Raw genomic sequence first — 144,179 nt, 5'->3', positions numbered from 1 at the left:
ATTAGGAAAGACAGTTCCCTTCCTAATTAATTGAGGTTATTTACTATTAGAGACAGATGGAGGACCTGGATACTTTCCAAGACCTGAGGATACATGCAAAACTCTGCTTGTAGTTATTATGTTAATAATTCCACAACTCTGACAGAAGTTATCACCCAGCCTGTTTTCCTGGATTTACATTATATACAAGATCTAATTCTTCCATCTACTTATAGAAATCTACAACTCCCATCCAGGAGAATGCACGTGATGCGTTTGGGTTTTTAAACTATGTAAATATCTCTGACTGTAAAGACTTATAAACTGATAACATCATAAAATATATAGATGCCTTTTCACTTCATTCTTTTCAAAATTGAATGCTTTATTCCATGGTCAGTCCACAGACGTTATGACACTTTGTAAACAATTCTTAATACAGATGCTAAAAATTTAAAAATTCATGAGTTATAATCCATAGCAACCTTTCCAGTGACTTTCTATCATAGAATTTGTAGGGAAATTGTTTTTTAATAGAGGATCTCAAATACTAGTTTTAATAAATATTGATAAGCTGTCAGACCTAATTTCCCTCCAATTTATAATTTAGAACATAACACCACATGCTCAATATTTTCCAATTTTCATAACACATTAACCAAATAATAAGGAAAACTGGATAACTACCACTATGAAAGAGGTCACAGTTCTAATGGAAGAGCTAAGAACATACAGCAGACATTTGTGGGAATAATTCTTAGAAAATAGGTTTTAAAAGGTTAGTCATTTAAAATTTTTATCACGTGGAATACATGATTATGACTTCAAATTGCTATTTAGTTACACTTCAGACTGTAGGCTGTTAAAACTGCCCTTCTGCAGCTTACAGAAGTTTTGGTTGACACAAAAGACAGTATTCACTTTTTTCAAAGCATTTGCACTAAAAAAAAAAAAAAGCAGTCGCCTAAATATGGAAAAAAGAGAATGGAGGTCGGGGTTATTTCCTTTAAAATGTCCTCCTAGAGCTACTGACAATTTGCATTTATAAAAGAATCCACACAAATACCTCTGGATTAGTTAGAAGAGACAGGCGAGGACCACAGGTGAGACTTGGTATGTGACACTAATGGACTTGACTCTCTTCGGTTTTAGTTTCTCTGGTTTCTGCACGGCAGTCTCCTGTAGTTGCTTAGTTGGCTCCCTCGACCTTTTCTCTTTTGTTTGCATCTATTTTTGTCTGAAGATGTGTTCTGTCCTGCTGCGTTTTGTGGCTTTGTGTCAACATGCACAAGTAGGCTTGACTGACAGCCCAGCCATCACCTCTTGAACTATTGTTTTCCTGAACCTTCGCTGGACTTGACCTCCTTTTGTGCCTTGTGATAGTGCTTGCCTGTTCCATCTACCTTTAAAGACATTTGTATGTGATGCAATTTTCCCTATCCTAGGCATCATTTAAAAACTGATACAAATAAATTTTGTACACTTCCCTTGACTTTTGTCTGACTTGTAGTTACATGTCATAGAGTCTTTCTACTGACATTCCCACCTTGTGTCAGAAAATGTCTTCTGATATATTTCACATTAGCTAATTTTTGTATTTTTATAAGCACAATAAATAAGCCAATAATGCTAAATAAATAACAAGGCTCAGCAGTAATAAATTCTAGTCCCTTCATCTTCTTTTGAAAGATTTCATGTAATTTTTTTCTTTTTGTTCATCTTTTGGAAATCATGGCATTTTTCTTTTTTATTGAATTGATGGGGGTGAGATTGGTAATAAAATTCTATGTTTCAGGTGAACACACCATCTGTACATCGTACTGTGTGTTCACTGCCCTAAGTCAAGTCTCCGTCCATCAGCACCCATCCCCCCACACCATCTTCTACTTCCTCCCACCCCCTCCCCCCTCTGCTCATCACCATGCTGTTGCCTGTAACTATGAGGGTTTTTTTTCTTAATCTGTTCATTTTTTTAAATACATTAAATGTGTTTCATTTGACTGGAGGATTCATTACTATTTTTAATGTCACAACTCTGGCCAGTGGTAGCTCTTCTTTAATGCAGGTTCCTATGTCTTTTTTTGATAGGACTTTATTAATCCTTGAAAGCTTTCTTGCTTTCAGGCACAAAATGATCCAAGCTATCTTATATACTAGGCCAAGCATAGACTGAGATGTTTCTCCAAGAATCCAATGTTCTTTTAGTGAAAAAAAAATATAGAGAACAAGACCATGGGGTAACATTGTTCCTGGGTTACTTCAACAAAATCATCAAAGCTACAAAAGTTTTCTTTTAAAGTTTACATTGATATTTCTAATTCTGTGCTAAAATTACAATGACCCTACTTAATTTGAGGGATTCTGTAAGTGTAGTACCTTTCTTTTAAGCAAGCAAGAATAATTTCTTATTTTCTTTACTTGACTCAGAGTTCCAGGAAACCCACCCCAATATCACTATAAGCAATAAAGTCCAGTACTGGAGGAAGCTCAACATTTTCTGTGTAGTACTTCTGTGTTGAGAAGTGATCCCAGAAAAGGATGTGGATTCCAGCTCCTTGGTCCCAGGTTCATTCTCCAGCCACCATTCTGTACGGCTCTGTAAGTGCTCATAACACCAATTGTTGGTTTCACTCGCGCCCACTGGCTTGGAGTCAGAGGTCCTGGTCACAGCTGCCAGTTCCGCATTCTCAGAAGTGGGAGCTTTGGGTCACTCTTCCTTTCTTGGTGCTAATATTTGGTTTTGGAAGAGAGGTCAAGAGCTAGTCCAGTCTGCTCTTAGAGGATGTAAAGGGTTTCAGTCGTGTCTCCTGTGACTTACTACACAATTAAAAGCACAAATTCATTTATCCGAGTGGATGCTGGTCAACTTGATTCTTCCCAACTCCTTTTTCATTTCTCTATGACACATTCAATTAAATGTTAGTACTCCTACATTTTGCCTTTATCTTAAAACTCTTTAAATGTGTCTTCCTTTCCTGATCCATAAGCATTTTCTTGTAAATACCATTCAACACTTCCTCATTCCCTTAGCAACCTAATATATCATGAATATCATCATATTTTATTCGCATTTGATAAAGCCAAGTGATTTGCCCAGTTAGCACCACCTCCATCCCAGTGCCAGGCCAGTTCAAAGTGTTTAATTTTCTGCAGGAAGATCAAAGACAGACTTTGTATGCAAATAACATACATGCAAATTCAGGCTTTTGAGGTTCAGCCTGAAAGTCTCCTTGACCCATGATTCAGATTTCATATATTTTGAAAAAATCATCTGGCAGAATTTTGTTTTCCAAAAACTCATACATTTTTAATTTAATTACAGATGACACCAGTACAGAACCCCAATTTCTCAGGGGTCTTTTGAAAAATAAAAATATCCATGACTTAATATTTATAAGTTCAAAGTTCCAAAGACAACTTAGAGTCTTATCAGAATACAGGCAAACTGTATCAAAATAAGATAGTTCAGAAGCAATATCTTGTACATTTACTCGAGGTGATTGCATATTTTCATTTCAGTGTTTATGCAGTCAAGCTAAACTTGCATCACTTATCCTTGTAGAGATAACACAAAATCCCATTAAACTTCCCAATTTCATTATACGATCTAGGCGTGGTTACCCTTTGAAATGTAACACATTTTTTAATATGAAATGACTTAGTTTTGGAAAAAACATTATTGAAAACCCACCACATTAGTATTTGTTGTTGCCCCTGTCTTCCTAGAACTGGGGATTTCACGATCAGGACAGATTTTAAACGGCCCGTTTCTATCCCTCTCCGAACTTCACTCAGTGCCCAGCTTCCTGTTTCTTCCTTGGCCTTGCTTTTTTTCTTATTAATACAAAACTAAATTTCCCTCTTTGAGCTAAAATCTTTGATATAAAAAAAGTATACATTTGTAACAGCTTAATTCATATAATATTTAACTATGTACACCGTCATAGATTTGACTCGAGGTGCTTCTTTCCCAGTCCTTGAACTTAAATTAAGGAGCACACGTGGTAAATTACCCTAGTCGGGGGACAAGCTAGTCACATAAGAGATATTCAGAGCAGGAAAAGTATTAAAGCCTGGACAGGCAGACAGACAAATTCAGTGGATGGTCTTCCTCCAAGACAGCAAAGCCTAGGCATCTGTGCCCCACAGAAGAGAGGTGAAAGGGGAACACAAGGAAGATCTAAAAAATAAGGCATCAGATGTCTTGGCATTTACTCATTCAGTCCTCTTCTGCTGACCTATGCTCTGTCATTCTCGGGGTCTGTGTTGGTTCAGATCCTATCAAAACCACATCAAGTTATTGTGGAGAAAAAGACCTCGCACATAGAATTTAAAAACATCTTTGGTACCAACGGCACTGCAAGAAGACAGGAGAAGAGTATGTGTCAGATCATAACTAGGCGAGCACCACACCCCTGTTTTCCAGCACATCCAAATGACAGGCTTTCCTCCAAACAAGCTCAACCTTAGGCCCCTTCGGGGAACGACGTCGTGATCAACGGGGGAAGGAGGCTCCATGATACTCGGGTAGGGAAAGAAGGACTCATGATCCTGAAAGAGGAGAATCAAAAGAACTTCTGATACCCATCAGAGAAGAGAAAGATGAGGCTTGCGGTCATTGCCTAGCAAACCTCAGAAAGTCTATTTGAAGAAAAAACTGCCTTTGTCAAACCTTTGAAAGGACACACAAGCTTGTATAGTAAAACACATGGATCTACCATTTCAATAGAATTTATTTTTTATTTAACTCTTGGCAAGGTGTGCTAGCTTATTAGGAAGGGCTGATTTTTTTTCGTCCAATGCCATCTATGTGAGATCAAGTGAGGGTGGCTCGGGACAGGACCCCTGGGTGCAAAGGAGGCGAGGAGAGGATCTGTGAGGCCCCTCCCTCACCAAGATTCTCCAGATCCCACCGTACCCACCAAACAAGGAGGACTGAGAAGAGGAAAGGTGGGGGGGGGAAATATACCTGATGGGGGGTCCCAGTCCAAGGCCCTGGGTGGCTTGACCATCTCAATGTGGGGACCACCAGCGATGGACATTTCAGTTGATCCATATCATCACCTTCTGGGTGTCATTAATTTTAGTATCTTGTTGCCATAGTTTTGTTGTTTTGTTTTTTTTTCAAATGAGACATTATTCCCAAGTTCCCTGTAGGAAACAGGAGACAGAGGAGGGGACACCACAAAGTGACTGTGCCCCTGGAGTTCAGGAGCTACTGCCCCTGAGGTTGTGTTATGATTATTCAAACGCCATCAGGATTTTCCTGCCACTCTGCAGCAGCAAGCAGACCCGCCCCCAAAGGACATCCTAGAACTCTGCTGGAAAAACCATGGATGACGCAAGATTTAGACAGAAACGAGGGGAAGAACATCACCATGCTTCAGCCCTGTGGCCTTTAAGCCCGCCTGCTGGAACTCAAAGGCTAGAAGACTGAAGCCTGTTCCCGGGGAATGTCCTTGCTGAAGCCTTTGGCAGCCATGAAAACTCAGCTCTAGCCCTGATCAGCGTGGCTCAGTGGGTCGGATGTCATCCTGCAGGGTGAGGGGTCACTGATTCAGTTCCCAGTCAGGGCACATGCCTGGGTTGTGGGTTCAGTCCCTGGTTGGGGGCCTGCGAGAGGCAATAAATTGATGTTTATCTCTCACATCGATGTTTCTCTTCCTTTCTTTCTCCTTCCCTTTCCCCCTCTCTAAAAATAAAAATAAAGTAAAACCTTTTAAAATATACCTAAAGAAAGTATTTTAAAAAAAACCTCAGCTCTATCCTTAGTGGACACGTTATAAATAAACAAGGCAACACAGTCCCCATGGTCCTGAGTCTCTACTACATTCAACAAAGTGGCAGGAAGCAGCCTTTCAAAGATGAGGAGTCTAGTATAACTACAATACAACGAACCTTATTCTGACCTTTCTTGAACAAAGTATTGACATGAACTACATCTCCCTGGTGGAATGCATGTGGCCAAATTCTGTTAATTCAGATGAAACAGAGAATCAGGGCAAAGGAGCTTACCCTAAAATTTATCTGCATTATTTATGAGAAATTCATGTTTCTATTGTTATCATGCAAAAGTATTTATGTATAGTTAAATAAGGCCACTTAAGATGGGGAGCTCTTTTCAAGCACACGTGTACCACCAAATATTTGTGTAAATTTCAAATGAGTTTATGCTGCAAAGCTAGTTCACATTGTCCTTTACTGAAGACAATCTTTGTTTGTCTTATTCTTGCTTAAAAGGAAGAAAACCAAATTCTTTGCATAGGATGTGAATCATACTTTTTATTCTGGAGACCAACTGCACACAGCTGGTACAAATTAAAGAGGTGCCAGTTAGGAATCGAACAGTGTAACTTGCTGCCCGGTTTTGTATTTAGACTAATTGAAAATAATCTCTGCTCAGCCACAAGCCCACATTTTCCTTTATTCTACAAACACAGAGGTGATTGCTGAGTAGGAACAGAGCATACAAAGATTTCCTCCTCACCCCAAGCCAGATCTAACCCAGATCAAGTGCATGTATACCACAACTAGGAAATAATAACAATAGATTCTCAGACTTGAACTTGTTTTTGGACAGCAACAATTTCAAAACATTAGGGTAGAAAATATTAATTCCCATTTCAAAGGCTTCACATAAAGGCATCATTACTGGAATTGTAACATATTATGTGTTTGTTATCAAGACCACATTTCCTGTGTTAGTCCCACAACAGCCATGGGAAATAGGTAGTCTCCGTTTTGCAGGGTAGAAAATTGAAGAAATTAAAATATAGCCTAAGTAAGAGACAGATCTGGAATTCATAGGGAAGCTGCCTGATTTTCAAGTATATAATCTTAATTATTATATGATATCTGTTTCCCTTAAGCCCATAGTAGAAACGTATAGAATTCATAAACTCTTGCATTTGAAAGAGATGTTAAATGAGTCATTTAATCTGACTCTCCACCCCACCTCCCCATGCAGCTTCTCCAGTGTCATCAAGAGAAAGAACAACCAGGCTCTACTGCATATTTCTGAAACTTTAGCTTCTTACTTGAGGGACAATTCGTTTCAATACTGAACTGCTGTGATAGTTAAACAGGTCTTCGTGACTCCAAGACAGCATTGTAAAGATCTTTCTAACTTCTTTCTCTGCTAGAATGCACTAGCATCTTGTTTGGGACTCCGGTGCTTCCTGGACTGGCATGTCTATTTCCTTCACCAAATTAGGGAAGTTTTCATTATTTTTTCAAACAGATTTCCAGTTTTTTACTCTTTCTCTTCCCCTTCAGGCACCCATATGATGTGGGTGTTGGAATACTTGAAGTTGTCCCAGGCACTCCTTATACTATCCTCATATTTTTGGATTCTTTTCTCTTTTTGTTGTTCTGATTGGTTGGTTTTTGTTTCCTTATGTTCCAAATCATTGATTTGATTCTTGGCTTTATCCACTCTATTGTTGTTTCCCTGTAAATTGGTCTTTATCTCAATTAGTGTATCTTTCCTTTCTGACTGGATCTTTTTTATGCTGCTGAGGGCCTCACTTGGTCCTTGAATATCCTTATAACCAGTGCTTTGACTCTGCATCTGATAGATGGCTTACCTTCATTTTGTTTAGTTCTTTTTCTAGAGCATTGATCTGTTCCTTGATTTGGGTCATGGTTCTATGTCTCCTCACTTTGGCAGCCTCTGTGTGTTTGTTTCTATGTACTAGGCAGAGCTGCTAGACTCCCTGTCTTGGTAGTATGGCCTAATGTATTAGGTGTCCTGTAGGGTCCAGTGACACAGCCTCCCCTTCAACCAAGCTGGGTACACAAAGTGCACCTTTTGTGTGGGCTGAGTATTCCCTCCTCTTATAGTTGAGCCTTGGTTGCTGTTGGCAGGTCAATGGGAGGCATTTACCCAGGCCAGTCAGCTGCAAGGACTGGCTGTGACCACTGACCACCAACCTCTGCCCTCCATGGAGGATCAGCTGTGTGGGGGCAGGGAAATAGTGCTTCATCATGGTCTGTTGCTGTCCACTAGCAGCACAGGCCCTGGGATTTCCGGGGCAATAGAGGCCAAGGTCAGCCCCCCACCTATATTTTGTGTTGGGCCATTGTGCCTGAGCTATAAAGCAATCTGAGATAGCTGCTACTGGTTTTGGGCTTGGAGATTCCAAGTGAAGCCAAACTGTGAACCAAAGCTGGCTGCTGCTAATACTGGGCTTGAGGCCACTTAGCAGAGGTATGGGAGTCGGGCATTCATTGGGTCTGGCTGTTGCTTGTTTGAGAGGATTTAGAGAGGTTGCTTGTTGCTTGGCATGAGCCAAGACCAGCCATTCATATGTAAAAGCAGCATGGGTGGGCCCAGAAGTTGGGAGGGAAGGAGATAGATCCAAAGCAGGCTACTCCAAGACACATCATAATTAAAATTCCAAATGTTAAAGATAAAGAGAGAATCTTAAAAGCAGCAAGAGAGAAGCAGTTAGTTACCTACAAGGGAGTTCCCATAAGACTGTGAGATAAAAGTCTGCAGGCTAAAAGGGATTAGCAAGAAATATTCAAAGTCATGAAAAGTAAGGACCTGCAGCCAAGATTGCTCTATCCAGCAAAGATATCACTTAGAATCAAAGGGCAGATAAAGAGCTTCCCAGACAAGAAAAAACTAAAGGAGTTCATCATCACCAAACTGTTAGTATATGAAATATTAAAAGGATTTATTTAAGAAAAAATAAAAGATCAAAACTATAACAATAAAATGGCAATAAATACATATCTATCAACAATTGAATCTGAAAAACAAACTGAGCAAACAAGAAGAACAGAGATGGAATCATGGATACAGAGAACATTTTAGTGGTTATCAGGGAAGAGGGGGATATAGCAGAATGGGTGAAGAGGTGAGGGGATTAAGAAGTACAAATAGGTAGGTACTGAATAGCCATGGGGATGTAAAGTGGAGTATAGGAAATGGAGTAGCCAAAGAACCTGTACGCATTAGCCATGGACATGAACAATGGTGTGAGGATTGCCTGAGGGATTTTGGGGTGCTGGATGGAGGAGAGCAAAGGGAGAGAAAATGGGACAACTGTAATAGCATAATCAATAAATGTAATTTAAAAAATAAAATGCAATAGCAAACCAAAGAAGGAGAAACAGAAATAAAAACTCTAACATCAGGGAAACCAGGGGAAATGAATCCATAAACGCCACACCACAATGACTGAGGGCAAGAACACAGTATGTAATAGTAAATGATTCAACAGAAGAAGTGTGCTTGACAGAAATGGGGTTGGGTGGTGGCAGACTAGGAAACGGAGAGCCTAGCTAATTTTCCTGGTAGATTCTGAAAAGACTAAGACATCTGAGATGAATATTCATCAAGTGAAGATAATATCAAAAGTAGTAGAAAGGTGGGGAAAATATAAGAGTATCATTTGACAGCTGATTTTTTTTTGTTGTTTTCTAATTAGGAAAGTGAACAGTTAGACCCGAAGGTCCCAAATCCCACTCACGAAGCCAAATAAGTTCTCTCCATCCTTTCAGGGTATCTGAGGATTGCTCTGTGGAGAAGCTCAACCAGAAAGGCTCTGGACTCAGGGATGTGAGGTCCAGTGAGGGCAAAGGTGAGAAACAATAATAAAGGGAGAAGGAAGTTAAAGACATAAATCTCCAGATTAAAAATCCATTAAGCATCCGATGCAATAAATGAAAAAAAAACACATCAAAATTTTGTCATTGTGAAACTTCGTAATAATAGGGTTAAAAAGAAGATCCTAAAAGGTTCCAGAGAGGAAAAAAGAAATAGATCATACACAGGAGCAGGAATAAGAATGATCTTGCACTTTTAAAGGAATAATGTCTTCACATTTCTGATGGACATGTAAGAAAAGTTTAATCAGAAACATTTTTTTTACATTTTGTAAAAGTTTACATCCAGCCAAACTACTAATCAAGCAAATAAAAGGATAGCAAAAAGGCATTTGAGACATACAAAGTCTCCCATAAATGCTTTCTCAGAAAGCCAAAGGACATGTTTCACTAAATGAGGAAGGAAACCAAGAAAGAGGAAGAATGGGAATCAGGAAATAGGAGAGAGGTAAAGGGAATTTCCAGGATGACAGCGGGGGAAGTGCTAGGACCACAGCTGTGCAGTAGGCTGAGACAGTTACCAAACCAGACTGCAGCAGGAAGTCAAAGTTCTGAGGGTACTTACATGTGGCGTGATAGTGCCAAGAAAATACCATAATGTGCATCCTATTGTCTGATAGATTTGATCTCAGGGAAGATTGTGTAGAGAGGCATTTTCCGGAGCTCTTACACAGTTAGGGAAGACAGAGTATTATTGATACTAAGCACATAGAAAAAAAAAAAGGTGATCATTAACTCCAGGAAAAAACAAAAATTTTCAAAAGGATGGAACTATAGTCACAGTGTTCTACCTGATTTAGCAGTATATTTTATTTCAATAATGAAAGCATAGAATATGAATTGAAAATAAGATGTAATTTTACTGAGAAGTGAGGAGAAAAAAAGAGGTGTCAATAATTCGTCTTCATCTATCATTACAGGAAGACAATAATAGGCAACATCCGAAATTAATGAGTTGACGAACAGCAAGATAGGTATATTTACAAACGAGAAAGTAAATCACAGAAGAAATATCTGCAATAGTTTAACATCATTTACTATTTCTGGGGAGCATGGCAAGGGGAGGGTAGAGATTATTGTTTCTTGTGATGAGCTTTTTAGCATCATTTGATTTTTAAACTATTTTTTGTAATATTTGCATAAAATTGAAAATGCTAGTTTTAAAAAAATTTACCCTTTACAGTAACACAAAGGTTGATTTTCTAATAAACACTGAGTTCTGTTAATTTGTCTTCTTAAGTTCTCTACTCCAGATCTCTGGGCCTCTAACAGGCCACAGATGGATTCCTGGGAGCCACAGTTAGTGCAATGCTATTCATTTCATTTATAATTAAAATGTAGGTGGGAATGTAGACTGGCACAGCCACTTTGGAGAACAGTTCGGCAGTTCCTCAAAAAATTAAGAATAGAGTTACCATATGACCCAGCCATCCCTCTCCTAGGTATCTACCAAAAAAACTCAAAAATATTTATTCACAAAGATATATTCACCTCTGTGTTCACTGCAGCATTATTCCTGGTGGCCAAGACATGGAGACAACCGAAGTGTCCTTCAGTAGAGGACTGGACAAAGACTAGGTGTATGTGTGCACAACGGAATACTACTCAGCCACAGAAAAGATGAAATACTGTCATTTGTGACAACATGGGTGGACTATGAGAATAGTATGCTAAGTAAAATAAGTCCATCAGAAAAAGCGAAGAACCATATGATTTCACTCATATGTGGGATATAAAATGGAAACTTGTGGACACAGCAGCGTGGTAACTGCCGGAGGGATGGGTGGTGGGGAAGTGGAGGAGGCCTAGTATATGGTGGCGGAAGACGGTTTGACTTTAGGTGCTGAACACACAGTGCAAAGTGCAGGTCTAGAATTTAATTTGAAATGTATAAACCCATTCTGGATCATCTGGATAGCTTGTCATTTTGATGCCTTCACTATTGTGTGTATGTGTCTAATCCAGTTAGCGAGTGCCAAGTAGCCCCATACTCATAGTTGCTGGAAAGTGAGAAAGAGCAGAAAATGATGCATTTGTATCAATGAAAGTCCAGTTGAAATGATGGCAGGCGGCCCTGGCTGGTGTAGCTCAGTGGATTGCATGCCAGCCTACAAACCAGAAGGCTGCAGCTTCAATTCCCTGTCAGGGCACACGCCTGGGTTGCGGGCCAGGTCCCCACTTGGGGGCAAACAAGAGGCAACCCACTGATGTTTCTCGTCCTCTCTTTCACCCTACCTTCTTCTATCTCTGAAAACAAAAACAAAAAAGAAAGAAAGAAATGATGGCAGGTAGCATGAATGAAACTTAGGTAGGGATCTGAGTGTTAAAGAAAATGAGTGCTTTTACAAAGCACGCTGTGGAAGAGGTTCCTGAACTCAACAAACCACCAGTACCATATCCATATTTTAAGTCGCAGTTTAGGTTCAGCAAAATATTATCTGTCACATAAAAGCAATGTTGTTAATTTAAATTGCATTTATTGATTTTTAGGGGTTTAGGTAATGTTTTTAAAGTTTATAATATATAATAATAAGCATGAGAAGTTTATACCTATTTTTATATTAGTGTATATACCTCAGTACCAATAATAAATGCTTTTTTCCCTTTAAATGAACTTCAACATTAAGTTATTTCTGTTAATATATATATTACTTAAATTTGAGAATCACTCCTTTATTGTTCGTATTTACTGAAAGATCTCACTGGTTCAGTTTGCTGCAATTCAATATGGAATATCACCCATCTGTGGCCTCACCAAGTACTCATTACGTAAAAGGGAGTACTTCTTCTCTCACCCCTTTTAACTCACCAACTTTATTATCAAATGACACAGTAAACAGTTTGATCATCTTTATCACTGAAATTTCCTTATCCTGACCTCTACTTATTGGGTATAGTCATCTGTATATAATCGATGCCTCCTCTGAACTTGGAGAAAAAGGTAGGGAAAGTCAGGGGGTAGGATATTTTAATTTTTTCTTGCTATGATAACAATTTACCGCAAATCTAATGGCTTGAAAACAACACAAATGTATTATTTTACAGTTTTGGGGGTTAGATATCCCAAATGAGTTTCACCGCTAACATCAGGGGTCAACAGAATTGCAGTCCTTCTGGGGGATCTAGAGAAAAATTCATTTCTTGCCTTTCCAAGCTTCCAGAGACTCCCCACACTCCTTGGTTTGCGGCCCCACGCCCTTCTGACCTCTGCTTGAGTCACCAAGTCTGCTTTTCTGACTCTGACCCTTCTGCCTCCCCCTTTCTTTTATAAGAACACTTGTGATTCCATTGGGCCCACCCAGATAACTCTGGAAACCTCCCCATCTCAATATCACCAAATCACATCTGCAAAGTCCCTTTCACCATGTAAAGTAAGTAACGTATTCACAGGTTCCTAGGAATAGGATCTGGATGTGATTCAAGTGGCATTATTCTGCCTACCACAGGGGTGTCACAATGTCCAGCCAGTCCCAAGAGCAGAAGCTCGATGGGGGGATTCACTTTGGAGAAGTGTGGAAACACACTCTCCCAAAACAGTGAAAAAAGGGATGTAGGGTTAAGAGAAGCGTGTTAGGATGAATGGGGAAGGAGGAGGATCGTCTTCTGAGGAATTAAGGAGCAGGTTGAGGGTTTAGAAAGGGTGGGAAAGACCCGGAAACACTGCTTAGGAAGGTGGGGAAGCCTCCCACTAAAGATGAAAAACAACTGCTTCCCTGGGGGCTCCTCTGAGATGTCAAGGCAGCCACCTGACTAAGACGCGGGACCTGAGGACACGCCAATTACCACGCACGTGAAGATGACACTAAACCCACCACCAAAAGAGCCGTCTAAATCAGCGTTCCATATTTTTCAAACAAAGCAAACAATGACATCAGAATTAAAGTAGCTGCACCACCTCCTTTTTGTTTTGCCACTGTTTTTCTATTTCCATGATTCCTATAAGAAACCTGACACTAATTCAGCTAGCATAAGAAGAGAAAAAAGGAGATGAATCATAGACCACACTGGAAATAAACCAAGAAACAGGAAAACTGATCTTGGCCTCAAAGAACAACAACGGTGAAAAATTGCACTGGCAAAGGGGCTATATATACTGAGAATTTAAATTTCTCAAAGGGCAAAACCTGGAGTTTGATAAGATCTACCAGCTGCTTCTCCTCTGTAAGATTTTCCCCCGGGAGACAACTACTGAAGCTGGGGCGCATTTCCCTCTTGCTGTGTCATACGGTGTTCCTCTCCCCTCCCCCTCCCAGCGCTCCTGCTGCCTGGTGTGTGTGCCCGTGTGTGTCTGTGTGTGTATTCAGTTTCTCTCTCCCTTGTAAGAACACAGCCACCTGCCTTCGCCCGCTGCTGCTGCTGCTGTTCTGACTAGCTTTTTGCTGCCTCTTTGCCTCTCCTTTACTCTCTCTGCTTAGCTTCTTGCCTTCTGGTAAGTGTGACAAACACTCCCCCAAGCAGTGTGAGAAGACGTGGGGTGCGGTTTGTAGTGTTCGAAACTTGCAGCGTTGAGATTGCCAGTGCACTGTGGAAGAACTTTTCATTGTTTTATTTATAATTAAAATGTGTTGCTCAGAAAGGGCTGTGTGTGTGTGTGTGTGTGTGACAATCTGCTGGGAGTGCTAGTTCAAGGGAAAAATGGTCTCCCAGCAGAGGAAAAAGCAGGCAAAAAAGTTTACAGAAGATAACATTGAGAAATAATTTTTTGCTGTAAAATTAATCTAGAACGAGAGGATTTAAAAGTCACAGTTCTTGTTTTTTTTTTTTTCTCCCTTTTGTTGATTTATCTTGAGGCTACTTTTAAGAATTGAGTCAGTCGTCCCGTGGTTTACAACGACTCGGTTATTCCATTTTAAAGTAAACATGGTGCATGAAGTTGAAAGGCTGCCCGTGGGATTAACATAAAAACATCAATGATTACTGTCTCCAGTCAATGAAGAATAAAGCTAATACAAACAAAATGCTTGCATTTAGACTAGCCACACTAACACTCCTACGGAGAGACAGTTCTAAATTCATTGCTTAGAAGTTTGGTTTACTCCAGGTTTTATAACATTCTAAGAAGGCTTCCTAACACTCTAAAACCCACATATGCATTTAAGCCAATAAATGTTTACTGTTTTCAATTTGTATTAAAAAGTACTCTTTTCCCTTGATTTCCAAGGATAAAGTGCTAAATGCCACGGCTCCTTTTAGAAAAACTTAAAATAGCTTCTGGCTGAACAGCAGGTGCTGTGTCTTTCTCCAAGTTCAGGGGACGCATAGTTATATATAGATAAGTGTGCCCAACAAGTTGTGGCTGGGATAAAACCACTTCAGTGCTGAAGACAAGGCGACTGCTCACTGTATCATTAGATAATAAAGTTGGTGGATAAAATGAATCAGTGTGGGTTGTGGGGCTGGGTGGAAAAGGTGCAGGGATTAAGCAAAACCAAAAAAACCCTCATAGACACAGATAACAGAATGGTGATTATCAAAAGAGGGGGTGGGAGGAGGTAGAAGAAGGTGAAGGGGGATAAATGGAGATGGAAGGAGACTTTACTTGGGGTGGTGAACACACAATACAATACACAGATGGCACATTATAGAATTGTACACCTGCAATCTATATAATTTTATTAGCCAAGGTCATCCCAATAAATTCAATAGAAAAAAAGTGTGAGAGAAAAGGGTACTTCCTTCTAAGTTAATGAGTACTTGGTGAGGGCCACAAGTCGGTGGTGACGTCTGTACATTGAATTTTCTTGCTGGAGTTCAAGCATTTGACACCTGCTGCCCTGAGACCGGGAGGAGGGGCCAGGCATAGAGCAGTGTGTTTCTGTTTTTGCTGTCATGTCTCCGCAGCTGCAAAACCTGTGCATGACGAGGGCCTTGTCATTTTTTGACCCTGATGCTCAGCTGCTTCACCATTAAATATCATCTACAAACAGAATGCACCATAACTTAAAGGCCTAAGCCAAACCTGCTTACTGCAAGCCTAGCCATGGTGACAGCCAGAAACCCTGGAATCTGTGACTTGGCTCATCCCTTTCCCCCTGTTTCCAAAGAGCCCAGATTATATCTGGGTTATCTCTCTAGTTAATTTCCACCCTGTTCATTAAACATTGACGTTTCTTAAAAATGATTAAGTTATCCTAGAGCTTCTGGAGTGAAAAGAGAAAGTTGTAACCTGTTCTTATTCCCTAAAAGATAGTCAGTTTTTATATTAGAACAAAAAAGCATCAGAGAAATTTAAAGAATTTCTTAATTTACACCTTCTCTCATATTCTGTCTTATTCCAAAAACGATGCTGGTTTTAAGCTCAGAAAAGCATTTTCATCCTCTGGGAAAAGGAAAGTATCAGAAAAAGCAAGAAATTTTGTCCTATATCCAGTATAAGAATTCATGTATATCAATATACTCTTATTAATCAAATCTTCATTTATAGATTAAAATAGTTAAGAAATATTATTGTTATGAAGGATTTTAGTAAGTTCAGTGGCTCTAATATTAAACATTTTAACTTTGAAAAAATACCATTTAAAATGTATATATTTTAAATGTATACATCCATGTACTTCCAATAATTATAAATCTACATAGAATTACTTAAGAGAATGGTTATAAAGATTGGCTATTCTAAACAAAATGATAAATATGGCTGTAAAAAGAACATCTTTAATTACTCTGTTAATATCAATAATAGGAGATATTACTGGAATTTAAAGACCAAAACCAAGTATCTGCTAATAGCATGACCTGATTTGGAAAAACGGCTTCCCACTATTCCTACCTACCCCATGCAATATTGATGGTTTGTGAAAGTACATTCCCTCTGTGTTAGAAACTGTAATTAGCAGGTGCTCATTTGGGGATATCCTTATCATTTACATGTAACTGGGTTAACTACAGAAAGCCCGGCTATGCTTGTCACTAGGTGCCACACCCAGCATGGAGGCTAACCACTCCGTACAGCTCTCGGGAGAACCACAGTCAACACCTCCGGGGGACAGCTCATCATCACCCAGTCAAAATGGCCTGGAACAGCAAGGGCATCAAGACTCCTTATCTCCACTCCAAGCACCATTGAAGGAGGCAGAGGCGAAACCTGAATCAGGGGGTCATGACATCTCTGAAGAGTTGAATAGACAGCTGGAAGACATCATTAACACGTACGGGTCTGCTGCCCATGCCACAGGCAGAGAGAGCTCCACCAAGGCCAAGGAGCAGCCTGAGAACACAGAACCCACTGACCATGAGGACGGGGACTGTGAGGAAGCCACTGAAGAGGCTGAGAGAGAATCCATCACTTCTGGAGAGCCACCCACAGCCAAAGAGCCTGTCAGCAATAAAGAGCAAAAATTGGAAAAGAAAATCCTAAAAGGATTAGGCAAGTAGTTATATTCTATATTATGATTTTTCTTTGAATTCGTTAAAAAAAAAGGGATCTTTCTCTAACCTTTACTAAAAGACACACCTCATATTTGGATTACTACAACAGCTTCCTTCAGGGTTTCCCTACACGCTCTTGCTGTACTTGTCCCCAGCTGCTTTCCCCCAGCAGAGCTACAGTGAACTTTCCACAGGTTACCCACTTCCCCTCTGCCCTCAGTGGCTTCCCATTGTTCTTAGAACAAAGACCACAATTCTCAACAGTCTTTCAGGTGCTACTAATGGTCTGACCCAAACCATTCTTTCTAGCTTTATCTCACACCACTCTACCCCACAACATCCCCCTCCTGAACACTCTGTCCCTGTCACCACCACCGCTGCTGCTGCTGCCTAATAACTAGTCATTCTGCTCTCTTTCAGTTCTTTAAACCCGCCACAGGGCCAGCATACATCCTATTTTCTCTGCCTCGATGTGCCTGCCCATTCCCCCAGTTCAGACATTTGATTGCTCATCTCACCAGTTAGCTCACCACTCAAATGGCCTTTTCTTAGCCCAACTATAGATGAAGTCTTACTGCTTTCTGTTTCTGTTGGTACTATGTATCTTTCCTTCCTAGCGTATGTCAGCATTTAAGAGTGTGCATTTATTTTGTGGTTACTTGGTTAATAGGTATCTTCCCCACTAGCTCTTTTTTCAAGGGCAGGGACTGTGTATATATTGGGCATCATCAGAGACCTAGTGTGTAGGACAACAGATGGCACATGGTAGGTGCTTGGTAAATATTTGTTGCAAAGATAAATGGCTGAATAAAAGGAAAATTATTTAAAGCAAAGCTAGTGGAATTTGGATTTAAGCAAAATGTGAATGTTGGAATTGTTTTGTACATGTGAAATGATTTTCAGTTGGATCACTTGGCAGTAGGTCCCATTACTGTATGAACTATTTTTTATTTAACAAAGCTCTTTAGAAATGTGTCAGTTTCAGAATGTCAACAATTGCAGAAAATATTCTTACTCTCATTATTCCATTGGTTCAGCAAATACTTATTAATACCTCATCCTTATGAGGCCCTGTGCTAAGTGCACAAAGATAAGTAAGTGGTCATGGCCTTTTAGTCAAGGAGCTCTCAGTATATAGAGAAAAGTCGACATGTAAACTGATTATTATATAAGCGAAGTGCTAGAACAGGTACAGCAAAATTGTTAAGAGTGACATGAGGGACACCAAAAATGGCTGTGAAAGAAAGGTGAGAGAATTATTGTTTTAGTTAGGAATGAAACTGTGTTACTTTGCATATGAATGCCCCTCTGCCTGTGTTCCTTGGTGAATTTCACCGAAACACTCACCACCAATATCACCTCCTACGTGATTCATTCCCTGACATGCCCAGGTAGAGTCTGCATCACCTTCCTTAGTTTTTTATTAAGTTTCCTGCGGCGAACATTTGTTTACATGTCTGCCTCCCAAGCTGGATGGAGAATCGATCAAGGGCAGTGGTCACATCTTCCTCATTTCTGAAGACAACAAAGCAGAGTGAAAGATAGTGAGTGTTAGAATCAGAACTGGGTTCAGACTCTAGGACCAGATTATCTGTACACTCAAAAGTATGTCTGTGCTGGCACAGGACATCACAATGATGCTTAAAATCCATTCACTGCTGGCAATGCTTTCAAAAAGGGCTAAAAGACACATTCAAACAGCCTACTCGACCCACCCAGCAAAAGATTAACTCAAATAATATCTAGTTGCAGCATGCAAGATTGGAATTGCTCTAGTGTTTTAGCACTTTCGGAAGGAGAGTAAAGTTGATCTGTGTCACAGAGCTGTTTTTCCTTCCCATTCCAAGGTACCTCAAAAGAGTCCCTTAACAAAAACTTCCCAAAGGCAATACAAAAATCACATGCAGAAGTGAATGATTTCAAGCGTTTCCAACCAAGGAAGTTCTTTCGCTTTATCACTCCAAAAGCACATCTGCACAGGAATTTGTATGAGTTGTATGGAGAGGATGGATGTGAGGAAAGTAGAAGTAAAGTTCAAGATGGCCAAGTTTGGTTTCTATTCTGTTTATGAATTATTTCAAGATCTGCATGAACCTCTTAATCACCAAGTAGTTTTTAAAATTTAAGAAAAAAATTCCACAACTCTAATTCTGCCACTACCCACAAATTACTGAATTTTAATGGTCTGTGTTTGGTCAGAACCAATGTCTGTGGGTCGGACTGCACTCTAGTGATTCATGCCCATGCTGCTGACCCTCCCGGGCCATCTCTCTGACCACCATCCCATGCTCTTCTAACCACTGTGCTGTTCCAGCTACAATAGGAGTTAAAACAACATTTAGGGCTAATCTAAATATCTATCCACCCTTTTAAATATCATTTCAGTTGTCTACAAGTGATTTTAATAGGCTTCTTGGCCATTTTTCAATTAAATGGCCCGGCACTATTACTTGCCAGCTAAGCATTGGAATCAAATACACAATTTGTCAAAAATGCTGCTTCTTAGCACAGAGATTCAGCACTGGTAGGTCTGGATTAGGGCCAAGGCAGCCTGGGTAATTTTGACACAGACTATAGAAGCAACGGTCCTAGCGCTTCTAAAAGTGTTTCCTCTACCTTTAGCAGAAAATAGAAAGTGCCAGCTGTGATTGTCTTTTAAAATCTACCTGGGCCTTCCACAGAATTTTATTAAGTCATTCTACCCATACCCAAAGACATATTCTTAGATTTCACTCATGTATTTGATCACAGATGAGTTTTTAGTTATTGCATGTTTATCAGAAATTTTTCACTTTGTTGGTATTTTTAAGATGCTGAAATGTTCTGACTCTCTAACCCAAAACTTTCCAACTTTGGGATATTGGATATTTCAGACCAAGTTACAATTATCCTACTGCCAGAATTCTCTGACCTTTAATATATAACAACAAAGATCTCCAATAGTGATAGGCACAGTTTACAACATTTCCTAAACTTACTGGACCAAAATAGCCTTCTTTTATAGAACACCTCTGCATATTTAGAAAATGTGTCTGCAGCCCAGGCACCCAGGACTTATGCTTCCTGTAGGGGCTGCAAATCCTCCCACGACCAACACACTGTCCCTTCCGTGTGCAGAGTCACCATCTCTTTGGTGGGCACTTCCTCCCTGGCGTCTGAAATGAGAGGAACAAGAACAGAGTCCCTGCTGGAGAGCACTGAGACATGTCCTGTTAACATCTCAAGTGCCCCCTTGCTTCCCTCACTCCAACCTCCAGGCTCACAAGTGATTTGCTAATCATTTCTCTGCTAACATTACCTGGGCTGCACAGGATCCACATCATAATAAGCACAAAACTGATAAAACATAATATGCTTTCTGATGTTTAGGTTGATAACTGATTGAGTAGGAAATCAGTTTGAAGCACAAACCCAAGAGAAAGGCATAGCTAATCCACAGGTCCATTCTGAGCTCAGGATCCGTTTAGTCAAACCACTTATTACAGACAGGGAAACTGAAGCCTAGAGAGTTGGGTTTTTTTTTTTTTTTTAATTTTTTTTCCTTTGATTGATTCTAGAGAGAGGGAAAGGGAGGAAGAGGGGGAGAGAAACATCGATGTGAGAGAGAGACATCGATTAGCTGCCTCTTGCTTGTGTCCCAACTGGGCTTGTTCCATGACTGGGAATCAAACCTATGACCTTTTGTTTTATAGCAAGACATTCCAACTGACTGAGCTATACTAGTCAGGGCGAAGCCTAGAGGGTTTTGAGTTTTAAAGAGTGAAAAAAAAAATGTTATTCAGCTAGTTGATATGCTGTAAGATTAGTCATAATGAAAGCAAGGGGAAAACCTGAAGTCATTAATATTGCAGAACCAAATATATATACAAATACAAAAATAATTGGTACATTAGTTGAGAAGTTATTTATTTAGCTCACTTAATGTGTTTCATTTTTCAGTTCTACCTTTTGAAGGGTACCTTGACTAGGGCACTGGGATTCTGAAATGTCTTCAACCATTTACTTAACTTTGCCTTAGAATGGTCCCTTTCCTGGATGGTCTGGTTCATCCATTTTAGCTTGATTTCTGCTTTCACTGTGAGAGGGACATAAACTGCTGCTTTGAAACAAGTGCTGGTTTTTCTGGAAGAGATGGTAGGAGACCAGATCCATTGACGGAGAAGAAGCATCAGCCAAAACTAAAAAGTTCATGAGTAGACTCATAGTGATGCTAAAACATGGGCCAGATCCTGAAAGGAGGGAGGGTTTAGAGAAGTAGGTGGAAGGAGAGAGAAAAATATGTCTCAAGCAAAATAATTTGTACTCCCTTCTGAGCTGAATTGGGAAAGGATATATTCATTTTTTATTGCTTTTTCTAATGTGTGTCTTTTTTATTATAAGCTTGGCTTTATTTTATTTTTCCTGGAATCATCTCCCCAATATGACTCTTAAAGATTTTTTTTCTTTTTAAGAAATTTTTCTTTATAGTTACAGCCAAGAAATTACTAGTAGTTTAAACACATCGTCAACCAACCTAATAAGAAGTCCAGGTCCACTGTCCAAATGAGTAAGAAGCCAAAGTTCCAATTACATATAATACGGCCACTAAAATACAAGAGAAATAAAATGTCAGCTGAACGGAAAACTATGTGACTAGAAAATACAGGGAAGGCAGTATTTTCAAAACTGATACAGTTAATAAAACCAGTCAAAGCAAACAAAAACCATGACTAAGAGAGGTGACAGTGAGAGGTGAGAGAATCTTTATAAATTTTAAAAGTGGACCAACACATTTGAGGTAAACATATATGCCAGCCAAACAATGTTGTTTTTTGTTGTTTTTATCGAAACCAAGCTAAAAGCAGTTAAAGCTATTTCAGGAATCAAAATCTTAGAGGCTGAACTCAGAATCCATTTAGCCAACCCACTCATTTCATACACAGGAAACTGAGATCCAGTAAGTTTAAGAATTGGTATAAGATGTCACTCAACTGGGATTAACTCTGCAGTCGGTCCCAGGGCCCCCAGCTGGAGCCCATTGTTAATTTTACTCCACTGTCCTTCCTATCTACATACGTATTTCCCTTAAAATATATCAATAGGTTCCCAGGAATTATTTGTATTATACTAGTTATCTTTAAATTATATTAGAGGGAAAACAAAGTTGATACTGAAATATAATTCTGGGTCTAATATTTGAAAAGAACATTCAAAGTCTTTTCCTGCTTTCAGCTTTTCCCACCACTCTTAGAAATCAGGAAGGGAGAAGACAGATACATATGTATACCCAAGACCATAGTTTAGCCCCAAAGTTCTAAAAGATCATTTTGAAAAAAAAAAGCATAGTTTTGAACACTCATTAAATCTACATACTTTGTCACCAAACTTTGCATAAATAGTCATCACTACCCTAAGAGTTCAAGAGAAGTCCCAGTCAACATGTCTATAGCTAATTTCATTGTCTCACTTTAAAGTTTTCAGTTTCTTTGATGTAGAAATAATACTTTTGCATTACAATACTCCTTCCGTCTACAACAGTGCTGATAGCCACAGCCATGTGACATGGTTGTTCTTGCTGCATGCGTGGGTCTACTTTCATGTAGACTTACAACGAAACTGAGCATCATGTGCAGTGGTGGCCATATGCCACCATGTACCTTGCCCAGCTCTATGAGGACTTCAGGTCTGCCCCTTGCTTTCTTTATGACTAAACTCACAATCACGTTGCTTTAGAATGACACATTGGGAATAAGGCAGATCACCCCCTCTGAACAGCTGTCCCTGAGTAGAGGAATCTTTCCTTTTGTGTCCAACAGTGTCACCAAATGACGCTATTTTTATGGCCTATAACTACAGCCTTTCTTAGAAGATGAACAAACATCTCTATTTTGCTGCTTTGTCATAATCCCACATACCACTCCAGTCTAGCAAAATCAATGGAAGTTTAAAAACTAAGTTCTTTGGTGTCACAAATTTATGAATTCTGCACATGCCAGTTTCCAATTTCTTGGATTTTTTTGCTGATGGGAGAAGTCACTTTTGAAGGATAGATTGATGCTTCTGAATGTTAATCTTCTATACAAAATAACAGTACATGAGAAGAGATCTCAGTGAGTGCAATGATTAAAAAAAAACCCTTCTCATAAAGAAAAAAAGTAGAAAATATACTTAATGTGGGGAGAAGAGAGAGCCATTGGACTCACTCAAGTGTTTCTATCTCCCACAAATGAGACATGTAACGGTTTTACGTGTCAGTGTTCATCCTGGGAGGTATCACAGCATACACTAAATGTCACAGGTGACAGTAAGACCTATCTTTCCTCCAGCCAATTACACAGTTGTCTTCAAGACTCTCCATTTGATTGACATGATGCCAGTGTATACTGGTTGGCTGTTTTGTTCCATCATTACCAACATTTACTGAGCACTTATTACGGACCAAACACTGCACTGGATCCTGGATCTAATCTGATAGTAGTACAGTGTCTTACCTTTAACAGGTGACACCAACACAGGACAGTGGTCTTCACATGGTCACCTTCCACAGACTAAAGACAAGTGTGAAGGGATGCCCTGGCCGGCACCATGCAAATTCATCCCTATGCTAGAGAAATAACGCAAGCCCAGGCGCGGTGGAGGTGGAGCAGCACTGGTTATCAGTTTAAAGGCAGCATGTTACGCCAGGCCGTAACTGGAGAGCTAGTGGGGCACCTCTCATGCCTACCTTCTCCGTCTTAGGCCGTGTCTCTAATGCAAACTAACTGGGCAAAGATAGACAAAACCAGCTGTTAGAGATGAGGTCATTTTTTTTTTCCAAAAAACAGTTTCTTTTTATTTCTCTCGGTTTCCCTGGCATCAAAATTCCACATGGGAGTGAAGTGATTTAGAGCAAGTAGACAAACTTTGGACTCAAGCCTTGGCTCTGCCAGTACTAATCATGTAACTCTGGACTCTCTGGGCCTCAGGTTCTTATCTGTAAAATTAACCAGTTGTCTGTGCGCCTTTGAAGTTCTCTCTAGATCTAAAGTGTTTTGAAGCCATTGGAGTCACCAGATTTAGCAAATAAAAACAAAGGATACCCAGGAAATTCTTAATTTAAGATAAACAATATGTAAAATTTTTCACAACGACTATATCCCATGTGCTATATTTTATCTAGCGATCCTAATTCCACAATTTATCTGCCTATCCAAGATGAAAGCAAAAATCCCAACAAACAGGAAATGCCTGTTCTTGAAGGAAAGGTTGTCTAAGTTGTTAATATCCTTACGCAGATTTATGCCAGGAAACGTGGGCCCTACTGTGCAGTTTGACCTCCCCACTCTGATTAGACAGAGTGGTCGTCAGTCTGATCCACCCTGATCCGACTTTTGAAAAGACAGGCTCAGTGGTACCGATAGGCCTGAGGGTCCCTACCCTCCCTCCCAGCACTCAGCCCAATGGCCACTTAAAGACAAGATTTCCGGGCACCACAGAAAGGCAAACTGAGCACTTGGAGCTGAAGAAGACAAAAGGAAGAACAATGAGGGGGGGAAAAGAAAGAATCCGAGGCTTACCATCAAATAATCATGAACAGATGAGTTCTTAAACGTAGCATAAACTCCAACTGGGAACAGAAATGAAACTGCCAACAGAGATTAAGGCCTGGGCGGGAGAAGGGGAGGCCCAGGAAGGCCAAACTTGTAACCACAGAGACACACAAAGGCCTGGACAAGACCCTGCAGGCCGTGGGTCCATTTTCTCTATTGATTTTATTCTCTGCTTGGTAGGATATATGATCGGAGCTTTTTCCACCTAAAACTCACGGAATGGGCTTATGCACAGAAACAAGAGAACTGAGTTCCCCCAAAAAGAGAGAAAGAGGTAGTAAAAGAACAGCAACACCAAAAAAATTTTTTTCTAAAATAAAAAGGACAAACCAAACTGCCAAGTTTCTCTGCTTCGGGCTGGAATTAAAGCAACTCCATGTATCAATCAATGGTGGCTGTTTCATAGTGGTCAGAAATTTTGATGGACTGCTTTGCTATTTTAAAAAAATTAATTAACATGGGGAAATGGTTGATTTATTCTTTCATAAAGTCAGTGTTTTTTATTCCTTTGAATATTTTCAAAGTATTTAAAATTCTTTTGAATATTTAGACTATGGGGAGGGGGGTAACAAGAATGGATTCTTGGGAACTACTGCTATATTGAGAAACTACCATAAGCCTGAGACTGTACCACATACTTTCACAAACTTCTCAACGAACCCCCCACTTACTCTGTAAGGCAGGTGCCATAACTTCTTATAGGAAAAGAAAATTATATCTGAGGCTCAGATAGGTTAAGTGGCTTAGTCAGGGGTGGGTAGTAACTAGCCAATGGACAATCTGAGAGATTCCAGCGTGTATCATCTGACTTCAAGTTCAACACTTTCTTTTAAAAATGTCTTCACAGTTTTTGTTTTCTTTTAAGGCAAGGAAGCCAACCTGCTAATGCAAAATCTGAACAAGTTGCAAACACCTGAAGAAAAGCTTGATTTTTTATTCAAGAAGTATGCTGAATTGGTAAGATCTTTGATTCCTTCTTTTTGTCAGAAAGGTTCAGGCTCTGGGTAGAACTGAGAAAGGAAGCTCTTTGTTTTTTGGGTACTTCATTATAGATCACGACCAGTTAGTTCAGACGAGCCAAAGCTAGAATTCATAAAAGTGGAATGTTTTTAAAGGAAAAAGAAACAGAAGAACTGAATAACAGCAGAAAGGAGTAAGAGGATAGTGTTGGCATCTCCTCCACCTTCAAGTATGGGTATAATTTGGCAGACAGAAGAGAGAATTATACATAATTGAAAATTCTGGATATTTTTAAGTTCTTTTTGCTTTGCAATAGAACAGATATACACCGAACATAAACTTTCACTCCATGGTGTGCCCAGGTTTTGGAGGGGTCCCCTCAGGAAGGCAAAGGGTTGAGTTAATCTTACTCCCTCCGTTTGTGACACAATCTCATTGGGTCTTGATGACTTTTAGTTAGATAGTTATTCATTCATTTATTCTCTTTAATCTATGCCTCTTCCTCTCCCCCACATGGCAAAGTGTTTGATGTGGACTGCATGTGCCCAGGTCTGGGCCTTCCCCACTCAGCCTTGCCTCCCAATAAGTCAGGGCTGCTGGGAGGAAGGGAAGCCACTCCCAGGCACAGAGAACGCATGGTGTGTGTTGTGTCCTCACCAATGGGCAGGCTGGAAGAAAGGGAGCATTAGGCGAAGCCAGCACGTCTGGTTTCAATGAACCCTCACAAACACTTGCTAAAGGAGTGATGTCAGAAGTCTGTATATTGCCCTGGGGTGTGTGAAGCCCACCGCTGAGAGGTGGCATCCTCTCAAGTGAAGCGAGGCACTGTGTTTCTCCCTGATTTCTGCTTATCTTCTTAAAAAAATTAACTTACTTCTTTTAGAGAAGCAGTGGCAGAATGAAACTTATGTCCACACGCAGCTGACCAAGCCCTGCAGGCGGCAGGTTGGCCTGCGCCCATGAGCAGATTTACCTGGAAGCCAAAGGAGAGGAAGTAGAGTCAGGGCCTCTCGCCGCCATGGGCCTCTCAGAAGCCCTGGGTATACTGCTCTTTGCTTAATTTTGTTGCTTGTTATTTATTTTTTGATTTTAAAAAGAGGGCCTCCAAAACTGAATAAGCTTCAGGCCCACAAACCCCTCAGGTCCCCAGTTACATCTTATCCCTGCAGATGGAGTAGAATTTAGTGAGTGACCGGTTTTCCTTCCCTCTCACTCTAACTTCAGTCTTATAATCTGTTTTTTCTTTTCTTTCACTCGTCTCGACGCATCCTGCTGTACTAAACCATCTATTCGGTAGACCCACAGAAATTTGGAAACCCCCAGTGACCATCTGATCGCCTAACTCTGGCAATAATACTTTTTAGTTATTTTTTATTATATTAACCACATTACAATAATATAAGAAAAATGCTGAAAACGTGATGCAAGGAAAAATTTCTCTAATCCCATAATCTAAAACACAATCTTTAATTTGTCCATCTTCCTTTCAGTTCTGCTATATATGCAGCAATACATGTATTATAATTATCATCATGAAGTACATACACAGCTGACCCTAGAACAACACAGGGTTTAGGGCCCCGACCTCCTTTGCAGTTAAAAATCTGAATACAACTTACTTGCCAAAGACTTAACTGCTAACAGCCTACTGTGGACTAGAAGCCTTAACAATAACCAATAGTCAATTAACACATATTTTGATGTGTTATATACATATGCATGTAAGTGTGTGTGTATAGTACTGTATTCTTACAATAGTATAAACTGGAGAAAAATGTTATTAAAAACTCATAAGGGTAAGAAAATACATTTACAGAAACTATACATATGTATTGGAAAAAATATGTGTATAAGTGGAACCACCCAATTCAAATCCATGTTGTTCAAGGGTCAGCTGTAATTTGGACTCTGGTATTTTGGCTCACAGCACAGGTATTTTCCAACCTAGTTTATAAGTCATCATAATATTTTGTAAAAGGGTGGTCGTTTCCCATTAAGTGGCTGTATCTACTGGTTCTCTAATTTGGGGACACTTAAGATTCCTTCCACTGTTGGCTGCAGTGAACATCATCAGCCATTTGATTTGTCCCCGCTCTCTCTTTTTTATGATATTAGGGGAAAGTTCCAGAATTGGAATTACTAGACCAAACATTATGAATGCCTATTTTTATGGCCATATTGCTTTCCAAAAGAATGGTAGAAATTTATAAAGCAAGTATCAGTGTATCAAGTATATTGTAACTTATTGAACTTGGGCCATTAACTCTCTATGAACAATTTCAATGCCATAAAATAGGTGTCAAAAATAATATTTTTCAAAAGTATATGGCTCCCCTTCTCATCTGTCCATCCTGCTCTTTTGAATATTTTCCATATCGTTTCCCCATTGCCCCTTCAATGTACCTATTCATACTAAGGCCATTCACGTTTAGTTTCTAACACCATGCGCCCTAGTTGGCTGGACTGGGCATCACTCTAGACTCACTCAGGGAGCCCTTATGGGATGGCAGCCCCACAGCCAATACATGGAAAAAGAATTACTTCTCCACCCTGCTCACCCTGGTCTCAGGGCGCTCCCTGCACCTACCTACTCACCCACCTACCCAGGCAGTCATCCCACAGAAGTTTTTTCCAAGGATCCTACTGAGTTCAAGCCTTACTTACTAAACTTTGACATGTGTATCATGCCTAATAACAAACTTTAAAGCCCCAAAGATCATTCTATTTAAAAAAACGAATAATAAAAAATTCACCAAAAAAAAAAACCCGTTTCATGTCCTTTTCAGAAAGAAAATGTTATGAGAAATTTCAGTCTTTTACGTGGAGATGAAAACCTATTTCCCTGCTCACTGATTTGAATATTAATATAGAAACCATCTGAAATATGTGTTAGCACAGAATAAATCATCAAATTCAAAGCTGTGAATCAGACTGCCTCTCCAGCTCACTCATCCTTATATATTCAGAGTTTTGCAATATTACCTACTATAGTATTCATTAATAAATAAGGATAAGTTCATTAATAAATAAGGACACCTCATGACTAAATTAAGAAATGAGCTAGGAGAAATATTTTTTGCAAATGTCCTCAATTTTAATGTAGTTACAACAACATCACTAATACTATTCTAATTTAGTTCCTGGGACTAATGTTGCTTCTTTAAGTCACTAGTATAAAAGAGAGAGCAAGAGAACTTGTAGAGAAAAACCCTATATGCCTTTTACAATGGTACAGAACTGTGTCTAAGTGCATTATTAAATCACAAAGCCAGCATCTGCCTGAAGTTGACTCAAATGCAATATGTTTGTTTTCATTCATTAAGAAACCCCATATGCATTCACAGAAGTCTGAAGTAATTACACAAAATTAGCCACACTCTAAAATAAGAAATTATCAGAGAGTTGAGGGTTTTTAGTTAAGTAAAGCAAGACAGACCTAGCTCAATTTCAGATGTGTGTGATCTTGTGTAAACTACAACATTAAATGGTTGATGAGCAAGCACAGATTCTCTCTCTTCCAACTTATGAGATACACATACAGTCTCCTCCTCCTGACGCTCAGATAAATCAGATGGAGCACTGTTCCTCCAAAGAGGGCGGTTTTGCTACCACAAGACAACAGGCAGAATCTGTCTGGAGATATTTTGGATGTCACAATTGGATGTCACAATTGGGAGACACATCTACCAGCTTCTAGTGGGTAGGGGTCAGGACTGCTGCTAAACAGCTCTCAATACACAGGACAGCCCCACAACAACAAATCATGTGTCCCAAATGTCCATAGTGCTAAGGCTGAGAAACTCCGACATATGGTTTGATCTTCAAAAAGCAAAGTCTAAACTGTAAAGGCAATAACCACAACAACAACATATAAATTTCAAGAAAGGACAATAGGTCTGTCAAGTCTAAACATAAGCATGTGATGTTCCAGCCCTATCCAATAAATATGGTACAAAATGGAAGGCCCTCATGTATCCTAGGAATTGGAGGTGAGCATGAAAAATATACAATATCATTGGCTTTCCAATTGAACATCAAGAGGGCTATCAACTTTAATCAATATTTATAGTAATATGGACCTAGTTGTTCCCGATGCTAATTCCCACTGATAATTAAAAATTGCCCACAAATATGAGGATAGGATATCATGTACGAATATCCCCAGCTTGACGTGGCAAGGGTTTATCACGGACAGTTCAGCACGGGAGGAGTAAAATAATTGTGAGCTGAAGAAAGTGTGACAGCCCTGTTCACAGAAGGAACGCACGCCTCTTTAAGACAGGGTCTCGGAGACGCACATCAGGACTCACGCCATGTGTGTCCATCTGCCTCAGACTCTGTGAGGTGCCAGGAATAACGACGGCTCTGAAGCACAAAGGGGCTTCCCAGGGCTTTCCTCTTCATTAGCCAGTAAGGTCATTGTTACAAGTACATACCTGGCTTACCCACCAGTCAGGCCGGCGGAGGAGATGGCTCTGAACAAAGGGCTGCCACTGCCATGCGGCCACACTGATCGTCAGACTGTGATCCACAGCCCAGGATGCTAGTCTCTGGTGGCTTCTGAAGGTTGGTCCCCAAGCTGCCCCGACCTGACTAAAATTTCATTAAAATATTGCCAAATTTTGCAAATAAAAATATAAAATGCCCAGTTAACCTTTCATTTCAGGTAAACAAACAACAAATTGATTTAGTAAAAGTATGTCTCATAGAATACTTTGAGTATACCTTTACTGAAAAATTATTCCTTATTGATTTGAAATTCAAATTTAACTGGTTCTACGTTCTCTCTGGCCACCCTACCCCAGAACTGTAGCACCCTGAGATGGGAAGTCCGGGGGTACACTGGTTCCCTGTTGCATGCTGTCCCTGATACGCCTTCAGTTCTGGCTGCCGGAGGAGGGTGAGGAGTCCCACCTGTGCCCAGCGGAAACAACCGGCAGGACTTCCTCAGCACGAGCACAAAGGCTGCGCCAGTGGGCAGAGGGCAGGGCATGCTACAGACACTAGACATGCGCCGTTAAGTTGTACAGTGGCTATTTCTGAAACTTTGGTGACAAACAGTCAATGCTTAGGTAGTCGAGGGCCACTTTCTCTTCTCCCCCTTTCTCATGACCCCTGACTTCATCTCCTATTTACCAGGAGGCTGCTTTTCTCTTTCCTACTTTCAAAAATAGTTGCAGTAAGCTTATTTTGAGAACGAGTATTGAAAACTAAAGGTAAACCAAGCAGACACGCTGTTGACCACTGCCCCAGCGCAAGGCATTAGTAATACGGCTTCTGGAAGTTTACAGGAGGCATGAGCCATGCCTTTCTAATGCTGACTGGCACCATTAGAGAGACTCCAGGAAGCTAAAGCTACTTTCTAGACCATGAGAAAGAAAGTAAAAGTAAGAAGAGAGCAATAATGATCAGGGTGAGGAAAAATCTATAAACGTTGCGCTGTGAAAACCGTGTCTGCCAGTACTACAAAGGCAGCACTGGTGAAGTTCATTTGATTCCAGAGGGACACTGATCACAGCAAAGAACACACTTCCAAACAACCAGGGTAACCTTTAGGCATTTCCCCATTTGCTCCTTTTTTATTGACTCAGAAGAGATTTCTGCCATTTTCTCTCACATTTGCATGCTCCTGTCTAGCTGGATGAACATCGCACTGAGCAAAAGACCTTAAAGCTCCTACAAAAGAAGCAGGGTCAAATCCAAAAAGAAAAGGACCAGTTACAAAGCGAACACAGCAGGGCTATCCTTGCTCGAAGCAAACTGGAGAGTCTGTGTCGGGAGCTGCAGAGACACAACAAGACACTGAAGGTATGTGTCCCCACGGCCCACTCAGCACATCTTCTTGCATGCGGTATCGACACAGGCCTCTGGCACTCGTGGGAAGGGTGTGAGTTTCAGAATCAGAGATCTGCCTTGGGTTCAAATACTAGCCCTGTCACTTGCTTATTTGTGGCCTTCAACAAATTATTTTACTTCCCCAAGCCTGTTTCCTCATCCATAAAATGGGGCTTATGCTAATTTCACTGTGTGCTTGGAGAAAATTAAATGAAGGCACATACATACAATGTCCATGTTGTATCTGACACAGACCAGGCCCTTAGCAAAATGTATGCCGTTCCCCTTACCTTCCACTTATGTCAAGCTTGTTTAGTTTTGGTTTTTTAAGGTAGGTCTTCATTCTACTCTTTAAAATACCCATTTGTAAAAAGGTAGCATTTTTTATATAATAATGAAATACACATGACGTGAAATAAATTGACAAAAAGCTAGTTGACACAGGAAAGCAAAACTGAGAGCCAAAATGTCAATAGTCATCTGAAAACAGCAGCTGCTTGAGGAAACACTGACGTTCTTCATACTTAATTATTCAATCTAAAAATAATAGACTGACCACTTCATTCATTCTGCATGGGTTTCATTAATTACAGTGTGAGCCTCTAGTTGTGTGGTTAATTTGATTACACACAGACACTAGCTCCATTCAATGAAGCAAGATGCAGGGCTCTCCAAGATAATACTGCCTGCGTTCACAATCCCCTTTCCAGCTGAAGATGCTGAAGCTTTTGACAAACAAGAATTAATTAGACACCAATATTCCTGGGAGAGAGTTATTAGTACATGTGTTTAAAAGGAAATACTTAAAAAAACAGAGAGATTAAGATCATTGCTGAGTTTGTACAATTAGGAAAAACAGAAGAGGATAATCTCTCCTCGCATTCAAAAATTGCCTTTTAATATCTGGGAAGTGGGAGGCCAGTGTAATGAACTTGAACTCTAACTCTCAAATTATGAGTTGTAGGAGATGGGCCTCTGGCATCTCTTCAATCATCGCTCTCAGGACAATCAAAACCCAGGTTAGATGGGGGCCTGGGAAGGGAAGCATGGTTCCCAACTTGAGATATGTGGTCGAGTAATAGCCCTCTGTGTTGACATAAATCTCCTGGCTCTCACAGCTCCATAATAAGGAGATAAATTAAATCTGATGTAGTGGGCAGATTTATCCACAAAAAGATTTAAAGAGTGGAATAACGTGCCTTGGTCTGTTCTGGTGGCATTCAAAGACTGGATGACGGGAATGGCGGGGGCTGTGGGTGAACACACACTCTCAGGAATGGCTTCCAGTTACAGACAAGGAAATCTGGTGCCGTTGTTGTGCAAGGACTTGTGCCAGCTGCACTCCCTGTGTTATTTTATTTCATCTTCACAGTGACCTTATGAAGGTTAACATCTCATTTTATTGAAGAAGCTGAGACTCAGCAATCCAAATTACTTGTCCAAGGTCATGCATATTTTAAGTGACAAAATCAGGATTAAAATTTTAAAAATATTTCTTAACTTCTGATTTTTTGTCTGGTCCCTGGGTTTTTTAGAAGTCTTCATTTTTATAGCCCACCCTGATGAACATACCATATGCACTTGGAAAGAATGTCAGTTCAGCTGTTCAGTGTATGTTGCATGAGTAATGTAACAATTAGCTCTAGATAATTTATATGCTTACGGAGGTTTTGTCTAGCTGTTCTATCAGTTTTTGAGGGGTGGATGTTTAAAGTCTCCTAATATAATTGTGGAATTCTCTATTTCCTTTAATTATGTCCATTTCTGCTTTAGGTATTCTGAAGTACTAATATAATGTATATATATAATTATGATTATACCTCCTTAATAACTTGACTGTTTTATCCCTATGAAATGTCCTTCAGGAATAATCTTTATCCTAATGTTTATACTATATGATATCTACATAGCCACTCAAGTTTTCCTACTCTTATTGTTTGCATGGTATATCTATTTCCATCTACTTACTCTCAACCTGGATCTTTATATTTAAAATACATCTATTATAGACAGTATATAGTTGAACTTCGTTTTTTTCATTCTTATACTACCTGCCAGTTAATTAGCATATTAATCCACTAACATGTAATGTAATTATTAGAATGGTTAGATATACATCTACCATTTTATTATTATACAAATATATGTGAAAATTTTCTTCATATTTATCCTACTTAGGATTTGCTGAGCTTCTTGAATCTTTAGCTCATTGACCAAATTTGGGGGAGTTTCAGCCATTATTTCTTCAAATTGTTTTTGCCCCATTGTCTCTCCCTCCCTTCTAAGTTTCTAATTCCATGTGTGTTAGACCTTTTGCTAGTGCTCCACAGGTCCTCAAGTCTCTCTTCATGGTTTTCAGCAATCGTTTTTCTCTTTTATTTTCAGATTAGATCATTTATGTTGGTCTATCTTCATATTCACTCTTTACTTTCTAATGTCTATTCTGCTCTAAGTCTACCCAGTGGTATTTAAATTCCATATTTTATAAATTTTGACTTTAGACTTCCCATTTGCTTCTTTCTTATCATTTTTCTCTCCTGAGATTTCCTATTTTTTCATTCATTGAGATAATATTTTCCTTTATATCAATGAGCATAGTCATAATACCTATTTTAAAATTCAAGTCTGAAGATTCCACATCTGGGATGTTATGGAACAGACCTCCTCTGGTCATTTTTTTCTTTTTAGAATGGGTCACATTTATTGGTTTTTCTAAGTTATTGCAGATTATATCCCAGATATTGTAGCTGTTATGTTGTGGAAAATATGGTTTCTAGTATGCTCCTTGAAAACTGTTGGTTTTTTAAGCACACAATTAACTCAGTCGAACTACAAATTCTCTCGCTTGGGCAGCAAACCAAATCTCAGTTCATTTCTTTTTTCCTAAATAGGCTGCTTTGAGTCCACCCTGTATACTTACGATTTGGGGCCGTGGAGTTTATTCAAAGACTCTATGGTGTTCTCACTCTGACTCTCTCCTTCCTGGGAATCCCCCTACCTCCCAGTGGCTGTGGGGGCCCAGAACTCTGTAGTCTTAATGTTCAGACCAGAAAGATGGTAGGTTTTCTATGAGAGTTTTACCTATTTCATTCAGCTGCCAAATTGCAGTCTTCCCTCAAGCTAACAGCTATAAAAATAGAAAATTTATAACGTATACTTCCCATTTTACACATGTAAACTTCCCTCCAGAATCTGCCTGATTTTGTTTGCTCTACAGTGTCATTAGGTAGTTGTTTCTCACACTTTGTCCAGAGTTTGTAGTTCTTTCTTATGCTTTTTCCAGAGTTTGTAGTTGCTATCTGCAGAAGGGTCAGCATGGTATAAGCTTCCCTGGCCATACTAGTGAAACAGCCTAAGTATAGCTATATGGAAAATCCAAGGGCCAGCAGCTTGGGAAAATACAGAAGGAGAATACATAGCAGGCTCTTTCCACAACCATAAAATTTAGCTTATTAAATTTTCCTTATTAAAATTGATTTTCCAGTAAATAAAAAAAAACTCCACAGAATCTCACAATTTAAAATAATTTAGAAAAAGACCAGTTAAAGTCTGAGATATGGATTCATTTAAACAAAATACTGCATATATTCAAAGCAATAAATCTGTCCCTCAAATTATACTGAAAAAGAACTGCCCTGTAAGGAATGGGTAAGTGTCTCAGGCATGATTTTAGTAAAGGAACAAGTATGATTTATCATCACAGGATTTCACAGAATCTTAATGTGGGTTATAGGAATCATCTAGTTAAAAAAGTACTCATATGTCTATGTATAAATGAATAATTCATTGATTCACTTAAAAAATTTAATGAACACCTATGGATCATGTGCCAGGCACAGCACCAGTTTTAAGATAGACAATGATGCTTGCAGAGATTATTTTCTTAAGTATTCAGACTGTGTTCTTCAATCTTCTTTGCATTAATTTGCACTTTGAATAATGTACTTAATAAAGAAAATTTTATCTCAGACACCATTCAAATGATTGCATTTTTTTTTACCAGTTGACTCAAATTTTATAAAATTGTGCTAGATTCACTTTTCTCCAATTGAACAATGCAGCCACTGTAGAAGGCAGTAAGTATGGAGATAACCTCAAAAAGTTAAAAATGGAACTGGCATTTGACCCAGCAATCCCACTTCTGGAAATATATCCAAAGAAACCTGAAGCACTAATTTGAAAGAGTATAAGCACCCCTACATTCATTGCAGTGTTATTTACAATGACCAAGATGTGGAAGTAGCCCAAGTGTCCAGCACTAGATGAGTGGATAAAACAACTATGGCACATTTACATAATGGAATTCTACTTGGCCATAAAAAAGAAGAAAATTTTGCCCTTTGCAACAGTATGGATGAACCTGGAGAATATGATGCTAAATAAAATAAACCAGTCAGAGAAAGACAAATACCATCTGATTTCACTTATATGTGGAATCTAATGGACAAACTCAACTAACAAGCGAAATAGAGACAGACTCATAGATAGAGAGCAGGCTGATAGCTCTGGGGGGCATGACTAGGGGGTGGAGGGATGGAGCAAAAAGGATAAAAGATTCATGGACATGAACAATAGTATGCTGATTGCGGGAGGTGGGGAATAATGGTGATGGGAGAAATACAATTAAAAAATTAAAAAGAAAAAAGAAAAACAATTCAATGTAAAATACAAGATGCCCTTCTGTAGGCCAGCAATGGATGCTATGATGGTTTGACATGTGTCCAATGCCCTTATAACATTTGTATCTTCTTTCTGTGTCCAGTAGCCAGTGAAAAACTCAAGAGTTACTGAGTAGCACAAGATGCTTCTTCCATTGACTTACTCATCCATGGACAGAATTGTTATAAATGCCAATGTCATTCAGATCATGGTCTATAATGCTATGACTAGGAACTTGTTGGCTTCTAAGCTAACCAGGAGCAATGACAAAATAATCGCTACCATATGTATATTTAATAATATACATGGGCATGAGCATTTTTAGTGAAATATGTATAATATGTATTAGCATACAAAGTTCAGGGAAATAAGATCTCAGATAGTGAATTTCTTCAGATTAGGAAGTACAACTATCTTCTACAATATCCCTAAGATATTGTCACTCAAGAAATGTTTTACCATGAATAAATTATAATTCTGATATCAGGAGTCATATTAGAGTTAGAAACTATGTTAATACTGTAGAGGAAAGAGAACACCTAATAATAAATTAAAATATTTTCAGAATCAGTTTTATTTTGATCACATTATTCTACTATTATAATAAAGATTTACACAATTACTTCTGTTTAAATCATCATTTCCTTTTCTTAAATCTTGCTACATAATTTGATAGCAGTAGGGAACTAAATGCAGTGTAATTTTACTTGCCAACAATGAAGGAAGCTTTCATAATAACAATTAATCAGAACTGAAAGGAATCCTAAAATGTCTGTATCACTTGTCAGCAGCGTCTCTATCTTTGGTATGATGGAGCAAGATTAAACCCTTTTATTCTAAAAGAATGAGAGGAATAATCACAAAGCAAACAATTCTCAATATAGATATGGGAGAAATGTGGGTGCTTTGTTACTAGTTAGCAATGAAGGGAAAGTTTTGATTTAGGAGAAAAGAGAACAGAAATCACATAAAAGCTAATTTCCACTTCTTAAATGTTAACAACGTGGAAGAGGGGAAATTAGATGTTTCATTTTAGAGTTAAAGAAGATTTGAAATATAATATTGCTTTCAAATTCAAAATTTACATTGAATGTTTCAATTACCCTACATGACACATGGGGTGATTATTCTTCAGAAATAAAATATCCAGCATGTTTTCTAAGGTTTCCTCTTACATTTTTGATTGCTGCAATTGATCTCTAGCTATCTTGGTTTCCTTTTCAAGCTTTTTGATGAGGGTTTTTTCTTACCAAGGAAAAGTTTATATTATAACCACTTATATTTCCAAAACTTGGGTAATACAATTATGTTTTACAGCCCATAATTTTTGTAGAGGACTATAAGAGCTCTTCTTCTTTCTGTACCAACCAACGGAACTCATGATCTGTCTCATCTATCAGTAAATCCAAGTGGCCTTTTTTCCCAGGCCACAGTCAAGGGATCGAAACCGGGTGACTGTGTGTTTGTTAGAAATCACTGCCATTGATTCACTCCACAGGAGACCCGTCATCCTTCAAACAAGCCTATTCATCACCAGCTATCAAAGTCCAGACTCGCACTGCACCTGCTCTGAGTGACCGTGTATTCACAGCTGAAACCTTTGCTCACACATTGGTTTGGGGGCTGAGCACCATAGCTCCAGAGAACTGAGAGAAACTGCCCTGCTTCCCCCTGCACACGAATCTCCTTTCATGGACCTAACCCTGAATTCTGCAAACCCAGGGTGCATGGAAACCAGTATAACAAAAGACGTTGCTTTTTATTCACAGGAGGAAACCCTTCAGCGGGCACGGGAAGAAGAAGAGAAAAGAAAAGAGATCACAAATCATTTCCAGAGCACCCTGACAGATATCCAGGCCCAGATTGAGCAGCAGAGTGAGCGAAATATGAAGCTGTGTCAGGAGAACACAGAGCTCGCAGAGAAACTGAAAAGTATCATCGATCAGTATGAGCTCAGAGAGGAGGTAAGAACCACATCAAAGAACTTAGAAGTACTGGGTACGGATCCTGATCCGGGTTGTGAAGGTGGGGAACGTGGTTAATAAGAAAGTTATGGCCAGCCTTCTCAATTGATTAATATTTAGGATTGGATTTCTTCTACTAGCCAAAAAAAAAAAAAAAAAACAGATGGTATTGCAAAATACCTGGCGGAAAGTCATATGGAATGTCTTCAAAACTGGAATCACTGCAAAGCAAAGGCAATAAATAGAAAGTGGTAGGCTGTAAGTACAGTTATCCATAGCCTTTCTTAAATGCTCTCTACAGAGCCAAGAAATATCATACACATCCTCTTAAGAATCAATATGTCATTAAGGATTTGTATTCTGTACACCCCCATGAGCCAATACCAGTATTAATAATGTAATAATTATAATTATCATGGTATTATTCAGAGTTTAGTTTGGGCCATGCACTAAAAACTATACATATAATATGTCATTTCATTGTCTCAGCAGTCTTATGCACTAGATGACATATTGTCCATATTTTATAGATAGAAAGTTGAGACTATGAGATTAAATCACCCATGGTTCAAAACTCAAGAGTTTTGCTTTCAGTCATTTACATTAAGGGGACTATCAGGATTCTTTCATTATTCCAAGATTATATTTTAATATTTGATATGTTTTTAAGACTCCAGAAGTCCCTTCAGGATTTTGATATATCACATATCTTTCCTCATTGCACCCAAATTTTAAATCTGTTTTACAATGTAACATAACTTAGTCAAAGTGGTTCTGTCGGCAACATGCTAAGAAAACTGAGCCAGTGGCACATGGTAGTACCACGTAGGCACATCAAGAAACTCTCCGTAATAAGCCAAAATGCCATGTGAACATTTTATCTTATCGGGAAGATCAACCTGCTCCGGAGCGAAGGTTCAGTAAAAGGGAAGGCACTAGAAAGTCATACTCTTCAGAGAGATCTCAGACGGGAATGGCCTGGTAGACTGGCTGCATGTTCCTGGGGCTGTGCTAAGCAAGGCCCAAGGACAGAATTCCACATGTCCTCTTGCCGAGGGGACCTCCTAGTGACCAAGAAACTCTGCACACTGGGATAGAGTTGGAAGCTTCTCTTCACCAAGCTGGCAGAGAGGTCAAGGTGTGGAGTCACACAGCAGCACAGTTGCATGTCAACTCATCTGTGACCCTGGCCTTGTCTTGCCCACTAATGTTGGACTCAGGGGGCTCCTGCCTTAGTCCCTGATTTGGGGCCTCATGCTGGTACCCCAGAACTTCTTATGCCCTTGAAGCAAGAATGTGGAGGATGTGGAGGAGAATTCACCATGATACACTGTGTTAATGTTGTGCTTAAAGGTGGTTTTATATCCATAGAAAGAGCCAACATACAGAGAGATGGTGCTGTCACGATATACCTCCCTGTCTGTGCTGTCTAGCATAATGACTAGATCATATCCAGTAGTCACCAAATTTAGAAAAACAATGTTGGGGCCTTTGGAGGAATAATTGCTGAATTTTGGCAAAATTCAAGGAACTTCACCAATTTATGGCTTTTCTACAAAGCCATAAGTGATGCCAATGCATTTATCGCCACCCCCCATTTTTTAAAATCTTAAAATCTGGAGAATATGTGTTTATATGAATATTACTTTTTTATTCTATGTTTTCAGTACCAATGACAAACCATGCTTGATATGTGCACTTTTTTTTTTCCCCTTAGCATCTGGACAAAATATTTAAACACAGAGAACTGCAGCAGAAGCTGGTGGATGCGAAACTCGAGCAGGCGCAAGAAATGATGAAGGAAGCAGAGGAGCGACACAAACGCGAAAAGGAATATGTACTTATCGTCTGAGTCAGTGTGCTTGTCTGGTCTGCCTCGGGCTCAGGGAGGCCCTGAGGAAGCTGGTTTTGAGGATGGCCACAGAGCCTTAGGCTGATGGAAAAAAAGCCTGAGCTCCCTGGAGACTCAATTGGTCAGCCCAGTAGGAGGCACTGTACCTAAATTACTTTCTATATAAAATAGTCATGCATCCATTCAACAGATCTTTTCCCAGTGCCAGTCAGATGCTAAGCTCCATCCTGGGTGATGGGGTATAGTGGTAAGCAAGATGGAGAACATCATGACCCATCACGGAAATTAGAATCTAACTGGAAAGAGACAAGCAATTAACAAGCAAACAAACAAGGAAGGGTAATTTCAGATAAGAGTAAGTGCTGCGAGGGAAATGAGCAGGAACTGAGAAGTGCAGAAGGGAGGGACCTACTTGAGACTGGGTGGCCAGAGGAGATGGCTTAGGCTGAGCCCTCCTGGAGAAGAAGGATGTCTGTAGCAGTGACCAAGGCTCTGATGCTGGAACCAGCTTGACATCCTTTAGAAATAAAAGGTTAAGGTAGCAAGAGCAGGCTGACCTGGTGGGAGAAAGTTTCACAATGATGCTGCAGAGGAAAGCAGAGGCCAAGTGGTATAGCTTTGTAGGCTTGGAAAGTAGTGTGGATTTTATTCTAAAAATAATGGGAAAGGACTGGGTAGTTTTTGCAAAGAAAGTGACATGATCTGCTTGGCATCTATAAAAGATAAATTTGGCTCCTGGGTGGAAAACAAGCCAAAGAGGAACTTGAACACAAGAAGACAGTTAGGAGGCTACTGCAGCAGTGTGGACGAGCTATGATGGCAGCGTGGATCAGGGAGGTGGCCGTGGTGACGGAGACCTGGGCATGGATAAAAGTTGTGTTTTTCATGGAAATCCACAGGCAATGCAGTGAACTGAAGATGGTCACAGGGAGAAAAGAGAGGAGTCAAGGAGGACTCCTGAGTTTCTGGTTTAAGAAACTGAGTGGTGGTTTTTACTGGCATCTCATTCACCCCAAACACTCCTGGAGAGCACTGGGCCATTCTACATACAAGAGGTTCAACGAGGATATGCAACTTGTCTAATTAAGGTCACACGCTGCTAATTGACCAAGATGTACAGTACACCCAAGTGTGTCTGCCCTCAAGCCCAAGCCCTGTGACAGTACATCATATGCACAGGCGTGTTTCAGAAGCAAAGCTGAGGTCTGTGTCCACAGCTGGGGAGAGAGAAAGATTTAAGACTCAGTCAGTGGGCCAGTCATTGGAATATGGGCATTTAACAATTGATCTCAAGGTTCGCCTTTGCTGGAAACCAGATCAGCATCACTTCAATTTGTCAGAATAGTCATGCAGACATGACTTTAATTTACAAATGTAGCAACAAAAGAATGAACTTTGGAGAACATAACCTAGTGGACACTGAATAATTTCAAATCAGAAGCCCACATGCTGTTAATAAGAAGGTGAATTTATTAATCCATCTGCAACCTAGCTCTCAAAGTAAAAACTAAAACATAGAAGAGAAGCCCCCTCAGTTCTTCAAAGCTGGCCGGCCTCCTATCCTGTTTCTAGCTCTGATGCCTCTTTCTGAGAGTGATGAGATGATGTCGGTGCTGGGAAGTGCCTTCCATCCAAATAGAACAGGCAGCCACCTGCCTCTTCTCTGTCAGGGACCACCCACCACAATAGGGCTCCTCAACCCACTTAGAGATGCAGGGCCATGTACACGGCCACCACGCCACTCAGATGACCAGAGGGGACACTACAGGTCTCCTACCTCATGGCTGCCCCAGGCCACTCAAATTATTTCACTTCTGTAATAATTCACCTTCACTGCGTGCTGGCAGGCATAGGGGAACATGTAGAACCCATCTTACAAATGGAGAGGTGGAGCCATAGGAAAAAAGATAAACTTGGATAGGAAAAAAATGTCTTCAGGTTTTTAGAATAATAATTTTGTTGGGTTTTCTGTTATTGTTCTGATTACAAAAGAATACATGAACCTCGTGGACACTTTTCTACAGTAGAAACAAAGAAAAAACTTAAATCAACCTATTTTTAAATACATTAGGACCTTTTTAACTGATGGCCGCTTGACTGACTGAGCAGATCAGTCCACGGTGGTCAACATTCTCTCTGTGCACGCACTGCCAACGAGCCCAGAGCTTGTTGAACCCTGCGACAGGCGAGTGAGCGGCCCTGGGCGGCCTGCACACGGTTTTCCCGTTAAGGAAGATGGGGCTGACGAAGAATCAGCTCTCTGTTCCCAAACCTTTATTTCCAGCCATCCTTGGGATTGGAGTATGTAAATCAACAGAATCGTACATTTACTAAAGAAACAGAAGTATGAAAAGAAAGTGGTTCTAGGAAAATTACACTTAATGCTTTGAAAGACTGGAGTAAGCAAAGACCAAGAAACAATCATCCAACTAGATGTTAGCAGCTATAAAAGACCAGGAAAAAGTTGTAAAACTCCACAGAAGTAAAAAAGTCGAGCTATTTCACAAGTGTCTTTTGGTCTCAGGTTCTAGCACTTTTGTTTAAAAAAGAAAAAAAAACCTAAGTCTTTTTTTTACTCTATTATTTTTAATTCAGTTGTAATTTCTACTACAATAAATAACAATAGATGTAACCCACATAAACAAAAGTTCTTTGGGAGTCCTGAACCGTTTTCATCACACCAAGGGGTCCTCAGACCAAAGCACTGGACAGCCAAAGCGCTAACACCAATGGACACCTGGGCTCTGCCAGCAACAGGGCCCGTCCATGTCCCCCACAGTGGGCACCACAGACCACACACGGTCCCCACCAGTGCACACGGGGCTTCCAAAATAATCTAAATCTTATATGGCACATTATGGATATGATTTTTATAAAAACAGGACAAATTCTGCTGACTTAATATTATAAAGGTCCACACCCAAAACAAACACTAGAGCCCTCCATCAAAATGGATAAATAAATGAGCATACATCTTAGGTTAAAATAACATTTATGCCATTTTTTTTTATGCCTAAAACAACCTTTTCAATTTAACCCCTCAGCTCTTGAGTTCTGATCCTGTTTCTTATGAGGGCCTTGATTGTACTTGAAAGGCTGCCTTATGGAAGAGGGACCTTATTCTGCAGACTTACACAGGACTTATCTTGTAGGCCTTACACAGGATTTGCGACAATAGGTCAAATTTCTACCCCCGTGTTTCTCAGAATGTAATCCATGGACCACTGATAGCCAAACCATCTTGAGTATTTGCTGTAAGCATGGATTGCAGTCGCACACCTAAACTCCCTCGCTGACGTTTTCTGAGAGGGATCAGCATTTGCACACGCTCCCTGAGAGATTCTGATGTGTGCTGTGTTAGAGAACACTGGTTTGGGGACTCATTTTGGGTTTAATATAAAGGAACACGACAGTGCCCCAGGTGGGGACATTCTGAAGATGTTCAGGCAGAGGCCGAATGATGGCTGGGTAGGATTGCTAGAGAAGGTTCTAGAATTTGGTGGGAGTTCGAACTTTGTGTGATTTTTGCTTGACTTGAAAATAATTTCCCTTTTTTCCCCAATAAAACTACTAATTTTTAGTTGAGAATCCAACTACTGAGACTAGTTGTTTTCTTAAATTATTCTTAGAGTCTTCACAAAGTTCTCCAAAAATGACTTGAGTGTGCTAATTAGCAAGTTACTATGTTTTATACACAGGTTACAGCCAAACGGTCATTTAAAAGACAACTTGACAGACTTTCCTTGCCTTCCTTCCTCTCACAGTTGCTGAACCAGGCAGCAGAGTGGAAACTTCAGGCCAAAATGCTGAAGGAACAGGAGACCGTCCTGCAGGCTCAGGTGACGTGGGGAGGTGATGCATGGGGTGTGCCCTCCTTCTGTTCCCAAGCAACATGGCTGCAGCCTAGAGGTGATCTGCAGGAGGCCTGCGTGTGGCGGGGGGAAGGGGACAGAAATGAAGAATACCTTCACATTTATTATTAAGTAAAAATAATATCCCAACGTTATATCTAAGAAAAATGAATGCTCTGCACCAATAACATCCAGTCAAAAGGTTTGTTGACATGCACATAAGGGCACCAAAATTGCCAATGAGAACAAGCTGGTAACCGGGTTCCCACCCATCTGTTCGTTTGTCCTCTCTCTGTCTTCTCCCATTGCCCTATCAAGGTAAGAATAAAGTGTAACCTGCTCAGACACACCATCTATAACTGTCAATGCTGAAAATGTCCTTGCCTGTTTGGTACTACTTATAATAAAAGGAAGTTAGAAAACTAGAGTCAGCACCCAGGGTGTTGTGCTCTCGGAGGTTGGCTCCGTCAGCGTCAAATGAATAAATGGCAGATAAGTCAGGAACCATTTTCATTTGGCTCCGTGATGTCCTGGGTGTGTTGGGACTGGATTATGGGAATTCATCTTTCAGACTCAAAACTGAAGCCTCATGCAACATCTGACTCTGGGGGAAAGCCAGACCTATCCATCTTCCCTGGGCCCTGGGGGACCCGCCCCTCTGGGCAAACTCTCCCTGTCAGATTCCAGGGGAGGCACCCTGGTGCAGGCTGCAGAGATGCGCTGGTTCCCCTGCTGGGGGAGACACAGGCCCTACAGGCACCATGCGGTCACTTAGAACAAATCCGCAGAAGGTGAGGGGAGTGGAGGCCTTCCGAGCTGGGCAGCATTAATTTAAGAGTTGGGCAATTTACTTGTAAATGTTTATGTGCTGACTGCTGAATACTTGTTTACGGTAAAAGAAGAAGAAAATAAGAAAACCAAGAAGGTTAAAGTCACAAGTGATACCACTGCACAGACAAAAACACAGACAACAGTTTGGAGTCTAAGCTTCCTAAAGCACACTTTTCCAATGTATGGGCTGAATGCAACAATGAATTGTTTTCCCTGGTAATATGTCAAAATATTTCTAAAATACTAACTCCATAGACATTGGAGCCATAAAGTTTTTGACTATTGATAGAATTGAGGGACACAGGGTTCAAAGACTAAATTCAAAATCATCCTTTAGGCAGTCACAGAGCCCGTCACAGCATTGTGTGGGGCAGGTGGCAGAGGGGTGGCAGAGACAGGCAGGGGAAGCAGATGTGACCTCGCAGACTCGGGGTGGGTCTGGAGAATCAAGCCAGGGCTTCTGGCTCTATGTCTACCCCATTCACAACACGGAGCCTAGAGGGGTACAATAGACAGTACTTGAAGTTATGCATTATTCACATCATGTTACAAGCAATCTCTACTCCTCTTTGCTAAATAAAGATAATGAACTTGAGAAGAGTATATTAATATCATCAGACTCCAGGCTAGGGAGTGACTCATTCACTTGGCATGAGAATCTAGGCCTTTAATGACCTATAAAATCAAAACATACGGTGGTCTCTAATTCTCCACCTATAGCTCCTCAAACTCAAAAATGCATCTACCAGGGGTTCTAGACTTGCCAATATTTCTCGCTCATCTCTCAGTCCTGGATTGAGTCCAGGGACTGGGGTCAGAGTCCTAGCTCTTCTGTGGAAAAGCTGCATGACCCTGTGCAATACGCCTACGCCTCCCTGAACTAAATCTCCTTGTCTGTAAACTAAGAATGATGCAATGGATTAATGATCCCAAGCTGGAGCCCTCTGACCACTGGGAGGCCCATTACTCTTCACTACCTCCGAAACATAGCATGTAGGGCAGCAGCTGCTATGCAAAAAATGTAGTTGTTTTTGACATTATACCAGCTGTCTGTCAGCAACTATGGACAGCAATTATTGATATGTTTGATTAAGTTTTTAAGGGAAAAATGAGTTCACGAATATGTAATATATACAGTTTTTTCCAAATTATGCATGCAAAACACTTAGCTCAGTGCCTAGACCGTAACAGACCTAATTAATTCAACTTAGGCTTACTGAGTACCTACTAAGTGCTGGGCATGCTTCTAGGTGTTGCAGATATAGTAAATAATAAGAGACAAAAAAACTTCTGCCTTATTAAGCTTACAATCTAGTCATAACAGTAATGTTAATAAAATGCTAACAAACAGTATATGCACTAATGTTAGTATTATTTCATAGGTGAGGACCCACACAGGGATAAATGAGTCTAAGGGAGTCTCTGTCTGCAAAAAAGTTTAAGAACCACTGGAAAGGATGATCCCAAGGACCTGTTCAGCTCTAGTTCATGAACATAACGAACGCTTCCTTCTCCTCTGCTGCCCTATTTTTCACGGCACCTGGCTCTCTCTACAGGGACCTGCCTTTGTCTGTCTCTCACCTTTGAGGCACCTTCAGAACTCCAACAGTTACTTAATCATCAAGAAGACTATAGAGGTCCCGAGTCCCTAAGTATAATAACGCTCAGATAAGTTCGAGTCCTTATGTATAATAATGTTCAGATAAGTTCCTCTAAACAGGTGTTGACATTATATATTTAAAACGTTTAAAGCTGGAAAACTGAAGTCTGTCACAGATTCTTTTGCATAGCCTTCAAACACCTCCTTTGGGGTAGGAGGTTGGAAGGGGAAGCCTCAGTCCCCACTTCTACCATATGAGCAAGGGAAACACCACAGGTGGGTTGTGCCTTCCTCGATGGAAATCACTTTTCAGTCAAACAGCTTGCCAGTTTGGGGCATGATTATCGCTTAGGGAAAGGATGTCTGGCTTTCAATTATACAAACCAGGGCGATAGAGTAAATGTCAGAGATGATCAATGAGATGCAATCATCACTACAAATAGAGTGTTCACTGGATCAATAAGGAGGAAGGCGGTAGCAGATGTGGAAAATCAGCAGTCCCTGACAATGCAGACACAAAATACGGCCCAAGGGAAAGAGCAGTGAGTAAATTGTTAAAGATGGGTAATCATCATCTTTCAGACCAAAAGTCCTCACCTTATCGATACAAGATGAGAGGAGAATCCTCTGAAAACACTATTATAATTGGACCAAGTCTCACAAGTTTGCTCAGAAAATTCCCGAGCACAGTTGTGTTCCCTCGACACTACGAATGTTTGTAATTAAACTTGGTGCTCAGTTAAAAGAATGTGTGTGTCATTCAGCCCATTTAAAAGTGAAATGCTGGGATGATTATTGCTATTACTAACACTAGCACTGTTTGTTTCTAACATTTCTGCCTCTGGCAGGAGAGGCACGGGGGTGACCTCTGGATATTGCTTCCACGCTTCTCTGAAATACCAAAGTGAGAGCAGGAATACATCAAAGCAAACATGTATCACATTTGATAGTGAGAGGAAAAACACTAGCAAACAAATATTCATACAGTAAACAGGAAGTGTACCTTTTTAGTTAGTGTAAGTAGTGTTGGAGTTGGTTACCTGAGAGAGACATAATCCACATGGATTTTGCTGTGTGTGCAATGGGGTCAAATAGGGAGAAAAGCAGAGTATTAAAAGTAGTCACCAGGAGGGGGAAATAGGGAATTGTTGTTTAAGGGGTATAGAGTTTCAGTTTTGCAAGAAGAAAAAGATCTGGACATTGGTTGCATGATAATATAATTAACACTACTTAACTATACACTTAAAATGGTTAAGATGGTCAGTTTTATGTTATGTGTATTTTACCAAAATTAAAAATTTTTTTTAAAGAAAAAAGTTAGAAAAAGGCCAGAAGAGGTGATAATAAAGCAAAACATTACTTCCTGACACTCTGGATGTGTCTATCATCTCAATCTCCCCAGCTGATACAATAAAAAGAACATTTTGCTCAAATGAAGATGAGGGCTGGCTGGGGTAGATGTATTACTTCCACTAGCACTGTCAAGCCTGCTCTGTGAGACAGGTCACACGTGCACTCACTCCTGCCCTCTCCCGTCTGCAACCTGCAACTACAGGGCTACAGGAATGGGCTTGCAAGGAACGGCTCAGGAGACCCAAGTGTCTGAGACTGCCATGCAACTCTTCTGGAATTGCTGAAAAATGGGGCACGGGGTGGGGAGACAGAAAGTAAGAAAAAAATTAATAGGAGTGCATAACCAAGAATGTGAAAGAACTGATTTTGTAATAGAAGGTGAAGATGATCAGCTGGGGGTAGTTACTTCCACCCTAGGCCACAGGATCATGCGTAGTATTAGTCACCAGGAATCTGCAATAGGGCAGAGCCTCTTAAGCTGAGAGGCTTGATCTAGTCATTGGGCACTGAAATCAATTCATTGGATCCCAACCATGTCTTTGAAAAAAAAAATGAAACAGCATTAAATCTGCTTTGAGAATGCATTGCATTTAATAAAAGTGTTGTTGTATACACTGAGAGAGTGAGTGAGAGTGAGAGAGAGAGAGAGAGAGAGAGAGAGAGAGAGTGTGTGTGTGTGTGTGTGTGTGTGTAAAACCTTCCTGGCCATGAACTCCCTGATGCCCCTTTCCTTAGTCTTCTACAACCTGAATGTCACAGAATCAAATTTTACAGCACTGGAGTTGCCTCCAACTCGATCGCATCATCACAGTGCTGATGAATGATTTTAGAATGATGGTCAGCTGTTGTTTGACTTTTCTTTGGAAAATTTGCATTCAGTGAAAAGGGTTATCATTTTGTTGTTATGTACGGCAATAAACCCTCTGCCATTCTGAATCATTTATGAATGAGCCATTCTGGACAAGCAAGCTTTCTGAATTCTTGGGGCTGATGCCCACACACTCCCTCTAATTTCCCCCTCCAAGGCTAAGAGCTCTATATTCTACTGGCTTTCCTCTGGTACACTCTTCTCTGCTTTCAGAAGGACAGGCTCACAGGTACGACCGGCTGGTCAGCTGGTGCCTGCCATCTGGCCAATAACCCAACCACTCCCATCTACAAGGGCAGCCTCAGGTGCTTGTTTGCTGCTGGATGTTGCAAACTTGTTTTTTCCATACAAAAGACATTTCTGTACCCACTTGAGAACTGGGGGCTGTTCCAGGCACTCAAGGGTAGCAAAGACTCATTTGAAAATGTAGGCTTTACTCACTTGAATCATCCATGTTAAATCACTCATCAAAACATGCCATCCTAAAATTACTTTTAAAAGCAGAATTTTACTATTGTACAATATCACTGTCACTAACAATCCAGTACTCACGCACTGCCCTTTCCTGTCCTGCCTCATTTCTGCCCCAAAGGCAAGCTTTGGGACTGAGGGTGTGGAGGCACAAAAGCTCTCTCTGTGCTCCCGTGGTGAGCCACACACTAGCCAATACTAGCCCATTCGACATGGTTTCATGCAAATCAGCAAAAGGCATTCCTTCCTCTAGACCCATTATTTCCATGTGTAGAAAAGTGGTAAAAAAAAACAAAAAACACCTGATTTTGATGAAAAGGGACATTTAACAGCTATTGGCCAGAATGCTGTATTTATAAATATACAAAACCACCTGTCTAAAATGGAAATGGCAATTGTTTAGAGCAGTACAAACTGCATTATGGCAGCGACCCTAGTCCATGTAAGGTCCACATTCCCTTTATCATTTCTTTTCATTTGTCTACATTCTCACATCCTCCAAGACCAAGTTCAAGGCTCACCTTCTTCCCATAAACATGGCTCCTTCTCTGTGTTGACATTTCATGTTATCTGAATAAAAGTCAACTTGTCTTTGGGACTGTCTTCCCATCAAGAATGTAGGTCCCTCAAAAGCAGGAGTTGCATGTCAAATACTTTTGTACCTACAGTCCATGCATATGCTCAGAGCTCAAAAAATCTCTGTTAGTATAAGTTATGACATAATGAAGTGGTAACGACATATTTTATTATTTCACTTTTCTTTAAAGAACTACTTCAGTCATGGTCACTGACCTAGGTTGATCTTGTAGTACATAAAAGAACTGAACATATTACTAACACTGTATTGACAATTCCCTTAAATCATTTTTCTTAACAAATAATGAACAATGGCATGCTGTTTTGTTCTGGAAACATTCTGAAAGCAGCCCTAAAATAGATCCACTCTTTCCCATTTACAGCTCACCCTGTACTCTGGAAGGTTTGAAGAGTTCCAGAGCACGCTGACAAAAAGCAATGAGGTGTTTGCCACTTTCAAACAGGAAATGGATAAAGTGAGTACTGCTTATCCCATACAAAATGTTGACATTTTCTGTTTTGACAGGCAATTCTCCTTTGGAGTCATTTTTCTCTTGCTAAGATATTCCAGTGCACTTCACAAAATAATGAAACAATTACAAGTGCCAATGAGATTGGGCTGTATTTTTTTATTGGTAAGTATCTAGGAAATTAATCTGAAGGAGAGTTCAAAAACACTAGGACACATTTTCACTCTGAGGAAGATATTTTTTCTAGTCCATGGATAGTTAAAAAAAAAAAAGAAAGACAAGAGCTAGCAATTTAACATTATGTTATTTATACTGAAATAAAAGAATGTCTAATCTTCTAAAGACAAAAAAGCTTTCATATATAAGAGTAAAATTTTAAGGTAGAAAATGCCATTTCATAGGATCCTTCCTAGAAGATATGTAGTGAGCTATAACTGACAGTCTTTGAATAAGATGGAAGTCTGAACTGGATAATTCACTCAATTTCCCTCGATTTTATCTACAATTCAAGGCACTATTTCCCTTGCTTGCTTCATAAGAGTGTGGAGTTAAAACTAAATTAATATATCTTAAAAAGCTTTTCAACATTTAAAAGTTTAAGTGTTTTTTTTTTTACAAATATAAGGTACTCCTATTATTGTGGAATATAATGTTTAAATCTTATTCAATTCTGTGTTTTCCCAAAACAAAATGAGCATCAAAATTGTGTTTTGAGAGCAGTGGCATTAGCCTTTCCTAAGGGTAGAGAGCATCCTTTTCAAAACATTTTCATAAAATAGTAAGATAAATTTCACAGTTCAGCAAGCAAACTGAAGTAGACCGGCAATTATTAACGGTTACGGTTTTCCCACTCCTGAAGGGATCTATCCATTTTTTGAAAAATTAATCATAGAGTTTTAAGATTGAAATAAATATTAAAACAGGAAAAGAGGCTTTAATTCAAAATTACAGAGTTTTAAGATTGGACTAAGTCTTAAAGAACATTCTTAACCTGGAATTCATTTACTGACTTTTTAGTAGTAAGCCTGAGAATTAGCCAAAAGATTTGATATGCATATTCGCATTTCTCTGAGTGGTCCCACAGACCTCATCAAATTCTTAAAGGTGTCAATGACCTTTAAAAGTTCATAAACTTGGTTAAGAAATGGTCAAAGTGAAAAAACCACTGGAGGCTCACCCAGCTACCCTGCACAGCCTGGGGGCCCACAGCTGGGCCCAGCCTCTGGCCTCCAAGGTTACCCAGCCTCAGGCAGATTGGCACAAAGTGGCAAGTGCCAGCTGTGGTGAATCCGCTGTGCCTGGGTTACGTGCCTTGTCCTTTACTTCATTCGAGCAGAGAGGAGATCCTACAACTAGGAGCCTAAGCAGTTGTGGGTTCAGAAAAGGCAGGCTGTATTTCAGTCACTTGTGTATCCGCCCCCCCTCCTCCGCTCCCCCCCCCCCCCCCCCGCCGCCCACATACACACAGCCCCAGCCTGGTGACCTGCACACCCTGCACTAATTGGGGTGAAACAACTCCAGCCACCTCTGTAACTCACCTAAACACTACTCCACCTCTCTTAAGCTTCAGTTCCCCCGTTTCCAAAGGAGAGGCGAAAACAGAACCTTCCTTGTGGGACTGTTTCGAGGATGAAATGGATAATGCGTGTGATCACATCCTGTGAGCCTTACTGCACTCCACAAATGTGCAGGCCGGGAAAGCTGCCTTTGTGGGCCACGTGTCTGATGTGCCTAGACGTCGTCCGCATTGTGATGGTTAAAGAGCCTGGCCAGCTTTCTCACTGACGGTCTCTACTCCAGAAAGTAAATAATCTAAAGTGTACGCTTATCTCGGGGACTCAGTTAAGGTTTTCTTTTTATCTTAAAAGAGAGGAAACCCTCTGACAGAACAGTGTGGCCCCCAGTAGTTTCCTTTTCCCTGAATTGGCTCCAGTGCAAATATGCCTGTTCACTGCTGACCTAGCTGCTTCGGGAATAAATCGTGACTTTCCCCGCTTGCTCTTCATTCCTTCACCTAGAACTGGTGCACACTCCAGCAACCCGTAACGGAAGGGCTTCTCTTGCCATCGCACGTGGAACTAATAGCTTCTTTGGTAGATGAACTCTTCAGGATTAACTGTACAATGCTCTAATTTCTGTAGACGACTAAGAAAATGAAGAAGCTGGAAAAGGACACGGCCACGTGGAAAGCCAGGTTTGAGAGCTGTAACAAAGCTCTGCTGGACATGATTGAGGAGGTGAGGAAGCCTTTCCCTTCGCTTGCTCTTCCCCTGCCTCGTCAAAATATTCACACTTAGAAAATTATATCCTAACGGTATAAATGATAACCTTTGGAAAAGGACTGGCTTTTTCTGGGATGGGATATATGCCATCGTAATAAAAGTAATTAGAGCAAAGTAATTTAGAATCAGGTCTGGACTCCTGAAGAGCTTTGTATCCCTTAAGTCACCTGTCTACTTGTGGGTTCCAAAGCCGTCCCCCAAGTGGCAGAGGCCTGCTAGACTGTGAATTCCTCAAAGGCCTGACCAGTGTCTTACTGGTCTTTGAATTTCCACAGAGCCTGGCATATAACAGGTACAGAATGAATTCACTGATCTGAACATACTGAGAGAAGACACCAACCCAAGCACTCAGGGTGTGTGTTATTTTATAGACACATATGGAGATATATGGTTTAATGCCTCCAATAAGCACTTAAACACTGATATTATGTCAGACTCTGAGTAGGTATTGAGACTATAAAGGCAAAGATACATGGCCTTTGACCTGAGAGGCAGGTCTTACAGGTGACTGTCTCTCCATGTAAACAAGTAAAAAAAAAAAAAGCCTTAAAAGGTACAGAGTAGCACAAAGATGGGCTAAAGGAGCAAGACGATTAGGAGTGATTTTCTGCACAAATGCTGGCATTTCTAGAGAAAAGGAAAAATGAACAGTTTGAGCGGCCAGCATTATGAATTAGTGTGTGGAGAGTTTCTGTGGTTATAATTACTGTTCTAACAACTCATCCCAAATTGCAGCCAATTCCAAAGACATGAGCTTATTCTCCATCAACATAAATCAAACGGTTGCTGGATGAGCACAGAGCAGTGCATCCATAAAGCAGATGAAGCACTGCTCACTGCCCAGCCCCGGTCTATCTCATTCCTTTTGCCACCAGCAGCTACTTACACCCTCTAAGTCTTAAAAGTAGAACATTCATCTACAATTTTAGAGGCTCTGGACTGAAGCAGAGAGAGGCTTCACCATCTTTCTTTTCTAAATACTACCAGGGTGGCTAAAATTCTACCAGAGTCTAGCATACAATGCAAAAAAAAAAAATTGATTCTCTGACCAAGTATCTGTCCAGCCCCTACTCTGTGGTCAAAGCCCAGAGCCTGGTAGGCAAATTCCTGGACAAACGGTTTTGCATCTCTCCAGAGAACATCCTGGCAATTTGGTTTTTGACATTTTATGTGAGTGTTCATTTTCAAATCGCAGAAAGCTCTGAGAGCCAAAGAATATGAGTGCTTCGTGATGAAAATCGGGAGGCTAGAGAATCTCTGTCGGGCTTTACAAGAAGAGAGAAACGAACTCTACAAAAAAATCAGAGAAGCGAAAATGCCCGAGAAGGATGACCAAGGCCAGCACAGCTCCGACGAAGAACCAGAGTCGACGGTTTCTGTGGGTGAAGAGGCTGACACGGAGAACGCCAAAGGTATTCACAATACTGTGACAAACCTGGCCACAGCCTTCATGGTTATGCAGCATTCAGAGCCGACCCTTGACCAGTCCAAAGAACTCCGGCCAGAATTCAGCAGTCCTCAAGGGGGCGCTGACACGGCCTTCAAGGAGCCAGAACAACCCTCTCTGGGCCCTTCATGCCATTCAGAGAGTTCTCCGCCTCCCCCAGCTCCTCAGGCTGAGGCTGAAGGAGGCCAGGAAGCAGAACCTCCTCCCAGGGCCAGTAATCTCCCTGTGGGGTCTGGAGCAGAGCCCCAAGACCAGGGTCTCCCCACTGGAGTACTGGCTGATCAGTGGGCACGTCCAGAGGCAGAAGCTGCCGGTCAGGCCCCACAGTCCTCAGTAGAGGCCTTGCATTGGGGGACGGAGGCAAGTGGTCCTGCTCTATCACCCGCAGCAGATGAGCAAGTGCCAGCTGGGGTGCCTGGAGAGGAGCCCAGTAGGCAGCTCCCAGCAGCAGCAGCGGCAGCAGCGGCAGCAGAGGGCCTTCCAGAAGGGGACTCGGCTGGAGCCCAGCTGCCCAAGGTGGCCGACACCAACCTGGAGGGAGTAGACTAAGCCTCACGGTGCCTCCAGAGGCTGTTCTTCCTGACTTCACGCCTTCATCATGAGAGACTGTCTTCTGAAAGAGGCATTAAGGGCTAGGGGTGTCTAATGGAAGAGACTTAATTAGAGTCAAAATATTTTTGAATGTTATGCAGAGCACATTCAGCCTTTGCTATTTGCTCTCAACTTATAACTGATTTGGAGCTTTTCTATTCAACACTGGTTAATAGTATAATTTTCCCAAATGGCAACAAAGCATGCTAAAAGAAAATTTATATTAATCTGCTATTAAGGTGGTACTTAATTCAATGTTAATCAACAGTAAGATTTAGTATTTAAAGACTTCCACTATAATATGTGATGTTCCATCTTTATTTCCATATATAGTTTAATAAGTTCTATAGAAAGTAATGGATGTCCAGGTTCCATCTATATATTATATATATAATATATACATAGGTACAGGTACATCTGTTTAAATACATACATGTGTATACATGTGTGGGTGTATACATGAATGTGCTTGTGCACGCATACACACATGTGTATATCACATATGTGTATATTTACATACACTTCTTAGTCCTTTTTAAAATTTCTCTCATGTAAAATATTTAGATGCTAAGCAAAAAATTATCTTTTACTTGCTCTTAGGACTACAGCAGACTAATGCTCTAGGAATCAGACGTAGCTTCAGACGTAGTACACAAGTATTTAGGCCATGTAGTGTTGGGCAAAAATAAGTAACCCAATGATAGGTCAATAAATTCAACCAACCGATCAAATGACAGAACCGCGGTTAGGCTAGACTGCAAGTCCGTGTCAAGTGCTCAGGTGTGAAGATGAGCACAATCGACCCTGAACTGAAAGGGGAGCAATGGCAGGTGTAGACTGCTCTCTTCTTCCAGTGTCGTCTTCTACTCGACTCGGCCCACTGCCCTGCCACCCGGCGTACTTGTGGCCTCCTGCACAGAAGGGGCTGGAAGTGGGACAGGGAGGTAGGGCATGGCGGGACTGAGGGTCCTCAGACCATGAAGAAGCTGTGTTCATTCATCCCCTGCCTCTTGTGCTGCAGAGGCCTTGAGACAGGGTGCGCACCTGGCCCTGCCAACTCCTCAGCGCCCTCCTTGTCGCCTCCCGCTCTCTCCAGAGGGCTTCCCACCTCCCCTGCCCGTCACTGTCTCAGTCTCTATTCTCAAAACATCTGCTCCTTCTTACCACCAGGAAATTTCCATGTCCTGCCCTCATTTCAATTATTGCTAAGTAAAAGCTATTTCGTTCCGAAACAGGGTCTCAATATGAGTGATGAGGCCTACAAACCAACACATTTTCTACCTTGAGGAATTCTCTACTGTCACAAGTACAAAGCACAGGACAAATGGCTCCCTCCTCAACATGACTGGAAAAATAAGTGAGGATTCAGAACAAGGCAAAAGCCTGAAACACCTGGGGTTGTCTGCCTGAGTACTACAGTACCCTAGCTCGACAAGAACCTCCTATACTAGTGACAGCATTAGTTACTCTACCTAGCATAAAAAGAGACTGCACCAAAGAAAAGGGAAGGAAAAGAGGGAGGGAGGAGGGAAAGAAGTTCTAGAAGGAGGGGAAAAGGAAGGAGGAAAGAAAAAAGGGATCTAACTCAGCCCTACCTTAAAAGTCAAACTCAAGTAGAAAAATGGATTAAAGCAAGATTCTCTACTACTCATGCAGGAAATCATTCTTCAGTGTCTCATGCGCCATCTGCCAAGGCGCACACAGTGCTCGTAGGCAGGAACCACATGCTACAAGAACTGTAAACTGCATAAAATTTGTTTGAAGTGGAGAGTGAGGACAATAACGAAATGCTATTTTGTGGGGAAAAAAGCTTATTGTTATTTGAGGACCCATGTATTTTTTAAAGACCTAAGATATTGTAACTACAGGGTATCCAGCCAAAGTCAACATCACTTGAAGTCTTAGAGATTTAACCATTCATTTAATTCAAAGCCAAATATTCACCATAACAATTCAGGAGGGTCTCCTTTTCCACTATTTACCAGGGCTAAACTCCCAAGAATGGAGTAAGATTAGGTAATCATAGTAAAGTCTCAGTCTGAATGTTTAGCAAAGAGAAATAGGCAAGAGAGGAGCCAAAATCTGGGAAATCAAATATTCTGATACTCAAAGGTGTTTTTTTTTTCGTCCAAAAAGCTTTCATAGCAACACATTACTAACTATATCTTGGGGAGAGTTTTGGATATAATAACTTGCCTGAAATTTGCAAAACTTAATACAGGCTTTGGGAGAATTATTTTAATATTCAAAAAACATTTTATTAGAGTCCTTTATGTTAGAATGTGGCCTTACTAATTATAACAATAACTCATAAGACCTGAAAGAATAAGGTCTTTATCAAGTTCATGTAACTATTTCTCCAGATGCCGAGTCTGCTTTCCAGAAACACTAAAGTTGTTTGGTGTTTTTCAAATGAAACAACTTTGATTTATGTGTCTATTAAAACGGTACTTTGTTTCCCAAATGTTCTGGCAGTGATTTTATTTTCTAATTTTAAGTTCTATTTATGATTACTTTTGTTCCTTCTATGTTTCAACAATACCTAACAAAGATTATGGTTTTATTCTACCATTGGTTGATACTTTGGTCTCCGAGCAGAGTGTAACGGAGTGAGCTTTGAAAACCTTGGGGGTGTGTGTGTGTGTGTGTGTGTGTGTGTGAAGGAGAAGGGAAGGTGATAGAACACGATGCCGGGACTAAGAAGGGGGAAATCCCGGCTGGAGGACAGATGCCACGTGGCTGAAGTTTCTCTCCCTTGATACTGTGTGTCCACACGTGTCCTTCAAAAAGGCTCCGCCCTGTGTCTGTCCTTCAGAAACACTCTGAGGATAAGGGAGGGAGTATAGAAGGTGTCAGCTCAGTTTGCCTCTATCTATTTCTTCTAGCTGCTCCAAGAATTTTCTCTAGTAAAACCCAAAAAGGTCCAGCTTTTCTACCTTTTGCTCTCTCTCTCTCACCCCAGACCATACTGACCTGGGAAGGGCTTCTTGAACATGGCATTTCCTAGCATAGCTGGGGAAGAGGACTGCTTAGCTAGAATGGAAAAAAAGATTCACCCCTGGCCTTAAGGCAGTTTTTCCTCCTTTTTTTTTTTTTTTTTTTTTTTTTGCGGGGGAGGCTCATATAGTCACACATTTTTAAATAGCTTTCTCTCTCTTTTGAGATAATAAAAGTATTATGCCTTCATTATAAAACTGATGTTGCTTTTCAATAATTTCTCATTACAAGAGAAAGCATCTTAGGAAAATTTCCTCAGCCCCTCCAACTCTAACTAGTAGTTAAATCCAATATTTAGGAAAAATAAAAGTAATTTAAAATGTAAAGAGTTCACTAAAAGAAGATATGCAATAAAAATGATGAGTTTGGTCTCTAAAATTTGTTTCCATCATAAACTGGCAAGTAGGATTTAGGAAGCAAATTAGGTATATGGGCTAAATTTACACACAATTTAAATAATTTCCTTTCCTATACTTTAGAATCTGAAAGTTAAAGTTATTGAATCGACCATGAGGACACTCCATTGGGATAGAAGCATTCCTAAATGAGAGTAATAAAGATTTTTGCCACCCTGGTAAACTGTATCCTCAACACCTGAAGTTGAGTCTCACTGGTGGTGTCTCCTGATAGAAGTTAGGAGAAGTTAGAAGATAGAAGAAGTTCAACAGTGACAGTTGCAGCTGTATGTGTGTGAATGTACACACATGCATGCACATGCACATAAACACACATGTATGAAATCTGACCTGGATTTAATTCTGCTGCTGTAGGTGAGTCTTGACTCCTGTCAAGGAGTATCCATTTTCAAAGGATACTAAGTATAATCTTTCCTGACAAGAACAAACTTTAAAAAGAAATCATTTCCTGTGTGAATAAGGATATGTGATAGAAACATTTAACTAGCAAAATAAGCCTACAAATTTATCGGTCCATTGCACACAAGAACTCACAGAAGTTGTTCAACTCTGCCAGGAGGTGAGAAATGAAGCACATCAGTTCAACAGCATACTCGAGCTGGCTGAATCCAGGGGCAAGTCCTTCTGCTCACTGGGTTTTAGAGCCTCAGCTTTCTATTAACACCAGTGTCCACCCCATTTTAACTTTGAATTTATTTAAAAGTGATATATTATAATGTAAAATTACCACATGTCATAATTAAAACGTACCTAGGTGTAAACTTATCATTTCAGAACCGACAGTTGATTTGATGACATTTTATGTCAAAAAAAACACAAAACCAGCGTAGAAGTCAAGCAAGAAGACATTATGTTCAGAGAAAGAAAGATGAGAGAGAGAAAAAAAGGACTTGCATTCCAATGGCTCTTCTACAAAGGAAAAAAAATGAAAATGAAAAATAGAACTTTAAGATGAGTAAGGGCAATAAAAGGAGGAGGCACATAAACTGGCGGATGCTATTATGAAAGCAGGGTGGCGATTGGAGGCCATAGCCACAGTGACAGTAACACCCTCCACAGCAGGACTGCATCCTGGGAAATTTTTATAAGCGTGTTTCTCAGCATTGGTGCATTACTGTATTTCTGCTTGTTTTCTACTAAAGTAATAAACGCATTTTATTCAGCATCAAAGTAATAAGACTATATTATAAAACATTTAGAAAATAGAGAAATGAGAAAAATTACCCATAATTCCATCACTCTAACATAACCACTGACAACATTCATTATATCCTGGTTTATTTTAAATTATCTAACCATCTTTTTTATTTAATATGATGTTAACCTGTCTTTTGGGGAGAGCACAGTGGTTCAAGTGAGAGTAATAGCTATTAATAGCTGCCAGATTTCAGTGCTTCAAGTTTCATACACTTTACCATTTAATATGAAAGCATATTATATTATCTTTAGAATTAATGTGGCTAGGCAAATATGAATGCACAACATTCTTACATGTTGTTTGAAAAAGTTATGCCATGTGCTGCACTTACATGTCCCACCACACATATGTAATTTTCCAAATAAACCAACTGACATGGCTAGAGTGAGATGCCTAACCCCAACACTGCTCAAAAAAATAAAAAATAAAAAACCTACTCTAGAGAAATACTCATGCAATAACTAACAAAAAAGAGAGGAAAAGTTGAACTCCAGTTTATAAAGTGACAAAAAACATATGATACTATATGTTTAATATCATAAATCATAGCAGTGGCTAAATGAAGGTCAATGTTCAAAAACAAATCCAAACTCTTCAAAATTAGTGAGACAGTTAGTGGTTTTATTGTTCAGATGAAATGGTGGTCAGCAGCATTAGCTATATCATGTCTGTGAGGTAAGGCAAGGCTAAAAACCACTGTGAACCTGAGATTGCTCTAAAACCCACCAGGCAGACGCAACCAGCCACAGAGAGTAGTCAGAGATCCCACACACTGCACAAGAAAATTTCAAAGTCAGAGTTCAAGTTTATAGAAATAGTACAACAGAGATGTCTTCCATCACGCCCCATCGTGAAGGTAACTGTATGTCCTACCTAAACCAGTATAATCATTCCTCACAGACTACTTTAACGCTCCGGGTAAAGAAATTCAAGTTCAATTCACTTGTTTTCTTAACATTCTTATTAAGGAATTGTTCCCTGGAATGAAACCAGCTAAGTCCAATCAGGGTAAAAGTGTGGGACAGCACTAGTCTAGGGATCAGGCTACTGCAGCCCTAGCTCCTGTCCTGCTACGGAGTGGCGAGGTGAGTGGGGAGAAATGAACGTCTGTGGGCCTCAGCTCACTCACCTACAGGGGCCTTGGACTAGATGTCTGAGGGTTTCGGAGTCTCTGACTATTTGAGACTTGAAATCCTTAAGAGGCCTAAGATGTTATGTAGGGCTTTCTACTCTCCAGGGAGGGTTTTATTCTAAGACATCTGTACATCACCTTGAGCACTTCTACTACAAGTCAGACAAGGAAAAGGAGACAAAAAACTACTCAATATTTTTTTTAAATTTAATTTTAATAATTAGATGAATGGAGCATTAAGGGGGAAATCACAAATTCTTGGATTTATTCAACAAATACTGAAGCGCTTCCATGTGTGAGCCTCTGTGCTAGCCCACGGATGGCAGTGGTTACAGAGTTAAACAAAGGATGTCCGGACCACCCATACCCTGGGCTCCATCTGCTCAGAAACAAAGCGCCTAGTCATGTGACTGGAGCCTGAGGGCCCCTTGTACTGCATGCACCAGGGACTCATCACCAAGGACAAGAGCTGCAAGAGATGCTGAGAGGTCCCACCTAACCACAATGTTCAGCAAACCAAAAAGCAGAAAGGAAACCGTTACAAGCACTTTTATTACAAATGATACTCAGAGTTCTAAGTGAAAAAGTTTGAGTTCCTGGTAGAGAAGGAGGGTTTTATGGAACGTGTGTGTGGTTACTTGTCTGTGGCTGTAGTGTGTGTTAAGAGCTGTGAGAGTGTGTATGAATAGTTGTGTGTAATATGTGCCAGTAGAAGTATGTAGTTCTATGAGAGTGTGTTGTAGGTATGTAGTTCTATGTGAATGTTTATCATTGTGTGTGACTGTATTTATGCATAACAAATCGATGTAAGCCTATGTAAATGTGTGTAGTTGTGTGAGAGTTTATGGCCTGTGTGTGATGGGGCTGGGAACTGAAAAACCGGAACACTGCAGACGCGGTTTTTGTCCTGTGACTAGCTTGCTTTTTACAGGATCGTGTCTTGTCACAGACTTTTGTTTGCACAACAAACCCTCTCTCGGGTATAGTGCTATGGGGCTCATTATTTTTTAGTTGACCATCTGCCTTCTGAACACACAGGCAGGTGGATGAGGCCGAAAGTGTAGTGGCAGCTATTCACAAAATAATTGCACCTGCCACCTGCCCAAAGTGACAGCCACCACTGACTCACAGCTCCCATCCCCAGGCAAGGCGATCGGTATGTCTTGATAAACTCTCGGTGCTATTCATCATATAGACCAGCCACGGCTTCAGTGGGAATACAAGAAGTGGTAGCAAACAGAATAACTGGATTCTGGTTTTTCTAAATGAGAGAAGAGCTTCTCCCATGGCCACTGTTTCTAACAAAGTTGGCATCCCTGGAGGTAGAGTTATAGTCTGCTTTATCTCTGCTGAAAACCAAACCCCTGAATATTAAGAATATTCCCATGAACTAAAAGCCAAAGAGAAAGTGCCCAATCCATTTACACTTTAATCAGTGAATCAGAAGATAGGGAACCAGAGTTGACTGCAGATGCTACCAGCCAACCAGTCAGGCCTATGACTCATTCTTTGTGCATAGAAATTTTTTGCTGTGATACAATTCATCTCCCCAAAATATCTACTATTGACTAGCTGTGCTGTCATAGCCGGACCATCTGGCTGCTCCCTTGCCTATTATTAGGAAACTGATCCAGAAGTCCTCTGATTCAGTCTGGGAGTAATTTAAGGCAATACCCAAAGGAAGGAGAGTGAGATCTTTTTATAACAAATTAATTGCCTGCCATAGAAGTAAACTGATGATCTTCAAAAGCTAAAGGGAAGAAAACAACTAAACATAAATAAAATGTAAAAGAACAGAAGAGAGAAGAAAATCACAATAAATACAACAAAGCATGAATGTCCAGAATACAAACAGAAATCATACAAAGCAGTAAGAAAAGACGAACATTTCAAAAGAAAGTGGGGAAAGGCTGGGGGAGCAACCTCCCCCCCAATGCAGATGAAGAGGAGTGTCAACTTCATCATTTTAAGATTCTAGAAATTCATCACATTTCCCTTTGGCTCTAAAATTAAATGATTCACTATGACTTTCTGTCCTCCAAGTTTCTGTTTCTTTTCAGAATCAACTATGAGGGATCTGTTTTGCTGTTTCAGCTAATATTTTGACCTTTATTGTTATCTAATATAATGAAAATATTAAAGGTCAACCAGGCTTAAAACCAGACAAATAAGTTTTGTCCCAGGTGCCAAGAGTCTGATGGGCCAGCAGGAGAACGCGCCAGGACAAACCAGTGGCCCCACCCTAGGAACAGCAGTGGCGGCAGCATGCCTCTCTGGCCCTATGAGACGGTCCGCATGCGAATTCATCCCTCCGGGGAGTTACTTTCTATCCTCTTACATTTTAAAGACACACAGCTATTGCCTCTCTCTTGAGGGTGGATGAAAATTTGCTGACATGGCAGATATTCATCCCATGAACTAAACGACTAACAAAAACCAAATCCCAGTGGCTCAGAATTTCCCATTCATTGGGATGAGTTTGAATTAGATGCAGAGAAGGGGCACATTGTTGGTCGTCTCAGTCCACTTGGGCTGATATAACAAATATCACAGACGAGATGGCTTATAAACAACAGGAATGTACGTCTCATGGTTCTGGAAGCCAGGAAGTCCAAGATCAAGGTGACTGCAGTTTCAGTGTTTGAGGAGAACCTGTTTTCTGGTTCATATATGGCCATCTTCCCACTTGTATCCTCACAAGGGGGCAAGAAAGCTCCAGGGGTAGGGGGCCTCTCTTATAAGGGCACTAATCCCATTCGTGGGAGCTCTACCCATAGGACCTCATCATCTCCCTAAGGCCCCATCTCCTGATACCATCCATCACACTGGAGGTTAGGGTTCCAACATGTGAGTTTTGGGAAGACACAAACATTCAAGCTATAACACTGGTCGAGACCCAGCTGTCAGGAGACACAGGGAAATTGTGGTGACCATATTTTCTAAGCCCCAAGTAGAGGCTCTGTCTGACAAGGGCTGGTGCTCTTATATCAGCAACAAGACAGAATGTTAGAAATCAAGACTGACCAGGAAAAGCCAGACTTCAGGTATAAAAAATATAATTCTGTCACCAGTGCAAGAAATTTCAGATTTTTACTAACTTGGTTCCAAGATGGGACTTGAAAGAGGTCGCCTTTTTGATAAGCTTGTCCCAAATCAGAGTTACAAAAGAGAAGGGCCTGTGTGCGGTCTGGTCTCAGCCTCCAAGCTACTCCCAGACTTGCCTGCAGAGAACCAGATAACTGACTCCCAACCTGCTTATTTTAGTCGTGTGGCCTCACTTCTTCGCGTCTCCACTCCTTCACAGTCAGATTCCAAAGGCCCTTACTCTGAAACTGCCTGCAAGTAGGGACAGACAGCAGCAGCTGCCACCACGCTGATAATGGGTTTGTGCTGCTGCTTGCCTGCCCCCAAAAAGCTGCCGGGAGTTGACAGTTTGCTTTCCTGCCCGCCCAAACCCACAGCCTTTGCGCTGCCGCCAGCTTCAGCACAGAGAGAACAGGAGTGCCACCTACTGAAGCACTAGAGGTGTAGCCAGCATCTCAGCCAGCCCAGGCCTGCTTGTCACCCAGCAACAGCACTGAAAATCACCTGTGTACAGTGATTAAGTAGGCTTCATCTTCTGCCAAAAATAGTGATTGTTTACCACGGTTAGGCCGAAAGAGTCTCAGGGAAGTTAACTCTGCTCTGAACAAACGAAACCAAATTGCCACTGTGATCCAGGCTGTATTCCACTTAAGGGAGAAGTGCGCAAGCAGCAAATGCAGAGTTTAACATGGAGCACAATTATTAAGTACAATATTTATCCTGTGCCAGACACTTTGTAGGCTAGAGATAGAAGCATGAATGATCAACACTAGAGAAACAATAGAAAAATGATAAATCTGTATCTGTGTTCCAAAATTGACAAAATACACTCGAGAAACCCGGCCAAATTTATTGCACAGGAAGCGTGTCTTAGAATTTGGGGATCTGGAGTTTTCACTTTTCCCTGGGTTCTATCACCACTGTCCCTAAGCTCAGATTAAGAAGTCATAATGAGTTTGTTAGTTTTTTTGAGTCACCAATTAACAAATAATATATTTGGAATTTTGTGCTCAAAATAGCTGCTTTGCAGATGCCCCAAGCATCCTCTTGGCCTGCCTCTCAGAAAATGTTGCCATGACAACTCTCAAAGTGCTTTCCTTGGATTCACGAACTCCTCTACATGTGCTAATAGCACGTTCCTGACCATGATCAATAAAATACCTTTCAAAATATTTTCAGTGTCGAATGACATCAGAACATCATACAATACATAGGTACTTACATGAGTTAGTAAGTAAACGCTTTATCAAGTCAAGGACCCAACACACAGTGATTTGGTCACACATTTGCAGCTGGGCAGCAGAACCTGAACACCCCAAGGGGATCCTTCCCTACTGAGAACCCCTGGTGCTTTAGCCACTGTGCACAGCCACTGTCCGAACATGTTCTAACGAGCTGTACGGCTGTGCCTCCTGATCTCGGAGGAGACCAGGAAAACACAGGTGAGAGGGAATGAGCAAAGAAGTGTCGTGTTGGGTGCAAAATTTACAGATTGAAGGCAGAATGTAATATTCACAAACGAAACTAAAATGTATTCACCTAATATTATGAGAATTATATTTGAGGTTCTGCTAAAGTCTCTGGTATTTTACTATCATTTTACTCTTGAATACAGCCCAGGGGGGCAATAACTTAAGGATTATGTATTAAGTATTTACGTTAGCTCATATTTTCACAGATAAATATACAGTCATATTTCCCATCCATCCTTGCCCTCTTCTTTTTTCAAGTAGTGTGTGTGTGTGTGTGTGTGTGTGTGGTTTTTTATTTTATTTTTACTGTTGTTCATGTACAAGTTGTCTCCATTTTCCCATCACCACTTCCCCACCCCAGCATCCTCCACCACCCACCCTCAATCCTTCCCCCCTTGGCTTTGTCCATGGGTCCTTTACCCATGTTCCTTGATGACCCTTTCCCTTCTTTCCCCCATTATCCCTCTCCCTCCTCCCCTCTGGTTACTGTCAGTTTGTTCAGCATTTCAATGTCTCTAGTTACACTTTGCTTGCTTGTTTGTTTTGTTGATTAGGATCCACTAATGGGTGAGATCATATGGTATTTGTCTTTCACTGCCTGACTTACTTCGATTAGCATAATGCTCTCCAGTTCCATCCATGCTGTAGTGAACAGTAGGAGCTCCTTCCTTCTTTCTGCTGAGTGGTATTCCATTGTGTAAATGTACCAGTTTTTTGATCCACTTATTTACTGATGGGCACTTAGGCTGTTTCCAGCATTTGGCTATTGTAAATTGTGCTGTTGTGAACATTGGGGTACATAGGCTCTTTTGAATTGGGGTTTCAGGATTCTTAGGGTATAATCTAAGCAGTGGAATTGCTGGTCAAAAGGCAGTTCCATTTCTAGTTTTTTTGAGGAAATTCCGTACTCTTTTCCACAGTGGCTGCACCAGTCTGCATTCCCACTAACAGTGCACTAGGGTTCCCATTTCTCCACAACCTCTCCAGCACTTATTTTTTTATTGATTTGTTTATGATGTCCATTCTGATCAGCATGAAGTGGTATCTCATTATGGTTTTAATTTGCATCTCTCTGATGGCTAGTGATGCTGAGCATCCTTTTTTATGTCTCAGGGCCCTCTGTATGTCCTCCTTGGGGAAGTGTCTATTTAGGTCCTTTGCCCATTTTTTAATTGGATTGTTTGTCTTCCTTGAGTGGAGTCATGTTACCTCATTATATATTTCAGAGATCAAACCCTCATCTGAGATATCATTGGCAAATATATTTTCCCACATGGTTGGTTCCCTTTTCATTTTGCTAATGTTTTCTTTAGCTGTGCAGAAGCTTTTTATTTTGATGAAATCCCATTTGTTTATTCTTTCCTTTATGTCCCTTGTTCTAGGGGACATATCGGTGAAAATATTGCTGTGTGGAATATCTGAGCTTTTCCTGCCTATGTTCTTCTCTAGGATTTTTATGGTATCATGACTTATATTTAAGTCTTTTACCCATCTTGAGCTTTTGTGTATGGTGTAAGTTGATGGTCAAGTTTCATTTTTTGTATGTAGCTGTGCAGATCTCCTACACCATTTGTTGAAGGGACTATTTTTACTCCATTTTATGCTTCTGTACCCTTTGTCAAATATTAATTGACCACAGAGATTTGTGTTTATTTCTGGGCTCTCTATTCTGTTCCATTGGTCTATGTGTCTGTTCTTATGCCAGTACCAGACTGTTTTGATTACCATGGCCTTGTAATATAGTTTGATGTCAGGTATGGTGATCCCTCCTACTTTGTTCTTCTTTCTCAGAATTGCTACAGTTATTTAGGGTCATTTAAAGTTCCATATAAATGTTTGAATTATTTGTTCTATACCTGTGAAATATATCATTGTATTTCAATAGGGATTGCACTGAATCTATAAATTGCTTTGGATAATATGGACATTTTGGTGATGTTAATTCTTCCAGTCCATGGACACAGTATATGCTTCCATTTATTTGTATCTTCCTTAATTTCTTTCTTCAGAGATGTGTAGTTTTCTGAGTACAGGTCTTTTACCTCCTTGGTTAGGTCTGTTCCTAGGTACTTTATTTTTCTTGTTGCTATAGCAAATGGGATTTTTTCCTGATTTCTGTTTCTGGTATTTCATTGTTGGTGTAGAAAAATGCCTTGGATTTCTGAATACTGACTTTGTATCCTGCAGTTTCGCCAAATTCACTTAGTAAGTCAAGTAGTTTTTGATGGAGTCTGTAGGGTTTTCTATGTACACTATCAAGTCTTCTGAAAACAATGACAGTTTTACTTCCTCCTTTCCAGTTTGGATGCCTTATATTTCTTTTTTTGTCTGATCACTGTTTCTAGGACTTCCAATACTACGTTGAATAGAAGTGGTAAAAGTGGACATCCTTGTCTTGTTCCTGATCTTAGTGGGAAAGCTTTATAGTTTTTGACCATTGAATACGATGTTGGCTGTAGGTCTCTCATATATGGCCTTCACTATGTTGAGGTATGCTCCCCCTGTTCCCACTTTGCTGAGTGTTTTCATCATAAATGGGTGCTGTACCTTATCAAATGCTTTTTCTGCATCTATTGATATGATTATGTGATTTTTATCTTTCCTTTTGTTTATGTGATGTATTATCTTTATTGATTTGCAAATATTGTACCATCCTTCCATCCCTGAGATAAATCCCACTTGATCATGGTGTATGATCTTTTTAATGTATTGCTGGATGTGGTTTACCAATATTTTGTTGAGGATTTTAGCATCTATGTTCATCAGTGATATTGCCTGCAGTTTTCTTCTTTTGTTGTGTATTTGTCTGGTTTTGGGATTAGGATGATCCTGGTCTCATAAAAAGACTTTGGTAATCTTCCTTCTTCTTGGATTTTTTGGAATAGTCTGAGAAGGATAGGAGTTAGCTCTTCCTTAAATGTTTTATAAAATTCTCCTATGAAACCATCTGGTCCAGGACTTTTATGTGATGGGAGTTTTTTGATTACTGCTTCAACTTTACCAGCTGTTATCTGTTTGTTCAGGCTTTCTGCTTCTTCTTGGTTCAGTTTTGGAAGATCATATTTTTCTAGAAATTTGTCCATTTCATCCAGGTTTTCAAACTTCTTGGCATATAGTTGTTGTAGTAATCTCTCAGAATACTTTGTATTTTTGTGGTATCCATTGCAATTTCACCTCTTTTGCTTCTGATTTTATTTATTTGGGTCCTTTCCCTTTTTTTTTTTTCTTAATGAGTCTGCTTAAAGGCTTGTCAATTTTGTTTATCTTTTCAAAGAACAAGCTCCTGGATTTATTGATCCTTTGAATTATTCTTTTAGTCTCTATGTCATTTTATCCTGCTCTGATCTTGGTTATTTCCTTCCTTCTACTTGTTCTGGGCTTTGTTTGTTATTGTTCCTCCAGTTCTTGTAGATGTAGGGCTAGGTTGTTTATTTGAAATGTTTCTATCTTTTCTAGGTATGCCTGTATCACTATGAACTTCCCTCTCAACACTGCTTTCTCTGTGTCACATAGGTTTTCGACTGTTATGTTTTCATTTGCATGTTTCCAGAAACTTTTTTATTTCTTCCTTGATTTCACTGTTAACACATTCATTGTTTAATAGCACATTATTCAATCTCCATGAGTTTGAATGCTTTTTAATTCTTTCCTTGAGGGTGGTTTCTAGTTTTAAGCCCCTGTAGTCCAAGAAAATACTTGATTTCAATTTTCTTGAATTTGTTGAGGCTTGTTTTGTGTCCTATCATGTGCTCTATCTTTGAAAATGGTCCATGTACATTTGAAAAGGATGTGCATTTTGCTTCTTTGGGATGAAAATTTACATACATATGTATGTATGTAAATGTATATGTATCTGTGTGTGTGTGTGTGTATCAGTGAAGTCCATTCAATCTAATGTGTTGCTCAGTTCCACAATATCCTTGTTGATATTTTGTTTGGAAGATCTATCCATTGTTGACAGTGAGGTGTTGAAATCCCCTACTATATAATTATGTTGCTGTCTATATCTTTCCTGAAGTCCCCCAGGATTTTCTTTACATATTTGGGTGCTCCTATGTTGGGTGCATATATGTTTACAATATTTATGTCTTCTTGATGGATTCTCCCTTTGAGTATTATGAAGTGTCCTTCTGTGTCTCTTTTTATGGCCTTTGTTTTGAAATCTATTTTGTCTGATGTAAGTATTGCTACCCTGGCTTTTTTCCTGTCCATTTGTCTAAAATATTTTTTTCCAACCCTTCATTTTTAGTCTGTGTAGGCCTTTTGTTCTGAGGTGGGTATCTTGTAGGCAACATATATGTGGGTCATGTTAATTTTTAAGTCTTTTGATTGGAGCATTAAATTCATTTACATTTAAGGTTTTTATTGATAAGTACTTACTCATTGCCATTTCATTCCCTTTGTACCTGTGTTCTCTCTCTGACTCTTTTTCTTCACCTTCTTAAAGCAGTCCCTTTAGCTATCTTGCAGTGCTGGGTTGGTTGAGGTGTATTCTTTCAGTCTTCTTTTGTCTGGGAAAGTCCTTATCTCACCTTCCATTTTAACTGAGAGCCTTCCTGGGTCATCTCGGTTTCAGGCCTTTGCTTTTCATTACTTGGAATATTTCTTGCCATTCCCTTCTGACTTGTAGTGTTTCTGTTGAGAAGTCAGCTGCTAGCTTTATGGGGCTCCCTTGTATGTTACTTCCTGTTTCTCCCTTGCTGCCTTTAAGATTCTCTTTTTGTCTTTGAATTTTGCCATTTTAATTATGATGTGTCTACAAAAAGTAGTTTTGAAAATATATTTCCATTCAACCATTCAGTTACTGACTGGTAGACCTTTCTTTTATGCCTTGTTCTTCAAGTCTCATAATGCAGTTCAAAGTGGGCACTTGGTACTCAGCATAGAGGAGGTGCTATCTCTTCTCCTAGCTAATCACCAGGCCCTTCTACATGCATCATGTGACATGGTTTTTATTTCTTTCACTTTCCAGGCCCTCTAATCTGACATGCTCTACTTGGTCTATGACCCTCTAAAATAGGTCACTCACATTCTATCACAAGCATATGCTTGACCAGTGCCATGTAGAAGGATATGACCACCACCCACATTCTAGACCAGCACTGTCCAATACAACTGTCTGTGATAATGAAAATGATCCACACTTGCGCTGTCCTACTCAGCAGCCACAAGTCGCTTTTGGCTACTGAGTGCTTGAAACATGACTATGAAACTGAGGAACTAAATTTTTATTTTATTTGCCTAATTTTATTTTACATAGTCACATACGTTAAGTGGCTACACAGTGTAGAGTGTCCTTCTAAGAGTCTGCATTTCTACATAACATCCTGATCCATGTGGAATGAAATGTTCTCAATAGCTATGTCATCCCCATTCCATAACATGAAGTTGGCTTTGTGAACCTCTGAGCAATACTTTACATTTATCTTTGACAAATGCCACCTCATGATCATTCCAGTCCATTAAGATCATTCCCTATCTGATTTTGTCATTCAAAGTCTACAGGGTCTCTTATGCTTTTTCAGTCACCTGCATGTTGCCTAAGCATATTTGCTACATCTTTATAGAATACAGCTAATGATGTAATATTGATAAATGTAGGTAACATTTATGAGGGCTAAGCGGCAGGAGCTGTGCTACATGCTGCAGTACTCTACATGACGTGTATACATCTCCTTGTCTAAACTCAGGGTGTTCCAACTCCAACAAGGCGGCCTCCCACACTGAGGAAACATACATGTATGTACACACATGCTTACACACACACACACACACAGAACAACACTAGAAACTTTATTCCACTTAGACATCTGTTATTAATCTACACTTTGCACATCATCAGTCACTCACAATTGTCCCTGCATCCAACACAATGGTATCACATTCACAAGAATTTACTGAGTCCTGGTTAAATCTCTTGTTGAAGCATGTTTACAATGCCGGCAAGCATTGCCCTGAACCACATAACAACCTTTTTGAGACAGCATAGGAAGTTAGACCTGGAAATGGAGACTACTGCATGGCCAGGGAGCCAAGTGAAGGCGAGGTAGCCAGAAGGAATGGCAGACAAGCTGACCTTGGGAATGTCACCACCCCTCCACTCCCTACTCAAAAACCCAGAGGTAGCTGATATTCTCTCCCTTCTAACTGCTGATGTTGAAAATACTGACCCATATTCCCAGCTGATCAATGTTTTACCACTATATGGCTTTTCTAGGGTGACGTAATGAGCAGTCTGCCATCTTGCAGCAGCCGGAACGTAGTTACCAGGCAACACAGCTGGAAAAGGAAGTCACCCAACTCTGAAATAGAAAATTCCACAAGCCTGCCTTTTTCAAAAAGCCTGTCTGCTTTGTCCCCAGCTTATAAAAGCAGCCAAGCAGAGCCAGCCCCCCAAGTCAGTTCAGAGGACCTTCCTGTCCTCTGTGCTGCCTCCCTCGCGCTCAGGCATAAACTTAATAAAATCTGTCTGGGAATTCCTCTGGGTGTTCTTCTCAATCCCTATCTTGGGGAACCCAAAAATCCCAATAACATTTTCAGGAACATAATGAAAGCAATGTACCCTGAGTTGTTCTTGAATCATCCTGACTCTTGGAAATATTCAATACTTATTCCTTGCTCAGTAATTCACTTGGTCAAGGGCACATTCCCATGGCCATCAAGAAAAATGTTAAAGCTGAGACATTAATGAAAATTTTATTTCAGCAAGCTGTCTGGTTTGTCATACAGGGTAGAGAGATGCATTTAATATTTAGAAAAAAAAGAACAGTTTGGAATAGAAAGCAAGACTTTGAATGAGAATATTTTTAAAAGATACACATTTCTAACTGGATTTTTTGTCTGTTGCCCTGACTTCAACTAAAGTCTCAAGATGGAATATAAGTGGCAAAGCATCCGCACAGTCTAAAGAGTGAAGCTGGACTGTCTTTGCAGAACTTGCTTAGGAGGTGGCCTCGAACCATCATCAGTAGTCTATCAACTATAAGGTAGCCGATATTTGAGGAAATTAGAATGATAAAAGATATATTGGTGGGCCAGGATATCTTTGTAGAGAGCTGTCAGACCACTACACAATCCCTCTGTCCTCTCTACCAGGGAGTGTAAGAGAAAACTTACCAGATGGGTAGAGAATGACTGCAAAGCATCCAGAGAGGTAGAAAGAAAATCAGGAGATTGCATTGTCATGGAAACCAAAGAAAAGAAGTGTTTCAAGAAAAAAAGGAGTGGGCAGCTTTCTTCAGTGTGACTGAGAAGTTAAGATAAGGAATAAAAGCATTTATTGTATTTAGCAATAATGGGATATTGGCTTCTCTGATTAGAGCAATTTCCTTGGAGTGGTAAGGGTAGAAATGAGATTGCACTAGGCAAAGTACAAACCAGAAAATCCAGAAGATTATTTGAATTAGGCTATGAAAGCGGGAGAGGGAGAGAAAGACTGGTAACTGAAAGTAAATGTAAATTCCAGGGAAGAACGCTGAAGATTGTAAATTAACAAATAAAGTGGTCAAGAAAAATTAACCTGCAACTTTTTATGTACTACATGGAGACCACATCCTGGAGTGTAGTGAAACTCTGGGTCTTGAGGAACTATATGTATGTATACTTTTTTAATACACTTTAAAATAAAGATCAAAGTTTATTTGTTTAAGTCCTGCCTAATAAAAAGTAAAATAAAATACAAAAGGAACCAAATGATCATTTAGAATTTGAAATTCCTAAAATACCTAATTGATGCAACTGCAGAAGACTTCATAAAGGTCTCTGGGAAGTCCAGTACTGTTTCGGCTAAACAAGAGGCCAAACAATCTGCATCACTTAAATGGCCCCGGGCTAGTTCAATAAAATATAATATACAGCCACATACATGGATATGATCTTTGCTGGTCAGATTACTGATAAAGTCAGTCTCAAACAGATTTCTAAACTGTGCTAATACAGCTACATACAATTAAAAACTTTGAAATAAAAATTTTACACACCCTGCCTGGCATAGCTCAGTGGATTGAGCGTGGACTGGGAACCAAAGTGTCCCAGGTTCGATTCCCAGCCAGGGTACATTCCTGGGTTGCGGGCCATGGCCCCCAGCGACCGCACATTGATGTTTCTCTCTCTCTCTCTCTCTCTCTCTCTCTCCCTCCCTTCCCTCCCTAAAAATAAATAAATAAAATCAAAAAAAAAATTTACACAGTGTCATTTTAATCAAAAGAAAACAATTAAGAGTTAAGAAAACAATTATCACTACTGGAGAGAACACAGTGGTTATGGGACGGGTACGAAGGGTGGTGGTGAGCCATCCCACACAAGAAAGATTAGCTTGTGCTGAGTAGGAAGCATTGCTTTTCTCTGGTGCTTTAAACTCTGGGGCAGTCTTAGACCTCTCTTGAGTGTGGCTTCCTGTCCTTGGAGGTCTATGAGGTGCATTCTTATGACCACCACGGATAGCTTCTCATTCATTACCCTTTGGCTAACGTATCAAATCCTTAATAAGGCTTCAGATATCCTATAAACTCTGACCTTCACCCACCACCCCAGCCTAGCAATACCTCTGGTTTTCTTCTGCTCCAGCTACATCGGACTTCTCTCAGCTCCAGGAGCAAGCCAAGCTCACTGTTTCTCAAGGCCTTTATAAATTCTGCACACCCTCCCAGGACAGCTTGTCTTGATCGCATCTCCACCCTTGCCTAGCTATATTTTGTACTCTGCCCTTGTTCGTGTCTTTACTTAAATGCCATGTCTGCAACTCCCCTGTCGATAGCCCTCCAGCTGGGTTATATCTTCCACTATGCGTTCCTGTGGCAGTCAGTTATTCTCCCATGGAGAATGGGCCACGTGAGCAAGCATTTGCCTGGTGTCTGAATTCTCTGCTAGATGAAGTAGCTCCGTGACAGCTGGGCCCATCTGTCTTGTTAATCACGGGACCCCAGGGCCAACACTCAAGAGATGGTCAAGAAACCAAGAAGCCATCGTGACTGACTGACTCATAAAAGGAGATCAGGGGGAAGGCAGCTTCTAGCAAGAAAGCAGGACAGTCATGGGCTAGGAGTGCCAGATGAGGTTTAAGAGAAAAAAAAAATTAGTGAGAGACCTAAAACAGGAGGATTGAGACAGGGAGTCAAATAAAAGCATTTATTTTGCAAAGAGAAATTAAGGCAAAGATCATACTAACAATGTGATCATTTTGCAGAACTGAGTGTAGATCTGGGGTCTAAATACAGATAGTGATTAAACAGCAAGGCCCCTGTAGGCGGTATCAGTCAGCGTGAAATTTAGCTGCATAGAGCAGAAAACCTAAACATGCAGCTCTGTCATCTGGGATCCCAGCATGAAGCAGATGGCACGGTCAAAAGGGTTTCACTGAAGCGAAGTTTAAGGAAGGCACTGTTACAGAGGTGTGGGCAAGGTGAAGGAAACCCACAAGGGGTGGTGAAGCCCCTTGGGGTTAGCAGCAGTGGGGAGCCATTACCACCACAGGCTAATGGACAGTGAGGCAGGGTGGCCCCGAAGCCCATCAAGAGCTGGCACCAGGGAGGAGTGGCCATGGGGGGGAGCTATGGCCACAGAGGAACTGCCTCTGCTAAACCAAAACTATTCAAACAGGGAGGGAACAGAGAAAACCATTATTCTCTTTTCCCACACTTATCTGCTGCCTCAAGTGGCTAAACTCACCTGGAAACCAGAGGACAAGGAAGCTTCCTAGGGCGCAGATCATGAAGACACAGTGGACGAAAGACCTTGCGGAGAGGGCTGCAAAAGGAAAATAGCCAACGCAGGGGACTGATCATCTCACATTATAACAAGGTCCCCCGTATTATGATGCAGGGACCCCAGGATAAAGGTAACCGCTCTGTGGTTCTCAGCCTCCTTCCATCTTTCTGATCCACCGTCTTTAACTCTTGGCCTCCTTCCTTACAGTCACGTCTCAGTCCAGGGTGGCTCTGAAGTTCCTACCATCCCCTTCTTCCTCCAGGAAGGAAGGACTATAGTTAACAATATTGTATTGAATACTTGAAAGTTGCTGGAGAAATCTTAAAAGTTATCTCACAAAAAAATTTTTTTGTATAACCATATATAGTGATGCACATTAACCAGACTTATTGTGCTCATTATTTCACAATATATATAAGTGCTGAATAATTATATTGTGCACCTGAAACTAATATAATGTTATATGTCAATGATACCTTAATTGAAAAAAAAAAGGTGAGTAGGAACCCTTTAAAGAGTTCTCCAGAAGCCCCACACAGGACTTCCACATATATTTCATTAGCCGCCCATAGCTGCAAAGGAGACTAGAAAAATGTATGTAGTATTTTGGCTGGGTATGCTGCTTCATAGAATAAAATTATGATTTGAGTAAAGAAAGGGTAGGGTGGATGTTAAGTAGGCCCTCCTGAAAGAGCGATTGGAAAAACACTGCCGGAGATGGACATACTGAGAGATGGCCCTACAGAGAGACGGGTGGTATGAGTTTTCTGAGGGGGAAATTATTTTGCTTCATATACTGACTTTATAACCTAACAACCATTTAGGTTCTACGAGTTCTTGTGATTCAGAAGCTTTCTAGACTACAGAGACCATTTGCTTTATATCTTCCTATTCACATAATTTCCAAGGCACATCTGCCAACTGAAGATTGATGTCTTAATTGATTGTAATGAATCTTCCTTCTAACTGATGAAAGATGAACACTCTTCATTCGTCACTCAGCCAGTACTTACCCAGTGTTTAGTATGTGCCAGGTTCTATTCTAGATGATGAGGTAGAGCAGTGCACAAAATAGACGAAAATCTGTCTTCATGGAGCTTATGTTCTAGTGAAGAAAATAGACACTAAAAATGGTACACAAATACAATATATCATATTTTAGTTAGTCTTAAGTGCCTTAGGGAAAAATAAAGCTGGAAAGAGGAAAGAAAGTGTTAGGAGTTACAACTTTTAAAAGTCAGAAAAGATGTAATGGGGAAGAAAACAAAGGAGTAAAATCCTACAAGAGGGCATGGCGTGCAGCTAACTGGGGAGGGGGTGTCAGGAAAGAGAACAGCAAGAAGTAGAGGTAGTTCCCTGAAGGGGACGGTCGGCAGAATAGTTCCGCCCCCTGATGTCCATGTTCTTCTGCCCTGAACCTGTGAATACGTTGTTATATGGCAAAGGAGAACCAAGGTGGCAGATAACAATCAAGATCGCCAATCAGCTAAACTTAAAACAGAAAGAATATTGTGGATTATCAGGATGTGCTTTCAAAAGCCGTTAAAAGTGGAAGAAAATGAGAAAATGATGTCCGAGTGATGAGTGATGCAATGCGAGAAGAACTCAGTCACCATTCCCGACTTGGGAGATAGAGGCAGACAGCCAGGAGGGAGGAACACGGACAGCCCTACAATCTGAAAGGGCAAAGAAACAGGTCCTCCCCTGGAGCCCCCAGGAAGGCACGCAGCCCAATTAACACCTTGAGCTTAGCTCAGTGAGACCTGTGCCAGACTTGCGACCTACAGAACTGTAAGATAATAAAGTTGTTTGAAGACACTAAGTTGTGGTGATTTGTCACAGCAGTAGTAGAAAACTAGTATATAGCAGCACAATCTACAATAGCCAAGAAGCAACCTGCTGGAAGTGTCCATCAGTAAAAGGGTGAATCAAAAAACTATGGTACATTTACCCATACATACAGCAGAAATACTATACAGCAGAAAGAAGGAACTCCTCCCCTTCACAACAGCATGGCTGGATCTGGAGAGCATTGTGCTAAGTGAAATAAGCCAGGCGGTGAAAGACAAATACCATATGAACTCACCTGTAAGTGGAACCTAATCAACAAAACAAGCAAGCAAAATATAACCAGACACATGGAAATAAAGAACTGACAGTAACCAGAAGGGAAAAGGGAGGTGGGGAAAGGGGGAAAGAAAGGGAAGGGTAGTCAAGGAACATGTATAAAGGACCATGGACAAAGCCAAAGGGGGGAAGGATTGAGGGTGGGAAGTGGGGGTGGGTGGGGTGGGGGAGAGTGGTGGCAGGAAAATGGAGACAATTGTACTTTAACAACAATTAAAAAATATAAAAAAACAAAAAAAATTTAAAAGAACTTTAAAAAAGTGCTTATGCCTAGGACTACCCCCAACCTACATAAAAAAATAAAATAAAAAAGCAAGCTAAAATAAGTGATCACATGTCCGGTATGTGAGGAACAGCAAAGAGACATCACAGAAACAATGAGCAAGGGAAAGAGTGGTGACCCGTGAGCCTAGAGAAGTAAGTGGGATCCACATCATGTAGCTTTTCATTGGCCATTTAAAGGATCTTCACTTTCACTATGAGAAGGGGGACGTGACACAGTTTCAGACAGGGTTATTATGGTGACAATACAGAGGTCAAGGCAGAAGCAGGGAACTGTGACTGGAAGGTCATTGCAATGAGCTGAGCAAGAGACAGCATGTGTGTGAAGCGCAATAGCAGCACTGTGTTGTGTGAAGCGACTAGATACTAAGCGTATTTTGTTGGCTGGGTTCACAGGATTTCCTGTAACATTCGATACAAAGTATGAAAAAGACGAGTCCAGGATGATTTCAAGGATTTTGGTCTAACCAATCGGACTTACCAGTAATTGAAACAGGGAGCAATGCAGGAGGAACAGCTTTGGAGGAAAAGGTCAGGAACTCAGTTTGGACGTGTGAGGTCTGAAAGTTCTAATAGGCATTCTGCTGGATGTCATTGCTGCTCCCCACCCTTTCAAATGAAGGCATACGCTGCCCTGTCTCAAGCATGTGACTTGCTTTAGCCACCAGAATGTAAGCAGGTGTGACATGTGTCATGTTTGGAGGCACTGAAAATGTCCACCTGCCGTCTTGTTCCTTCTCTCTACTACGGAAAAACAGCTCAGACCAGACAGGAGTGGTACCTTCAGCCCTGGGTCCAAGACGGAGGAGACAGGCAGATAAGATCCACCTGTGAAACAAGGAGAAAATCTGAACCCAACCCATAGCGTGGAGCTGGGGTGAAGCTGAACTGCAATCACAAAAGAAAGAAAGAAAGGTTTGTCAGGGTGAGCCACTGAAATTCGGGGGTTTTGTTCTTGAACTAATACAATGTAGAGCGTAGGGGAGAAATCTAGAATTCCTCACTCTGTGTTGGCATTGAAAGCCATGAGACAAGATGAGATCACCAAGACAATGAGTATAGATGGAAGAGAGAAAAGCGTCGAGCACGGAGCACTGGGATACGCCACTGTTCAGAGACTGGGGAGATGCAGAACCAGTCGAGGGATAGAGGAGGAGTTCGCCGTAAGGTGGGGGGGAAAACTGGAACATGTGGTGTCCTGGAAGAGGGAGTGATCTCTGTATTAAATGCGATTAATAAGTCAAGTGTGATGAAGACTGAGAAATGGTGACGGGATTTAATATATGGAGGTCACTTAACTTTGCAATAGTTTAATGAAGTGATACAATGAAAGCAGTCTTTATGGTCATATTCACCATTCATTCATTCATTCATTTACAGTATCCAATAACTATTTTGGGGCATCTACTATGTGACAAGCACTATTTGAGATATTCGATATATACCAGTGAAACAGGCACCTCCCCCCCAAAAAAAACTCATGCCTTCATGGGGCTGATTTTCATGGAGAGGCATGCAATAAACAGTAAGCATAATAAATGAGTCAGGTGGTAATAAGTGCAAGAAAAATAGTGCAGGAAAGGGAAACTGGAGTGCTAGGAGGGTTGTGATTTACAGAGGGGGCCTGGGTGAGTTTCATAAAGAGGATGACATTTGATTAATAGATTTAAAGAGTTGACTTTCTGGCCCAAAACTGTATGTACTCCAGGATCTTATTCCCCCTCAATGCCTCGGTTTACAGTGCTCAGCTGACATTAAACAATCAAGTATATCTACAAGACCTGTGACTCCAGAAGGTTCTCCAAATGTTAATCAGCTGAGTAAATTAACCAGACGTGAAAAACAAAATTCAGCGTCTACTGATTTCACTGTTACTCTTAGAATAATCCAATTAGCACTGTGAGCCGTCAGAACCATTCAACAAAGAAAAATCATCTTGGATTAAGTCTGATGCAGGTTCATAAGGCATTAGTAACTCAAAAACAAACCATTAATATTAGATTATTGGTGGGATTGGAAATTGGTGCAGCAACTATGAAAGAAGATATGGAAGTTCCTCAAAAAAATTAAAAATAGAAATACCTTATGATCCAGCAATTCCACTTCTGGGTATTTAATTCAAAGAAATCCAAAACATTAATTCAAAAAGATATATGCACCTCAATGTTCACTGCAGCATTATTTAAAAAGTAAATTAAGTGTTAAGTTTAGCTGCACATAGAAGAGGCTAAATTGAACTGGGATGTTACAAATGTGAGCTTTAGGAATTTCTTTCACTTGACACAGACCTGAAATTAATATATTTTTTAAAGGTTTTATTTGTTTATTTTTAGAGAGGGGGAGGGAGGGGGAGAGGGAGAGAAACATCAATGCATGGCTGCCTCTCACATGCCCCCCACTGGGGTCCTGACCCGCAATCCAGGCACATGCCCCAACTGGGAATCAAACCAGTGACCCTCTGGTCCTCAGGCCAGCACTCAATCCACTAAGCCACACCAGCCAGGACTGAAATTCATCCTGATGGAGCACATGAGGCAGGCAAGAGTCAAATAAGCCCTTTTCCACTGTGTCTCGGGAATGTGCTTCTGTGACTCCTCCCTGAAGGCTGTTTATGTCTGAATGAATCACACACACTCCATGAGTCTCCTGGGTGTGCCTCCCTTCTAGGATAACCAAAAATGCATAAGTAACAAAATCATTTCTCAAGTCATTTCCAATTTTAAATCATTTATTGAAACATATGATACAGTGTTAGGGGCCAATCATCAGGCACCCAATCATTTAAGGTTTTCACAGTGGAGAAGAAAGAGCTTGAGTGAAAAATTCTCATCTAGCACGGTTCAACGGAACTTTCTCCAACAATAAAATGTTTTATAATTGACACTGTCCAATACGATAGTCTATTCACATGCAGCGATTGAAAACAAAATGTGGCTTTTAATTGAACTTTTTTCAAGTTTAATTTGCATGGCCACCTGTGGCCAGTGGCTGCTGTACTGGATGGCACAGCTAGAGACCTTCGCTCTAAGCACCCCTCGTATCCGGTGTCCCTTCTCTACAGTAAGGGGATTGAGAAAGAGGATGTTTAAGGCACCTTCTATTTCTGACATTCTCTAATTCTAATACTTAAATCTTAACTACTCAAATAATCTTAAACATGATCGCCTGCATGCTAAACATGAGCGAGATAAAGTGGTTTCTACCAATGTCCCAGAACAGAGGTCAGTTCTCATACCCAGGTATTTTCTTTACTTTTAACATTTTGATAGTTGACTTTGGGAAAGAATCCCTCAAGGAGCAGGCATCGAAGAGCAAAACCAGAAAGCAGAGTGTAATGTAGACCGTAGGACAAGAGGTGGAAAGAAAAGCTGCCTGAATTCTGCCACCACCAGCTCATTTGTATCTCTGTGAAGAGCTGCCAGTGTTCACTGAACAGATCGCTAATGGGTGAGGCCCTATACTAGGTGTTATAAATACAAGATGTCAGAAACACAGTCCCTGTCCCCAAGGAGAGCACAATCAGTGGTGTCTACGTGGCATCTCATCACACAGTTTCCAGGGCAAAAAAGCCTAGCAATTTCTCTGTACCTCGGTCTCAGCAACTTCATGTCCAACAAGATCCTCCTTGCTAAATGTTGACACTGCCATCCTGTAAACCTCTGTTTTCATCAGGCTCTGCCATCCGCCTGCCCGTACCTCCCACAGATGCAAAGACAGTTTTGTCTTTGAAGAACTGAAAGCTTACTTCCTTGGACCATATTAGTAATCTGACCCAGAAGTGTATACTTTCAAAATGAGTACATTTCCACAGCAGAGAACTCCATTTACTTCAAGACAGGATATTTTGAGTTTAATAATAAGTGTTTAAATGTTTAGACTCATCATTAATATCTTGTTGATTAAAATGATGTGTAAACCAAGAACACTTAGTGCCAAAGTACTTGCTCCAACCTTAACATAGAGGCACTTCTTGTTAAAAAAAAAAAAAAAAAAAACACCCTTCAACTTGACTATTGTTTTTTTTGTAAACTAAGAAATATCTCTTTATTTTTTTATTGCTGTTCAAGTACAATTGTCCCCATTTTTCCCCACCACCACTCCAACTTGACTATTTTAAACAGTGTCCTTCTTAAATAAAATCATCTCTTTTAAATTTTAGAACTAAGCCATTCTGAGTAAGCTTTCCCACAGATTAGACAATTTGCCATGGATATTTTCTTTAAATGTTCAACTAATGCAAATCCAAGTATGCACATCAGCTCAGGGAGAAATCATAAAGTTTTTTTAGCAACAGAAACAGAATATGCCCCTGTCGTCCTTTACAATGTTTTCCCCCAAAGCTATAACATTAGTACTTCTTACACTAAGCATCATGTAAATGCTTAATGTCACAATCCCAATTTCAAAAGAATTAGAACCACAGCCCATATCCCACATCAGATTAAACATATCTAGAAAATGACTGAGATCCCAGCTCAGTTCTTCAAAAACCTTACTTTCCTACACATAAAGTACCACATATGCATTAGTAAATCTGACAAAAATGTAAATGAGAGCCAAGCCACGAGTGAAATTTCTTTCTGAATTTTTTCAATCTAATACAATTCTTCTTAATCTAAAAATGCAAAACCTATAAAATCACATGCTTTGTTAGAATTTCAATTAGTTCTTTTTAAACAGGATCTGCATTTAAAATTTCATTTCAGTGTGAGGGTGGAAGATCACAGATGAACACAGCACTTCTCAGCGAGAACTATTTTGGGTGTCTACACCTGAACGAATCCTGTCACCTCTCACGGAATGCTGACACATCAGAAGTAGAATTTGGCAACGTTTTTAAAAGATGTTCTCGGCTATTGAAGATGATCAGACTTCTGAACAAACGATCATGGCTCCTTTTTAACTCCTACCCCTGCACATAGTATGTGCTTTGTAAATGGTAAACTGAATAGCATTTAGCACAACAAGCATGACACGTGAAAGACCACTTTTAGTGAGATAGTCACAGCTGTTTCACACCAAAGAGCGAAGGCATCTGGGATGGTTTTGTTTAAATTTAGAAATGGAATCATCACTGAATTGCTCACTTTAATAATCTCTTGTATCTATTTCTCATCAAAAAGTTTATAAATTCACTCAGCCTATTAATTAACTCTAATTCAAGAATATTATTAAGTTGTATTTGTGTTTTCGTGGTGTAACAAAAGCATGACCTGAAAGGTTATGTGATTTGCTTGAACGTGGAAGAGGCACCATTTAAACTCAGGCCACCACCTGTGAAGCAGCACTCTTGTCCAGTACTTGGCCCTGAAGGCTGTGGAGTTCAGATGCCTTCCAGGGGTTCAGGACCCTGAAGCATTTCCGCAGGTGCGACTAGCCACCTAGATCCCCCAAGCTGGATGCGGCCAGGACAAGCAAACGCCCACAACCCAAGGGCAGTGCCCTGGCCAGCACAGGTGACCGCATGTTTCCATCGCACTCACTAATCAAGAATGTGGATGCCATCCTTAAGGATTCTTCAGATTAAAAAACAAACAACAACAACAGCCACTACCTCTCAACTGACAAGCAGCTGCTTGTTTTCACCACCAAGGGGGGAAAAATGGATCATTTTTCCAGCCCAAGAAGAAACAGGTTTTTGAATGTAGGTCTCCCTTTCAAGCTAAACCCAAGCAGGAAAGAAGCAAATGATGCCTTCAGAAATTTCTAGCCTCCTTACTAACTCAGATTTCAGTTACTTATTAGTCTCACAATCTTCCCACTCCCTTACCCCATTGCCTCACTGCGGCCTGGTTTCTCCTCTCTTCACAGACCCAATTTGAATTATATGAAGGAACATCCAGTTCAAAAGTAGAATTCAGCAAACGTTTTGAAAAGATGTTCTCAGTGCTTCCCACAGAACCTGCAGGATGGCAGAAATGGGACAGAAGATGGGGATGGTCCGCAAGGTCACCTACCATGCACGTGGGTCTCAACGGCTGCGGGACTTTGCCTCCAAGCCCCCGCCGGCCGAAGTAGCGGACAGCGCCCCCAGCGGCGGCTGAACTGGGTGGCAGGGGAGGCAGCACCCAAATGCCTGAGAGAGGTCAAGCAGGGGGCACCGTCCAAGGAGGCATCCTACCTGGTGAAGACGCCAGGGATGGTGGACAGCATGGTGTGCGTGTACAACCTCAAGACTTTCAACCAGAGGGAAAATCAAGCCTGAGATGTTTGGACACTACGTTGGCGAGTTCTCCATCACCTTCAGCGAGCCGGTGAAGCTCGGCCAGCCCAGCATCGGAACCGCCCACTCCTCCTGCGGCATTCCACTCAGGCAGTCAATAAAGACACAGACTTCTCTTAAAACTTAAAAAATATGTATGGTCACAGCTATCAGGTGATCAGCTTCCTGGAGAGTCCGACATAAGATCTGCAGTTCCTCTCCTAGCCTTAGACTCTCCAGGTTTTCTGCCGCCTTTAGTAAGAAGCCCCCTGGGGCGCTTCCTTAGGGTTACCCATTTGCTGCGGAGGCTCAAGCCCTTCAGCCCTCCATGCCGATATGAGTGTCGGTGTGCTGTTGTCGAGCCATTGCCCCCATCCGCAAAACGAATGTGTTGAGTCAGGCAATGTCTGAGGTCCTTCCTGCCCTCACTTGATGAGTGCTTTCTGAAATAAAGTGCATGACCATACTAAGGCACATTTTCCATTTGGGGCTATTACAAAATAAAGCTGCTACTTCGTGCCAGGGAGTGTACTAAGCACTTTACTTACATTACTTCACTTAAATCTTAATAATACCCATATCCACAGGTAGATGCTCTTTAATGGTTTCAGATGAGGAAAGTGAACATTGGAGAGCTTGAGCAGTAGAAATCTCCCTCAGCTGACCTTTATTTAGCCAATCCAGCAAATGCACTGACTCTTAATTTGTTTTGTAAAACTGCACTATGAAGAAGGACCTCGGCCTTGAATGCCGGCGGCTGGTAGCCTCACTCTTGGGCAGCATCTGTACCCGGTTTTCCCCAGCAAAGCTTGTGTGCTTACCAAAAGTTAACCGTGCTTGTTCCCAAACTTGTTTATGCCAGTTACACTTGCCACTGCAATAAAGAAATTTAACAAGAACAGTACATAAACCAATGAACTATAATTGCAAAAAGGAAGCACGATTTCAGTAACTCAGGAAAATGTTTTGGAAAGATAAGGTGAAGTTTACGCATATAAAAATACTGTTGACTTAAATGTAAGGAATAAAACAGTAAACAATTAGGGGACAAAAAATCCCAAAATCCTAGAAAGCTTTTATATGTATGTTGTTTCTTGTATGTCTTGAGTTCTCGTTAGAAAGAGAACCAAATGGAAAGTATTGTTAGAGAATGCCCCACAGAGGGCACTTTGCAATAAAGGTACATGGTCCTACAACTGCAGGTATGGCACATTAAAACAAAAGAACCAAATGTGTCAAATATATGCATATTCCTGAGTTAAATTTAAATCAAGTGTTCATGGTATATAAATCATTCTGGGGTGATGGGGGTGTGTGTCCCAACAGATTCATTTGCGTTTTCTAAAGTGTTGCCTAAATGGAATCATACAGTATGCATGTGTTTCTTCCTCTGAGTCCTTTCACTTCAGCATCACTATTTTGAGTGTCATCCATGTTGTTGCCACTATCAACAGTTCGCTTTTTATTGCTGAGTATATTCTACTGTAGACATCCCATATTTTGTTCAGCCATTGTCCTACTGATGGACGTTGAGGTTGTTTCCATGTTGGGCTATTACAAAATAAGCTGCTGTAAACATTCATGAATGTCTTCCTCAGACATGCTTTCGTTTTCCCCAAGTAAATACATGGAAGTGGAACAGCTGGGTCAGATAATGTGTATATGCTTAACTTTTTATGAAGCAGGCAAACTGTTTCCCACTGGCAGTGTATGAGTTTGTTACTTCACATCTTTGCCAGCAAGTGGTATTCCATCTTTTGAATTTTAGTCATTCCAATAGGTGTGTAGTGGTATTGCACTGTGGTTTTAATCTACATTTCCCTAATATCTAATGATGTAGAATATCGTGTTCATCTTTTTTCCTTTGGTGAAGTAGCTGTTCAAATATTTTGCCCACTTTTTGTTCTCATGTTATAATCCAACGTATCCATCTTTAGATTTTACATTTAGATCTGCTATCTACTTTAACTTTTTGAAATATGGTGTGAGTTATGGACCCAGGTTAGATTGGTTGTTTTGGATTTTGCATATGGATAACAAATTGTCCCAACTCCATTTGTTTCTCTACCCTTTCTTCACTGAATTCTCATTACACCTTTGTCAAAAGTCAGTTGACCAGGCTGGTCTGGCTCAGTGGATTGAGTACCAGCCTGCAAAATCACAGGATTGCCAGTTTGATTTGCAGTCAGGGCACATGCCTGGGTTGTGGGCCAGGTCTCCAGTAGGGGATGTGCAAGAGGCAACTCCACACTGATGTTTCTCTCCCTCTCTCTCTCCGTCCCTTCCCCTCTCTAAAAATAAAGTTTTTAAAAAATCAGTTGACCATATATGTAAGTGTGGATTTCTCGTCTCTCTGTTTTCACTGATGAACTTGTCTATTTCTATGCCAATTGTAGGCATCTACTTTTCAACCAACTTTTCTGATTTATCAACCAACTCCTGTCTAGGCTTGTCAGGAGACTTTTACTGTATTCCAGTAGTTAAGAAACTTGATGCAGCAGGAAGGGCAGGACAAGGTAGGAAAGACAAGTGGGCAGGTACAGAAAAGGTAAGTCAAAAGTATTACATGGGTAAAAGGATTAGAAGTTTTTAAAATGCATTTTCCCAACTCAGCCATCACCAAAGGCCCCTACCCCCACCTACTATGACCCTAGCCTGTTTTGAAAGGTCATGTCTATAGAATAAATGGCATTTATTAGGTCATAATTCATGTGCGTTCTCATATATTATTCATCAGAGGCCTATGCTGCTGCAGTGTTTCGAGCAGTAGGAGATAACCAAGGTTGCTACAACTCCTGCCAGAAATAAACTGACCTTTTCGATATCCTGTGCAGTCTTGTGGCGGGAAATGTTATGATCTCCATTAGGCTTTCTGAAATATTCACAACAGCCCCCAGGACTCCCACCACCTGCTCCCTGCCCAAACCACTCTCTTTTCAGAGCCATGGGTTTCTGGGGCCTCGAACAAACCCTACCTAGCTGCCCAGGGGCTTCACCTGGCTTCCTTCATCAACCGCTTGCTGTGTCATCAGAGCTTCAGGAAAATATGTGAATTGTTAATGTGATGAAAACAACAAGAAAGTGTAAAGCACTGATTGCCAGTCCCCGGTTGTGCAATAACCTGGAATATCACTGATGATTAGCTCAAAAGAGAGCCCCTGAAAATCAAGAAAAAAAACGAATTCTATAAAAGAAACCTGTAACCAGCACTTTTCCCACTGAAGCTGTGTAGAATGCAAATAAACAATGATCAGGATTAGCAATTCAAAAAGTCTGGGATACCAGAGCCTCAGTCAAGAGAGTGGGAACTGAACATGAAATACACCAAGAGAAACTGTTTGAAAAGTCAGTAGAAAGGAAAACCCTGCCCAAATTAGACAGATCAATGCTATCAAATATGACAGCTTGACATGTTTGAATCCAGAAACATTTCAAAGTCAGATCACATCCCGAAGTGAATAAAATGGATTCTTAGACTGTTAAAACGTCACCTTGCACTCCCAGTTCTCCTTAAACAATGATCTACTTTAACAAAAGGGAACAGATGTCAAAAAATTACTGCATGAAAAATGAGGATAGAGGACACAATTATGGATTTTAAGTATTATTTTTCTTGTAGTTGTTTTTTCCTAAAAATAGGGAATGCTTTCAAATGTGCTTGCCACCCTTCTGTAGGGGCCCCTGCAAGGGCTCCCGGAACTACCTCCATCACAGCGCCTGTGCTGCGGCGCCGAGGGCTGCTGCACCTTTTCAGTGTGCTGCGTTGTCCACACAAGCCTAGTCACCTCTCCACTACAGAGAACGTACCCATTCACTGATCTCATTTTGGGGACTAGGCGAGGAAACCCAGACTCGGTTCCCAGCTAGCCATTAACTACGTGGGATTATTATTTAGATTTAAGTTCCCTGGGCCTCAGTTTCTCCTTAAAATGAGTGCAAAATCCAATGAAATTTTAAAAATGTTATCATTGTGAATATGATACAAAACCCGCAGTCTATGCTTTTCTGGAACAGCTGTGGGGTCCAATTGCCTGCCAGCAGGAAGCATGACTCCCAACACCACAGTTTGGTGAAAAGGAAAGGAATCGTTTATTTAAAAATTACACAAATTTAGAATGATAGCAGAATTCTGCCATTAAGTCCAACTCCCTTTAAAACACCCCCCCACCCCCCCACACAGGCCTGCCTCCCTTTGCCGAATCAGGCCATTTTCAGGAGGTGCCAGTCAGAGGCACTGTCTTTGAGAAAGACAGATCCGCGGCTCCGCACTGCGGGTCACAGTTCAGCATCCCAGGCATGTCCCATTACTCCGTGCTTGGCTGAGCAGGGTCCTCGATTCCCAGCACCATCATCCGAGTCCCCGTGTTCCCCAGGCAGGTTTCTCAGCGGTTCTCCTGTCTTTCTCCAGCTCTTAATCCAAAACTGCACGGCACCTCCTTACACACCAGACCTCGTGGCAGGCCAGAGGGGACCTTGTACACCCTTTCAAACTGCACGGCCAAATTGCCTCACCCCTGCCAGCCCTTAGTTCAAATTCTGACCCAGAGCCTCCTGCGTGACCTCATCACTGACTCCTCCCACAATGAGCTACAGCCGCCAGTTCTCCTGTATTTACATCTTTTTGGTTGCCATCCCGTCAGAGCAAGAGCGACTCAGTGATCCAGGGGGGCTGCCCCCTGGCAACACCACGAGTCAGAATACATCCCAAAAGTCACACTCACCTTGCCCCGAGGAGGTAAGCACAGCCATTATCTTGCCCTGACTGTGAAAAGTATCTTAAACTGTGTTGTCTGCTACCCCCATCTCCCAGCAAAGGGCTACGGGTGCTTTGGGAGCCCCTCAGTCTACACCCCGTTTCAAATACAACAAGAAAACTACAGCTATTGCTCTGAGTTCTGGCATCTCTAAATTCTGTGACTATTATGGCTATGCTTTTTTTAACTTTTAGGGTTATAAGGCATGTAATTAGCTTGTTCTAAACCTGATTTTACAATATGATCTAAATCTCCAATCAGATGTATCAGAACCACGTGGCATGGTGTCCATCCCCAGGAAACGGTGCTGGGGTGGCCGATCCCACTGGAACCCTGATAAACACGCGATCAGTGTTGTTCTATGAACTCCGTAGGGCACAGTGCTTCGTTTGTGTCTGCTTCTGCTGTCCTGAGGCCTACCAATACCAGGCCACGCTTATATCAAGTAATGATCACAATGCTAACGGCTGCCATTAGAACAAAAAATATGCCTCAAAAATATATTATTTCAAAGAGCACCCTACACAGAACTTCAGTATTTTCAAAGATATTTGACATTCATTAGATAAGGTTGATCCCAGGTTGGAGAGCTGAGAGAACATGAAACGAACAAAAGCTCAAGGCAAGCTTTTTCTCCCCAAGTTTAACTCTTTACTAGAGATACAGTGTAGTCTACATAATTAACAATCCAACTGCTGCCAAATTTAAGTCAAAGCAACATAAGATTAAAGAAATAAAAACTACTAGGAACAAGTAAGATTTTTCTTCCATTAAACTTAATTCTTAACAATTACTATTTAACTGTATTTTTTTCTCTACTACAGTTAAGAACTGTACTTTCCTTATAATTGCAAAGGAATTTGGTTGACATGAATTACAGTAGTAGAAATCACACTATGCCAAGTCCTTGACCTTTTAAACAAAGTGAGATGTATGCCTCAGGTGTCTGTAGTGAGTGAGGGGCAGAACAGGCTTCCGATCCACTGGCAGACTGGACTCTTTCCTCCCCCACATTTCCACATCTTAACCTGTGATTTCGATCCACTGGCTGAGAATTTCTGCAATGAAGAGCAACAACATGGATGAACCTAGATATTACAGAAGTGAAATAAGTCAGCCAGAGAAGGATAATGTGTGATTTCATGTGTGTGTGGAATCCAAAAAGCAAAAAATAAAACAGAAACATACTCATCGATACAGAGAAAAGGCTGATGGTCACCAAAGAAGACAGGGTGGAAGAATGGTTGAAAGGAAAAACAGAAAACCTTCCTGAGCCCTGGCTGGATAGCGCAGTTGGTTAGAGCATCGTCCTGATACTCCACGGTTGCAGGTTTGATCCCTGATCATGGCACATAAGAAGTAAACAATGAATCCATAAATAAGTGGAACAACAAATTGATGTTCCTCTCTAAAATCAATCAATAAATTTTTTTTAAGTTATTGAGTGTATATGTAGGCTTTAAAATATACTTGCTGAACGTTTCAAAAACTGATGAGGGCTCAAAAAAAAGAGAAAAGAAGGGGACAAGGAGATGTGAAAGATAAACTACACTTGATTAAAGTTCATAAAATCAACAAGCAGTTTAATTACAGCTCAGTTTTCATTTTCTTATAATGAAGAAGCATGTGATCAAATCTTTTCATTATAAAAATGTTCCACACCTAGGAACCAAAGAAAACATTTGTAGAAAAGGATTATGTATCTATTTGATAGAATTCCCTATAACTAGAACAATAATTTTAGATTATTCGTAGGGAATCAACTGTTACCCAGAATGCTTATTTTGCTGCAAAGGGAGTTTACATGTGAAAAACCACTTTCAAACAGCATAAGAAGTTCATCGTTTTTATTAACTGAAGTAGCGACTTTGAAATGGTTACCTGAATAGTGAACAAAACCTCAGAGTCTTCTCCAGTACGATTCCTGTCAACAACTCCAAGTTCATAAAATAAAATGCCACACTGAAGAGAAAGTACAAGGCTAGTTTTTGAAATTTTATTATTTTTATTACATACAGTTCACAAACAGAAACCTTCTAACATCACACACAATTCCATAACCAAATGTGTCAATTTTATCAACATTCCTTAACTATTTACACTGTCTTCTCTCCACAAAAGTGCAATCCAAGATATCTTGACAAGAAATCTTTACTGACAAAGACATAGTTTGAGCTGGTTTTAAAAATGCCCATCTATTATGTTTTCTTTCAATGACCTGGAATAATACTAAAGTCAACAGGACACGGAGACGAGCTGGTTAGGCAGCATCCAGTCAGAGGAACCGAAACACTGAACAAGAGCCCTTTCCCGGCACTGCCCCCCGAGCCTCCAGCTGAAATTCCTGGACAGCTGCCACCGTGAGACTAAGGGGAGAGCGAAGGGCAGCCACTGACCCCGGCGCAGGAGAGCAGTCTGTATGTTAAGCACTGGTCTTATAGGACAAAGTGAAAGATTTCGGCAGGTTAGTTCTGGTGGTCTGTTAGTTTTAGGATTTAAACACCTAAAAATATTCTTTTCTGATGAATTAATTTGCCCCAGATAGGAAAATACTTTTTATTCTGAAAATGAACTTCTTTTACAAAAACTACAAAATCAAGACTGAGGAAAGCTCCTTCTTACGTAGAATGGGACAACTGGCCCCAACTCCCAACTCCGTGGCCAATGTCCATCTGCTAAGGTATAAACCCAGGACCTTAACTGCGGCAGACGCCACAAGACAATGGAGAACTGAGTTGGCCTGAAGAAAGTTGGTGAGACCATCAGAAAGCGTCTTCTCACTAAACCAATGCAGATGATTTTATTTGTTCAAGGTATATAACTCTTAAAAATAAATGATAAAATAAGAATAGATAGAAAATAGCTTTGATATTTTAAGTCACTTATGAGTAGTTCATATTATTGAACACTATTCATCAGAAAACCAGAAAATGGATCTCTTAGGTGACTGATATCTCTTAATATTCAAACCACAAGAAAAATAATCATCTTTTTTTGACATATTCCAATTTCCATCAAGGTACGCAGAGCAAAGTACTTTGAGGAAGCATGGGGAAAATATTAAAGTCAGCAGATTTCCGAAACAAGTTTTATTCTTTATATTATAGCATAATCAATTATATTTTATTCTCAAATCAACCAAATATTCCATAAAAGAATGCTTTGCCTTCCAGGCAAAGATATTCTTAGGTACGATACCTCTGCCTCTCCTTTCACATAATGCAGCATCAACAGAACCCTAACCTTATCACCAAAATAAAGGCCAAAAGCGAATTTTACCTAATTACAGTGAAACCTCATCTTACTTATTTTTTAGGGACTTGGAAACAATGAAAGGAGAAAACTAATGAACGCATCGGACACTACACTCACAGCCACTTTAGAATGAGGAGCCTGCTGAGTGCGATCTATACACAAACTTGAAGCCTGAGAACAACAATACAAGCAGGTTTCTCTACAGAAATGTAGGTGGGTTAAAAGAACAGCATTACAAACAGTTTACTATTCATTTTAAATTCAGAAGAAAAATGCAAATGGTGCTCGGAAGACAAGAAAAGCTTTCGTACTGAGTACATCAGAGAATCCACAGGGAAACAGTGAACTCACAATTACAGCTTGCATATTAAAGACAATTGTGCAAGGGTCACGGCCCACAGACCTCTCCCGGCTGCATCAAGTACTATCAGACCAGTAACAGTTCTCTGCTTCTTACTGGCATTGAGCATTTCCCCTACTGTGAAATATTTTTCAGATCAAACACCGAACTAGATGCCAAACTGAAAGATGAAGAATATTACTATATTGGTTCTTTTTAAGGCTGTGTTGTTTCAAACAAAACATCAAATATTTCATGTAGAACTGAAGCTCAACTTGCATTAATGCCTAAACACTTCTGGGAGGAAAAGTAACTATTTTTCTGAGGGGGGAAAATGGTATAAACCAAGTAAGTAACATAAATGTTCACATAACTCCATAGCTGGCTTCCCATAAAATAATGATTATTTTAAGCATTCATTTAGCATGTATGTATATCATCTTTAAAATTATCAAATTCCTTTTTGAGCACTGATACTCCAATTTCAATTCTATAAGGGTGTAGAATGTATGTCTATTTAAATCACTCAGAGCTAATGAACAGAAACTGTACTCTGGAAAGCCCAAGCTCTGAGGAGTTAAGTATAAATTATGATCTTTTCTCCCCAATGGTAAGGTATCACAGAGACCTTCTGAATGATCTATTTTAACATCAGTGATTTTCCAAAATGAAATACACTTAAAACAAATATTAAAATTATTTTCCTCATACTCTCACAAGTAATTTTTTTCCTTTCCTTCCTACGGTCAAATCTTTGATTTTGGAAACTCAGCATTAAGCAGGTACAAGGTAGCTTATGAAATTTGGGGACGTTAAGTGTGGCCATGGTGGTTCTCAAACTCCCCAGTGAGAGCTGGCCGTGAGATTTACCTGTAACAAGGGTCTGACGTGAATGGCACTTCGACAGTGCAACCTGTCGGAATCGGGGCCACCCAAACCATGTTATTCATGGATTCTCCTTAGGGGCTAATGGGACCAAATTCACACCACAGTTCCTGCCTTTTGCCCTCTTGAATTGGCGTGCATCATTCCCCAACTCATTTAGTATATTCTCTGTTTTAGGTCAGCTTACCTAAAAATACTTGCAATACCAGTAGCTTTCATATGTCTCATAATTTAGACATCATTTTCAGTATGAAAACTATTAAATCACAACAGCGATGGAAAAGCACTCGCATTCACCTCCAAACACTCCGTTGATAAGTGTGCACCGCACGTCAAGGTGCGCTGCAGAGACAGAGCCAAGGTGGACTGACTCCAGGGCACACACTCACTCTCACATGCCACATCTTCCCAAGGCCCAGAGAAGGTCTAAACGCAGGTCTTTAAAACAGTTACCTTGTAATGAGTGTGCTCCCAGCTCCCACGAGGCTCTTAGTTTACAACCACATAATCCCTTTCCTAAATTCACCCGCCCCTCCTCCTCACCTTGAGAGCTGCATGAGAGACTCTCTGTGGTGGTGAATCAATACCCGGAACTCAGAGGACCCCTCCCTGGGCTCTGGTCACGACCACAGACAAACCCTCCCGAGTCAGGAGAGAGCAAGGGCACCCCCATTTTAGTGGGGCGCGCACACACACAAAGGAGCCCTCCTTTACATTAGAAAAGAAGTTAACGTCACAGAACGTTTGCCTAGAAAAGATATGTAATAAAGTAATATCAACAAAATAGCTATTACCAAAGCAAAGCTTTCATCAATAAGCTTCGAGAACTTTAAAGGAGGAAAATGGCTTCACAAAATGGTAGTCCAGGTTCCCACAGTGTGGACACTGCTGGACGTTGCTGTACTCGGAGAAGTACTGCATCCCGATCCGCACGTCGATCACGGGCTTCCCGCAGTGCTTGCAGTTCAGCCGCGCCTGTGGGGAGACATGCACAGGAAGCCATCACACGCTCCGCCTCCCAGCACTGCCCAAGTCATCAGAGCCCAAATGCAAGGTCGTCAGAGCTGGGAAACTGATCCAGAGCTTAGTAAAGCACCCTTTTATTACCAACACAGGGTAGCAAAGCACAGGGCGTGCATTAAGATGTAGGGTCCAGTATTCATCACTAGCCTGAAGGTTAACTCCTGATTTCTCCCCCCATATGGAGCACTGCTACTAGCTTCTACTCGCAGGGAGAGAAGGTACACTTGCACTGCCCTAAATTTCTCCACTGAAGTCCCCTTAACAACACGACATACTTTCCCTCCAGATTTCAAAAAGTGGTTGAGGCTGACTCCCCCCAGCAAACCTGTATAAACTTTGAAGATTTAACTTTATTTTAAAAACTTGCATACATTTTTCATTCTACCCCTCACTATATTTATGTGTTCTTTGTGTAAAAATAAAATTTCCCTAAAATGCTCAAGCAAAATGAACAGTCCAGGGAGCAAAGCTTCATGCACCGGGAGGTTCTGGAACCCTCTAGCACAGAGCATCTTGATTCATGCCCAGGCCTCTCTTTAAGGGCACGACAGGAGAGGACTGCACCAACAGGCCTTCTGTGAGTAACCAGAAATAATAAATACAACGGATTCTCAATTTGGATTCATTCCAAAAATGTAACAGAAAAGTATAACCTCGTTTGCCCTCAAAACACTCCTGTGCAGTGAGTAGTAGTATGTGCAGTTGTAGAGGATGAAACTCGGGCACACAGGGAAAAAGTAACGTGCTCAAGACCACACTATCAGTGAGTAGAAGGGCTGAGTGAGATTCCAGCCCAACAGCTTATTCCAGAGCCCTCACTCCTAGCCTACCAGTCTGTGACCTGAGATGACCTCCCTTGTAACTGACTAGGATCTCTTCGAACAACATTGAAAGTGAGATTCTGAGCAAACATCTATCTTTAATTTGTTATACCTTTCTATAACTAATCATTGCCTACTTCTGGCTTCAAGTTCTATTGGAAGACTTGGCTCCATCCCTTAGTCGAGTCTAACATGTGTACCTTCACAATAAATATAGTTAACGAATATTTTTAAAGCCAAACAACAATCAAGCGTGTTTTCCATTTCTGTTGAGAAAATAAAAGTCAGGGCTTAAACTGTTAAGGAGGACAGATACAGTAAGTGCCAGCAGGTTGGGCGTGACAGGGTGCCCCAAGCTCTTCTCTCCAAGGTAAGGAGACAATCCCACTGCCTTCCATGCTGAACCAGAACAAACACCAGCCTGGGAGTCACAGGTTTCAGCTGTGGCTCTGACACATTCATGTAAAACGTTCTAACTTTCTAAGCCTCCACTGTATGTGCAAAACAAGGAGTTTGGACGATATCACCCAGGTCCTTCCAAGTACTAACAGTCTAGAGTTACAGACCCCAACATTCTTTCATTTCCTTGTTTCTCTAAAAGACAACCTTCCTGGAGTGTGTGTGAAGAGAGAAAAGCCACTTCCTTTTGTTTGTCTCACCTCATGGGCTGGCATTAAAGCACAGTATTATAAAATGCTACAGTGAGTAACTAAAAGACTATGATATCTCATTTCCAAGGCCAAGTTTTAAGATGGAAATGTGGCCCATGTATTAGAATAGTGTACAAGTGGTCAGTCCTATCTGGAATCCAATGACAGGCTATGGATGGCCATTTAGGTCTGTCATGGCTATATTTCACTTTTAAGATCACTATTACAGACAAAGTATAGCTGAAATACCAACTCTGCCAACATTTTAATTCAACCAACACTGGGTATCTTCTGAATAAACTGTGAATAGTAAGGATATCCTCTTTACAAAAATCAAACCGTAATGCCAAAGATGCTAAACTATGTAGTACATCAAGGAAGTGTTCATCACTTTATTAAAAGCCAGTCTTGGCTACTGAAGAGCAAAGGAAAATCTTTCTCTTATCCATAGGATCAAGGAATTGCATGACAAGTGCCTGCTTTTCCCAAGCATTTGAAAATATGAGTAAACCAATGCACGTCCAAGGGTTCTGTCATCTCCTGTGTTTCTATGAACTTCTTTAACTTGCATGTTAATATTTCCCCCTTTTCCTGGTGACAGCTGGATTTCAGATGCTCTCTTAGCAGTGCTCAGTGCCTGCTCCCAGCAGTGCTTTGAGGGTTGCAAATCTTTCACATCAGCCTCAAACACCGTGCAAGATGGGCAATTCCTGGGTAACTATACTGTCCAACAGGAAGGAAACCAAAAGGAAATCTCGTCTACTAAAGAAAGTGAAGCTTTCTGCCTCCTTCTAAGTAATAACTTTTGCTGATTAGAAATAGATATATGTTAACCATATAAAACATTAGAAAACAAAAGTAAGCAAAGAGAAAACTAAAGAACCACTCAGCATCCCACATCCAGAAACCACCTGATAACTGGTTACCAGATCCCTTTTCATGTTCAGTTTTTACAAATGGAAGCATTTATAATCTAAGTATATGCCACTTATAATCATATTTTTTACTAGAAATATTCCTACAACATCCCTTTTCATGACTGCATAGTATTCCAGGAACAGCTGCACCACACTGTAGTCGATCAACCACCACTAGCGGACTGTGGAGGGGGGTCTCATGAACACTCACTACTAAAGCCCCTTCCCCACGCCCTCCGCCTCCCCTACCCCAACTGCAATGCTCATTCTAACTCCTCTACATTCGCCTGGGGTTCAAAGAAGCCTGACATCACCCCCTGCTCCTTCTGTGGGGCCAATACCAACCTGACAGCATGGAGAGGCGGCCAGGATGTCGTAGGTGTACATGGTGCCCAGCTGGTGCCAGCTGCCGTCCCATCGAGACTTACACTTGATGCAGATGATCTTGTGAACCCCTTCCAGGCAGTCCACGCACACAGCATACAGGTGCATGAGCCTCCCTGTGCACAGAAGACACAGTGTTGAGAGTGGCTGTCGAGGCAATCACCCTTTGTCTCCAAAGGAGATTAAAAATTGGCTCATCCATCAATTGTAAACACACATTTTATCATTTGGATAATACAAAGAGCAAAACAGGTATCACATATCCCCAAATTGTCCTTTTAGAATAATGATAAGTTGCAACTATTATCAATGAAACATACTTCAAGTTCAATCTTATTAAATAGTGCTTTAACTCCCTTTCCCAGAAAGTGCTGCCAGGTCTAAAATTTGGATGTCCAAACTCAAATGACCAAGCTTCGGGTGCTCAAAACAGCCTGTGACTCTGTAGGACCTTCTGCTCAGAAGCCTACATGTGGCACACAGAGGCTGAACCAGCAACCCTGGCCTGTATCCATGGGATCTCTCACCTATTAACAAGACCCGTGATAAAGCCAGAAATCTGTCCTAGTATCGGTAGCCCAGAGTTATACCACAGCCCAAAGTACTATGTTAATTGCCCTTGTCTTGAAAATTGCTCAGCCATCATGACGTCTAATGTAGAAACCAGAATTATATCTCACTTGTAAGTGGCATTTCAAAAGGAGTTTAATGTCTTATTTACTGGGCTCTTAGAAGTCGTATTCCCATTCCTCCATTATTTGCCAACACCTAAGGAAAAAATGCCACCCGGCCTGTATGGGAAGGTTAGGGTTCACATCACAGAGGAGTCAGGTGTTCAGATCTGCCTGGACAGTGCGGAACGGCAACACTGCTGCTCTCCAGGCGGGGAGCAGGAAGCTGCACTCTGCTAAAAACTACTATCAGGAGCACACACACCCCCGCGTGGCTTCCTATTCAAAACAGGCTGCTCGTGGCCATCAGCCAGACCACAGCCCTTCTCCTCTCAGTGCTTAGGACCAGCATGCTCCTCACACTGGAGAGGGGCATGCAGTACTTCAGAGACACCTTCTACAGCACGTTCTCTCCCTCTTCGAGGACGGGGGCTACTCACCCTTGTAGGCTCAGAGTCTAGCACTGTGTCTGCAATGTGAAAAGCACTCTGTAACTGTGTGTTGGATGAATGGAGGGGCATGTTAACAGCCAAAGACTATCTAACCTTGGGGGCCATTACTGTCAAAAACAGAAGGGTGACAAGAGCTTCTTGCAATAGGTCCACCTCTGCCCTAGGACACTGACAACGAAGAGGCCTTACCCACCATGCCCACTCACAGTGGCCCGGGGACATTTCAGGATGTCAATTCAAGAATCCAGAAAACACTTTATTTCCAGTCTCCCTTCTGGATTTACTCACCACAATTCCCAAATATTCCGACGCCCAGGCAGCTGCTAGGAAGTGTCAGGGCAGGAAGAGACACAGAGGTCGGGTGCCATCACCACCTGATGAAGCCGACAGAACATGTACTGAGGGCTCACCGAGGGTCTGGCACTGTGCTCTGAGGCTACGTGAAGCGCTTCCCTTAAGCCGCACAGCGACACTATAAAGGAGGTATTTTTGTTATTCCCACGTCAGGTAGAAGGAAGTGAAACTGAGAGAGGCTTCAAGTCTCACCTGCCTCGCTGCTAACCTCCAGACAAACTCACGGCAACTCCTGGTGTGGACTGAGTCTCTAGATTTGTCTCAGTCGCTATTATACATTGTCTTAAATACAGAGAGGTTTAAGTTTCTGAGCTCTAGGGTTGTGAGATCAAACAAAAAGCAGATACTGAAAGAACAGACACCTGTGGTTCCAAGTGGGAACAGAGTACAATAAAAACCTAAGTAGATCAATGTTAATAAATCATTAAAATCAAACACAAACATCTTATCAGAGGAAGAGCCAGAGGACAGAGGCTGGAGCAGGAGGCTGGGGCCGGCAGTGAGGGTACAGGGAACGGCAAGGGAGTGAGAGTCCACCCGGGCCCGCCCTGGAAGCGAGAAGCTATTTCAGCAGCACGTAAGCAACCACAGCCTGGAGTCTGTGGCTCGGAAGGCGGCCTTTTCTATCCGAGCTGAACATGCTCTAAGGCCTCTGTGACGGAAGAAGTGGTCTACACTAGCTTGCTACATAAAAAGGGTTGCATGGGCCTGTCGGAGACGTGACAATAAAAACCCTGGCACATGCCGAGGCCCCATAAAGAACTTGGCAAAGCTCTTTATCATGGCTTGGAAGTGCACCTACAACCTGCTCTCCATCTGCCCTACTCCTTCTCCACACTAGAACCTCTGCTCAACCACAGGTTCTCGACAGTTCTCTATCTCCCAACTTTTTAAACTACTCTTCCCTTGCACACTGTCCCCTTTCCTCTTACTAACACACACCTGGTGTGGCTAGAACCTCGACCTAAATATGTGCCTTCAGGCTGCCTCTGACTGCCCAGCCCGAGTGGCCCCTTCCTCCTGGGAAATCATAGGACCCCTACTGCATATAGTATCCAGGTGTCACAGGGTCGCCTGGTGGCACTAGGGCCGTATGCCTGGGAGTTAGCTACATTTTTATAAAGCATCACACATCCTAAATTCTAAGCTAATGAAAGGCAAGGACTGATAATACCCAGCACATGAAATCTGTAAGTTTCACTGGTTGATGAGTGGGTTAAATGAAGGAAAAAAAAAGTGTGCATTCATGAATATAAAAAGAACAACACTATTCTCACCTACCCTCTACCCTTGTGCCCTCAAGTATCTTCATAAAGAACATTTACGTCTAAAAATGGTGAACTAAAGGTATTTCAACTTACCACTCTCTAAAATTATCCCCAAATAGCACAAAGCACAAGAAAAAAAAAACAAAACACAAACTCCACGTTCCATGAAACTAAGAGGTCCCTCAAACCTGAAGCGGACAGAATATGAGATCAGAAACTGGATGGCCCCGGCTGGTGTGGCTCAGTGGACTGAGCGCCAGCCTGGGGACCGAGAGGTTGCCGGTCGGATTCTTGGCCAGGACACGTGCCTGGGTTGCGGGCCAGGTCCCCAGTTGGGGCTGTGAGAGAGGTAACTGATCGATGTTTCTCTCCCTCTCTTTCTCCCTCCCTTCCCCTCTCTCTAAAAATAAATAAATAAAATCTACTTTAAAAAAAGAAACTAATGGAGGAAGGGTGAACAATTTACCTCTCAAACTGGACATCCGGCACAGAGGGGAGTGGGAAGGGGTGCTGAGAGGGAGACAGCGGGGTAGTACACAAGCAACCACACATTCTACATAAGTTCTCCATCAAGAAGCAGAGTCTTCTCAATCATCCCCTGAGTCCGGGCTCGTCTTAAACTTACTTTGAGGAACAAAATGTGACAGAAGTGATGTTACTCAGGTCCAAGCCTGTCTCTTGGACCTGAAGGAGTCCACGGGAGAGACTCAGCCTCCTGAACAGTGTCCTGAGAATGACACGTGAAGCCCGGGCCTGCCTGGGAGGTGACAGAAAGAGAGACCCAGGACGAGCAATTCTAGCGGGGGCTCGTGAGGCCAACTCACTGGCCCATGCCAGGCGAGAGAGAGAGGCCGTCCCACCCAGTCAATCCAGAGAGCTGCAAGGAATTACAAACCTTCACCGCTCTAAGCCACTACGTTGTAGAGTGGTGTGCCTGGTAACAAAGGCTAAACAAGACACGGGGAATGAGGGGAAACACTGAAAAATGAGTAAGACCACTCCTGCCATTTCAGCTCTCTTTCCCTGCCGAGAAAGAGAAGAAATTGCATCCATGAAACACACAAGAATAGGACATTATTAAAAAGAGCTCTTGGAAATTATAAATATGAGAACAAAATCTTTAGGTAAAGAGACTGGAATATAAAGTCAAGAAAATCTTCCAGAGAGCAGAATTAAAATAAAGAGATAAACAATGGGGCCAACATATATAATAAAAACCAAAAGTAAATTTCCCTAAACTTAAAACCGTAAGTTTACAAAGCCAAAAGCCAAGAAAGCACACTGTACAATGAATGAACAAAATAATAATGAAGACCTGTATCCGGGTGGTTTCAGAACACTGGGGAGAAAGAGACACAGGGGGATGAAGGAGCAGGAATAACAGCAGACGTCTTAGTAACAACACCAGGAGACAGGAGACAGTGAAGAAATGCCTTAGACGCTCTAAGGGGAAAATAACTGTAACTTGGCAACCAGACTCATCCAAACAGTGACCACGTGTGATGGCAGACTCAAGACATCCTCAGACTTTCTAAGTCTTAAAACACCTACTTACATGCCCCCGTCCTCAGAAAGCTCCTAGGGAGCACTGAACAAGTTCAGGGAACCAATCAAGGAAAAAGAAAACGCGGGGGCCTAGGACGCTGCAGGAAAGAAAAAGAACTGAAGAAACTCCCAGAAGGACAACTGTGCAGCACAGCAGGAACCGAGTGCACTGGGGCCAACAGGCGGGGGAAGATGAAAGGTTTCCGTGAGGGAAATTTCTAGGAAAGAAAGTCTTCAAATGGGATAGGTCTGTGGAAATGTTTCTCAGAGGCAGTTTGTATTGCTGCTTCAGAGTGAGAACCACCAACCAAAGATTCGAAAAAGGCAAAGCAAACGAAACGTGAAGCAATTATTAACTTCAATAAAAACAAAAGGTGTCCTAGAATATGCTGTACTCTATACAGGAAATATATGTGCCTTCACCTCTTGGTTCACCACTAAACATTTCCACACAAATAGTAAAAAAAAAAAAAAAAAAAAAAAAAATCCAAGAATTGTCGTATCCTGAGAGAAAAGGAAAGATGCATGAAAGCATAGTCATCCACCTTAAAAGTCAGTCAGTAATATCTAAAATCAGAGAATGAAGACAGCAGTTTTAAAATTATGGTGGTAAAAACCTAAAGAATCAGGTTAAGATTTAAAAGTGTCTCTGGGAACTGAGATAGCAAGGGTTGGTGGGAAGAAGATAGGTGGGGATGTATCATTTTCACTGCAGGCTTTTTTTTTTAAGCGCACTTTGAAAGTTAAAAAGATACGACATGCATCCCATCTTTGCATAAATTCAACAGAGTCACATGCACTGACAGAGTGCTCACCCTCTGTCATTCAACTCACGGTTGAAATGTCACTGAGTCTGTGTACGGCATCCACAGCATTAATAAGCTCCCGCCCCTCGCCACACCAAGGTAACACACTGAGTTCTCAATAGCCCTCCATTTCCCGTTTGTTGTTATCAAGAAAGGCTCATATTCCATACATGTCAAGAGATTAATTCAAATAATCTAAAAACACCTTGTCCCTCCCTGACCCCTCCTCTCATACGCTTACGCAGATCAAAGGGAATACATAGCTTGCTGGGCACATGAACCCAGGTTTCAAAGGCAGCTATTTTACAGTGAGTAACATTTTCATACAATTCCTTCTCCAAATTTCCTCCCAATTATGAAAAGCTATACACAGGAACCCTCCCTTGTAAGTAGAGTAGAACAAACACATACAACTGCCCACCAGGACAACTGTACTACTGGTACAGTGCCATCAGGGCAAAGCAGGCTCCTACCATCTTCACCCCCTCACTGGGCAAAGCTCAACTATTCCAATGGTACTTTGCACCTGACTGGAACAAAAAAGCACCATCAGTTAAAACTGAGCCAGAACAGAGGAGTCCCATCGGGTTTGCTTTCCAGCTCTTAACAAACAGAAAGCAGGCAAGGTGAATTAACACCTGTACCTTGAAGGTGACAAGGAACATCGTATTCGATCTCATCGTGTCTCGATGGGCTTAAGAACAGAGTCCCATCCACCAGTGGGAACTGTTCGAACACGGGGAGCGCCCGGTGGCACAGGGCACAGTTTACAACATTTCTGTGGCTGGCACTGAGGGCCGCAAGAATGAACTTGCGCAGATCCTCGCCCTGGCCCATCTGGGCATCGTCTTCCATCCGCACGTGGAAAGTGTTCAACTTATGCCTGGGGATGTGAGTGAGGAGCTCCGAGAGGTCCAGCCGCCGCAGGAACTGTACGGGCGTGTCAAAGTGGCTGCCCCGGTGAATGGATAAACCAGCCGAACTGTAATCAAAGTGGGCGTTTCGGAACACGTGGCCCCCAGCCATGGCCTTTTTGTGGGGCTCAAGATGGATGGCGTTCTTTAAGAATTCCCCAAGGTATCTGGAGGAGCGGGGGCCGCTGAAGTGGGCAGGGGAGAGGATGGAGTAGCCAGTTGGCGGGGACTGGCCAGGGGAACCACAAGGGGAGCGGCCCCCGTAGGCCCCAGTGCCAACGGCCTTCTCCTGGGAGTTCTGGCGGTCCATGGAATGCCGGCGGGGGAGGTCATGGTTCAGGCCTTTCTGGGGCTTGTTGGGGGGCCTGCACTTCTTTGCTTCCTCCACCGCCTCGCCAGGGGGTCTCCCTGTGTTCTTCTCTGACCCTGACTTCTTCTTCTTCTCATCCTGCATCCGCTTCACCTGGTACCAGTCTGTGTCCTTCTTTAAGTGGCCCTGTCCACAACGGCAGGAGCAGAAGCGGAAGGCCAGGTCGTAGCCTTTCTTGGTCCACATGTTCTGGCGGCACTGCTTCTCGTTCCAGCTGCGAGCCCGGCCGATGCAGTTGAACTGGACCAGGATGCTGCTCTCCCACTCGTAGAAGCACTGCAGGTGCATCCAGGTGCTGTAGGGGCAGTGCTCGTTGTTGCACAGCACCTTCTGGTAGTCGTCCTTCTCCAGGTCCACCGGCCTCCCGAAGCTGCAGATCAGGGGCGTGGCACAAGGGGCTTCTGAGGAGAAACACAAAAGGAGAGACACTCAGCACCCAGGACACAGGACTCGGCTGACACCAAGTCAGACAGCAAAGCTACCATCCTACATGGGCCCACTCACACCACAAGTACGCTTTTTCTGATGTCCAGATTTCCACCACTGGAATGACACCAGGCATGATTAGACAACATTTACCATTTTCTCCCGGGATGGTGTTGTGCCAAGGGAATTTATGGTCTGATATTTGTTATCTGCTGAAAAACACACCAATAAGCTTCAAAAAGTCCAAATCCTTCACAGCAGAAATGGCTGTATGTCAGCACTGGCAGCAGGGTAGTACGGGGCTTTCCTGAGACGTGGATAATGACAGGCAGGTCCAGGGTTCTTTTAAAGACAAATCACTCCAGTGGACTAGGAAAATAATATGATGAAGCTACTTAACCAACAAGTTCACATGGTAGCTCCCAAAGGGCCTTCCAAGCCCTCAACCATGGGGTTTAGGTTATCCTGAATACCACAGAGGAACTAGAGAACAGACTGGTCTCACCCCCAATCCCTTCCAGAATGGCCTGGCACCTCGTGGCAGGGGTGTGTGGACAAACTAATTGTTGCTCCAACAGACTTACGCTGCCAGGTCATGGACTTGAACATGGGAATTCTCCAAAGCAATCAAGACAGAGAGTGGGAACACCAGGATCTTGCTCCCTGACCTGACCACAAGCCCACGGATGTTTGTGAGGCCCAGCAGATTCCCAGAAAAGAGAAACATGGTGACACAAAGTAGAACTCATAACAGAAAAAAAATATTTTAAAAAGTGGTCAACAGGAAGTCCGGAAATTGGAATTCCGCTGGATCCCCGTCACCTCGGCGACCACACTGTTTTCAGAAGGCCCGAGTGGAGACCAGCACCACTCCCAGAGGGGACCCGGCAGGCCTGATCACAAAGGTTCCACGTGCCACGCTCAGTTTACACTTCATCTGCTGTGGCTGAGAAGCTAAAGGAGGACTATGAGCCACAGAGCCCCTCGGTCTGAGTTGTTTTAGAAATCTCTCCCTGGTGGCAGTGTGGGACAGGCGGTTGGAAGCAGGGAGGCCAGCGGCAGGGGGAGGGGGCTCCAGAAATTCAGGCGTAAAATGACAAGCGCCTGGGCTGCAACAGCAGCAGCAGCAGCAGATGATGATTCTCAGTGTTGCGGGTGGGCAGATGCCGATGGACTGCAGGGACAGGTTTGGAGGGAGACTTCAGACCGGCCCTCTTTGAATCTGCTGCACTGGCAGAGCCTGTGCACCACTGAGGAAGAGAAAGATGTGGCTGGAGCGCAACAGAGCTGGGGCTGTCAGTACAGGTGTGGAGTCATGCGCCCATGTATACGATATGGGGATTAAACCCCTGGACTGATGAGCTGGCCCAAAAGAAATGTAAAGAGTGGGAAAAAACCCTGGGAAGCGACACTAAGAGGCTGGAGAAGGGTCCCCTACAGAGCTCGATAAGGAATACACTGAAAATTCAACAGAAGACAAGTCAGGAGAGGATTCCGTCAGGGCAGCTGGGACAGCTGTGAGAACAGAAGACTCTAATTGTCCCAGGAGTGCCAGGTGAGACTAGTGTTTCTCATCCTGCACACTGCTGACATTCACAGCCCTGCTCTCTACCCTGAGACTCAGCAATAAGGAGCTCCCCCTGCAACCTGCCCAGCCCGCCTGTTTACGTCACAGCCGCTTTGATGTGGCCGCGTGGCTGGGCCTCAGGAAGAACACAAGGCTGAGTGCTTGCTTGATACCAAGTATGTGCAGCAGACACTTCCCCCAAGCACACCTCCAGCCTGAGGGCAAGGCTCCCGGAGCAGGTGAGTAACAGGGCGGGCCCTGGGAACGGTGGAGGACCTCTGACAAGGCTTCCCAATCCCACACAGCCTGGCCTCTACACTCCAAGGCATGATTTCCTTCAAGGCTTAGTTCAAACTTACGTCTTGACTGCTATCCCTCCCCCTCCCAATGTCCACACTGGAAAGGCATCTAAAAGGTGCCAATTCTGCCCCGACTGTTGTGGCTCAGTGGGTTGGGCGTCATCCCCTAAACCAAAAGGTGTCTGGTTCGATTCCCAGTCAGGGCACATGCCTGGGTTGCAGGCCAGGTCCTGGGTAGGAGGTGTATGAGACTCAACCAATCAATGTTTCCCTTGTACACTAATGTTTCTCTCCCTCTCTTCCTCCCTCCCCTCTCAAAAAAGAACATATATGAATACCCATGGACATGGATAACAGTGTGGGGACTGAGTTTGGAAGTGGGGTATGCACTGGGTGGAGGAAGGCAAAGGGGAAAAACTGGGACAACTGTAATAGCATAAACAATAACATATTGAAATAAATAAATAAGCAAATATCTTTTTAAAAAAAGGTGCCAGTTATGCCAACTAGCTGTTTGACATGGAGTGGTTCCCTCAGTTGCAAAGTGAGGGTGAAAAAGAACTTGCTCTCACACTTCAAATACAAAGGCCAAGGTAGTTCTACAGTTGTTATATAAACAATAGTCACTAATAAAAAATAATCCAAGAATGAACTTTGTGTTTCACGCACTCACAGCGGCACGCCTACCCCTGCCCACTGCTGCGTACGGAAGCACGCTGCGACTGTGAAGCCGCACAAAGACTCTGCAGGGCCGCCCTCACCACAGCCCTCTCCCTCCCTGTGCGACTGGCTCCCCGACTAATGCAAACTGCTCCAACATGTTTCCTACTGTTCCTATCTAATGTTTTAGACACACAATGGGTGTTTAGAAAGTAAGTGAATAAATGAATAATGCTATGTCTCTTTTTAAAATTTCCTAAGTCTTACAGTTAACCAAAACATATAGGAAAAGACTTTGTAACTCTAAGAAACAGCACTGGTGACATTCAAAGTGACACCTATAAGAAATCAGCAGTATTACACACAGAAACATTTGATTGCCTCCTGAAAGTTGTCTCAAAATTTATAAAACACCTAGCTCTTAAGAATAGCCGTACCACGATGGTATAAATGGAATCCATGTTGATGAGATACAACTAAACCTTTAATGGGGAAGTGGGGGGTGAGGGGCTGGGGGAGGGATCACATGTTCAACAAGGGCCTGTGTCACACATATCCCTTGGGACTTTAGCCTAAGCCATGATGGCTTAACTAGGGATATGGGGGCCATGTTCCCTTACGCAGAGAGAGGCAGCATTGTTGCAAAAACGTATATAAGCCATCCACAGTGCCTATGTGTGCAGCATCATCATCAAACATCCAGTCTCCGCTGCTGTTCCTCTCTGCCCAAGTGAAAACAGTCAGGCCTCACCTCCTGCTGGGCAACAATTTCAACTGGTTTTAAGTCCAGACAACAGGATAACTAGACTGAGGTCACCAAGGAAAAGCCCGTCACTCTCCCCAGATCACATCCTGTATCTCACCCCCCACTCTCAGGTCTCCGAGCTCCACCTATGGAGGTGACAGTGATCATTTACACTGACTACCCAACAAACCCAAACCCCTGGACAAACGCATTCACCCCAGCAGGTGCCCCATAAACCAGACAGTGCCATCTTCAGCCTTTTTTCCCTGTGAAATTACATGTTTTCTCCCCTCTTAAAATAGCTGTAAGCATCACAAGCATGTGGGGACTTTGGTGGTGAGATGGGATGAGGCAGGGACCTGGTCCCATTACTGTGAAACTCCTTTTAGCGTTTAATAGATGTCTTGTTGAAGGAAAGTGTGGCCCAGTGAGGCTCAGCCCTCTAGGTGATGCAGTGCTGGAGGGAGGAGAAGAGGGGAAGGCTGAACCCCTGCAGAGCACAGCTCGAGTGCTCAGCTCCAGATTAGCTCTCCACAGATCTAGATTCAACCCTGGACTCTCTTTGGGGCAGGCCCTCACTGCCTCAAGCTTGCCATAACCTACGCCATTCTCCTTTGGCACCCAATTACCAAATGCAAATATCAGGGGTTCTGAACAACTTTTACATGGACCTCCACCATACAGTAGTTCCTCTTACATGGGAACACACCCTTTGTTTGCCGAGCAAGTTCCCTTCAGAGTCTGAAGGGGCAAGGGGCTTCACCTCCAGCTTCCTGAGAGGCCTGAGAGCATGGAGACTGAGGACACAGACTCTGCAGCCAGCCAGCCTAGATTTGACGCACAGCTCTGCAACTTACTAGTTTTCAGAGTTTGCCAAGTCACTTAAGCTCCCTGTGTTTTTGTTGCCTTACCTGTAAAGTGGCAGAAAGAGCAGTACCTACACCTCAAAGGGTTGCCATGAGAATTAAAAGAATTAAGGCCATTCGAACAGTGCCTGACATATAATAAGCACCATTTAGATATAAGCAATTATTCGAAGCCTTAGCACTTTATATTACAATGCAGTGGTACCTCAGTATTCATCTTTAATTCGTTCCAGAACTCGTGAGGTGTGCCGAAACCGACTCATGCAAATTCTAGCAAATATAACGAGTCCTCATCAAGCACAGTGCTGAAACGTTTTTTTCTCATCCAAATGCAACAAGTGCAGGGTTTGACAAGTACTGCATCCAACAAGTACCAAGGTGTGACTGTACTTGATGTGAAAACCAAGTGACTCTGAATGCATTTAGAGCAAAGCTACAACAGGAAAGTGATCATCCTATCGCCACACAAACAGGTGCAAGAAATACATTTCTTCCCCACAACAAGCAAGCACAAAATAATTTCCTAAATATTTACCGACAAGTTTTAAATAAACAGAAGCAAAATTCTCTTCTTCTAACCCTTTAAAGGTGTTCTAACTCAATGTCAGACAAATAAGTATATTGCCCTATATAGTTTTCAACCTAAACGATCTTTCCTAAGCCTAGGTAGCAGGAATTCATAAAGCATGGCTGCATCTCATTCATGGGACACGTTCCTGAAGAACGCACATAACTCAGAGTGATCACCCCACAGCCCGGGGGGTAGAGCGCAGGGAAGGCAGCCTGAGGACACAAACACCTGCAGTCAGTGCTGTGTTGCTGCTTCACCGATGCGGACATCATCAGCATCAGCTCCAGTGTTTCTCAGCTGCACCTCACAGATGGACAGCACGGCACATCGTACTGTTTGGTCACACTTCTGTTCCAAAGTTACTGATTTTCAAGATGTTTTCAGCACCAGTATTAGCATGCTTGGATATTTTGAAAGCTTTAGTAACGATCTAAACTGTAACAGTTATATTTAAAATAATACCACAAATTTCACAAAAATCCTGGAAGTTCTAAAAAAAAAAAAAACAAACCAAGAGTTCACATAATATTGCCAAGGGGTAGCAGGTTTTTCTTAATAAGAAAAGGTGATGCAGCCCTGGCTGGCGTAGCTCAGTGAATTGAGCTCGGGCTGCAAACCAAAGTGTTGCAGGTTCGATTCCCAGTCAGGGTACATGCCTGGGTTGCATGCAGGCCATGACCCCCCAGCAACCCAACACTAATGTCTGTGTGTGTGTGTGTGTGTGTGTGTAGGTGTCTCTCTCTCTTTCTTCCTCCCTTCCCTCTCTAAAAATAAATAAATACAATCTTGAAAAGAAAAGAAAAGAAAAGGCGATGCCACTGGGCAATGAAGCATTTTTATCTTCAGTTGACCTGCTGGCTTTGAAATTATGAGATGGCCTAATGCATAATTTGGGGAAATATGTTCGTTGAAACTTTGCACATAACGTGAAGTTTCTATTAATATTATTTATGTCATTACTTGAAATTTGCATAATTCAATTGGCATGTAATGGGCTCACACAGTACTAGGAAACAAATTAGCAGGCTGCACTTCCTCTTGCCCCAGCAGGACCCGGAGCCTGCTGGGTCACGGAGGACTGCACCACACCCCAGCACTGCATGTACTGCGTTCACTCACCCTGAAGGACGGGTAGGCCCAGGGGCTCTCAGAACCACAGCACAGTCTCTTGAGATGGGAGAAGAGCTCCAGGTTGAGTGTATGTGCACGTACGTGTGCATATATATAACTGCAGAGAAACTGTCCAGACCATGTTAAAATGTCCCATTTTTAAAGATTCCAGAAAAGACCCATGTCATCCTTCAGCACTATGTTCCAATTTGAAAGCACTTCCCTTCACTCTTCTGAAACACTACAGAGCTTGATTTATTGCCCTTGTCAACATCCTCCCCTTTGCCAGCACAAATATTCACACTGTGGCCATAATCAAAACTCCTAAATCATATTTTTACACGTGATCCCCGTTTATCGCTTAAGTCACAGCACAGCATCCCCAAAACAGTGGCCAGCTTCTTCTCCTCAGCCGGCCCACAACGGTGCCTGGACACCAAAGGCCACAGTGGAGTTGGACCCTTCCCCTTATATCTGCTTCCTGCTGGCCTCAGCTAAAAAGATGAATGACTTTACCTCCTCCCCAGGCTGTCCAACAGGTAAGACATATGGCTGCATGACTAACTGGCAACATGGGTCATCTGCAGACCAGGTACCTGTCAGAGAATGCAACCCTTACCTCACCAACACTCAATACCTCCCAAAAGCTCAATGGAGAGAGATAATTTTTAAGAAAGATTTCACAGAAGATGTCCACACACTCCCCTAGACCAGAGTTCCAGTGGGGTGTCTGCAGCGTGTCTTACTGCGCCAGTTGATGGTTTCTGTTACGAAATGTAAATCCAAGTGTCTTTTTGGTGCATCGTGTACTCCCCGGTCATCCAGGCTTCTGCCCAGCCCCATTCATATATTTATTCATGTTGCGGGACCCTAGAGATGTTTAGGTATTTGACTCCTGTGCTAGATAAAAAAATCTGTCCCTCAGTTAAGGCAGGTGCCACACAGCTGGTTACCGGGATCACATTGCTTCATTCCCTGGAGACACTGCTTTTAATGACACGAGCAGACCTAATAAATCTGTTTTATTCATGAAAGGGTACTGTCATGGACACTGCTCAATATTTTACAATGTCTTAAATGGCTAAGTGACTGAGTTTTTCTTTTTTAAATTGATGGACACAGTAGAGCATACCACCACTTCTGTTTGCTTCTTCCCTCTGCGTGCTAGACATCTGAAAGGCAAGTTTGTGACCTACCTCTTGTAATGTCACGGGACATCCATTATTTTTCCTAATAGTATTGTCCCTATCACTAATATTCTCATATTTATCTTAAAGTATTACATGTATTTTTGAAAGCCACTTTATTTTTGGAAGAAGGGTACAAAAGATCAAAACAAGAACCAATCTGCCATACCTCCTCCCATAACTTTCAAATCAACTTTGCCTCGTATGTATTAAAATCTGTACTTGACAGGTGCTGAGACTCTCCCCTCCCTCTCCACTTTGCACGGTCTGCCAGTGAAGGGTGAGGAAGGAGGAGGAGCCCCGTGCTGAGCCACTGGTCCCTGGAGCCCCACAAACATAACCCCCTTCCTGCAGGGCTACCATCAATGCCAGCTCCCCCACACCCTGCGGCACAATCTCGAGGCCCTGAAGGCGCTCACCTCACCACCCCACATCCCTACCCACTCCCCCTTGGCTCAGCTCCCTCAGCTTCAGACTCAGCTATTCATTCCTGGGCCTTCATCTGTTCCCATGTCACCTGCCTTCTCTCGGCTCGTCTCTCCGACACCTGTCTTAGGCTGGCTGCTGTGGCTCCATGCTCTGTCAGCCAACAGAGCCGCCTCAGTCCTCTTTGCCCCACCTGGTTTTAAAAACCAAAACCACAGCATCACTGCATGCAGGTCAGAACGGCTGTCATCAATAAATCAACAAACAACTGTTGGGGAGGATGTGGAGAAAAGGAAACCCTCATCTCCACTGGTGGGAATGCAGACTGGTGCAGCCACTGTGGAAAACAGTATGGAGGGTCCTCAAAAAAAATGACAAATGGAACTGCCTTGTGAACCAGGATTCCACTTCTGGAACTATATCGGAAGAAACCCAAAACGCTACTTCAAAAGAATATATGCACCTCTATGCTCATTGCAGTGTTATTTACAATAGCCAAGATCTGAAGAAGCCCAACTACCCATCAGCAGGCAAGTGACTTAAAAAGCTCTGGTATATAAAGACAATGGAATGTTACTCAGCCATAAAAAGTAGTGAAATCTTATCATTTGTGACAACATGGATGAACCTAGAAGGTAAGGAAAATAAGTCAGAGAAAGACAAAAGCCATATGATTTCACTTACATGTAGAAAAACATGTAAATGAAGAGAAAAACAAATAAACAAAACAGAAATAGACTCATAGACGCAGAGAACAGACTGCCGGTTGCCAGATGGGAGAGAGGTTGGGGGAACAGGTGAAAACGGTGAAGGGGCTGAGAAGTACAAAGTGGTGGTTACAAATCAGTCACAGGGATGTAATGTAGAGCATGGAGAATGCAGTCAATAATATTGTAACTACTATGTATGATGCCAGGTGAACACCAGAAATACTGAGAACACAGTGTAAACTATGTAATTATCTAACTACTATGCTATACACCTGAAACTAATACAAAATAATATTGAATATAAACTGTAATTGAAAAATAAAATTTTAAAAATAAAAAAATTTAAAGAAATATCAATGTGACAACTTAATATTGAGAATAACAGTATTTATCTGGGCTTTATTAATGGCATTAGCAATTATAATGGTAATTTATTTTCATAATAAGAAAAAGTCATATTAATTGGTAAACTAATTCTATAATGCAATCATATAAGAATTACAAGTAAATTATATTTCTTAAATATAAGAATAATAAGAAAAATTATATATACATACATAAGAATTCTAAGAAAAAAGTTTATAACAGATGCCAATTGAAATAAGGCACATATATTTATACATGAACATAGTTTATTTTCTATGAATAACTAGATATAACTTTATCCATGTGATTTTATAACCGTGTACATGTTTTCATGTTAATATACACATGTCTATTCTAGATGCATTATTTCCACCATGAACAAAGAAAATCCCTGCATTTTACTATCACATGCAGAAAATCCAAAATGCTCTTTCACTGGAAAATTGCTCATTATCTTCTTACAATTTTTGCAAACAGAAAACTATGAAATAAAAAGAAAAGACAAGGGCCTTCAATTTATTACACACACAAACTAGACCTCAAAAGCGAGGTATGTTTTTGCTAACCAAGTTCTTTAACAGTTAAAGTTCAACCTCATGATCCACTGCGAACCCCAGCCATTTCTGGCCTTGTTGACAGTTGCCAGGAAACAACTGTCTCCTTCAGAGGCTGCTTTCTCCTGTCCCTGCACCTCCACTGGGAACTCTGACCACAGTGTCTAGGACACGCATCAGCCCTGCCTCCCTGCTTGGCATCCCCACAAATCCAGTGCATCTCCTCCTGGCAGCGACACAGGATTTCGAAGCCTGCCAGTCTAGCAGGCTTCCTTCATCTTTTGTCAGACACTGGAGTAAACAGAATGAAGAAAATACAGGAAAGTACACACAAATGAGTACTTGGGAACAGAAAACAGTGATAACACTCTGTGCATAGAGGTGATCAGCACTCCCAGGTTCCTCTTTCCTGCTCCTGGAACGAATCCAGGACCATCAGTACAGGACATCACAACCACGAATTTCTTCTACCATCACAACCAATCATGAAAATGGTGAAAGTCTGCCATCTGCAAATATTATAGATTTGAGCCAGATTTTTTTTAGATCAGCATGTGATGATAAAGTAGACTTAACACCAATATACTAGGTATAAAACAAAAAAATTTTCTGAATATTACAGTAAAAAAGTCATATGTAAGATAATGTGAGTACTTGACTATACGTCACTAGAGATCTAGACATCTGCAAAAAAATACTATACTAGTTACATTCCCAAAACACTTTAAAAGCTTAAACCATAAAGATAAACTTCGCATAGGAAAAAACATTTATCAGGTCACTGAGTCAGTCAGTTTTCTTATCAGGTTTATTGTATATTATTGCACCCCTCCTCCCCAAAAAAAGCCTTCAGATTTTCCAGGATGCTAATAAACACTCATTTGGGTAAATGTATGGCTTTTTAAAAACAGCTATCATTTAACAAGAACCCTGTTCTAGGAGACATCATAAAAACACCAGGGTTTGTCTTACGGTTATTAAACACTTACTACAAAAGAAAATGCATGCAGTCTGAAAACTAGCTAATAACCAGGTGCTAATCGATGTAAGTCAATTCAAATGTTTCTGAACACCTGTTACATGCCCAGTGTGGAGTTCAGTGTTTAGCATAGGGCAAGGGAGTCAAACTCATTTTCACCAGGGGCCATATCAGCCTTGAGGTTGTCTCCAAAGGGCCGAATGTAACTTTAGGACTGTATAAATGTAACGACTCCTTAACTAGGGGCAAGGAGCTTGGCACAACCGCAGGGTAGAAACAAGGTGCCGGGCCAGATACAACAAGGTGGAGGGCCGAAGTCAGCCCACAGGCCTTGTGTTTGCCACCTGTGACACGGGATGCAAATGATGAGTAAGATCCTAAGCTGTAGTACATTCCTATTTCTTACACTTTTTGTTGAAAACTGGACACTTTATATAGCATCAGGTGGCAACTCTGAAAATCAGTTCCTTCTAATCACAGGATATGCTATTGATGCTGTTGTTTATTTAGTAATTTCACTGGACTAATTCTGTGAAGTCTGTTATTTAGGCATGGGCAACCACCAAAGTGTCTACTCAGCTTAGTGGTCAGCTAATAACTGGACTGAGCAGAGCAGCTCTGTAGGGCACTGGGCCACAGAGAACTGCACAGCACTCACCCTGAAGGACAGGTAGGCCCAGGGGCTCTCAGAACCACAGCACAGTCTCTTAAGATGGGAGAAGAGCTCCAGGTTGAGTGTATGTGCACGTACGTGTGCATATATATAACTGCAGAGAAACTGTCCAGACCATGTTAAAATGTCCCATTTTTAAAGATTCCAGAAAAGACCCATGTCATCCTTCAGCACTATGTTCCAATTTGAAAGCACTTCCCTTCACTCTTCTGAAACACTACAGAGCTTGATTTATTGCCCTTGTCAACATCCTCCCCTTTGCCAGCACAAATATTCACACTGTGGCCATAATCAAAACTCCTAAATCGTATTTTTACACGTGATCCCCGTTTATCGCTTAAGTCACAGCACAGCATCCCCAAAACAGTGGCCAGCTTCTTCTCCTCAGCCGGCCCACAACGGTGCCTGGACACCAAAGGCCACAGTGGAGTTGGACCCTTCCCCTTACATCTGCTTCCCGCTGGCCTCAGCTAAAAAGATGAATGACTTTACCTCCTCCCCAGGCTGTCCAACAGGTAAGACATTTGGCTGCATGACTAACTGGCAACATGGGTCATCTGCAGACCAGGTACCTGTCAGAGAATGCAACCCTTACCTCACCAACACTCAATACCTCCCAAAGCTCAATGGAGAGAAACAATTTTTAAGAAAGATTTCACAGAAGATGTCCACACACTCCCCTAGACCAGAGTTCCAGTGGGGTGTCTGCAGTGTGTCTTACTGCGCCAGTTGATGGTTTCTGTTACGAAATGTAAATCCAAGTGTCTTTTTGGTGCATCGTGTACTCCCTGGTCACTCAGGCCTCCACCCCAGTAAGTCTCCCAAATTCACCAACAGGCTGCGTGTGTGTGCTGGGGCACACCTTCAGTGTGTCAACAGTCTACAAGTCTGTTTTAGCCATTATTTCCCTGCTTCTGCAGAGCCTCAAGGTCAGCAGGAAGAGAGAATGATGGCCTCCTCAGGTCCTGCCTGGGCTTGCGCACTGGTCTTCCAAAGTACCAGGAATATATCAGAACTTTTTTCTTTTTTTTTAATTTTTAATTTTATTTCAATTGTTCAAGTACAGTTTTCTGCCTTTTACCCCCATCCCAGACCATCCCCCCAGCCCTCCCCACCTCCCTCCCATTTCCACCCCTCCTTGTTTTTGTCCATGTGCCCTTTATACTTATTCTTGCAAACCCTCCCCCTTTCCCCCGAAACTCCCTATCCTCTCTCCTCTGGTCACTGTCAGTCTGTTCTACATTTCAGTGTCTTTGGTTATATTTTGCTTGTTTGTTTTGTTGTTCAGGTTCCTGTTAAAGGTGAGATCATATGGTATTTGTCTTTCACTGCCTGGCTTATTTCACTTAGCATAATGCCTTCCAGTTGCATTCATGCCTTCCTTCTTTCTTTCTGCTGCATAGAATTCCATTGTGTAAATGTACCACAGTTTTTTGATCCACTTCTTTACTGATGGGCACCTAGGTTGCTTCCAGCACCTAGCTATTGTAAATTGTGCTGCTATGAACATTAGGGTACATAGGTTCTTTTGGATTGGTATTTCAGGGTTCTTAGAATATAATCCTAGCAGTGGAATTGCTGGGTCAAAAGGTATATCCATTTTTAGTTTCCTGAGAAAATCTCACACTGTTTTGCATACTAACAGAGCTTTTCAAAGCCCCCTATGGACATCTCATTCCCAAGATAATCTTTTTAAGTTTTTGGCCCACTTCTTGTTTGCCCCACTGGTATCATTGCTGCAGACAGCTGCCATATCAAACTACTACTGCTGGTTGTTTTCAACAGACGCCCAAGAACAGGGCTTTCACCCCTGGGCAATCTGAGTCAGGTCAAATACAGACAAGCCCTCTGCAGGAGGCTTCAGGAGGGAGCTTCCAGACGGGTCAGTGACAGTTCTCCCAGTGCATGGCCTTGGGGAAGCTCCAAGCCTGTCCCTCCCCCTCCGACAATGACTACAGGGTTGTTGTTGTTAAAAGCTAACCAAACCTAAGGAAAGGGGGTGGGAACAAGCAAGTTAAAATACAAGAAAATTCACTGTTCTTTACGACTGTCATTTCCCTTGAATGAACACTCCTAGGATTATTGCAAGCATTTCATTATTTTCTAGAGTTCTGTAAAATCTGATTTTGATCATTTCTGCCAGTGTTCTCATTGTCTCTATGGAGAAACAGACTTCTAGAGGCCCTTATTCTCCCATTCTGGAAGTGCTTCTCAATGTAAATTTAAGTTTATATACATTTTTAGATAAAAATAGGATAGGATAATCAATAAAAGACTTTGAAATGAACACTACTCCATCTTAGGATCAAATTCTAGGTAAGAAATAAATAGAAATAAAGAAAAAATGTAAAATTTCTCACTATTATTTTTATATGGCTGATAATGGTTGTCAAGTTAATAATTGTATTCTGTTTAAATACATTTAAATGACAATGTTTGCAATAAACTGCAAACTATATCATTGGCATTTATGTAAACCTTTAAAAAAACTGATGTGGCAATGTTAAATATGCAAGAGAGACTGTTTTTTTCAAATTCTTTTAGGGGAAACAAAAAAAGTCTGATCATCACCTTCATATCAGCCTTCTGAAATTATACTATGATTATGTCATATACACATCAGGGACCTCAGAAACCCCCAGGCTGAAGTCCCAAGTCCTTTGGATATGTTCAAGGAACTCCCATTTAGGCCACCTTCTCCCTCTCCACCTAATCGCCCACCAGGCCCAGAAGCAAAACCTCTGCTTCAGCGGAGCCCTGTGGCTGCCGCACGGAAAGCGGAACAGAAGGGGAAGGAGTGGACGCAGACTGGTGAGAAGACCTAACTGCAGCCCACTAGGTGTTTAAAAAATCATTTCATGATTAACTAATGAATCTTTTTTAACTGAAAACTAAAGAGGTTCTTAAATAAATTTTTTCAAATATTTTGAGGCCTTTTTTCTCACTAAAAACTCTAAAAACACACTAAGTCTGATATACAAAGGAAAGTTAAAACAAAAATATTTTGTCAACTTGTTTCAATTACAGTTAAGAGCTATAGTAAGCTCACTTAAGCATATCTATCTTAACCTCTGATTTAGTTTATCCTCCCTTATGTTATTTTAAGTGTAAAAGACTGTTCCAAAATGGGTAGCAAGTTGGGTACATGGCGATTATATTTGGTTAAACATGTTTTTGTATGCTTAGAGTAGGGTTTAAACACAAGGCTTTTACTCAGACAAACCACTCTATCCAAATAAACATGGAAGCTTCACATTAACAAAAAAAAAAAAGTGATCCTTTCAACTGTATTTAACAACTTGGGTTTTCAACATTGTCTCAACATATTCAGTTTATTCTCCTACATCTACTCTTTCCTTACTTTCAATTAAAACCCATAAGCTTAGCCAGCCTCAAACTCAAACTAAACAGAAAGCTATAAGCTTCTTTCGATTTTACCTATTTTTTATTCCCTTTCTGGCCTCAACACCCTGATAACGGTGTATCAATACATCAACACTGATTATAAAATAGAAACTCGTATCTTCCGTGTCTGACAGAGGCCATGTCAGGGCCCAAAATGACATGGACCCAAAACAAGCCTGATGTAGGCTGAGTATCAGGATGAAGAGGATGGTTTCACAGTTTTTCTTGAATATTTCTTACAGATAGCAAAGCTCCACAAACAGAATTAAGGCAATCCCTTGGCTCGCTTCTGCGAACACTTCCTGAGCCCACTTCCAGATGGTCCCCCAGCGTCCTGCCCAGGGTCATTCTGCTAGGAAGTGGCCTTCCTTTTCCATTCTCACCACACACAGACCAACAAAGAGCACAGAGCCAGTTTGTAAGGACAGGCAATGACCGATAGCTTTGTGTACCCAGATCTTAAGTAGTTCTATAATCTGTAATAGTGCTTTATTCAAAATTATAGAACTATTTACTATGATCTGGTTATACAAGTTTGTTCAAAATGTTCAATACCCATATGAATCCTCAGAATCGTGTGAAATCAAGGTATAAGGAAAACCAAGTTAGAGAAGCAAGTACTTAAACCCAACTACAATACAAAGGTTTCTTGATCCCAATCTTTGCACTCCTTAAAAACAAAGAAAGATAGACAATAAGGTAAATGTACTCTACCTAATATAATTGCCAAGGAAAGAAGAGAAGAGAGAGAAGAGAGAAAAGAAAAGAAACAAGACAAAGAAAGGAAAGGAAAGGAAAGGAAAGGAAAGGAAAGGAAAGGAAAGGAAAGGAAAGGAAAGGAAAGGAGGAAAAAGGAAAAAGGAAAAAAAGGAAAAGGGAAAGGAGAGGAGAAAAGAGAAAGAGAGAAGAGGGGAGGGGAGGGAAGGGGAGGGGAGGGGAGGGGAGGGGAGGGTCTACTTGTCAATCAATGATAAAAAGCAATTTTCCTTGGAAAGGACATAAAGAAAAACCTTCTATCAGTATAGAGACTATCAAATTGGGAAGCTGACCCTGAGAAACAGAACCTCAGCCTATTTCTCCTGGGTCACCTTACCAACTTCCAGGATGATTTTAAGACTACTGTATTTAAGTCAATAAAACCCCTGCACAAAGTGGCTAAATTCATTTCCCTATCTTTGTTTTCCGGGTACCTTTCCTGCCCTGCTCAACCCCCTGGAAAATACACTCTTTCTGTTCCCTTGCCTTCCCTTCAAAATAAACCTGGCAAAATTCCTTATAGCAATTCTGCTGGGATCTAAGCAGAAAAGAAAAGCTTCTGCCTGGAGGCCATACCACTGGCCTGTGCCTCAGCATCGACAGGCGACAAGCACTTTACAGAATGTGTTGCAACAAGGAAAGGCTTGTCCCAGGAGAAGGCGTGTCTAAGTCTCCACATACCTCCCCAAAACCGAAAGCTAGACTCCAGAATCAGTTGTGCCTATGCCCTGGCCCGGCAGTGCACCACCGAAGTCCGAGCACCACAGCCTGTTACCGAGGATGTGTTTTCAAGAGTGTCTCACAGTATTCCCCACTGCAAAGTAACCTCAAAGTTAGACCCCACTGATATATTGTCAAGCCAGTAATGCCATTTTAACTAGTTAGTGTCCCAATGACTAACTCTCGTGGAACACAGACATAATTTTACAGTGTGACCGTCCCTAAAGACGAAACTCTTCACTTCTAAACTACAGGGAATGAACAACACATCATTTTAAAAAGTTACCAAAATATCTAGACATTTTGCCATAAGAGAATTTGTCATATTATAGAATTCTATTAAATATGTAAATATACACAAATATACATATGGTTCTATTTCAAATGAATTCTAAAGTATTTCCAAATCTGTCTAGAGAAAAACATTTCAAGTCAATTCCTTAAAAATTCTTCCAAGTAATCCTTAGATTACATATTTCATAGAATACTAAAAAATAAGTTATTTCAAAGCCAAAATTTGCAAATCTCTGTATCTCAAAGATGAAGCTTACAAATTGTTTTTAATCAGCTACATCCTAAGAAACTCTGATTCAATATAAACATATTGACACATTTACATACATACACTGATACACATACATACCAAGTATCACACAGCTACAGAAATCACTTTGAAAAATTCCACAATATAGTTTGATATATTCAAAATTCTTTTAATTATTTTTTGAGGTAACCATTGGTTCATAGCATTATATAATTTCAGGTGTGTAACATTATAAACCTCCATGTGCATGCACTACACCACACCAAAGACCAAGTCTAGTTTCCATCCATCACCACACAACTGACCCCCTTACTGATTTCACCCTCCCTCCAGGCACCCTCTTCCTCCTCTGGCAACCACCAATCTGCTGTATGTTCTGTAAGTCCGTTTTTGTTTCGTGTTTTCTTCTTTGTTTTGTTTTTGTTTTTCTTTAACCTAATGTACAATGCAAACTCTAAAAGGGAGGTCAGGAAACAAATTAAAGTCATATGTAAGCATTTCAATGTTTTTACAACACTTAAACTCCCACTCCATAGGGCCCTAGAGGCAGGTAAAGAGCAGAAGGCAGAAAGGCCTGAAGTGAATCAAGATACAAACTATGTGAGGCATGATTACAAATACAGGCACCTACTCATAAATCACGCAGTACAACAGGCCAAAAGCAGTGCTCTGTTAACCAAATGGTTAAAATCACAGTGGAATCTGCTGTTATAATGAAACCTGGGGACAGGATGATTCCCAGATCACAACAAAACAATCCCCAAGTAAGCTCTACTTACAGTGGTGAGAGAACCTTCCCCAAGGCTCTAGCTGCCAGCCCTTCCCTACTCTGGGGTCAGAACGGTCTTCTGCAGGAACTCCAGAAGAGCTCAACTCACTCAAGGAGCTAGATTTGCCCTGGGACCAGCTGCCAAGCGCTGCAGAGTCTTTGGGAAAATCCACACAGCAAGAGCTCCCAGATTGGAACTTAAAGAGAAACTCAAGACTCCCCCAAGGAGACAGAACAAGGATTTCAGGAGAGCACTCACCGCAGACTCCACCGGGGAAAGCAAAGGTCTGCCTGGGCTCTCCCAGCTAATCGGAGTGTGCATTCCATCACTAGCTGGGAAGCAGCCACATGACCACATGACACACTATAAACCACAAACCCAACCAGAAAACACTAAAAACCCCAAATGTTGACACAACTATTTGCTTTTTCAAACAGCTTTACAGTTTGTTTGCAAAGATTTTGTCACACACACACAAAATCATGCTATCCTCACTTTCTAAAGATAAGACGTACATAAAACACACAGACACCGACAACAGTGTGGAGCCAGCGGGGGGGGGGGGGGGGGGGGGGGGGGGGGGGGGGGGGGGGGGAGGTGGACGGACAGAGACTTTGCTCTGGGCGGTGGGCACCATGCAGTGCTCAGATGATGTTTTGTTGAGTTGTACACTTGACACCTGAATGCTTTTGTGAACCAATGTTAAATTTTTAAAAAACTATAAATTTGAGGGTGTTCTACTCCCAATATGTTTACTCACAACTGTTGACTTTTTTATTCTTTGCCAACTAATGAACAAAACATCAGCTCCTTCTGTATGTTCTTTAGCATCCCTAGTGTTATACATACATATTTTTTTACTAGTCTTATAGATTTACTCACAACTCTACAAATAAATCTTGCTTAGTCTTAAATAAAAAGAAACGAGAACCTCTCCCTACCCCCTGCGAAAAAAGTTAAGCTCAGAGAGGCTCATCGGCCTTGTAAAATGGGAGATCTAAAGCTATAAGCAAATCTCAAATCTCACTCCTCAGAACAAGCAATCAGTCTGGGAGCCTTTTCCAAATCTCAGACATTTGAGAAGACACAAGGGCTGACTGAATCAGCATGATGTATGGAGTGCGAATAAACTCTTGTTTCAATTGAGTGCTATGTTCTCATTTTATTAACATACAAATGCAATTTCAATCCAAGTGCCAGAATGTGAAAAATGAGAACTTTCTTATGAGTCAGCATTTAAGTTTGCTATCACAAGGAGGCTATGGGCAATTTAACCTATAAGAGGCCTCAGCTTGCAGCTTGGTTCCTGAGAAAGAAAAGACGATAAGGAGAGAATGGGCTTTTTTTCCTGCAAGTTTCAGGGTCCCTGGAACTAGCTGAAGCAAAAACTGCCAGAGATTTTAGAAATTTACAAAAAGTGATAGGCACTGAGCCCCGAAGCTCAGCTGCCAACTGGACAGTAGTGGTCAAGAAAGCCAAGGGTTGGGGAGGAGGCCAGGCAGGGTGGCGGGAATTGCAGCCAACTCTGTGAAAGGGGCTCTAACATTAAATACAAAAAAGAACTGGGACCTCACAAGTGTAAGAGCATTGCTGTGCGCTGATACCCAAATGAACGCGGTCACTGACCCGATGCCATCCACGCCCCACAACTGTTCCTATAAGCAATTTCACCAACAACTTCCCTCACCCTCTGCAATCTTCCTCTTGAGGTTCTGTCTCCACGTGGATGTTCTGTGATCACACAAAACTGCAACATTTCTAACCAATAAAAACATCTCAAATGGCAAAAAGACAAACCATAAACCAGGAGAAAATATACATCAAAAAGTACCCTGAATATGCAATGTCTGTGCAGATCAATAAGAACTGAAATATCTCAGTAAAATGGACAAAAAGCACAAACAGAAAAAAACCCAAATGGGTAGTATACATATAGCCCAACAAATGCAAATACAAATAAAAATGGGGTGTGGATTTTTTCATCTGTCTGAAAATGGTTATCAAAATCCACACTAGGAGTGCGAAGGCGGGAGCGCTCCATGCAGGACCAGTGTCGGCACAAAGAGGTTAAACCCTTTCTCGAGGTCGGTTTGGCAACACGTATCAAAGCCAGAAAGACCGACGGCCTTGCGACCAGTGAGCCCTCTCTCAGGACTTTAGCCTAATGAAGATAATCAGTTCTCGGTTATGAACTATGACCCACTCAGAAAAGAAGGTGTCAGTCCCAGTGTTCACAGGCTCCACAATTACAAAAGCAGGAAGCCCTATCATGAGAAGGGATCAGATCAACGTGAGTGTGCAGGTGTGGGCAAAGTGCTTCCTTGCTCAAGTGTTTTCTTGTTTTACAAATTTAATTTCAGTTCAAGTGCCAAAACGATAAGCAGGAGGCATTTTACAAAGCAATTTAAACAGCTCTATTGTTTCCTTGATGTTCTTATGCTTAATTTAAGTCCTCTACTTAAAAACTTGTTCATACTTCATGCACATGTATGTCAGGCAAGTTGAATCCAATATCCAATAGGATCCAACTGTGGTGTCGGGCTGGGCCCATCTCTCTGATCCAAGTGTGCAGAACAGGAGGCCATCTCAGGAGCACAGTGTCCTTGTCCTTAAAGGACAGTGGAATGCTGGGTGTCACACTTGGCCTTAGTAAATCTCAATAGAGGGCAGTGGTATTATCATCATTGTTCCTGTCCTTCTCCTTTCTTTTGATTCTCTGGGTTTTGCAGCACAAACACACCTACCACCCAGAAATCTAACCTCTTTTGTTTCTGTGCTGCAAAACTTCCATCTGCACCTCTAAAACTGATGGCCGAACACAGTCAGACCATAACACGACAGGGCTACCGTTCCTGCACTGTGTCGGTTACCACCCAGTAAGAAAAGATTTGAGGAGTCAGAAACCATTTGGAAGAATTCTCGGAGCTGCCCATGATGGTTGTGCACTTTCTGCCTTGACCACTGGAGGACACTTCCCATACTCAATGCCAGGCTCTCTCCATGGCTTCTGGCAGCACTGTGTCTGCTCATTAACAGCCGTCACCAACCACCCCAGGCTCAGTCTCTCAGATTACAGACTGCACCTGCTGCCAATCAAAAGTAGCCAGAACTTGCTTCTGTACATTCCCCAGTTCCCATTTCTGCCCGGACACTGAGTTTTGTAAGGCGTATCAAAGAGAGTGTCACTTTTAGTAAGAAATGGTGTTATAACAGAGTTCTACTAAATCTTGTACTGAAATAGTCATCACATTCAGGAGTGCTGATTTAGAAACCTAAAATAGTTTGTGATTCGGTTTCAACATTAATGTCAAAAGATTCTCCTGAGTGCTTTAACTTGAAGAGGCGTGATCTAAGGCATCAACAAACTTAGGCCTCCCCTTAGGGGAAAACATACATTTTAAATTCAGCAAATACCTCCCTTATATGAGCAATTTGATATCCTGCTAACTTTGGTCTAAATTCATCCTCTTTATAAGCTTTTATAAAGGCATATGCCTTAAGGCTGTATATTTCTAATACATTTCCAATAAAACGAAAAATAAAAATCCTGAGCTATGATGCTATCTTTTGCTATCTGACTCTCTATAATTGCTATAATGGGGGTAATGTGATTTGAGCTGCAATATATTGTGAAGGGGTCCAGAATATGCCACTGTGGCCTAAAAATTATTTTGAGCTGAAGGTATTTGAGTTCCCGAAAATCTCCCATCTGCCTAAAAGCAGAGCCTCTTAAAAGAACTCAACTGTCAAAACCCCCTTCCCAGGAGACCCCAGGGAAGTCTGACCCTCATGAGCAGAGAGAAGCCTCCACAGCCCAGTGAAACACACATCACCACAAAACCATCGTATCTCCCCTCTCTTCCCTAAGGACTCATGCGTCTTCCCAAAAAGCCATTTGCTTTCCTGCAGGTGCCCTTTCTCCCCTCCCATTCTCCTAGTGAGACAGGATACAAGCCACAGATTCTAACCCCTAGCCCCTTTGAGGCACATTTGTGTGTGTGTGATTAAATCTGACTTTTTCTCTCACTTTTTTTGTCAAGTTTAATTTGCAGGCCCCCAAGTACTGAACCTAAGAGAGTAGAGGAAAAGGTTTTCTTCTCTGACAATTTAAATCTAAGAAATACACTGTATTGTCAGTATATAAAAGAAATATAACTTTCTTCTTAATTGCAGTCTAAACAATCATGATTAACATTTAATACTTCCTCTTTAAGTCTTCCTCTTTCCTCACTTTTCTTTAAACTTCCTCTTATTTTTTTGTTTCTAACTTTAATTTCTGTAATTGTTTTTAAGTATTATCCTCACAAGTATAATTGAGCAGAAATAATTTGTTTCCCTTTCTACTTCTGATAAATCAGAACACATAATTATTATTAGAAATGCTACTCACTTTTTGCCAGTTTATAAAAACCTCTCAAGTACAATCAAGCTAAAACATTATATTGATTAAACAAAGCAAGTTGCTATTTCGCTAACCACTGCAAACCGGAAGCTTTTTCTGAACCACACAGAATTAAAGCACACACACAGTCCCTTTGTACAAAACAGTGATACCCCCCTCGCGGGGTTTACTGTTTTAAAACTGATTTGATGATGATAAAATAAAATGACAAACCAAGATGATTAGTCCAACCTGGCTCAGAGATATACTTTGTACAAAAGTATGAAAAATAAACCATAGGGAGAGCCCCCCCACCCCTCCAGAGAAAAGCCTGGCCTTTCAGCTCAGATGGCCCCACCCCTCCCTTGGCGTCTGGTTCTCTGAAGTTAACCTCAATTAGCTAACCTCCTATGGCTCCGAAGCACAGCGATGCCAGTGCCCACAATTCAGACACTTTCCACACAGCAGCCTTGGGAGCTGCGACACTATCACCCTGCTGTGCAGAAACAGCGGTGTGTGCAGTCTGCCTGCTGCTCTACTGGAAACTCACAATCAGGGTCCATGGCAGGCTGGACTGCCCATCCCTGACTAGCTGCATGAAAAGGAAAACTGCCAAGATACCCATTCTGTGAAAATGCACAGCAACTTTACAAGCTTGTCAACAACCTATGTTTACTCCCTTCTGCGGGCTCAGCTGACTTAGTCCCTGGTGACAAACCTCAGGGATAGTTCTGCACCAGCTACAAAACATCCAGATGTGACTGCCTGCCTGGCCCCTTCCCTTTCCAGTCTCATGCCCTACTGCTGCACTTCTAATCAGCCACGAACTCCTGGCAGCAACCTGAACTCAAGCCTCTTTCCCACCTTCCTCAGCTTGAAACATCCTCCCTCTGTTTTCAGGGCTAACTGCTTCCCTTCCTACAAGACTCATCTCAACTGTCCCTCCTCCACGAAACAAGTTCTTTTTTCCACTGGGCACCCCTAGCACATTATCACGGCTCCTGGCGTTTGCAAACATGTCTCTTCCCCAGCTTTACCGTGAGCCCATGTGGGTGTAGATTCTGATACCAACAAGCATAATTCAACATTATACTTCCAATCGAGAAGACAGTAAACACATAATAAATGTCAAGTAAATGGATAAGTACATAGATGGACAAAGCAATGAATAAGCAGACAAATGAGCAAGTAAACTAATGAATGAATTTTCTAATTGTTGCCTGGAGAGGGGAGGATATTTGTTTAATTCTCAGCATTATTAAGCCCTGGCTGATCCCTAAAGAACTCACTGGGCTCAATTCCTTTCAGCTACTTTCAACTCCACACGCTCATTTCACGTCTCCTGATCTTCAAATCCAATCCTCATGCTTAAGCCAGTATTTGACCACCTCAGAAGGTCCCGCACTGTATTTCATAGCTGCCCGTGTGTAGTACATGTAACTACCTGCTGCCACTTGTTTCCACAAAGTCTCCCAAGTAAACCAAAAACCCTCGGGCCCAATTCTCTTGTCCTTGTAATCCCACAGCCTAACATAATGCCTGGCAAAGAGCAGACAATATATGCGAGATGGGTAAGTGACTGAAAGTGCAATGGTTTTCACACTTTGTTTTTTACTTTTCCTTTTCTTTTTAAACTAAATCATCTGGTTTTTTCAGGTAACTACCATCAGAGAGAGATAATGAGGAAAGACTAGAAGGCCATTTATATTTAAATCAGTGCTTGAATAAAACACCTGTATGTACCAGTTTTTTCTATAATAATATTCACAGATCTTTCACCACCACCCTACTGTCTCTCAGTGTCTATTCTCAACAGTATAATAGTTTAACAAATTTTGTTATTGAATAACATTGAAAAAATCACAAAACTTACAATGCTCTTGTTGATAGTGACCATATCTATATCTGCCAAGACCTTTCACATATATTTTTCTTATCTTCAAAAACACTCCCAAGAGTTGCATTTAGAAAATGGAGGCCAGAAAAGATTAAATAACTTGCCCTGAAGTCACTTTGCTAGTAAACTGTGGCACAAAGGTTTACAACCAGCTCTGTCCAAGCCACCTGCTTTTTAACTAAAACTTTAAAAATATTAGGCCTTACTTCTGAAGATCAGAATAATAGTACAAGCAGGATTTCAAAAGCCAATGTTTTTATCTTCACTAACTATTATCAGCTGCTAAAATATCATTCACCATTATCAGATATTTTGTTGGACCCTTGTTAGCCACCGAATCACCAAAGAACACAGAAGTCCCGGCAACAATAAATGCAGCCTTGGAAAGTCCCCCTACGAGTGGCAGCATCTGCTCCGGGCTGTCGGCCCAGATGAGGCCCTACTGCTGAGACGTTTGGAGCACTTAGCAGTTCTCCAGCAGGCCTTTAAAACAATAGAAACCAGGGACTCGAGAGGCCATGAGGAAAGGGCACTCTGGCCACAGCAGGGTCAGGCTGGTACAACCCTTCCATAGGGCCATCTGTCAGCACGTATTAAGAATCACAACAATATGCAAGGATACATATGCAATATGTATCCTTGGACACAGCAAGTCCACAGGTGAGGATTTACCCTAAGGAATTAACTGGAGAGTGCCCTGGGATGGATGAATAAGAACCTAAAGCTCAAACAGCAGAAGGATCAGATTATCCAAGACGCAGATCTATGATGGCATATTATGCACTCATTAAAAGTGGTGACACATCTGTAAATTTACTGCTTTGCTAAAATACCCACACAAATATTTTACATGTAGAAAGCCAATTATAAAATATATGACCCTCTTTTTCCAAAAACTAACTGTAAAAAAACATTTAAAGGCTCTGAGAATATATATTAAAATATTAACAATGGTGATCTAACTGATGGGGTTTTGTTTGACTAGAAAGTCAAAAAGAACTTTGCCCATCTTCTTTTATTGTCATTTTCTTCCATAGTGCCCATGACTGGCAAAATAATGAAATGACAAAGTATTTTTAATTAAATCAATCCCCTAAAAATACCAAAGAGCTGGTGATCAAACTCAATCAGAAGAGTTCACCCCCCCACCAAAGTTTTCCCTCGATATCTTCAAGATCTCTGAATTGTTCACAGGAGGACTGAGCTGCAGAGTTTCCACAGTTTTACCTCCTGTTTTCAATCTTTATAGAAAATATATATTCTTGGACTTGAAGGAAAGCTAACTTCGAAGCTTTCGTTTCTAGAATTTAAGCTCAGGTCCCGCAACACATCAAGAGATAAGAAGTAAGGGCCGTGCGTGAAACGCCATCAGCAGAGCACAGAACAGACCCCACTGGTCACACACAGCGGAAGAGACGAGCCTTCGACAGACGAGGCAACATTTTCTACCAGCGCCTCTTACAGAGGTGGACTGCAAGAGACAAGAGCCAAAAGGAGCAAATACTTTTAAAGATCTGACAAAAGTAATTTCTAGATAAGGCAAAAAAAAAAAAAGTCTTCCAAGACCACAGTGGTGCTCTACACACTTAGACCCTCAATAAATATTACTTGCTTCAAAATAGACAGCAGGCAAACACTCTTCCTTTTCCTTCCAATTGATAAACGTAATTTAAATGTAGTAAGAATTCAAGTAAACCCTAGAAGAAGAAACTATTTAAAATATACTATAAACCTGGGGTTATAAAAAAGTGTTTGGTAGCCTAAGTACACCAAAAAATACAAATCTTGCTTATAGTTGCTCCAAAAATCTATTTGTAAACAGATGGATGGATTCAGAACACACATTTCCATCAAGACAATGTTAGGAGGGTGGTTAACTCCCAGCCTGGTCCATAAAACCTATTTAGTAATTAGGGAGAACTATCCCATACCTGTGTTTTAGGTGCATGGCACTAGTGGTCTAAGTGAAGAAACCCATAATGCTAGGGGAGGAAGAGCGGCTCTCCTTTGCTCAGAACCAAAGGCTGAGTCCCTCTCCATACAGGCTCTCCAGCTAAGAGACCTCTCCAGGTCACACCCTCTTCCCAGGGGCAGCCCAGGTCCAAATACCCAGTCAGTAGGGGAGGGAAGGCTTACAGGTGCTGCCCCCATACCTCCAGGTTAAACACCTGCAAAGCCGTCCCAGCTCCAGAGCTCCCTGACAACTGCCTCACTGTTCAACCCCTTCCCCTGTGGGAGCCTGCTTCCCTCCTCTGCCACTGGAGATGAGGCCAGGAGCAGCCCCAGTGAACCTCCTGCGTGTACATCTCCATCTCAGAGACCATTTCCAGGATCTAAGACAAACAGTGAACACAGCTCATTTTATAACTCAGGCACTGTTTATATACACACACACACTTATACATACATATAATGTGTATATAATATCAATATATATTACATACACCATAGGTAGAGACAGCTATCTTACTACATATGTATGGGTAAGTACTATAATCTCAGTTTAAATATGCAGAAACTGAGGCTCAGATAAGTCAGATGACTTACCCTAGCTCATATGCTAAGTAATTTGAGGAGCCAGGATGTAAATCTCTATGTAAGCTCACTCCACCTCCTAGAATGAGTTAGGGCAGACATAACAGCCCAGGGATTATGGTGGCAATCAGGAATGAGTGGAGTGGTGAACCATGGTCATCCAAGAAACAGGAATTTATAGGACTTGGGTCCAGGCCCAATGAAAACCAGATACTATGATCAAGGGTTCATATATTTTTAGGCCTGGAGCAAAACAAAAACAAAAAAAGAAAAAAGAAAAAAATATATATATATCTAGAGAGAAATATCTAATAGAACCATAATTCCAGAATAAAACTACACATTTATAATCAACTGCATGATTACTGGCTCCTAAAAATAATGATTGGCAAATCTTGTCCACCTACAACCAAAATGCTACAATATGTGCAGACAGATGTTTACTATGGAGAGGGAGGATAGTGCTTCTACATCTTTTACTCCAATCGCTGCAAAAAGCTTCATAAATCTATATAAATAGTATCTGAAAATGTACTAATAAATGTCTTACTGGGGTATAAAGTCTTTACCATTAATATTCAACTTACCCAAGATGCACAACAGCAACCGGTTCAACTTCTTCGACTACAACCAGGCCAAGCTTCCCCAAGCTTCCCCTAGCTAGTAATCTGCTTTTATAGAATAAGTAGTTTTTTATACCTACTGACAAATAGAGAACAACTAAGAACTAATATTACCCCATGCTGGTGGCCACACTGCCCAAGAACTTACAAGACATAAAACCATTCTATAAACTCCAAATAACTACTCATACAAGTAAGTACTGTTAATGTGAATCAAAGTCATTAAGTTTGTATACTTGCAGCGTAGATCACATGTGACTTGAACAGCGAGAACAAACCTTCTGAAGTTTAATAGAATGTAGTTTTACTACATCCTTGAAAGAACTGTTTGATTTGTAATATTCATGATCACAAAATCTAAAATCACAGTTAAGTAAAAAATTGAAATACACTTAGAAATTCTGTAATAGTCCCATTAATGTCATTTTAAAATTCAAAATAATTAGACTTTATCGGCTGATTTTGAGAGTTGGCAATATCTGTTGTCCCTTCCTTTAAAGATTTACCAATGCCATTTCTTCCATCTCTATATTATAATGGATGGCTTTAAATGGTAAAACAAAAAGCATTTGCAATTTCCTTATTTACCAATTTTTGCACAGGAGGCCTCAGCATCTAAGTTCAGTTATCATCAACTGCAGTAAGAGTTCCTCAGATTAAGGTGGATCATTCACTGACACTTCACACGTCAGCACCAAGAACTTAGCATTATAAACTTCAGCTCACAACTCCGATATAAGTTAAGTTTGTTGCTTCTCTAATGCTGATTATGCCCATTTCTGTTAGGCCCATTTCTTCCCTTTGTCTCCTACTCAATTAATAAAACAAGCTCCAAATCAAAAATTATTTCACACAGATATATACAGAGCTGCTAAATATACCTGAGGGGAGTAATAACGGGAACATCATAATCAGATTAATGTTTACAAATGAGGAGATACCACTAGCCTAAGAGAAAAACTTCCTCACACCACCTTAAAGTGGTCTCTCATCTTTTGGACACAGAAGAAGAAACAGCCAGTGCAAAGCTCCCACAAAACAACAGGGCAAGCCACAACCGCTGAGCACAAGACTGCAAACTCCACGAGGACCAGCAGGCCCTCTCTCTTGATTACCCTCGTATCCTTTAATACTTAACATGGTACTTGTAACACTGCAAGTGCTCAATATTTTTTTGAATGAATGAATGACTTCTATCATTGTCCATCCCTTTTCTTGAGGAACTTTGCTAAAGCTCTTAAAAATGTAACAAGCCCTTAAGACGACTAAAATGAGAAACTGGGTAGGGAAAGGGCACTCTGAGCCTCACACTAAGCCTATAAGGGCAGCAATATAAGCAGTATTTTTCCCCCCAAGTTTACAGGCGAGGAAACTGAGGCTCAGAAAGACTGACCTTTCCAAGATGACAAAGTTCTAAATGGTTGAGCCAGGAGTCTGTCTTCCTTCCCCTCTGTCACATCAAAACCAAAATGAAGTTTAGAGCTAGGAAAACAAAAGAACATAGAGAAGACAGTCTGGCCAAATGTTGTAGTATCAAAAATTCACATATGCGATAAATTTGGAAATCTTCCTATTTCCATATTGCAGAGACAGAACCAATGGGGCCTGCCGTTCTGTTTCTAACAGGCAACACTTCATTATGGAGCTCTTCTAACGGCAGGTGCTCTGTTTAAAAAGGTGACCATCTACGAAATGAATGGATTCAAAAGCTGAAAGCTACAAGTAAAAAGCCAGAAATAAAGATCTTAATCTCCTTCCATTATAAGCTACCTACATTCCCTTCCTTGAAAAACTGGCTGACCAAAGGAATTCAAAGGAACTGTCCAAGTAAGTAAAGTGCTTGCACCCTCCAACAAAAACCTCGACTTTTGTAGTGACATCAGCAATACTGTCACATCTTCACTATTCCTGAAGTGCTCCCCAAAAGGTGCATTCAGGCACTACCTAAGATTATTTAGGCTTTCTTCCAAAAAGGTGAAGCAGAATTAAATAAACGATTATTTTTTTAAAACTCCGGGCTGAGAACGGAAGTCAAGTTCAGATTCTCTTCCTTCCTCAAGCGAGCAACAGAATTAAAGAGCACCCCCACCCCACCCACACACACACACATATACACACATGCCCTACAGTAAGAAAATGTCTCTGGGGCCTCTTCACCTGTGGTAATCGACACAGACAGCCCATATTTGCCGGGATTTTAGGCTCTTCACTTGGGGGTGGGGGCGGGTGGGACAGGGGATCACAGGGAAGAATGAACTGGTGCCTAAGTTTTCAATCGGATCATTCTTCTCAACTTGGGCAGCTCTTTCTTTCCTTCCTTCCTTCCTTCCTTCCTTCCTCCCCCCAGGCACGGCACCCACATTCGACTTCACCAGCCGGGGCACCACGGGCAAGGCCCGAGGGTAGCACTGCCGCAGACCGGGACCCGAACGCCCCTGGTAGTCTGGGGAGCAAGCTGCCCAGGACGCGCGACCGCTGCGCGGCGCGGACACCTGGCAAGGGCCGCGGATAAATTGTCGTCGTCTGGCACGGGGACCGGGAAGGGGCAGCCGCGGTGGGGCAGAGGGGCGGGGTGCGCACTTCCTGACTCTCGCATTGTCCACGCATCGCCCGCGCCACCCAGGGCCCCGCCACCGTGCGGTCCCCGTGGTGGAGGAAGTTGGCACTCGCCCCGTCTTACCGTTCTTGGCGTCGCCCGAGGCTGCAGCCCCCGCGGCGGCCGCGACGTTGGCCGCGCCAGTCCCCGCGCCTCCGGAGCCTGCCGCACCCCCGGCGCCCGGCGCGCCCGCCGCAGCCGCTCCGCAGCCCGCCGCTGCCGCCAGGGCCCCCCCGGCCGCCGCGCCCGCCGCGCCCGCCGCTGCCAGGGCCCCGGCTCCATTTTCCTGCTCGTCCCCGCTGCTGTTGGCGCGCTTGTTTTTGCGGCCGCCTTTACTGTTTTTGGGATTGGGCATCTCCGGAGTGTTCAGGTGCCCGGCGTCAGCGAAGGCAGGTCCCCGCGGCGGCGCGGCCGCTCGGGACCCCGCGCGCAGCCGGCTCCGGGGCGGAAAGAATGGAGGGCGCGGGCCGGCGGCTCCTGCGCCGCCCGTCTAGCCCCGCGGCCCGCGCCGCGCCATCCCCACCGCCGCGCCCCGCCCGGCTTCCTGGAGCCGGCGCGCGGCCACCGAGGTCTGTAGCCGCGCGGGCGCCGCGGGCTCGGGGCGCGAGCGAGAAGCTCCAGAGCAGGAGGGAAAAGGCGGGTCTCCGGCTTGTTTTGATTCGGCTGCGCTGACACGCTCTGGCCCTGCCCCTGCCCGTGACGACACTGGGGATTCGGCCTGGCCGCGCCCACCAGGTGACCTCACGGCGGACCGTCCCGCCCGCATGACGTCATGCCCGGCGCGGAGCCGGCCACCTTTGAGTGACGTCATGCTGGAGCCCTCACCGTGGGCCTCGGGAGCCCCCGGGGCGTGTGGGAACCGCCCTTCCTGAAATGGCCCGGAACGCCAATCCGATGGCATCTGAAGTTATTCAGTGGCCTCCTGACCTTCGTGTAATTGAGGCTTAGCACACTGTGGTCCGGAAAAACAGGCGGTGAGTAGAACAGTAATGGAAACAAACGATTTTGAGTTTCGGATTAATAATCCATTAAAAAGAACTGCCATTCAGGAACAGCCTGAGATTCAGTAATTTCAGGAACGGGGTTGAGTTCCTAGACGATGGGAATGAACTGCAGGATCCCCACTGGAAGCCATCACAGCCTAGTGGTGAAAGAGTTCATTAGACCCAGACCCACGGTCCAGGGGTGTAGGGAAATGTTGCCGGTGGCCTATAGGCAGGCCCTTCCTGGGGGGAAGCCCAACCATCCCTGCGGAAGAACAAGGGCCACGTTGTTCACAGTGGGCGAGTAGATGCTGACAGGTGATGAAAGGAGATTGCTGGGAAGAGTTGCAAAAGGTCCTTTTTTGCAACTTTTTCCAGCCTTTTTGCATATCAGCTCCTTCCCATCCCCCAGGTTCCAGCCCCAACACATCACTTCCTGCAGGATGATAGAACTGAGGCGCCTTCCCAGAAGAGCTATCAGAAGTATTAACTTGTTTATTCCCCTCATTCACCTCTAATTATTTTGTCAATATATATGTTTAATTATTTTGTATGTCTTTCTTACTCAAATGAAAGCTCCACGGGATTTTTTTTCTGTCCTGGGCACCTCGGTGAACAGCTAGCATATATTTGTTGAATGTATAAATTAACACCTTTGCCCATGAACTGTGGAGGAAGAACTATGTTAGCTGACAGTTTACAGTTTTCCCTCCTATAGGCGACCTCCTTTAATTAACCCAGTTCTTCAGTAAAGGCTCTGTGGCTGTGTTGGGAAGCACATAGGGACAAGCAGGAAAATACAGAGAAGAGTATCCATGCTCACCTAAGCAGGGGTTCTAGTAGGAAACTCGAGGCATTCACTGCAGGGTCTATAGCATGGCCTGGAGCTGCAGGGAGGAGCACCAGGTTCTGGGGAGCAATTGCTGGTTGGCTATTTTGTGCCTACATTTTCATGTCTATTTTTCCTCCACCCAACACCCTCTAAGCCAACAGTCCCCATCCTTTTTGGCACCAGGGACCTAGGAGACCTAGGATCATGTCCATCTTTTTCAGTGCAGAATCTAAAGTAAAGCCTGGCCCGCAGTACGTGTTCAATAAAATTTTGCTGAATGGAGGATGCTAGAAGCAGTCTTCTCCTGGCTACACTTGTCTGAACGTTAAAGTCTCAGCAAAATCATCAATTCTCTAGAAAGTCTTCTGTGACAACCCAAAGCTGGATTCATCCCCATGTGCTCCCTGTACCTTCCCCACCAGTTTGCATACACAGTAATGAAATTGCCTATTTACTTGTTTCTTGCGTGGGCACCCAATAGATTATAAGCTCTGTTATGTCAGAAAATATCTGTCTTAGTCACCATTGTATCCTTCGTACCATGCATGGTCCAGTGCACAGTACACAGTAGGTATTTAATAAATACATGACAAATACACGAATGAAGAATGGACAATGCATAGAGGGCAGATGCAGCAGGATTTGGTGGCCACTTTAATTATGAGAGATAAATGAGAGAGTTAAGTCAAGAAATTCTGAAAAGTGGAGAAAATGATCATGATTGTTTATTAAATGCAAACTTCCGGAGGAGGACAGTAGGAGCTGTGGACAAAGATAATGAGTTAAGGGGGCCCATTCAGACTTAGCCTAATTTCATTACTGATATTCCTCACTAAAGGTAACTGAGAGAACTCAAAATCTTCTGATGACTTTGGCTTTGGGCTTTCTCCCTCTTTTGTTTTATCTGTGTCTGTTTTTAAGTGGTGAGGATGAAGAAGCTTAGGTTAAGAAAATTGAGATAATTATCTCCTTGAATAAGCACATTGCTGTCGTGCCATATTGGATCAGGGTAATTCTTCATGTACCCTGCAGACAGACATTCACACCAGCTGCCTCCCACCTCTACATAACTGAGAGTTAAGAATTGGAAACTTTCCCACAAAAATATCATAATTGGCTCAGAGCTTACAGAGAGACAGCCAGTGGCTGTTCTTGTTCATTGTGTAAGCCACCCCCTTCTCATTCAAACTGAAACAAAATGAAAAGGAGGAGAAGCTGGGCCACTTCTTCCATGCCCAACCTTGCTAATCTATTTTTAGCCTTAGCCAAGCCGTTCTGATTTATTGTTACAAAAAATGTACCAAAGTCAAGATGTTAAAAACAAAATTTAGGTGGTTCAGGGAGTCCATTTCCTACTTCTCTACAATAATGTGGAATATCATAGGAATCTGCTTTAACCCTTTTCTCTTCCCTATTCTCCCACCATTGCTGAAGGGGAGGATTGCTTGAGAGAGAAAAAAACCTCCCTAAAGAGAAAAGATGGCAAACAGTGACAGAAAGCACCTCCCCGCAGATGCTTCCAGAAGGAAAATATGATGAGCTGTAGGAACCTGAGGAAGCCACTTTTCTCTGTATATTCACACTTGGCTTCTTTTTCGGTGATTTCCCTGATCAACTCGTGCTCAGAATGAACTTCAAAAAAATCGTACCTCTATCCAGGGTTTCTTTCCTCCAAACTTCATCACCCACTCCATCACCCAGGTCTGTACACAATTAAACAAAACACAGCAACAAATAAAGGTCATCAAAGGTAATTAATTTACACCCTTGAGAAAAAGGACAAGTTCATCTTCAGGGACAGATATGAACAAGTGGTCATTGTTTCAGCATTATCATCCTGTTTGGGTTTTTGCTTGATTGTGCCCGCATTCTGAATTCTTGGGGGACAACTAAATCATTCGGACTAGAGTTAGCCTGATCTCTGAAAGTCACTTCAAGTAAATATGCCTTGGACAATGTATGTTATCTCTATGTACCAGTTTCTTCTTCTGGAAATAGGTTCTCCTGTGCCCACGGGTTTACTTTGAAAATAGTGAGGGTTGTGATTCTAAATAACTTTGACAAAAATGGAACACTAATACAGATAGTAATATGGATTCTTCAATGCCACAGATCTGCTCTGCCATTCAGTTATTCCTAATTATTAATATTTTTCCCAAGTATGTACCCTCAGAATCTTTTTTCAGGCCTTTAGTTTGCCTTTTACATTATTTTCATAATCTACAAAAAGTCAGAATTCTGTTCTCTGAATTCAGTGACCCCTGAATTTGCTGCTTACTCCAACCTCAGTGCCACCTTATACTGTTGTCTGACTCGGCGTTAGCACTGTTCTGGACCCCCGTAATCTGCATGGGACTTTCCCTTCCAGAGACAGATCGAGTATAATCTTTTCCAAGACCAACTTCTCTGCATTCATTCCACTCAGTGCTCTCTTTTACTTCACACCTTCACGTGCTCACTCGGCTACACCAACGTTTTCTGAACTGTGGGTTGGTTATATTCTCTTGGCAGTTGTAAAATCAATTCAGAGAATTTTTATCAGCATTTTTTAACAACTAGAACAGAATAGAAATATCAAAATGCATTGCATGTAAGAATTAAGTATTGTTTTGTGAAACATTATTTTGTAAAATTTGGCTTACGCACAAACATGCACATATACACATCATATATACATATACACACACACACACATATACTTAGTCACGATGTGAAGTCCATTTCTTATTGTGGTGCAAGCAAAAAAAAATCTGAAAGCCACTTGCTGTACCACAGCATGCAAAATTTGATTATATAGGCCGTCTTCCCACAGTCTTCTCACCCCAGGAAGATCATTTCCTCTCTCTAAGTATATTTTAAATTCTCCAAAGATAAGCATCATATCTCCCATCCTTTATATTTCTTCCAATGAACCTACCATCACAAGTACTTTGCTTGCAAGTTCCACACATGTGCAAAAACAAACCAAACTCAAAGACCTGAAATTCTAATGGCAGAGGAAGTAGCAACAAACACATATGAAACAAATAAAAATTAACATACTATTAACCTGAAAACTTTAAGGAAATAAAAAAGATGAATACATTGTATTTTGTTTTGTTTTGGAGTTGGAGTGGTCCACTCAGACCCCAGAAGATTGCAGGGTCAGTGGAGATACAGTTGTCAGAGAAGGCTTCATGGGAAAGCTGTGAAGATCAGTCTTTTTAAAAGGCATGAAAACAAGAATGAGTATGGAGCGTACAGAGGAGAGGGAGGAGGATGCAAAAACTCGGGTGTTTGCTGGACAGAATTGGAAAACAGTCAGATCCCTATGGGCCCAGAGCTGCGGTGGACAGACAGTTCAGGCCTTGATAACTCATAAGGAAGCTGGAAGTCACCCTCCCTCTCTCCCTTCCTGCTGTCTTTTCTCCCATAATACGTAATTACTATACTATATATTTTTTATTTTTATTACTGTATGACATACTTTATGTTTATTCACTTTGTTTAGTGTTTGTCTTTCCTCACTAGAATGTGGGTTTTAAGAGGGTGAGGATTTCTCTGTTGAATCATCAGTGCCTAAAATAGCACCCAGCATATAGTACTATTCAGTACATATTTGTGGAATAGAAGAACATACTGAAGAACACCTCAAAGGAATAATCTAAACCAGACCTCGGAGGGGAAAAAGCCTTCTAAAACCACATTACTGTGTTCTTGGTAGACATAACATCCTTCCCCAGCAGCTAGCATAATATTTAAACCAAAGGGGGTGGCTCTATTAGAAGCTAGTTCTTAACAACAAGGAGACATATGATAGCAATATTTTCTTCAGGAATTGCAGTGGCCATGCAATTATCACGTTGTACGTCTTGTATTTCTGATATCTCCTCTGGGAGTGGCACTGAAAATTCAGATTGTTATCCCCTAGATTTCATCCTCACAATTCTCTGTGTTTCTTCCCAATTACATCAGTAGTTTTCGATGCTGCCATTCTAAAGCTCGATTTAACCACCATGCTTTGGTCTCTCCTTTGGCTGTCTGCAAGGTGTGATTTGGATAATACAGCCTTAGCCCTCCCTAAATACCTGTTTTAATACCATGCTAGTTATCCACTGCTGCCTAACAAATTACCCCACAATTTAGTGGCTCAGAACAACAAACATGTATTATCTCACAGCTTCTGTGTCGGGAACTGGGCATGGCTTAGCTGGGTCCTCGGGCTCAGGATCTCTCACAAGGCTGCAGTCCCGTCCTGTCAAAGCTTGGCTGGGGGAGGACCCCTTTCCACAGTCACTCTGGAGGTAGTTGGTAGGATTCAGTTCCACGGGCTGCTGGCTCAGGCCTCCCTCAGGTATGCCTCTGCATAGGGGAACTGGCTTCATCCAAGTGAGCCAGCAAGAGAGAAGAAGAGAGTGAGGAAGGCAGAAGCCAGTCTTGTTTGTAACCTAACCGCAGAGGTAACATCCACCCCTGTTGCTGGTCACCAGGGCTGAGCGAAGTCACCAGGCTGAGCCCACGCTCGAGGGGAGAGTTTTATGCAAGGGCCTGAATACACGGGGACAGGGACATCGAAAACCATTTTAGAAGCTGCCAACCACCAGTATGTTACTGTATTTCTTACAATCCAAATTTTCATTTCTAACCACTTCAAGTTTAGTTTATAAGACAAGAAGGGTGGATTATAGTAATCATTTCACAGTGTATACCTATATCAAAGCTTTTGCCTTGGTACGCCATAAATATACACAATTTTTACTTGTCAATAAGACAAGGAGAGTTAGAAAAGGTATAAACTTCTGGTTCTTCCTTTCTAAGTTACTGCGGGGGGGTGATTTGGGGGTTTTTTTACATTGTTGTTCAAGTATAATTTTCTAAGTTACTGTTTTAATGAATGAATTTTTGGTGATGTTGGCTGATTAAACTTCATTAATTTAACGTAACTTTTGTAAAATAATTGTTTAAAATTGTTTCAGTCCCCTGTGTTCAAAACATTATTGACACTTAGACACACAGTATAGAATATTGGACCCAAGGACCTGCTTCAAGGACAGTTTTTTAAGTGCTAACCAAGGGTATTGCTGTGCCTGTTTCTGGAGTTAATTTTGATTGAGCTCAAATAGAATTCTCTCCCAAGATTCCTCCTCCTCCTTTATTTCCGCTTAGAACAATTTCTACCAAGAGTATCCTGAGGAACCCTTGTTATATAAGACGTGCCTCTATTTCTGTGGTTAAACAAATCTAGAAAACACTTTTTTATGAGTCATAATATACATTAGTATAGTAAAGATCCTAAAAAGTCCAGCAGTAAGGAAACCTACTTACTCTCAACTTAGAATTTCCCAAGTTTATACAGCCTGTGAATCTCTTTATGTGTAAACCAATTAACACCTGCAAGACCAGAGTTCTGCTAAATACTTTGGGGGGGTGGGAAATAGCACCTTAGTGCAAAAAAATATAACACCCCAAAACAAAACCTAATTCCAGCATCAACATCCAAGTGAGTTGATGCCATGGTGAAAAGTCAGGTGAAAAGGCAGATACCAGATCCCCCTTGTAAACAACCAGTTCTTTAGAAAATGCCTTGGCAAATACCTTTAAAACTCTACAGTCCAACTGTTGTAATTATATGAATATATTAAGTATTAATTCTGAATAAGGTAAAACAGTTGAACATTCACAGCACTGCTCCCAGTTTCAGAAATATCAATCATGCTATCATTGTTCTGTTGAATGAAAATTAGTGTCAACAACCTGGTGAGGACTACATTTTCTAAAATGCAAAGACGTGTTTACCAATATTATAACCAGAAGAGACTTCCAACTCTTGTTGAGAACCTTTGATGTAATGAATACTATAGAAATACATTGCCTTGTACCCTCTTAATGTGATGCATTTTTTCTTTACATCATATAAATAATCAGTCTCACCTTCAGCCCAGTAGCAATAACTGTTATATGTGTTTCTAGAGTTAATTTTGATTGATACTGAATAGAATTCGCTCTCAAAATTTTCTTTCCTTCCACAAAAAAAATCAATCCCGAGTCCTTGCATGCAGATATGATACTGCATGCATTAAAGATGGCCACAGACTTGCTACTCCTCCCTTTAAGTGGTGTAGTTTTCCCCTGCCCTTGAATGGGGCCTGGGTTTGTGACTTGCTTTGACCAATTAGAAATGCAGCACAAGTGGTGTTGCTCCAGTTCTCAGCCTAGCTTTTGCTCTTACTCCATGAAGGCCAGTCAGCATACTATGAAGGAGCTTGAACCAGACTATGAAATGATGAGAGGCCACATGGAGAAGGTGAGAAAGACTCTGGCTAAACCCAAGTGAAGCAACTCTGAGTCCTCTTTTTGATGAAGCCCTCACCTTGGAGTCTGTCCTTGGCCTGCTTAGTCCAATTTCAGCAAGAATTCTGCTAAGTCATTTTATCAAAAATACCCACTCTTGGCATCAGATCACGCTTGATATCTTACCATCCCTGGTCTGCCTTCAGCAAGGATCATGCGAAATCAATTTAACCCAAATCTCTCTACCCCTGATGTTTCCTCTTAGTAATTTTCTACCACTGACCCCCACCCTGCTCCCTGGCTATAAATTCCCACTTGTCCTTGTTGTATTGAGTTGAGCCCCATCCCTCTCCCCCATTACAAACCCCATTGTAGTAGTTTCCTAAATAAAGTCTGCCTTACTATCTTTTAACCAATGTCATGAATAAAAAAATTTAAACAAAGGATTTGAAACATCTGGAAGATGGGAAGCCATCTTTGATGTTCTAGTCTCAGTCAAGTTCCTAACTTGGTGTTTCTCAGCCTTGGCAATTTTGCCTCCTGGGGACGTTTTTGGCTGCTACTACTAGCATCTAATAAGTTGAGGCCAGGGATGTTGCTAGAATCATACAGTGCACAGGACAGCCTCCGCAACAGTACACTATCCAGCACCAAATGTAGTGCCAAGGCTGAGGAATCCTTTCCTCGCGGAATGCAGCCGTTTGAGTCACCGTGGCTCCACCACACAGAGCAGACTGCAAAGAGGAGCCCAGTCAATCCACAGAATTGTGAGAAATACTGCATAGCTGCTGTTCTAAACACCTGTTGGGGGAGTTTCAGTGGTATGCTTTTGTTAAACCACTGAGGAGGGGCAGGGGAGGGAGCCTTGACTTAGCAGTGTTTACATTTGCCCATGGTCTAAATACTCCAACCACAGTCAATTTTAGGCTACCAACTAAGCCACTGAACTCAAGGCTGGAAAGAGATGTGAACAGTGGGCTCTACGGGCCAATAGGACTTGGATGCACTGCCTTAAGCTACTGAGGCAGCCTCCCGTGTACAACGCCTTTTTGAGCCTGAATCCTAAGCCTGGGCGTTCCCAGTGTTCAGCTGGCCCCTAGTCAGCGTTTCCTATTTGTATACCAGGGTCACATTGCTACTGGAAGCTTCTCCTTTAAATGACGAGATACTTATTCTACTGCCTTTCTATCTTGTGCCATTTTTTGCACCATTAAAACTGTCAAATTGGGAATAGTCAAGAGGCTCCCAGAAAAGATCGCAGCACGGACCCCACTCCGAAGTAATTCCACAACACTCTCAGATTTTAGTACTGCTGCCAGTGGTCTGATCGGGGGTAAACATGGCGCGCACTGAACTGTGAGTTTGCTCTGTGAAACCAAACGTCTGGACAACAGCCGGAGCAGCCAAGCAAAAGTGAAAGTGGCCGGGTGGGGGTGTGGTCTACCATGGCGAGTAAGGGCTCATGCTAGAGCATGCTTTGGTTCTGAAAAAAATGCTTTCTTTACAGAGAAAATTTCTTCCATCACATAAGCCCAAAACATTCTTTGTTATTTCCTAGAGCCGCCATTTCTCAGGTTTCAGGGGGAACACTAGATTCAGGTTCTGTTAAGAGTTATTACAGTTTCGTGGTTAGGTGTCTGCATAAAGCCAAACTTCCTGGGTTTCCGTCTTGGCTTATGAGCTGCGTGACCTTGGGCAACATATTCATGAAATAAGAATAATAATGGTATCTAGTTTGGAATTAAGATAGATAATTTTTGTGTAGTGCTTAGCACGTAGTAAGCTCTCAATAAACTGTAAGTATTATCATTTATTAGAAGCATTTAAAGTTCATGCTCACTATTGCTATTTAACTTTCCTCCTTCTAACTGTAAACAAGATTTTTTCCAAAAATCAACACTAGTTCTAAGCCAAGGATAAACCATTTCTAACACACCCCTCTCCTCTCTTCCAGGGGCAAACCACACCCTACTTTCTGTTGCAGGCAAATACAGTACTTTGCAGGGAACGTCAGAACCAGGCATCCCTGCAGGACGCTAAGACTGCAACAGAGCGCACTCTGGTGTGCACAGTGGGAAGCCAGGGTGGGAGGAGCTGATGAAAAAGTAATGCTTTGCCCAAGAATTCTGAGTGGATTTGTGTGGACATAAAAAGTTATTGCCAGCTACCGGGACTTCCAGCAAGATGCAGGAATAGGTGGACGCACCATACCTCCTCGCACAACGAAGAACAGAACAACAATAATTTACAACAATGATTTGCAGTCATAATATCAGAACTGTCAGAGGATTTATCTAAATGGAAGTCGGACAGCCAAGAAGTTGAAGTAGACCCGTACATCCAGACTGGTAGGGGACGACTAGCCGAGTGGGCTCGGGGGCTGGCGCGGGTCGCAGGCGCGCGTAGGTCAGGGGAAATTTGGCGCAAAATCAGCGTGACATCAATCCGGGGAGCGGGAGCGCAGGAGTGCAGCAGTGATCCCTGAGTACGCAAGCAGCGGCTGGGGGAATCAGTGGGGCAGCGACTGTGGACCAGGGCAGAGCTCACAGCCCAGAAGCCCAGGGAAGTGTCTGGCTCCAGGAGTACGGAACGGTCGCCATTGATCCCTCCTGTCCCCGCTCCCGCCCCTGCCCCCACATATAACGTCACAATCTAGCGACTGGGGCACCCAGCCCCGGTGAACACCTAAGGCTCCGCCCCCTACCATAACAGGAGAGACCAGACCGGAGAAAAAATAAATAAATAAATAAAATAATAGGAGAGACAGGGAAAGACAGAAGACATGTTTCCAGCAGAACAGATCAGTCCCCCAGGACTCATCGTTTTGAGTGACCAAGAAATAGCCAATCTATCAGATGCACAGTTCAAAACACTGGTGATCAGGAAGCTCACGGAACTGGTTGATTTTGGATGCAAATTACATGAAAAAATGCAGATTACCATAAAAGGGATGCAGGAAGATACACGGAGGAGAGCCAATAGTGAAAGGAAGGAATCTGAGTCTCAAAACAACACAGTGGACCAGAAGGAAGATAGAATCAACCAAGCAGGAAAGCATGATGAAATAAGAATTCAAAAAATCGAAGAAAAGCTTAAGACCATCAAGGACACCTTTAAACGTTCCAACATCCGAATTATAGGGGTACCAGAAGGGGAAGACCAACAAGTGGAAAAGTTATTTGAACAAATAATAAAGGAGAACTTCCCCAAACTGGCAAAGGGAACAGTCTTCCAAGAAATCCAAGGAGCGCAGAGAGCCCCAAAGAAGTTGGACCCAAAAAGAAACACACCAAGGCACATCATAATTACTTTAGCCAAGGTAAAAATGAAGGAGAGAATCCTAGAAGCAGCAAGAGATAAGGGGACAGTCACCTACAAAGGAGTTCCCATCAGACTGTCAGCTGATTTTTCAAAAGAGACCTTACAGGCAAGAAGGGGCTGGAAAGAAATATTCCAAGTCATGAAAGACAAGGGCCTACATCCCAGATTGCTCTATCCAGCAAAGCTCTCATTTAGAATGGAAGAGAAGATAAAGTGCTTTTCAGATAAGGTCAAATTAAAGGAGTTCATCATCACCAAGCCCTTACTTTATGAAATGCTAAAGGGACTTATCTAAGAAAAGAAGATAAAGAAAAGACATGTATAGTAAAAGGACAGCAAACTCACAATTATTAACAACCACACCTAAAGCAAAACCAAAAGAAACTAAGCAAACAACTAGAACAGGAACAGAACCACAGAAATGGAGATCACATAGAGGGACAGCAACAGGGTAGTGGGAGGAGGAGAGAGGGGGAAAAGGTATAGAGAATAAGTAGCATAGAATGTAGGTTGAAAATAGATAGGGGGAGGGCAAGAATAGTACGGGAAAAGTAGAAGCTAAAGAACTCATAAGTATGACACATGGACATGGACTAAAGGGGGGGAACGTGGGTGGGAGAGGGGGTACAAGGTGGAGGGGAGTGAAGGGGGAAATGGGACAACTGTAATAGCATAATCAATAAAATATATTAAAAAAAAGAAAAAGTTATTGCCAGCTACCAATTTTTTTAATGATATGATAAAAACAGCATTTTTGGAAGAATAGTCTGACAGTAACACTCAGGATCGAGTTTCTAGAAAAGCAAATTGGTGACAAAACTGGTGACAGGGAGCCAGCTGAAAATCTACTGCATCATTGCTGGGGTGAGATCATGAGAGTGTCAGACTAAGTGGTTAACAGGGAAAAGGGTGTGTGTGGCAGACATTATGAAAGAAGAAATCATAGGACCTAAAGACAAAACTCTTCGTTTTAATGAAACACCATCTCATCAACATCTTATTTCATGTACGTGAATACGGGGAATTTCAATACCTACAAATAAGCTGTCAGTATCTTCTAAGTTCATTGGGGTAAAAGAACCCAATAATTACTATGTTGGTTTATTTGCTTTTAAAGAACAAAATTAATTTATTATTAATCAAGACTTAACAATTCTAGGTAAAATTGGACACCTTGTCATTAAAACACATTGCCTAGTAAGCTGGATATCTTTTGCACCAACTCTGGATTTAGTCAACAATC

General features: G+C 41.8%; 2 protein-coding genes across 3 annotated transcripts; one reads left to right on the top strand and one right to left on the bottom strand.

Moving 5' to 3' along the window:
• The first annotated feature begins 13,911 nt into the window (after positions 1–13,911).
• Positions 13,912–56,604, top strand: TXLNB (taxilin beta). The gene is made up of 10 exons (XM_028510623.2): positions 13,912–14,023; positions 16,508–16,960; positions 25,396–25,487; positions 31,128–31,298; positions 37,754–37,948; positions 39,666–39,785; positions 43,565–43,639; positions 49,734–49,826; positions 51,962–52,057; positions 53,298–56,604. The coding sequence occupies exons 2-10, from the start codon at positions 16,522–16,524 to the stop codon at positions 54,096–54,098; spliced, it is 2,082 nt and encodes a 693-aa protein (XP_028366424.1). The 5' UTR covers positions 13,912–14,023; positions 16,508–16,521; the 3' UTR covers positions 54,099–56,604.
• A 32,739-nt stretch (positions 56,605–89,343) lies between these two features.
• On the bottom strand, positions 89,344–132,201 carry HECA (hdc homolog, cell cycle regulator). Of its 2 annotated transcripts, none has more exons than XM_028510481.2 (4): positions 131,615–132,201; positions 101,525–102,565; positions 95,746–95,900; positions 89,344–92,964 (listed from the first exon to the last, which is right to left on the bottom strand). In XM_028510481.2, exons 1-4 carry the CDS (start codon positions 131,883–131,885, stop codon positions 92,800–92,802), a joined length of 1,632 nt encoding a protein of 543 aa, XP_028366282.1. In that variant the 5' UTR covers positions 131,886–132,201; the 3' UTR covers positions 89,344–92,799. The 2 variants fall into 2 exon arrangements, with proteins under 2 accessions (XP_028366282.1, XP_035880680.1); XM_036024787.1 differs by lacking the exon at positions 131,615–132,201 and adding an exon at positions 130,328–131,207.
• Between the last annotated feature and the right edge of the window lie 11,978 nt (positions 132,202–144,179).

Source organism: Phyllostomus discolor, chromosome 4 (genome assembly GCF_004126475.2).
Source record: "Phyllostomus discolor isolate MPI-MPIP mPhyDis1 chromosome 4, mPhyDis1.pri.v3, whole genome shotgun sequence".
NCBI classification, from domain to species: Eukaryota; Metazoa; Chordata; class Mammalia; order Chiroptera; family Phyllostomidae; genus Phyllostomus; species Phyllostomus discolor.
This window is presented reverse-complemented; position numbering and strand designations above follow the sequence as displayed.

Coding starts and splice junctions, on each gene's coding strand:
- HECA (XM_028510481.2), bottom strand. CDS start 131,885: ATGCCCAATCCCAAAAACAGTAAAGGCGGCCGCAAAAACAAGCGCGCC. Junction 102,566..131,614: donor CTCGGGCGACGCCAAGAACG/GTAAGACGGGGC, acceptor GTTTCTCCTCAG/AAGCCCCTTGTGCCACGCCC. Junction 95,901..101,524: donor TGTTCCTTGTCACCTTCAAG/GTACAGGTGTTA, acceptor TTCTGTGCACAG/GGAGGCTCATGCACCTGTAT.
- TXLNB (XM_028510623.2), top strand. CDS start 16,522: ATGGAGGCTAACCACTCCGTACAGCTCTCGGGAGAACCACAGTCAACA. Junction 31,299..37,753: donor GACACAACAAGACACTGAAG/GTATGTGTCCCC, acceptor TTTTATTCACAG/GAGGAAACCCTTCAGCGGGC. Junction 49,827..51,961: donor TCAAACAGGAAATGGATAAA/GTGAGTACTGCT, acceptor TAATTTCTGTAG/ACGACTAAGAAAATGAAGAA.